The following is a 121,207-nucleotide window of genomic DNA, read 5'->3' as shown; positions in this document are numbered from 1 at the left end:
GTTTCATTTGATTGATTTAAATAATTTTATAAACTTGCTTATTAATTTGTACATAATTATACAATAGGTATATAAAATACTGAGCACATAACTGATTAATTAGTAAAGTTCATAAAAAGTAAAAATTCTTATTTTGCACCTATTAATTAAAATATATTTTTTAATTATATTCTTAGGTTCTTAGGTATATTGAAATAGACACATTATTTTGTGACCATCATCATGAGCTATCTGACCTTTGTACCTACACATATAGATTAAAATAAAACTTTACATCTAGTCGAAAAAAAGTTATTTATTATGTTTAGACATTGACTCTTAGCATGAATGATTAAAGAAATGATAATCGGGTCAAATGTTATGAAGACAAATACTTAAATAATGTTTCATATGGAAGTGTTTTAATCAGTAGAACATGTAATTGATATTGCAAGTATACAGTTATAGTTTGTTTTAATACACTACCCAGTTTTACAAAAAATTTCAATTCATTTTTTTGTCATTATTTTATAATATTTTATTGATATTCATTAAGAAAAGTAAAATTGTATTTAAATAGGTGAATTTCAAAGAGGTTGAAAAACTATATTTATATACAATAACTATATTTTTGCGAAAATTGAATTATTTTAGTGATACATATTATAATCACATAATCACTTAATCACATTTTTTAGAATAAACTAATTGGTATTAGTAGTTTCAACTTGTAAATACAATTGTTTACAATATAATACACCAATATAAAATGTTTACATTTTTTAAAATACTAATATTTTCATTGAAGATTAATGAATGTCATATAAGTGATAGTTTAATTAATTATTTACAAACATAATTATATATAAAAAATAATAATGATTTAAATTATCTTCTATATCGATACCGTTTGAAATGAAACCATAACTGAAAAATATTATTATGAAATTGACACCTAAATCCTCTTTTGTATGAATATTCCCATTCTCTGTTGACAATTTTGAATGCAATATCTTCATATGGAGGACCTGCATGAAACCTCAAGACTGCAAATTCTGGGTTATCTCCACAAGCAGTCTAAAAAATTATAAATATTTAAAAAAAAAAAATATGGTATAAAATAGCTTAATTTAACTACAATCACTGTTGTTTTGAATTTACCAAGAAATATTGAGGAGTTGAACCTTTATTTATTAAGTCTGGATAAAATATATTAAATTTATATCCTTGTACAATTTTTGGTGGAGGATTATCCATGTCATAATGAGTTTGATTGTACTTGTTCCACTCAAATCCAGTATGTACCCTATTCATATTAAGTTTATTTTAGCATAACATTTTAAATAATTTATTAAACAATTAAAATAAACATAATGTATCCTATTGTTTACCTATTAAAATATCTAGGCTTCCGTGGTCTGTACTTATCTGACCATAAGTAAACTTGATGGTCCAATTCAGATTCTACTGAGAATTCTGCTTCTTCATTTGTCATTCCCTTTCTAGCTTCTTTTTGCAAAGCCATTTCTTCTACAGCCATGACATTCTATAAAAAATATGTTATTCATAGATATAGATAAATTTATTTGAATGAATATTATTGTCAAAAAGTTTTACTAGATAGATTATTTTAACACATATTATTTATTGTATGTTATATACTTATAGTGTGTCTAAGGATTGACTCTTTCCATAAATTATTTATGAATACAAATTATTTTTTTTACTTGTTTTATTTATTTTTGATAAATATCTAAACAAATAACCTTATTACTATTTAATTGGCATCACATTACAATAGGTAGCTGTCAATAATAAACATATAATCATATAACTGTCTAATGTGTTAGTCAATGTATAGTTATTTATGACAGTTAATGTCATACATTTTTCAGTGTTGAATTTATATTATCATAGTTCATACAAACAACATATGAAATTGACACTTTTGAATATTTATTGCATGTGATAAGCTTACTTCAATACGTGTCCCCGTGCCTTGTACTTGCAGTCTAGCAAACGTCAAACGTTTTTCATCATCAATTTCTGATACAACTAAAGTACCAAGTTCTAAGCTATTGGGAGAAATATACACCGGGCTATACCCACAAGCTTCATAATCTGCAGCACATTCTTCTATAATATTTCTGGCTTCTTGTTCAGCATCACTAATTAAAAATAAACTATAAAATTTGCCAAAATATGTGTTCATTTAAATTTTAAATTTACCTTATATCTTCTTCAGAACTTTGGATTTTTTCTTTTCTTGAGGGAGATTTTTTGGTAGAGGTTGATGGTTGATCTTGACTTGATGGCTCACTAACTTTAGCCAATTGATGATGGCTATTGCGACTACTATTTCCTTCTTCTGGATCAATTTGAGATTCATCCATCTTTTGTTGTGCTTTTAACACTTCAAGTTTTTTTTTTAAATTTTCTTGGTGGCGATCTCTAAGTCGAGCTCTTGCAACATGCGCTATATATATTAAAATCATTAAAATAATTAGTTAACTTAAATACAAACTCTTCATAAAAAAAAAGTTATTGTATATTTAGTAATCATTATTAATCATGCATACCCTTAAGTTGTGACAATAAAGTTTCCCAGTACCCAATATCAACACCTTCAGCTTTACTATTAATTTTTTTTTCAATTTGTATTTTTAATTGGTCCAACTGTTCAGCAGTTTTACCTCGAAAAATATGAGCCACTTCATGTGCTACTGATTGATGAATTCCTTCTCTTCGACCAACAGCTATGACATTTAGTTTAGAAATATAAATATTATTCTTTACATAATACATAATATTTTTGGTGGTAGAAAAGTATTAAGACTAGAATTTATAACATATAACATAATATTATGATTAGTTATTATAGGTATTGGAGCCAAAAAAATAAATTCCAAATCAAATAAAAAGAAATTTGTTAATGTCCAATAATAATGATATGCGATTTAATATTTTTTTAATAAAAAATGCTTCAAAACTATAAAAGAGGAAGAAAAAATATGTCCTTTTCTACAAGCTATATAACTCATTTTATGTATCACTAACTTTTAATTATAGTAACATTACAGTCATCATTGGCAGGAAAATATAATCATTGTCCAAATTATTCAAATACCTAGACAAGAAAATGTTGAGAAAAAAATAATAATTTTTTATTTTTGATCAGTCAATTTACAAGATTAATAGTCAAAGATGATATACCCAGGTATGCAGTATAATATAACAGTAAGTAGAGTACGGGGTTTTATACAATTGCATATTTTTTCTCTCTCATATTTTTGGGATTTTTGTCATTAATCTTTAAGGATTGTAATAGGATGCAGCTGATGGCAACATTTTATTTTCATATTACTGAATATTCAATAGTTATTGGATATTTGGCTATACTTTAACAAAATTCAAAATACATCACACATTGAAGCGAACCTTTTTAAAAATGTATAAAATAATATTTTGTATTTTTGTCAAGAAGTAAATTTAATAATACATTTTGCAGGCAGTCAATTATTATTCATTTTAATACTAAATTATAAATGATACCATTTTAAATTCTTTTGTTTATTATGTAGATACCTATAGGCTATAATTATAATTATAAGTTGTTTAATTTGATTTAAATTATGTTTGAGTCATACATATTTTATAATCTATAATATTGTGAATTTTTTTTACCATATTAAACAATTCAAAGTTTTTTATTCACACATATTCTCGCAATTTTAACTGCATATTAGGCAAACAAATATTAATAATAACTATTTAATAACTTATTAATTATCTGTACAGTTTTTACCATTAAAACATAAAGAGAAATGTATAGAAATTAGTTATTGAGTATTTGTAACATAAAAAATAAAAATATCAAATTTATTGAGCATGGGGTTTTATATGATATGAAAGTATTTTTTCAACAAGATGGAATAGCATTTACCTGTGAAAGCTGATTGTTTTTGTATTCTTCTCATTTTATGTAATTCATCTTCTACAATGACAGTTATATCATTCCAGTACTCAAAGTTTTTTCCTTTTTCAAGTTCCATGTAAACTTTTATATCTTCGACAAGATCTTCTAAATCTTTGAGTTTTAAACCATTTAAGTAAATATAAGGTTCATGCATTTCAACAGCATCAACTTCTTCTTCAGTACTTATGTACTTAGCAAGAAGATCAATTGGTTTAGCTGAAAAATAAACAACAATGTCAAAATGTCATTTAAAAATACTTTTTTTTTTAAGTTTAGTATATTTATTGGATTAATATTACCTCTGCCATCTTCAATGCGAATAGTAGATCGCAGACGAGCTTGCTGTAAATGAAACTGATCTTCACTTTTTTCCCATTCTTTGAATTGTGCTGCTTCTTTACTTCTCTGTAGTAATGCCATCTCATCTTCTCTTTGTTGCCTTTCCATTTCTCTTTCCATTCGTCGTTTTTTTACTTTTTCGAGTTCTCGTTTGTTTTCTTCCATTTTTTGTCTATTCCTTAACTCTAATTCTTCGTGGCTAACACCTACCAAACCATCTTTGGCCATTTTTTTATCCCATACAAATGTAGAAAGCAAGTTTGCATCCCCAAATGGATTGTCAGCATTTGTATAATGGAGGTAATCATTATCCCAACCCATTAGCTCTTTTCGCTTTCTCTCTTTAGCTGTTTTCTTCATTAAACGCCTAAACCTTTTTTCCTCTGGTGTCTCCATGCATTTAATTAATTCCTTTTGTTGTCTTCTTTCTTCGGCAACTTTAAGTCTTTCTTGTTGCAGACGTAGCAACAATTTCGCTTCATCATTGCTCGACGAGGAGTCACTTGATGATGACCTGCACATCATCAAAATATAAAATATACTCAGGGTTAGGTTAGGTTACACTAGGTATATAGGTATCTCAGGTTTTTAAGGCAATATTGATTTACCTACACAAATGTGTAAGTAGCAAAGTTCATTAATTAAAGAAATAATTTAAGGCTATTAGGTGTATTGTATTATCACACACAGAAGTGTAGGTTAGAACTAAAAGGTGTATAGAACTTGATACTTGGTTTTGGGCTATACTAGATACTCAATATTTGATACATTTGAATTTTGAATACAATTGATACAATTAGTCACAGGTTTTTTAAAACTGACTATTTTACATTAATAATAAAACAAATTCCCATTCTGTGTGTAAAAGATATATATATATATCACATTCACATATATAACAAAAATAAATTCTAACAACCTACGGAAAATTAACTGTGATTAGAGAAATTGTATTACATATTAATTATTAATGTTATTATTATCATTTATTATCAATTTGTATCAAATTTATGTACCCAAGATACTGCACAGCACAGAATATACTATTAGCATGATATTTATGCTGTTTATAGTATGTTATAATTGTTTAATCAGGATTTGATTCACAAATCTAAGAAATATGGACCATTGAAATGTGCCAACCCATATTATCAATTTACCATAAAACCTTTTTATGACTTTTGGCAATATATTATGCCACGTCACACACTTAAAAAAAGCTGTAATTAGTTACAATCATAAAATCATGTTGTGTACATCATGATTGTTAGATTTTACCAATCATATGATGATAAGCGCAAATTATAGTGCATCTGTTAAGAGGACGCTACACCCGCCTATGTTGTCTCAGTCTTACAAGTGCGTAACATTGCAAATTTTAAACTAAAGGAGCTAAACGTGATCTGCTGAGTATAAAATTTGCTACGTTACGCGTTTGTAAGACGAAGACAACATATACGGGTGTAGCGTTCTCTTAAAGTATATGTATTTATACACTGGCATCACTGAGAGAGATTGCTGGTTTTGTGATGTAAATAAAATATATTATGTATGATAATAATATGCTTATTACTTAAAATATAATACCATAATATTTTATTCATATCATTTAATGAACATTACACCTACTTTTAATTGGTAAGAGTTAAGTTATTTCAAAATTATCCATTACTATGAAATTAATCATTATCTTACTTCATACATTATTTAATAATAATAATCAGCAAATTTTACCTTCTTCTTTTCTTATGTTTTGATTTAGATTTTTTTTTATGTCTTTTTTTTTCATCACTATTCTTTTTATTATCAAATAAATCATTTGATCTAGCAAAGTGTCTAGATGATGACGACCTAAAAAATATAAAAATAAAATTTTTTTAACAATTTAGGTAATTGTAAGAATTATACCTATTTAGATATATTATGTTTATATTATGTAATTAAACCCTAATCAAATAAAATTGTACTCAAGTTAGTCTTATGAACTCATATACCTAGTTAATTAGTTATAACAATACATAAATTAAATGAATACAATGAGTCACATTAAAATATACCTACTAAACTAGGACTGGGGAATACTAGTATATTATATCATATCAACAAGACATAATCTTATACAGCACTAACAATAACAATTTTAATTAAACATAATATATTATAATAATTAAATTATTTGCATGTCAGGAACCTTTGGTATTGGTTCCTAATTGACCTAATGGGAAATATATAAATATTTGATAATAACGTATGACAAGCTATGGTAAATGGTAATGAGACATCATGCTGGGACAATTTAAATAAGACAACTAAGAAGAGAATACTATATAAAAGATAGCTCTTAAAGACTCTATTTTTAGATACCTAGAAAATATAATTGTAACAGAGTCCTTAACAACTTCATGACAAAATTTATAATTATGACATTAAATGTTTATATAATTGTATATTAATTTGGAACTAGTGTTTAGTTTAAACAAATTTGATCTAATAAATATTATAGTACTACTTATACTCTACAACTTTACTATTAATTAAACATCTCACATCCTTTCATTATTATACGGAAAATTGTTCATCGTAAATCAACCATGCAATACTAAATTCATTACTTAGATAATTTAATGTAGCATGACCATAACTTACATGTTTTTGATGAAACTTTAATGCACAAATAAACCCCTTTTCAGTTTTCTATGTCAGATTTTCAGATTCAAAATCGACAAATTGCTGCCTGCTCAATCCAAAAAACAAAAACAATAAAAACATTGTACCTAGTACCTACTACCTATAATAGTTCATTGTATTAATTGTAATATTCACTGTGACACTGTTTTGATTGGGTTATCAGTTTAAAGAGAAACAAAAAAAATAATATCAACTTAAACGAATCGCATGGAATAAAAAAAAATAAATACAGTGTTTGATTAGGTTTAGTTCACAAACGCAGAACGGCACGAACCAACGTACGACCTCAGAACAATATGGTACTACCTAAGGTGTATTTAATAAATGCATCGTGCAATGGTCGACAGTCTACACCATAGAGTAATATTACTCGACACACGGCAACGATCACACTATCACAGCAGGCTAGCCAGGCTCACAGCAGAGATTAATATTTAATACGATATTATGAATTGATTGAAAATGGAAAATATTTTTGAGAATTTTTTAAAGTAGCTTATATTTATAATATGTGTTATCGCAATCTTTTCGGAAGACGGACTTAAAATATTTTAACCCCTCCCCCGAAAATTGATCCTGGATACGTGCTTGATAGTTTTAATTTTAAAGCCTTAAATCTCAATACGTTATGAAAATGTACATTTAAATAATCGATTAGGTTGATATCTTACAGGCCAAAAATAAAGCTCTTGAGAAGAATGTATTATTTCCATTACTATTATTTTACATAGAAATTAGGTACGAACTTTATATATTATAATAGACTATAGTCTCTATGATATAAATATTTGGTGAACAATAAAGGTTATAAATATCTATACTATTTCTAATATAACAATAAAATATAATATTTTATTATAAATTAATATTTTTCTATGACTTCTAACGTTGAATTTGGACCAGTTATACAAATTAAAATTGTGTCTTATAGGTTTTGGAGTTATCAGTTTTGTAAGGGTATTCATATAGGTAAGTTAAACCAAAATGGCAAAATGTCTATTTAAAATCCATAGGTGCTAGGTTATAAAACTATAATTATTCTACGCAAGGCAACCTAAAAAACGACGCGATGCATTTATAATATATGAAAACAAACTTAGGTACCTCAAACGGTCAAACATCGACTTTTTCATATTTTGGTAGAATCCGGGACGTGTGTAGGTACCTACACTCCGACGTCAAAGTAAGAAACTAAGAATGTAGTGTGGTGTTAAGCTTTTTGGCGCCCAGGGGGACTAATATAAGTTTCCGAATAAAATTCCCATGAGCAATTTCTCAGGCTCGAGAAGCGGAAAAGCCCCTTGATTTTATCAAGCTGTGATGGCGCCCAAGGGCAAGTGCCCCCTATGCGCTATGCCCCCCTTAACACGGCCCTGTAAGTCTGAAAAGATAACGATTTATGAGAATAAAATCATATAGAATGCAGTATAATATGTTTAGTTCATATCGAGCTTTGCTAATTTTAGAATCTTTAATCAACTACGTCTTCTGCAATGGCTTTGACAATAATCGCCATAGATTATATATTTATATTATATTATTTCGATAAGATAAATCCAAATATATATAATATATAAAATATTATATTATAATAAAACTTTTCATATCAAAGAGGTTCATGTTTATAAATATATTGTTTATTTCAATAATTAAATTTGATAGGTATAATATAATAACTAAAAAGTTTATAATTTACATAAATTATAACAATATACAGTATTATTATAATTAGTTTTCTTGATTTATTAACTTGGTTATTGTTGAAGCATAACCATATTTTTTTATGAATAGTTAAATAAAACTTTTACATTAAATTGATGTGATTTCTACTTAGTGTTAGTATAAAAGTATAGTATTTCCCTGTACCTCCACACGAGTTCCTTGGCCTCCTCATGAGTTTTTCTCATTGAGGCCTAAACGTAATCTTTTGATATTAATTTGAATAAAAAATAAATTTAATAAATTAATATATATTAAAATTAATAATATAATAGTACAGTGAATACATCAAATTTACCGTATCGGCACTGCCAACTATAGTTTATAAAATTCTAATTAAAATGTTTTCTGTAAAAAACCGTGTAAAAGTAAGTTTCCTCATAATTTATTTGGTTATTATAACTTTCAATACATAATCCATTTTTCAGACTATTTAAATTAAGTTTTAACTTTTATAGTAGGTATAGTGCTTTTGGTGCACAGACATACATATACCTACATTATTTTATTGCCAGGAGATAAATCATAAATATATGACACGTCAGTCGTCATTTCGTCAATACAGAGTTACAAGTGAATAATATTAATATATTAATATAATAAAATAATCGTATTATGGTACATTGGTACCTATACAATATTTAATATTATATAATATACTATTTTATATAATATTCAATATTATATAAAATAGTATATTTGTATATACCATCTATTTGACAAAATTTGACTTAACATACTGTATGTTACTATGTTAGCCGTTAGGTAATATTAAATAATATTTTAATGACAACATAGGTACAGCCATAGCCTTTAGGTATCAGATGGTCCAGATGCCATAATCTTCATATACTTTATTATTCACTTGTTATTCAATTTCTACAAACCACACCACTTCTTAGAACTTTTTGCTTTTTGTGGTGATGATAGCAGATAACGGTTGAAATAATAATTTAATAATATAAATAATATAATTTTCTTCTTCGCCTTCTCATCCTTCCTCCCAAATATTGGAGGGGGGCCAGAGGGGCTTGGGGCCCCATTGACCCATATAAGATGTGTAAGAATATAACTGTGACGTAAAACTATTATAATCACGATTCACGAAGAAGGCATGTTTCTGATTTTGTTTTGATCCTTAATATTTAATTATAATATACTTTATATTTGTAAGTTGACCGTGAAAGCTGCTATAATGTAACATCTTATCTTGTAGTGATGTAAAAAAATATTGCCTCCCTCCCCCCCCCCAAAAAAAAAAAAAAATAAAATAAAATAAAAACAAGATCCTAGGTCCGCCACTGACCAAGATACTTGACAGAAGCCTGCCAAGGTATGGAATCGTTGTCAAATCTTAGAAGTATAGGTAGTGGAATAGCGAGGTAAGCTGAATATGACTATGTTGTGCTTTTTGAGGCGTTTATGTGTATTTTCTAACTTTTGCACCATTTTGCTAGTAGATATAACTGATCGGGCGTATACAGTTGCGTGCGCAGGGAGGGGGGGATGATGGGGGATATATCCCCCCCATGGGCTTTTTTTTTAGTCTTCTAACGAGTGGATTTTGGATCTCTAGTTCATCAACATAAACATAATACATTTTTATTTATGACATCCCCCCCCCCCCATACCAAATTCCTGCGCACGCCACTGGGCGTATATCGATTCCGCCGGCTACTGTTTAAAATATCTACATATATCGATTCCGCCGGCTACTGTTAATATTATTTACATATTAATCCCGCCGGCTACTGTTTATCCCGCCCTTGTAATTAGTAAATGTATTTTTAAAATTACAGTCCTACATAATATACTTTATAATATATAAATTATATACAAATTAATAATAATTGTATACTAATTAAAACTAAAATGTATAGTCTAATTTGTATAAAATAATAAAAATAAAACGAGTCAATATAGGAATTTTAATTTATTCCGTACGTATTGCTGTAAACCGTATATTTCCTATATATTACCGACTCTGTATTCTACTATATAAAATACATATACAAGGGTGGGGGATAAACAGTGTCCGGCGGAATCAATATGTAAATAATATTAACAGTAGCCGGCGGAATCGATATGTAGATATTTTAAACAGTAGCCCGCGGAATTAATAGCCGGCGGAATCGATACAAACCTTTTTTCTAAACAGGTAGTTTCGGCGGAATCAATAATTCCCCAACTGATCTTATAGGTTGTTGGTTATTGCTTCAACGTTACGTGATTCACTGTAAATAGTTGTCATCTGCGAATAATAGGTCAATAATTGTTGTACGTGGTGACTGTGCGCGGTATAATATGATATACCGTATATCAGATATGATAATACATTGCCAACAAGATAGGTCCCAGTTAATTTTAACTGAGAATTGTCTATTTTTTAGGAAGGAATTTATAATATTATTAAATAAATTGTATTGTACGTGTACGTATTTTATTATATTGTGATTAAAGTAATTTATTTTGCTATTAGTTATTACATATTGTAACTATATTGCATTAGGTTAAATAAATTTTTGAAAAAAAAATGTACCTACCTGGTTGAAAATGTTATTATTCGTTTACTGTATACAATATAATAATGTATCTACTTTAAAAGTCTCATAGACCCATAAGTAATATTTTTAAATTAAAAGAAAATAACTTTAAAATCGTTATTAGTGGTTTTATACCATTTCATCAAAATTTTAACTTAAATCACTGTAAAATATAACTGATTGTTATTATATTATTTGTTTAGGTACAGTATGAAATTTTTACGACGATCTTTGTTTAAAATTATTAATTCGTGCATTTAAAAATTGAACATTTTATAATTTTTATCTACAATGCTGTCAAAATTTGAACTTTAAATAATCAAAAAAAAATCTGGCATATTATAGATCTTTGATATTATCAACTGCTAAGATAAAAATTTATACGGAATTTTGTTTTAGATTTTAAAGCTTATGACTACAAATAAAATTTGATTGACATTTATATAACACAAAAAATTTAAATCTTAACTTCCGAGTACTCAATATAAAGAAACTTGATCTTTAAATATTTTATCATGTATAATAGAAAATTATGAAACAAATATTTAAATAAAACTTTAATTACTTACGGTTAATAGTATTTCTTAAATAATTTCTAAATAAGAAAATCATTTTATGAGAATTTCGTATGCCTATAAATATTGCAATGTTTTTAAAATATTATGATGCATAGAAAGCTGCAGAGGCGATGTTGATGCTAACAGCCTAATTTTAACATGGCATTAAGGTTATGCTCAGATTACCATTTACAATGACAACAACTTTAGAGTCTTTATATAAAGATCATTTTCTAAATTAAAGTTCATAGAAATTTCCTAACGACCACATTGAATCAAAAAAAAAAATGACAAATTTATCAATAATATAATTTGTGTGTATGATAATATTGCGATTGAAAACGCGACGAATCGTCAAAAATAATTGTTATTGCAATTTTTCGATCTAGATCGATTTTATTATTAAATATTCTAGATTAAGCACAATGCACAAGACATATAATAAAATATGTCTTAATTCGTGGATTAAAAAAAAATGTATTAGCACAGAACAAATTGTCAATTTGTTATAGAATAGTAACATTACTAACAGTACAAAATATACTATAAGTCTATAAAGTATAAAATTACATCGTTTATACGGTGTAAATAAATTATGCGCACGATTTATATTTTTGAAATCGTGATTATAATCAGTGGATTACTGGCTGGACCATGGCTAAATAACATGGTATGTTGTTAAAATCACGATTTAAGATATATCTTAAATCGTGGTTAAAATCTACTATTTGACTGCTGTGATACGCATATCGTTGATATTGTATACCACAATATCATCACAGAACGATATCATGTAAAATAACATACAAAGTTGATTTTATTCCATGAATTATGACTAAACTCTGTCTCCAATCAGAATGAAAACTTGATAATTAGGTGACAGCGTGACGTAGTCGAGTTGCGCAGACCAATTGGTTGACAACATACCATGCTATTAATTAGCCATGCCGGGCTTAACGTATTTGATTATCAAATACGTCAATTTTGATAGGAATAATAAAAATATTGTGTTTTCCACGTTATTTTGCGGGACTTGAAGTTGGCAACAGTGTGCTCCACACGTACACACGTCAAGACACAACAATGTTCGGACGCGGCTGGAAGGGATCGTATGACTGCGTGAGTAAGAGAGAGAGGGAGGTGTCATAGTCATTATTCCCGTGGACGGCAGCTCTGTGCAACTGTGGTGCAACGTGTCATGGCGACCGCTGGTGTTTTGTGGTGGGGAGTTTAGCGTTGTGTACTGCAGCCCGACTGTCCGTAGAGCCGTTCCGCACACCTTCCTTTCTGTTGCAACGTCGGCGCCCGACACTCGTGCAACATAATTTAATTTTTCCAAGCTGATTTCATCCGAAAACATCTCAAAATGGTGAGTATTGATTGTATTTGTTAATACGCTACCGTTTAATGCAGCTTGACACCCGTCCGATTCTCCATCGTCCGCCCTGTTCCGTTATTTTAATTTGGTCAGTGGGCCGAGTATTCGGCGTCGTTCACCTGAACGCTCACCGAGGATGACGTGGTGGCGGCGACTCGTCACGGAACACCCCATGTCCGGTTGGATTTTTCGGCGTAGCGTAATATTTCGGGGCTTAAGAAAATGCCGTCGATCCCTATCATGGCCACGATTTTCCGCGGTCGTGATGTTTTTTCGTTTGTCAAAAATCGCGTCGGACGTGGCGCTTATAATTTTATTTTTATAGCATTGAGTAAGTCGCCGTTGCCTAGTGTGTCCTCTGCCATGCCTTAATTTTTTTAATCATAATCTAAGATTTAATGCGATATGTGCGCTTAAACTATAATTCGTTCAATTGCTATCATCTTTTCGATTTATGGCCCTAAACCTACTTCGGGTTTAGCCGATCGTATCGTACCCATATTATATGATTGTGTCTACGTTGTTATAATTGATTTGGAGATCAATGTCCAAATGTTTTGTCATTGTATTAGCTCTTAGATCCGGTCATGTGATGCTGTTAATTGCGACCAACTCTACACCTTGTTGACCTATGGGTATGATGTATTGACATTTCTGCATATCATTGTAAAGAATTATTGCCAATATTTTTGCTTACCAGAATGAGATACAGAAACTCATTAACTAGACTAAATTATTCTTTTAAATAATACCTTCCAAGAAGAGGTGAATAGTTTTTAATCATTTTTCCATTTGAAACAAATTTTTTTAAATTTACAAATGGTGGATATTAATTAAAATATTGCCATTTTTTATTATGCTACAATAAGTTGTAAATAATGGACCAAACACTTAAATAATGTAATATACACAGATTTAATTGATATGCATGCTTTCAATGATTTATGAATGATGACATCTTTTTTCTTGCCTGAATTTTGTGGAGGGAAAATCTGATTTAATGAGCCTGACTAAATCATTTGAACTAGACATATTTAGAATATTAGAAATAACTTATTTGGTAGTTAAAGAATGATGACAAATTTACTATCCTGACATTTTATGGAGGGAAATACTGATTTAATGAGTCTGACTGAAAATGAAATATTTTTCTTTCATCATTGATAACTTAGCTGTATACATTGGTTAAATTTTTTTATGCATTTCAGGTGAACTTCACAGTAGACGAGATCCGTAAGATGATGGACAAGAAGAAGAATATTCGGAACATGTCTGTCATCGCCCATGTGGATCATGGAAAATCAACTTTAACTGATTCTTTGGTATCCAAAGCTGGTATTATAGCTAATGCCAAGGCTGGAGACATGCGTTTCACTGACACTCGTAAAGATGAACAAGATCGTTGTATTACTATCAAATCCACTGCTATTTCTATGTACTTTGAACTCGCTGATAAAGATTTAGTTTTCATTAAGAATGTAGACCAACGTGATCCTGAAGAAAATGGTTTCTTGATCAACTTGATTGATTCTCCTGGTCACGTTGATTTCTCCAGTGAAGTTACTGCAGCTCTTCGTGTTACTGATGGAGCCCTTGTTGTTGTTGACTGTGTATCTGGTATAAACTAATTTGTTTTTAATAAATTATTCTTTTAGTACTATGTTTGACTTATCTTTTTTAATTCAATTTAAGGTGTCTGCGTACAGACTGAAACTGTATTGCGTCAAGCCATAGCTGAAAGAATCAAGCCAATTTTGTTCATGAACAAAATGGACCGCGCTTTATTAGAATTGCAATTGGAATCTGAAGATTTGTACCAAACTTTCCAACGTATTGTTGAAAATGTTAACATCATAATTGCTACATACTCTGATGACAGTGGTCCCATGGGAGAAGTTCAGGTATTATATAATACTTATGTTAGATTACATTATGTCTATATTGTAATAATCTTTGTGATGACTAAAGCTATTGATAAGTTTTACTTACATGAAACACGTTATAACCTTCTCCACGTCTGAAAGATTTAAATTGTTTAATTGTAAAAGTTATAATGAAAATCATATTGATGTTCGTGAATTTTTATGAAGTTCTTCACTTTCATTAAAATGATGTTTTCCTCATCATCAATTTTTTATTTTGTTATAAGTGTAAATTTGCTTATTATCTAATTAAAAATTTTATCTGTTCTGTGTGGTTTTTCTTAGGTAATTTAATTATGATGAAATATATACTAGTTGTGCAACGAGCTTTTGATAAGAACATCAAATGTGGTTCCCGAAGTGCCATTGACAAACTGTTGAGAAGAATATACAACTAGCGCTCATTAGTTAATCACTTAATTTTAAGATATCAGGTTTTGTGTAATCAGTTTATTTTGCAAATTACAATTGAGTGCGTTGTAATATAATTCTTATTAGTCAATAGTCGAGGACATTTCGAGAATCTTGTTTTATGCCCAACAAGTATATCTTAAATTTTGTTAATTACTAAGAAATGTATAGAATTTTTGATTTAGAATATCGCATACTCTTGTGTGTTTCTTTAAGTTAAAAGTGAAAGAAAATCCAACAATTAGCTTAGGTAATGTTTGATAATAGGTCAATTGACTTATTGTTTTAAGCTAATTACACAAAAATGGTCCTACTAAACTTTAAATGTGTAAGTTTATAATTTGAAGAATGTATCAACACTGCCTGGATAGCATGAAACATTTAGATAATCCTTTTACATATTTCATATTAATATTTAAATTTCCTTTTTGTTTATCTCAATCTTTGTGATGATCACAATTTAAAGTTGTTGAAACTTTCTATGATACTTATTATTACTCTTCTCCACGTCTGAAAGATTGAATTATTATATTTTCCATTTGTTGTTTATTTTTAGACATTTAAGTATAAGGTATTAAATCCATTTTTCAGGTTGATCCTAGCAAGGGAAGTGTTGGTTTTGGATCAGGTCTTCATGGTTGGGCTTTCACTCTGAAACAGTTCGCTGAAATGTATGCTGAAAAATTCAAGATTGATGTTGTCAAGCTTATGAACAGGTGATGATTAAATTTAAAATTAAAATAATAATATATTAACTTATAAATTTATTTTTCCGATAGATTATGGGGAGAAAATTTCTTCAATCCTAAAACAAAGAAATGGGCCAAGCTTAAGGATGACAATAACCAACGGTCTTTCTGCATGTACATTTTGGATCCTATTTACAAGGTATGTTATGATTTTGTAGAATAATTGATAGAAGTTTTAAATGTATAGATTATTACTTGGATAACTGCTTATTTATTTTAACTACTAGTTTATTTGAGAATTATTGTTTAGTATTTATTTTATTTAACTTATGATGATGTTCTTTGCACACCAATGCTCCTGATATTATCACATGAGGATATTTTAAGAACGGCCGACTGAAGTTATTATAAAATCAATGTAAATTATTAACATTAATCAATATTTATCAGTTAATTATTCTTAAATAAATTAATTCCATGATGATGTTCTTTGCACAACAATGCTCCTGATATTGCACTGTGACGATATCTTAAGAACGGCCGTCTGAGAAATCTTTATTAGTTTTTCTAGTTTCATTTTTAATTTATTTTTCTATGATACTTGACATTATTAATTCTGCTAGGAACCTATGTACTATTACAAATAAGTTTTCTATGTATTATTCTTATCTGTGATGATGTTCTCTGCACACTAATGCACCCGATATTGAATTATGACGATATCTTAAGAACGGCCGTCTGAGGCATTATAAATTTTTTCAAATTTACTTTTTATTTTATCATTACTACTGATAGGCATCACTAATAATTTTAACTGTCTGTATGCACTAATTAATTATTTTAAAGGTTTATTCAAATATTTTTACCCATGATGATGTTCTTTGCACACCACTGCACCTGATAATTATGACGATATTTTAAGAACGGCCGTCTGAATTGTAAACAATTGATTTGAATAAACTATTATTTTAGTATAATTTGTAACTTAAACTAAAGTTTGTTATTTAAAAATCGCATGAACAAACTTATGATGATTAATTATCACAGACCTGTTCTGATCTATTATTGAAGACATAAATTTAAAACTAACTGATGGTTTGTTTATTACTATTACTTCTTAATTATTTGTATTTAATAATTAATGAAAGAATTGTAGTTAACCACCGATTAAAAATAAATTACTTTTGTGTGTATATTAGTATTAAAAATCTGTACTTAAGTAGTTACAATATATTAGTCTAACAATATTATGTTAACTTAATTGTTGAAATGTTATCACAAACCAATGATGATTAATTTTCACAGACCTGTTCTGAGTAATTTTTGGAGAAAAATAATTTTAAACTAACTGATGGTTCATGCAAATGTTATAATATTCAAAATTATTATTATACGTTTTGTAAGCATAAATTAATTAAGTTATTTATGCTTAAAGGTGTTCAACTCCATCATGAATTATAAGAAGGATGAAGCAACTGATCTTTTGAAAAAGCTTGGAATTGAATTAAAGCATGAAGATCAAGATAAGGATGGAAAAGCCTTGTTGAAGGTAAATATTAAACCTCTTACTTATCAAATAATAAATTAATATATTATTTTGCAATAATTAAAAATTATTCAGATAGAATTAGTGTTGATATTCATATTAACCCTTATCTATCTGATCTATATTTTATATTTTTAATCTTGCCTATTTTAGCATTATTTCTATTTATCTTATATTGAGCTATTCTATAACAATGATGATAACAATTTATTCTGATAAGAATACATATGTTGATATTCATTTTAACCCTTCTCCATCTGAGTTATTAGCAAGAAATATAATATTGTTCATGTACTACTATTTAGTAAAAAAAAAATTATTCTAATAATTTTTCATTTCCCAATGATAGCAGAAATGAATTATAATTATATAGATTTTACAAAAGTTTGAATTAGGAATGAAACTAATATAATTCTTTAACCTTAAGGTTGTGATGCGTACCTGGTTGCCTGCTGGAGAAGCTTTACTTCAAATGATAGCCATCCATTTGCCATCTCCTGTTGTTGCTCAGAAATATCGTATGGAAATGTTGTATGAAGGACCTCACGATGATGAAGCTGCTCTTGGTGTTAAGGTTTGAATAATTAATATCTTATGTCATGTGTTACATAGTATATTTAATATTAAATTGTTTTAGAACTGTGACCCAGATGCACCACTTATGATGTACATTTCTAAAATGGTGCCGACATCTGACAAAGGACGTTTTTATGCTTTTGGGCGAGTATTCTCTGGAAGGGTAAGTACCAAAATACTTGAGAAATTCAAATTGTGTATAACTTCTAATTTCTTATATTTTAGGTTGCTACTGGCATGAAAGCTCGTATTATGGGACCTAACTATACCCCTGGCAAGAAAGAGGATTTGTATGAAAAGGCTATCCAAAGAACAATTTTGATGATGGGACGTTACACTGAAGCTATTGAAGATGTTCCCTGTGGTATGTATTTGGTATTAAGTTTTAATTAAGCTGAAAGAAAATTAGATATGCGATCATATTTTGCTGTATATTACTTAAATTTGAATTAGACTCAATTATGGCGGGTAAAGGTAATTAGTAACTACTCTCTTCCTGACACCATACACCACTAGTGAGTCAAGTCCAAAGAAATTATATCATTGGATTCACCTGCTTATTTATGGTTTTTGGATTTTTTTGTTTAAATTCTAAAATAACAATGACTAATTTTTTAGGTAACATTTGTGGATTGGTTGGTGTTGATCAATTTTTGGTGAAAACTGGAACAATTACTACCTTCAAAGATGCTCATAACATGAAAGTTATGAAGTTCAGTGTGTCCCCTGTTGTGCGTGTTGCTGTAGAACCCAAGAACCCAGCAGATTTACCTAAATTGGTAGAAGGTCTTAAACGTTTAGCCAAATCTGATCCTATGGTCCAATGTATCATTGAAGAATCAGGTGAACACATTGTTGCTGGTGCTGGTGAATTGCATTTGGAAATTTGTTTGAAAGACTTAGAAGAAGATCATGCTTGTATTCCAATCAAGAAGTCTGATCCAGTAGTATCATACAGAGAAACTGTCAATGAGGAATCTGAAATCATGTGTTTGTCAAAATCTCCCAACAAACATAACAGGCTATTCATGAAATGTCAACCATTCCCTGATGGTTTAGCTGAAGACATTGAAGGGGTAGGCTCATTTAAAATAATATTAAAAAATATCTTGTATTAAGTTTTATATTTACATTTAGGGTCAAGTCAACCCAAGAGATGAATTCAAAGCTCGTGCCCGTTACTTGGGTGAAAAATATGAATATGATGTTACTGAAGCTCGTAAAATCTGGGCATTCGGACCTGATGGAACTGGCCCTAACTTATTAATAGATTGTACTAAGGGAGTGCAATATCTTAATGAAATTAAAGATTCCGTTGTTGCTGGATTCCAATGGGCAACTAAAGAGGTAATATATTTTATCATTATCAATCTTTGATGTGGTTATTTGCTATGATGATCCTAGTATTATTCCTTTCGCGGTTTCCACCAGAGGTTAATTCTTATGATGGTAGAAAGTGTCTGAGCAAATAACTTCATTTTTTAATTTTGTTATTTATGTTAAAATAGATTTTGTCTGCATCTTAGATACTTTTATAATTAATAGGAATATGGTATATTATAATTTTTTTTAAATATTTTTATAAAAATAAAATCTAATTTTGGGACGTTACAAGACATGTCTTGTCTATAGTACAAAAGAATATCTTACAATTTCTATTTGTTGAAAATTTTGCTTACAACTGTTGTTTAAAAGATAATTATTGGTAATTTTAAATGAACAACAAACTGGTGATATTGTTAAATAATACAATGTTAAAAACATTTTCCATGATAATACTTTTGTGGTATCCATTATATGCATCTTTTCTGTACATATTTAAATTTTTATGTTGAGCTTAATGTTACTCAGGCCTTAATGTAAGTAATTTCATTATTTTTCAGCTTCTACCAGTGAATATTTTTTTTCATAGCATAATGTTAGAAATTAGAATTATGATAACCTGAATCAGTGTTAAGTATTTCTATACAATTTTATCAATGATAAGCATCTTATAATATATGCCATAATATTCGATATGATAGGTATTTAGTACTGCTATTGTCATTAGGGGTAGAAACAAGATAATATTTCAAGCATTTCTATGATGACATCTGTGTTAAATCTTTCGCGGTTTCCACCAGAGATTTTTATCTTGTAATGATGGTTGAAAGTTGTCTGACTAAAAAAAAAATATATTTTATTGTTAATTACTATTCAAAATTGATAGATTAAATATTACGATGATGATACCTATGTTATATCTTTCGCGGTTTCCACCAGAGAGATTTTTATCTTGTAAATGATGGTTGAAAGTGTCTGACTAATGAAAATAAATATTTTATTGTTAATTACCATACAATTGATTGCTTAAATACTACGATGATGATACCTATGTTATATCTTTCGCGGTTTCCACCAGAGAGATTTTTATCTTGTAATGATGGTTGAAAGTGTCTGACTAATGAAAATAAATATTTTATTGTTAATTACCATACAATTGATTGGGTAAATACTACGATGATGATACCTATGTTATATCTTTCGCGGTTTCCACCAGAGAGATTTTTATCTTGTAAATGATGGTTGAAAGTGTCTGACTAATGAAAATAAATATTTTATTGTTAATTACCATACAATTGATTGGTTAAATACTACGATGATGATACCTATGTTATATCTTTCGCGGTTTCCACCAGAGAGATTTTTATCTTGTAATGATGGTTGAAAGTGTCTGACTAAAAAAAAAATATATTTTATTGTTACTTACTTTTCAATTAATCGATTAAATTTTACGATGATGATACTTATGTTAAATCTTTGGCGTTTACCACCAGATACATCATACATATTGATGGTTGAGTCTGCAATGTATAAATTTTTACTGTAACAGTGTTAATATATTTTAAAATTTATTTTATTCTATAAGTATTTAGCATTAACTTACATGTGTGATCATGGTTATAGGGAGTGTTGGCAGAAGAAAACATGCGTGCAGTTAGATTCAATATTTATGATGTTACATTACATGCTGATGCTATCCACAGAGGAGGTGGTCAAATCATTCCAACTGCGCGTCGTTGTATGTACGCCTCGATTTTAGCTGCTCACCCCAGAATCATGGAACCTGTGTATTTGTGTGAAATTCAGGTATGCACCAATTATTTTAAAGTGTATTCCAAGCATAGAGTATTATATAATAACTTTTCTTTAAAAATTAACTATTCAATTGATTTAGTGCCCAGAAGTTGCAGTAGGAGGCATCTACAGTGTTTTGAACAGACGTAGAGGACATGTTTTTGAAGAGAGTCAAGTTGTCGGTACACCCATGTTTGTTGTTAAAGCATACTTGCCTGTCAATGAATCCTTTGGTAAGAAATCCATATTTTAATATAATCTTAAGGGTTTTATTATGTAGCGATTTGTTATGATTTAGTTCAAGACTTAGATAAGGAAATAAGTATATTATGATTTTCTTCTAGTTTTTATTTAGTTAAAAATTTATTACTACATGATGGGTATTATGAGTCTTAAGAATACCACAATTTGCCTCTTTTACTTTGAATGGATAAAGTAATAGACTTTCCTTTAGTGGTAAATTAAAATTAGGTAAATGTCGCTATGTTCTTCAGGTTTTTATCTGATGTAATACAATCATTATACTACATTACCTATTTTTAAGGAATTAACTAAATAGATTACCACAATTTGCCTCTTTTACTTTGAATGGATAAAGTAATAGACTTTCCTTTAGTGGTAAATTAAAATTAGGTATATGTCGCTATATTCATCAGATTCTTATCTAATGCAATACACTCATATCACTACAGCTATAATTTGACGTTTATCATAGTAAATATCTTCCAGCATAAATGAATCACTCTGTAGTTAACGGGCGGGTTTTTATTCGTTCGTGAATGAGGACAGTGTTGAAAGTGCTTATGGAAGAAAATAATTTTGAACCAATTCATCAAAACGCTGTCGTAGAACCTCTATCCTTATGTTTGATGACGATTTAAGCTATGATGAACTGTAACAATTTTTATAATAAAATTAATTCATTTTCATATTTAACAATTGCTATTAAAAATTTTTATAGGATTTACAGCTGATTTGCGTAGTAACACAGGAGGACAAGCGTTCCCACAGTGTGTATTTGATCATTGGCAAATATTCCCAGGTGACCCCTGTGAAACTGGATCCAAACCATTCACCGTTGTTATGGTAAATTATATAATTTTAAATGTTAATATATTTTATTTACTATTTTGTATTATTTTTAGGATACACGTAAACGTAAAGGTCTTAAGGATGGACTACCAGACATCAATTCATACCTTGATAAATTGTAAACATAATATTAACTTTAAAATCGCCGCATTTTTTTTAATTATTATTTTATTGTTAAACGCAATAGTATGGAAGACTTAAGTGTTATTTCTTGATAAATAATATTTTTGTCTTGATTTTGAACAATAATTGTTTTACGTTATTAAAACAAAATTTAATTTTCTATAAGACTTAACTATTCTAAAAGAACTGATGAATTATGGTCAAGTTTTTCTCTTTCCAAATGTATGACAGTGTCTGAGTTTATATGATTGTTTTCCATTTTCAAAACATTTACTGAATATTATGTTTCATCAAAAAAGCGTTTGGTGTAACGCTGTGCATGTCACTAAAATACCTAATAAAAAATCATTAAATATGAAAATGAATTTTTTGTTCAATTTCACTTCCCATATCTTCTTAAACCTATAATTAAATAAATTATATTATTTCAATTGATAATATTATGGATTTTAGTAACTTATATAGTACATTATAATATTTATATATGTATATATATAATGTATAGTACATTATAATATTTATATATATATATATATATAATGTATTTTGCGATTGTATCGTAAACTGTAACTATGACATTAACATATTATATTTATCCCAAATATGACAATATTCATTGATCTAATAAATTTTGGTTTATTTAATATTTTTTTTTTATGTATTATTAAGTAATTTTTTTAATAAGTATAATAATTATACTTTAAAATTACTTAAGAAAGGTAGTTAGTTTTAACGGCCAAAAATCCATACACTGAATGAAGACTATTTTACTTTATTGGCTCAATAAATGTCTGACAATTTATTTGATCATCAGACAATAATGATACAAATAAATTGAAATTACCCCTTCCATTAGAACATGAAATATTATTTTTTTTACTTAGAGTCCAACTTAAAGTTTCAATAGTTAAATTGAAACACCAATAAACATGAAAAGTGTTTATTAAGTCCTACATACTACAACTCATTAAAAATCATTAAATTGTCAAGTCATACAAGTTGTAACTGATATCAGCAAATTAACAGATTGTATCACGGTCTTAAGATAGATTTTGGGTTTTCTTAGGCCGTGGATGGAGTAAGTAAATCTTTTTTATTCAAAATATTTTGCCACAGTATCAGTTATTGAATCTATACTAATATTGTGTAGCTAGAGTTGAAAAAGTTTAATCGCGCTAATCTTAGGAACTAAGTACTAATTCGAATTTAAAATTTGTTCTTTGTTGGATTATCTTTTTTATCGAAAAAGGCTATATAACATTTCTAAAAAGTCCACAGGTTAAGTTGGAGCAAAAGAATTTTAGACAGCTATTTGAAAAGCCGTAAAATTATTACCGCGTATCGAAAATTCTGACTAGGTCGTGGTACTTCAGGGTGCGCAAGGTGACGGAGCTCCCTTACTGTTTTTATTTTTTTTTTACTTATAAGGTGAGGCCACTGGGGGACAGTACAAACTAATGTCAGAAATAATTTTTATTAAAATTTGGATTTTTAATTAATGTCTATTATATAAAAAATTTACTATTTTTGATATAATAGTTTAATAATTTATTATATCTTTTCTACACGGTTTAATATCTACAGCCGTTCTTTTCTGCGGTCCACAGAATAGATATGGTGCACAGATACAAGTGTGTAAATGGTAGGTACTATCTAAAAAAATCGGGTTCTGAACATAGGGTAAGATCTTACTCTATGGTTCCGGACGAAATGTTATAAGTTTCAGTTATTACTGTTATGGTTATCATTTATGGACGTTTTGAATTTTTCGATTTTGCATTGCAATCGAATTTGACGTATTTTCACTTTTCGAGTAATGTTGTGTTTAATTAATTGTTAAAATTATAATAATTGAAGACATTAAAAATATTATAATATGTTTTCATTACAAATAACACATTCATACAGACCGGAACAAGATTATAACAATCAGCATTTTTCATATAATTAAATCATATTGTGTAGTTGAAAGTGGTAGGTATTCAAAATGTACGTAAGGGTGGTGTGGGGGGCAAAGCTTCCCACGGGTCTGCTTTAATTAATTGTGCACTTGGAACGCAGTTTTTAAATCGTTGGATTGAGTTCCTCTACTTAATTTTTCCCGATTCAAGTAATACTGTGTAGGTACATCTGAAATTCTTTAAACCAATTTCAGTTAGATCATCCACGGGAAGTTTTGAACATAACTAGCTGTGTATTAAATGACTAATTAAACAGAAATTTTGAATCGTATAGAGTTGGTGTTTTTAGTGGGGATCAGGCGGATCATCTAGTTATTCATCAAATATTTTAATATGCAAGTGTTTTATTTGAAATTTGTTAAGGGCGTCAATAATCAAAACTTTCTAAGATGTCTTATTGATAATAGTATGGAAAAAGGTGTTAGATGTTACAGTTAAGGACATTCGTACGGTGATTTTCTGTCTATCTAACACGTGTAACAGGATTTTAGTCATATTATTTTCCAAGTGTCCTGGTTGATGTGGTAAAGGGATAAGTGTTCTGAAAGCATTTGAATTTGACGTCAAGGCTACGTTCGAGTAGACTCCTTCATTTTTGAATTTAACTTCTCCAAAAAATATTATAACTTCTTTGAATTTTGGAGATAATATCAAAAATATTTGTAAGTCGATCTTAAGCCCTACCTTTACTTATTTAAGTAGGTAGTCTTGACGACAAATTCTAGAACAGTAAATTATGGGATCTAATCCTCTTAAATAAAAAATGAATTAATTTAAAACTATATTCAATTTTATCATTACAATAAATCATATACATAGTATACTACTGTTCAATTTATTATAATAAATATACAAAAAATTTCAAAATAATTAAATAACTTATTATAGTTAAATATTCATGTATAACTGTATAAGTAAGCTATTCTCGTTATCTGCAACTTTAAAAAATCACAAATCATCTCAAGTTCAGTTTATGATATTGGATCTAGACATCTAGTTCGTACTTTTGGGTGGTAAAAATCGAAAATTGTCTTTATTTTTAAAATGATCGAGGAAATCAAAAATAATAAAAAAAAATGTTTTAAAATTATTTAGTAACCTTGGTTAGACTGTCTTCACTTGGATTATATTTAATAAATTGTTGTTTTTTTTTTTCTATAAATGTCAATATACAATTATACAATCGGTCAGAAAACTTCCTCTTACACATTTGTATTATATTATATACTTACTTAAAAATATCAACGATACCTTCGTTGTTTTTTATAATATGCTTTTAAAGTTCAAATTTATTTAAAATCACCATTAATTTCAAATTTGTATTTAAGCTTGGGAATTGAATATAATGTCTTTTATACAAGTAGTTCATACTTTTATAGTTTTGTTAAAAAAATTACTGATCGTTTCACGAAAGTTGGTATGCAGATACAATATTTTTACAAAAATGAATTCAACCAACCTGTTAGTGTTACCTAGGTACCTATATTCATAAGCGTGCGTAGGTATTCTTGGCAGGGGAGGCAATACCTTAGCTAAGGAGGTCCAGACTCCAATCCCCCCACCCGATTTCCCCAATTGGTAGGTATAATATTATATTTTAGTGTAGAGGAAAATCTCGCAGGGGAGGCAGCCGCCTCTCCTGCCTCCCCCGTGCGCACGCTTATGCCTATATTGTATATATTACTGCATATAGATACCGTGATTAATGTTAAGTACCTACTTACTACCTATAAACAAATACACATATTTAACAATTTTAAGTTAAGAGGACATTATACCATCATAATACAACGTTGTCTTTATCTTACTCTGACGTCTCACGGGTTCGGAGTTAGACGTCCTCTATTTAATGTAGTGAATTGTACGGTCTGAAATTCTGAATAAATTATTTTACTCAGATAGTCAGATATGTTTCATATAAAAGTTAATTGATATATTTATACAATTTAGAAGAGTATTATATCTAGTGAAGTTCTTAGGTTTAAAAAAAAAAATATTTTATTTATAACTTTTATAGTTATGCCAGTTTTAAAACATAGTTTGCTTTAAAATTAAAATTAAAAAAAAAAAATCATACGAGGTTCACATCTCACTTATAGATACCTAATACCTACCTACTCTTAATGTTACTAACAAATTTTATAATAGATTAATTTGCTCTAATATTAATCATAACAAATGGATTATTCAGAATAACATATATGCGAGTGTAGCGCAGTGACGTATTTAGGGGCGTCAGGGAGGGGGTAGGCTTGGGCCCCGGGTGGTAAATTTTGGAGAGCATTTTGATATAATACGGTACATAGGTCATTTGGGTGGTAAAAAAGTAATTACACTCAGATACTAATGAACTATCATGTTTTTTCTTACTAATACACTTATTGGCTATTGCTAAAGAAATTTGGAAGGTGGCGTTTTTTTTTCCTTACCTGGGAGTTGGGACGCAACATTACTAAATACGTCTCTGGTGTAGGGTCGTCTTAAATTTACACTACATCAAATATTTAAATAATCAAATAACTAACATAATTAAGTACTATAGGTATTAGGTACTTTAACTATACAAAACCTTTTTTCAAAGATAATTAAACTGTGAATAATATTATTTATACATATAATTATTATTATAGACGCTATTAGTTTTAATAATAATATGGTTTTCATTTATTTGTCACTCCTTTACAACTTCTCTGATGCACTTCTAACCTGTCCGGGTCGAATGTCCGTTTGCACCGATCGCACGGAACGAGCTGTGATAAGTACGATTTCCAGTGTTCTTCTCTGGTAGCCTGTTGGTTCACCTTGCCCGTCACTAAAACGTACCGCAACAACGTAGTATTATTATTATGTGACATTTTTAAATAATGTTTGAATCGATAAAATAATAAGTGATAATGAGATTTAAAGGGGCCCATTACAAAAAAGTTTAAGAAGCACTGTATTATGCCATAATATGACATGACTGATGAAAAAAAACATAGGTACCAATTTTTCAGGTATTTTGTAAAGCCTAAAGTTTCATACCTTGGTACAATTTTTAAATTTGTAAGCTACACCTACTTTTGAATGTGTGGAATGTGCAAACACTAATTTTGGAAATAAACATTTCTTAGTGACTACAATAAATTTTCAGTTTTGTAATTTTATAGAAAATTATTCAAGTAGTTATTAGGTACTAATACTAATACTAATTAAGACTTCTTTCAATACGAATAATACGTAGGTACAATAGTATATACACAGTATTAATATATTATGTTGTATAGTAATGTAACAGAAAATAAAATAAAATAATACCAATTATAAAATCTTAGTATGTAAAACTTTAAATTACCCATTGATTTACATTTTTTTTTAGATATATTTGACCACAAAATATTCTTATTTAGGTACATTGAAGTTTGAGTTTTAATAACATATCGATTGCTTAAATCTTATTTTCTTAAATCAATACTGAGACTTATAATTTATGTGGTATAGAGTAGCTAAATAAAAAGTGGATTATGTCAAAATTCACGTTTTTGATATTCATTTTTTTTGTATTTACTTTGACCTTTCTCCCCTCCAAAAAAATCCAACTAGAGACAATATTTTCTTTGAAAAACTAAATTTATAGATAGTGCGTATCACCCTACATCTGCTACTACACTGGCTTATTATAACATTATTATACATCGCATATTATTGTGTTACTGTTGGTACACAACTTTCGTCACACGACAGACGACGCACACAACGGTGGTATGACGACATTATATACCTTCGTCGATGATCACTTCCGGTTTAGTGGGCACAGGTCGTCGGAGATGTGGAGCTAAGCTATCGTTTTCTCGGGTCCACTTGATCAGACACTGAGGTTCGTGAATCCCTATGGATGCTGTCCCAAACAGTCGACCACACACGTAACACGGCGCTGGTTTCTTTTTTGGTCTGTCCATGATCACGGCCGATTTAGCAGCTGGTAACTTTGGTGCCTGTCGAAAACGTTATGCATTATTGTTTGCCATTATTATATTACGCGTAAAAATTTATGACTTGACCAAGTTGACCAGACGAAGCGGTACCGGCTGCACAATATAATAATATACATATATATGAAAATATTATTATTATTTATTATTATATACGATCATCGTCCTTTCCGTGCACCTCGCTGCGTTGACGGTTTCGGAGGACTTATAACAGACTTAGGTTATAGGTCTATTATTATTATGCCTTAATGGCATAAATAATCGATGAATGAATTCGTTATGTTAATGTATTATATTCATATATAACGTGTTGTGTTTATAAATATCTATATGTATGCACTTAATAGCTATAACTACGACGTCACGATTCTTTAAATGTACCTATAGGTACCTACCTACCTACAATAAAATACGCGTATAGCGTTGATTAATGATGACTGGAATACGTTAGCTGTTCGGAATTCGGATAATAAGTTATATTAATTATAGGTATTATATTTTTAATATAATTTGACACTTTTACTGTGAAAATATACATTTTATTTTGGCATGTGAAATAATTTTGCTAGTGTTCTCGAGGGTGGTACTATTGACAGTGGTGGTCGTACGGGGTGGGGAGGCGATGGGTGGATCGCCCCCCCCCTGGTTAAGTATAAAATATAAAATTATTACATGAAATAAATTTTTTTATGACTTCCATTTTTGAATACTTATTGTATTTAATGTGAAAAATATTTCCCCCCCCCTGGAATTGGTCAAGGACCACCACTGACTATTGAGTTAACGATCGGTCATTTTCTATAATTTAATTCCTAGTATGAACATGGTTTATTATGTGAAATTTTTATATTTTTGTGTATTCTGATTGTGTAATGTATAAATCTATTTAAAAATGTGTCAAAAATGTAAATTTAAATATTTAGTTTATTACTAAACCTTACATTTAAGTATATATATATATATATATATATATATATATATATATGTATATTGCCAATTACGTGATTTGATATACCTACCGAATTATAAATTTAGTGCAACTTTTTATATTAGATTTTGAGCAGAGGAAAATATTAAAAACCTATTGTACTTACATTGTTTTCTGTATGTAATATATTATAAATTATAATACCAGTATTTTGGTCAGGTTATATTTTATGGTCACTATCATCACTCGAAATATTTCACGTTTGGCACAATGATATATTAAGGTTAGATATGTATTATGTATGTATTTACGGTTATATAGTTGGTTGACGTATTACATTGTCAAAATCCGCAAAAAAACCTAATATGTATAACACATTTTATTTTTTACTTGCAATAAGTGTAAAATTTATTTTTATATAGATAATATACGTAGGTTCCTATATAATATGCACAGTATACGTGTACATTAAATCTGCATACATTTGATGAAATTACGTAATTGACCTAGACGAAAATTAAAAAAATTATTTACAACATTTGGTAGGTATCCTCAAATATTTTATGGTAATTGTATTATTGGTGTCAGGCGAAAAAAAACAAATTTTTATTACACAATAATAAATGAATGAGCAATTTCTAATTTTAGCAGAAATAAATTTATATTTGTTAATGCCGAAACATCCACTTATTTATTTATATTAAAAATACAGTAAAACTCAAGATGCAATGTATGGTTTAATATAATTGTTTACTTATTGTAAAATTTAAATTAAAAATATTCATCAGTCATCAGTCACTATTCGTTTGATTAGGTACTTATATTATACCTATATATATAATATTATAATAGTTGTCATTTTGTCAAATCTAAAGGTATACTCAGTATTCAGTAACATTTATAATGAATATAGTCAAATTAGCATCCACTTACTGGTACTGTTTTTTTCTTGGATTCAATACAAACTCTTGTGTGGGCTTCAAGTCTGTTTGCTAGGAACTTCCGTTGACAAAAATTGCATGGCACCAAATTTGACTGCAATTATTACATGCATTATTCGGTTATTGTAGGAGTATTGCATTCTTATAAATTAACTCTAGTACATATGTATATATATATATATATTATATAATACAACATAAAATTTCGTAAATTCATCTATGTAGAAATAAGAAAAGCTTTATCATTTTCCTACCATTTGAATTAAAAATTGCCATTGTTTGACTATATATTCACAAGGGAATACCAGTGCACACCTTCATATGTACACCAATGTTTGGGCGTACAAATAAAGTGTATAAGTATAACCAGTTATAATAGTTGGTTATACCATAAATGAATTGACTGCATCATGAGTCATGACTTCTGCCCACATGGCTTTCATTGCACAGTCGGTTTTCAGTTCATCGAACTTCAACTTCAAGTATTGAGTTTTTAAGCTAATATGATTTCGCTAGAAATTATAAATGCATGTAATATTATATTAGACATACCTGCGTGGCTTCCCATGCCAACTGATTCCAGTCATCAACAGAAATAATTTGATTTTCCGGTTTCTTTGGTATAGTTCTTTGTAAATCTTCGGGTAGTCGGGAATTTTCTTGGGTCCATTTCTATTTAAAAAAAAATGCACATATAGTCATCACAATTGCATTTAAATTTTTTTATCTTTTCCATTTACTAATTGTTTGTCCATTAATATAACGATATTATTGTTATATATAGTTCCTATAAAATAAAGATACCTTTATCAGCTATATGTATGTACTATACTAGCGGCACCTTTAGCCCAGGGATGGCGAATCCATAGCACGCAAAGATTTGGGGGCGCGCGAAAAATTAAAATATTTTTACTATGATATGGAAAGAAAAATTCGTTATACTGAGAAATGAATTAGAAGAAATTTAGCGTGGTAGGACGATAGGCGAATTGATCGTAAGCATAGCAGGGAAAAAGATTTTGAAAGTGTGGAATGAAATTCCAAAAGACTATTTATTCCACTTTATAAATAGTAGTATAGTAACTGTTTTATCTGTTGTTTCTTCATCTTATTCATGCGAGTTACTATTTTCAGAAATGAATCTTATAAAATCTGATTTAAGAAATCGACTAACTGATAAATGCAGTGCTGCATGTACTTTATTAAAAATAACTAATTATAAATTATAAATCAAATATCAACGAATTGGCATCAAGTATTCTGTTAGTATTCAACTACAAAAATCACAACAAAATAAATAATCAACAAAGTAATATTATTATGATTGTATAAAGGCACCTATTGTACCTAAACTAAACTTTTTTTACACTAATACCTACACTAATAATTATACAATCAAATTACGATAATTTTTTTTTTACAATACCTACCTATTGAATATAACAAAATATTTTTCATGGCACACTCGAAAAAAAAAAGATAATTTTTGGCATGTAGTGTTCAATATTGGTTTGCCACCCCTGTTATAGCGCATCATCGACCAGAAAAAAAAATTATATAATACAGTGCTATACGGCGTATCTCATAATATTATCTCAATTTTACTATAGGTTCCTCGAATAGTCAAATCATAAGTGAATTGATTTACTTCGCTTTGTGAAATATTTCGACTTATAGATGAGCAAGTCGTGGACTAGAGATAGCAGTTGGTATATTTTTAACGTGCAGATTTAAACTACACTTTATAAACGTTTTAGTTAGGTATATATTATTAATTTTAATCAGAATACTCTATAAGATTTCCATTCAAAATTATTCTAGAAGTTTTTTAGTATTTATTTTAAGCTACAAACATAAATTTGATTTAAGGATTTAGGGATTCATTAATCGAGGTCATAAATGCATTTTAGTGTATTACCTACCTACTCCAACATTTATGATACATTGATACGAAGGTACCATAAAAATACCTTCTAGTCTTCAGCTATCATTTTATCAGTTTAAGCTTTACATTGATCAGTCAGTCAGCCAAGACACATTTGATTATATATATGAAATAGATTTTAGATAGTATGATATATATTATGTTTATTTATGTTTTATAGTTTCAATATCAATTAAAAATTAATAGTATTATACATATTTTATACATCTCAAATAGTAATTTATAGCTAGGGTAGTTACATAAAATACCCTATGAACTATGATAATAATATACACAGCGTATAAAAATAATACAACGAAATATTGTATTGGTTTTATTATGTTTTTTTATTATTCTTATCTTTTGCTGAATAGATTTTAGAACGTAAAATTAAAAAAAATCGCCATTCAAGATTTGTTTTCGTGAAATCGTAATTTCGAGTCTGTGAATAATTATTTAAAGAGATATTTTTTTCGATTTTGTTCAATGGTTTCACTAAAATACTTAACTCTAAATCAAGAAATACTATCAAAAACCGTAAAAATTTTGGTAAACGTGTTTTCAATGGAATTACTCAGAAGAGTATGAGACATTGTCAACGTAACATGTTTGACATTCAAATTTATATACATACGTTTTGACTTTTCTTCAACTTTATAAGCTTAAATAATGAAAAAGTTTTTTACACAGTATTAACGGTTAATATGTCAGTATAGGTATAGTGTAGGGGATATAAGGGTCATGGGTGAACAGGTCAGTGGGAGTTTATGCTACTCCAAATATTTAAATTTTAGGATAATTAATTTAAAGCAGGTTAGATATATTATCATGATTATATCGTAAATAGGTTTTGTTGCGGTCAGTATGGAATGTTATATTGTTATGACGTTTCCAATATTCAAGGTCTGTACGACCATACTCTATCTAATAGTAGGTAACTGTTTTTGTTTGAAAATCACTCAAGTGATTCTTTTATTACTGCTATATACTCTCCACAATATGTCAATATATATAATGTATAATATATTAATATCATGTTATATTACATATACATGATATATTATATAAAAATGCACAGTACATAATATATTCATGTATTCCCTTGTAAATCCTTCACTTGTATTTATTTTATTTTATAATTTTATATCGATATAATTGATAACTTATTAATTTACAATAAAAACATGAAAAAAAATTAGGTGTATAATAAGATTTATTATTTTTATTTAGATTTTAAGTATATAATATTGTAAATAAGTACTATTTTTCAAATTGCTTAAAAAGTGATATACAAATTCCCGTTGGCTGTAAAGTGTAAGTACCTACCATGAAACTCTCATATAGCGAACTTGCTTTTGAAAAAAATTTTCTGTACAATAATTTATTTTTGAGATCCATGACCACTTTCATTGCAATTCACGAGTAAATCATATTTAACGAATTCCTCTATATTACAATATTTTTCTTGTTCCCCGCCGTGTGACTTAGTTATAGGGAAGTTTCGCACTATATATCATGGATTTTACAACTTAAGCCTTCTGTACAAAAATGTTGTGAGAATAAATATAGTCAACAGCCCTTATTATTGTAATTAAATTGTCACCTAAAACATGTAAATTTTAAGTAATAGTATAATGTAAAATGTAAATTATGTATAAAGCTAATGGCCCATGTCGCCGAAGCTATAAAGATCAATAAAAAAAAAAAAAAAAATGTTGTGATGGTACAATTAAACAAGCAGTGTTATTACTGTCCATCGAAACGAACTCTATAGCCTATAGGTATTCTATATTTTAATAGCGTTCTCTATCAATAGAATGATTGTAATTTGAAAAAATAATTAATGCCATTCTAATTTAAAACTTATACAATATTTATTTCATTAATAACCAATTAAATTTTAACCAATCGCATTTTTTTCTTGTTAATTATAGCATTTTTGTATTAATTTAATAATTTGGAAATGTATCTACCTGAATAATTCTTAAATATATTAATATGTTATTAAGTACAACATATAAATTGTTAAATAATGATTAGAAAGAGTGATTATTTGATTCATCATTGAGTATAAAGACGATTTCGTCAACTTGAATTACATAATAAGTATAGGTAAGACAAGTAATAGTGTTATTAAGTCCGATTAATTGAGTTCGGTATTATAATTTTATTGATACCGGTGGCTTATTGCAAAAACTACTTGTTATGTTTAACATCCTCTTTTAAACAATGGGAGTAGCGTTCCAAAAACCATATTATAGATGTATTACGGACTTCCTGGGCAAGCAACTATAATATTATATAGGTGAACACCGCACCCATTATTATTTCGCTCTCACATTGGTTACATTGTATTTTGACGATGTAAACTGTGTATAATATAAACTATACTAAACATAGAAGTACAGTTGAGATTGTAAAAGAAAAAACTTGCGAACTAAGATTCAACTTTCCTGTATAGATACTTTGAAAACGAAAGAAAACTGTACAAATTAATGGTTTTTTATTAAACATCGTGGGTACACGCTTCCCACGTTTAACCTATATTCAACTGAGAATACATTCCGACATTCGAGGTATATCCGGTAGTTTTATAATGTTATATTTTGTTTGATGCTTAATCAAAACCATGAGTTAATATTTAAACTTATACCTAGTTAAAAACTCTTGTTACAATTTTAAAATGGCCAAATATAATTATCAATTTTTTTTTTATATAAAAATCATAAATAACACTTGTACACCTATACATTCAATATTTTAAAAATTAGTTTAATATTGTTTATTAATATAAAAGTAATAAATAGTGTAATAATAGTATAGGTACCTATACGGCTATACATCACTATACATATTATAATAAATTCTATAAAGTATAATATTATATAATATGTCATTATATTGTATACAACAACGGTTTATACCTATACGTCCTATACCTATTATTATTTATCATATACATGATGTATATATGACTATCGTCACGAAGGATAATTCATCAATGTTTGTTTAAAAATGCAAAACATAGATAAAAAATAATAATCAAACAAACGTAATAATAAAGGATGCGATATTTCAAGTTCAAGGGCAATAAATAATTATATAGTGTTGGTATATCCAACAAAAATATAAATGTTTGATAAATCGAATAAATTATTTTGTTCTTTTTGTAGGTAATCTAATATAATTTTTTACCAACTTTTTTGTTTTTAATTTTTCATGTACCTAACCTAACTTAATGCAATTTTGTAGATTGTTTTTCCTTTTACCTATATACGGCTATACCTATGATTATAATATTTTAATTGGATACCATGTGATAAATTGAAGTAAATTTATTCGTGTTTTCTAAGAATTAAATAGTCAAACTTTTAAACACGACATCTATAGTATTACCTAAAATAAAACTATTTCCAATAAAAGGTTAATATTTTCGTATTCTTTGTACCCATAGATAACTTGGGGGCGTTGCATTGTGGAATAATTATTATAGCGTACCTTAAGACATTGAGGTTCGTGAAATGGCAACGAAGCAGTACCAAATTCTTTACCACATAAATAGCACAAAACAAGCCTTTTCTTCCTTGCAGATCCAACGGCTGTTGGAACCCATTTTTCTGGTCGATATTCTTCGGTTTTTTTTTCTATATTCTCGCTAATAATATTTTGTTTAACGTTTTCCTGGTCGTTTGACGGAGATGCCATCTTTTGTGTACGTTGCCGTATTGGTGGAGTTGGGGCAATTGGTTTTACTTTAATCGGTAAATGACTTTTCCGATTCTTCGGTGTCTGTTTGGATACTTCTGGCAAGCTTAGCACACTTTTTCGGTCCTTGGTTTTGATCCGGTATGTTCTAGTGTTAAATTGTTGACAAACAGGACGTTTTGTAGTTGATGGCCGTACTTCCGTTCCGCTCTCTGTTCGCTTGTCCAACAACAGTGGTTTATCCAACGTGGTGGCTGTGTTTGGGCGCCTTGACATACCCATAACTTCCTGTTCAGATTTTATTGCCTCTTTCGACTTTTTTTTTGCTGATGTCTTCTTTTGGACGGATGATTTTACAGCTGAAGTTGCATCCTTTGAAATGGTCTTCAGTCCTAAATAAATGGGCACCATAATACTTACATTTTATTTTCATAATAAATATTCAATATTCAATTAAATATACATTGTACTATTTTTGTACGTGCATTACTATATTTATATATAATTGTATATTTCAACATTTAACGTACACATAGAATTTAATATACTTTCACTAAGACGAAATTATTAGAAAAATCAACATTATAAACAGTCATTTTTTTTAGTACGTAAATTTTATAACCTTCATCATTATGCCACTATTCGTAGTTCAATAACTTGAATTTATTTTTAATGTTAAGTTTTATTATAATACCTATTATTGTTATTTTACAGTATATATTTAATAATGGTTCACTTTTTGTAGGTATTTATTGCTTTTTTTTACTATATAGTATATATAACTGTGTACCTATTATTTCAATTTAGTCATACATTTAGGACAATGAATTTAATGTTATTATGGAAAAGTGGATACTTTTTTTATAGTTGTGTAGAATTATTAGGTTTCTACCTACGTGTGTATTTGAATTTTAAAAATTAAATTTGTATCCAATTTCTACTGCACAAAGAATACGTTACCATGGATAATATTTTAGTTTGTTGATATTGTATAAAAAATCAATGTATTAACCAACTATCTAAACTTTTGTCCATAATTAGTAAAAAATACAAACAAATAATAGATATATTATTAAATAAATAAATACTAATATGTTATGTTAATAATGCTGACATTTATTTTACAATTGCATATTTTTCAAGTATTATATATTGAAAGTTACGTACCTATACTTACCTTTCTTATTATGAATGAAAATACAGTTTTTAAATTTTATTACAGTAATATATCTGTTGGTATAGGTACTTAATAAAAACGATGTTGAAATAAATTATTATTAATTAAAAAATATATAACTGACATTTATTAATTTAATAAAACTAATAAATCCAATTTTTAATTTTTATCACCGTTTGTTAAAACTAACTCAAGTTTTATTTTCTTAGTCTTAAAAATTGTTCAAGTTATAGTTCAAATATTCTGTTTATGCATTTGCTCAACTTGTTCTGTGTAGGGGACATAATTATGTAATATGTAAAAAATACATGAATATCCTATATTATGTACACAACAACCACATAACAATATTTTCAAGTAATGAAACTAATCGCAATTTTAATATATAATTTACATAATTATATTAAAATTATTAAATATATGTATATATAATACTTTTAGAAACTAATCAACTAACTTGAAAGCATCATTTTCTTGAACATGGTGGGAAATTTTTTTGATTTTAGAGATGTTGTTGTAGTAGTGGCATTATCCATAGGATTGTACGTATTTTTTTAAAACATTTAACACAACAGTAATAAATACAGTTTAATAAATTTAAGATTTTATTTTTAAGTTTGTTTATATTTCATTATAAATCACTTGTAAAAGCGTTAGATTAAAAAAATTATCATTACTCATCATCAAACGTCAGTCTGTGACCACACGCAAAACGTAACTGAAAACACACACGACCGATACTAGTACCGATAAAGTATAAACTACGCCTTTCGCATTCTGTACGTAGGTATCTGTATTTTCCAGATATACCTAGTTAGTATAATGCAGTTCATATAGATTCTGATTTAATATAAATATATTTTATTTTTGTGAAGATTTATGTTTTATGTGAAATTTTTCTTTATCTAATCAAATGTATAAACTGCAATATTGATTTAAAACGAAAAATGTTTTATCATGCGAATAACACAAATAATCTGAGATTTTAGAATTAAATATCAAGTAAAAAGAATTTTATGGTTCAAATTTGTAATTTTATTGTATTGAATATTCATCATAAGATAATTATGATTAAAATTATATATTTAAGTAAAGTTCACGAGAAATGGATAATTACACTAAGTTAAAATTATAAATTAAATAAACTTATTGTCTTTTGTCGCGTGACACACTTTGATCTTAAAGTGAATATAATGTGGATTTTGAATATTATTAGAAAGAAAAAAAACAATAAAAGTTAGTTTGATTAAAAATTGTATGAAAACTAGTTAATAATTATTTGGAACATTTTTTTTACTTCACTATTCAATATTCATTATTCGTACATTTTCACCAATAAGTGTTCAATTTTCTTAGTTGTTATCAATATTAGTTCATATCGATTGATGGTTTACTTAGAGTGTTGAAGTAATATTTTTAGTTTAAAACAAAAGTAAAAGTGATGAGAATTTACTTTAGTGATTGTTTCCGTTATTAGTGAAGGTTAATTATATTCTGAACATAAATAATGCTTGTACTTTTTGTAGGAAACTACAAATAGTTCAAGGATGTATATGTACTTTGAAGTAGGCTATAACAGTATGGGCCAAAGAACGTGTTTCATTGGTCTATTTTACAAAGGCTTATTGGGTGAATTGTTGGGATCTTTAGAGTCAATCCAACTGCTGAACTGCGTCTCCAAACAAAACGTTTAAATATAAATATATTTATTTATAATACATTTTTTTTTTTAGTTTCTTACCCGCAACAACTGTTCTGCCAGTCTCAAGCAGTGGTACAATTCTCCCTTATGTGATTTTTTTTAAATATAAATCCTACGTAATATGTAATTTCACAATTTCAATTAATTTGTAACTAACCTAACCTGTAACTTCAGGTATCAGTATTTTTTTTATAAATCCCTTTCCCAATATAAATAGTTATTTATGCAACAGACAACTAGTAACTACCTTGCAAGTTCTAAGTAATATGCTTGATGGTGACCGAGGTAATTACTTATATTGTAAAAAACCAAAAGCCACTAGAGAAACAAGTATTAATTATTTGTAAACGCGGTAATCAAAATATTTACCTAACTAGAAGATCTAAAATTAAGCCACTGAACTAGTTAAATTAAATAACATAATTATGAAAAAACATTGATCTAATTAAGGGACGTAGTGTTGTACTTTCCTCAAAATGCGTATTAATCTTAAAGGTGTCATGGATATGACAAAATCACAATTAGAAATTAACTTTGAGTCCTTTTTTAAAGGTCAAAGGAGTAATATTTGATAATTGTTTTATACAAACGTATAAAAAAATGTGGTTGTACGTATTTTAAAATTCATAAAGTCACAATACGTAAAATGCCTACCTATACCTTATAACTGATTCTAAATCAATCACGCAAGCTTATAGTTTTTAATAAATAGTTGTATGTTAAATATTTATTATTTTAGATTTTTATAATAACCACTGTCCACCTTATCCATGTACCATAACTGTAATAAATAATAATACAACAATATAGTGATATATAATATTAGCATTATTAACATATAATACAGTCACTACCATTTATAATGACGTCGATCTTAACGACATACGGGGTATAACAACGTTAATCTCAATATCCTGGCAAAATTCTGTTTATTTATTCGTATACATTTACATAACGACGTATTTTTTACATACCCTTGATCGTGTAATAGTTATAGATGTTACTGACTATATTTATGTTTGGTATACACATTCTTGAAATTTAAATCTACAAGGCAACAAAATATACATTTTCATACAACTTCAATATAATTTTAATCATTATCGATGTAAATCACTCACGTTATAACTGACACAGTGATACATTATGTACAACTTATGTTAATATACCTACGTTTTTTTATAAACATTGATGTCAAAACCAAAACAATCTAAAACCACAACAATTAATAATATATGGTAAATAATTTAACAAGGTGAATACATTAAAACAATAGTCCTTTGTGTAATTTGTGATATATATACCTATGTATCTATATCCATGTATCACGTACATTATATTATTAATGCATAACTACTCGTTAATGGAGTTTAAGATTTTGTGGTTAAATTATTAGGTAAACCTAATGTATCTATACATAATACATTTGTGATTCATCCTATTCTTTACTATTTTCCATTATTAGTAAATATATTAGATATAATTGGTTTTTTTTTCCTTTTGCAATGTATTTTTGATTACGAATAAAAGACATTTTTTGTGTATAATATAACATACAAAGATATAGTAATTTATTAAGAACCCGGCTTTTAAATTTTAATTAAAAGTGAAATTATAAATCATTTCTTTAAACCTTTAATCGTGACATATTTTGATGTTTGATACTCATCAGTCATTACTCATTAGTTGTTAATAATTAATACTTTTAGTAGCTATAGAGCTTATAACTTAATAATTATAACGGACATTTGGTTGAATTTTTGGTGTTAACTACATGCATTCCAGATTTTATTTAATAAGTAAATTGCGTCTGGATCTAAAATCTCAAAAATTAGGTCACATAGCCACTTAACTCCACTAAACCTTTTCAATTCCAAACAGAATAATGATTTAATAATGATGTGTTTTTTGTGTCTATCATAATTTATTCATATTTCATACTGTCATAATATCATCACACTTTTGGGCAGAAGAAATAATTATTATTCCTAATTTATACAGCAACTTTTCTAGCAAGTGAATCTTTGTTGAATTGTTGGTACTTTGAGGGTAAAAAGTAAAAAATTCCCTAAAATAAATTTTTTAAGCATTGGAAAAATCAAAAAAAAAAATTAAAAATAAACGAAAAATATGGATTTTGATGTAAAAACAGTATTTGAAAAAATTAATTTTATTTTTTGGTATAACTAAAAAATTACCCGTAGTTATACATTTAATTTTCACAGAATGTTTATATTTACATTTTCCACACACCATTAAGTTTTTAAAATATTTTGGTTCTTTTTGAAGATATTTATACGAATAATAAAACATTTCGATTTTTATTAGTCTATTATTGTCTATTAAATATTTTTCACTCGGTCAAAAAAATTGAATATTTATTACAAGGTCCCTCATAAGATGTTATTACTTATTAGTGTAATTGAAAAAATAAATAAAATAAGGAGTAAATTAGCAATAATTTTTATGAGAATCTGATGTTAGAATTAGTCAAAATAACCAGAATTCGCTAATAATTTTGAGTTCAAAATTTGCTTTTTATATATCAAATTTTAAATTTTAATACAAGATTATCCACAAGCTTGATAAGCTTAAGTAACAAAAAAAAATCATTGGAAAATCAAATTAATAATAAATTAATATTATATTGTATTCACACAAAGACATTTTAAAATGTAATGTTTTTACCTAAAAGTAAATATACTAATAGGTAAACCTACATTAAGTGTTATAAATGATATAGTAAAATGAATTATTTTTAAAGCAATAGGTATTATAAATAATATAACATAAAATATACTTATTATGTCAGATTTTTGTGAGAAATGTATTTAATTTAACGGCTCAATAAAATATAATGGATCAATCATTGGACACGAAACCATATGTTTAAAGGCCCATTGGCTCACTAATAATTCGTTAAATATTTAGTGATTGTTCATGAAACCTGGCATTGGTAATATACGATGACAAAATCGTCTTCCCTTAGAATCATTTTTCGTATCCAATGAATATTAATTTATCATTCAATAATTCAAATTTAGTACACACATTACACTGATACTTTTTGCACAATGACGAGGTACACCAACTGTACAGCATAGCGATTACCTATTTTTCCAATTTGTATGTATCTATATTCTGTATATTTAAATATTTTGTTAACATTTACAACTTAAATATTTTATTATAAAACTTAAATTATATAATAGTAAACAGTTAATGACTACGTGAAAACTAATATAGGTATATCATTTAGTACCTATTTATAATGTAATTATTATATATATAATATTAAGTACAACCAACCTGCTAATAACCATTGATTTGTTGGCTTTTATTTATTATTTTATTTTCTAAAACCCATATTATTAATCAAATATACCAAACACCAATTCAAAATTATTTTTATAGGCGATAGCGGCAGGTATTTAAGCGAATTTAAATCTATTTAATATTTATAAATATGAATTAAAGATAAGAAAGTTATATGATCTCATTATTTATGTTTTACATCTAACTGTTCAAAGGTCAAAAAATAGTATAACACTCATGACTCTAATATTATAAAAAGATTTAAGTCATAATTGTATATAGGTACTTATAGGTAAATATTATTGAATGCTGCATCTTGCCATTAGTACATATTATTTCATTGAACTGCAAAGTTGGTAAAATGTTAAATTTTTTTCTTAAGTTTTCTTTTATGGATAAATAAGTCAATATACATAATGACAATGTGACAACAAAAATATACATGCCTTCTATATAATGTGTCTATATGTGTGAGTACAAGAATCAAGTAATAAAATCAGAAAAATAAATTATGGTAAGTCATAACTCATTAATAATAGTTAAAGGTACCTTATACAAAAAAAGAAAAACAATTTTTATTTGTTATTCAAAAATATACTTTTAAAGTGTTAATTTTATTTGATGGTTTTATTATATATTTAAACCAATTATTTTAATATTTCAAATGTACATTTATTTGAATTTTTTTATACAAGAAATTGATTGTTAAACTTAACTGTTCATTTTAAGAGTACGCCATACGCGCTATGTTATCTCTATTTCAAAAACTTATAAGGTACAACATAAATAAATTGCTTTCGGCAGAACAAATTTTGTGTTGTCAGCTTCAATACTATAGTGAATTAACCTATTATAAATTAAATTACTTAAATTTAAGAATATTATCTGAGGTTGTAAAAACACGTTTGGCTTTTTGCGTTATTTTAATAAGTTATAAAGTCAATAATTATGTGTAAACAAAATATTGCAACTAAAATATAAGTCATAACTTGATTAGAATATAAAACTATCGTAAAATACAACGTATAGTTATAACTTTATAAGCACAGATAACCACAGATTTTTAAGGTTGACAATGATTTAAATCACTTTAATATTAATCCTAACAATACAAAATTGGTTCTGCTAAACCTGAACACAAATTTTCTATGTATGCGTTCGTAAGATGGAGTAACACATTTATAAATGCTGTTATGGAGTATGTTTTTTTATTTTTTTATGAGCTCTTTATTGAGAAATCATCTTATTTTAATCATTTCAGGAAACATTTGTATTAGCTAAAATAAATTAAAATATACCATATTGAAAATTAACAGTCTAAAAAATATCGTATAATAAATTGATATGCTCGTATTTCATATTAAATAAAACTTTTAAGTTTTATAGTTAAAAGTAATTAGTAGCGTATCTTTTGGATGATATTGGCTGAGTATAAAAATTAAGTTTTATATCCAGTGGTGATAAATAATTCATGTAATATGGTTATTAGTTATTATCTATTGGTTGATATTTTATTAAATATTGTGATGCATGAAAAGGGTGGGAGAGTATCACGTCATATATTTTTATATACAGATTTAACTGTATATAAGTTTATTGTGTTTCAGGTAAATGGCTATATTATATAGTATTAAAAATGTTGATTCACAATACATATTAATAGTATCCAAATCCATGTACAATTTATAAATATATTTTTTTGTACACAAATTGTGTTAAAATTAGTCAAAATTACAAACTGCAAGAACCAGTTGAATAGGTATACGGATTTTTGAGATAGGTGGGAAAAAAAGTAAAAAAAAAACAATATTAACGTAGTTAATGGTATAACTGTTTTCTTCCATTTTTATAAATTTAAAACTCAGCACAGTAGATTCATAGATGTTATGAACTGTACATGGAATAAATAGCTAAAAAACTCATTATATTAATATATATTATACCTGTTTAACAAAAAACATAATCAGCGGAATCGATAAATCTTCGGAAAAAAATATTTACCTGTAACGGCTGTAACTCACCAGTGATGCATGGATTATCAAAATCTAACCATGTTGGTTTTTGTATCGCTGATCATAATAACATAATTTATTTAAAATTTTTCGTGAGCACTTAGTTAATTTGTATTTTTATTTTAAATGTCGATAATATTTCGTGGAACCACTGTAGAAGACTATTGTTTTTACGCTGCGTATTGACGTATAATATACAATAAGTGATGATTAGGTTAGGTTAAAATTTATTTTTGATGTTCTCAATTAATTTATGTGAATATACATTTGTATAAAATCAGCATAATAATTCAAAAGTATGTATGTTTATGATCAATGATTACCCATCCCCTCTAAATACGTAACTGCTCAGAGTTCATATTTTGTATTACCTAATCTTACAAAAACTTACAACACAAACTATGTAAATATTTATAATATATTAATCATGTGGTATCGACAAACTACATAATACTGATACAGTATTAGTACGATTTGTGTTGTTACTACTGTTACTGCGTGTCTACTTTTTAAAAATGTATAGAATTATTATGATAGATTAGATTGTTAGATAGGTTTACTTACTGTATATTATTTTAGATTCTGAACAGAGCGAGGAATGTATTGGTTTTACCATGATGTGTGTGTGTGTGTTTTTTATTTTTGTGTCTGTCATCACGTTTTGGGGCAGTAAAAGTGCTTCGATTTTCGACTTCAGTACCTCGTTCAATCAGAAAGTGAATCTAGTTGGTACTTTGGGAGATAGATCAAAATTAAAATCTTCTCAATATTTTTTTAAATAATCGGGATAAACAAACTAAAAGATAAGGGGAAAACGGGAAATTTTACGCACAATCAGTTTTCGACAAAATCGATTTTGGTTTTTGACGTAACTTTAAAACAAATGACCATAGATACATGAAATTTTCACCGAATGTTTATAATTTATATAAGTATATTCTATTCACTATGCAATTTTCAAAAAGCATTTTTGACTTAAGTTGAACTATTTATAGTTATATGCAATTTTCGATCATCATTAGTTTTTTTTTAAATTAATATCGATAAAAATTTATTTGTTGGGTAGAAAAACTTGAAATTTTAATGCAAGGCTCCTAAGATGTTTTTACAATAGCGGTTGAAAAATAAAAGAAATATATAGTCACAATTTTTTTTTTTATAAGCATTCGTAGTTTGAATTTTGACAACATACGTAAAAATCATGATAATTTGTAAATTATTTTGAGCTAAAAATGCATAAAAAATTTTCTTTTTAAATCCAAGATTTGAAAATTTTTAATAATCTATAATATATCCTAGGCAGATAAACCATCTCCGCTCAGAATCGTTTTTCGTATACAATGATATAGTATCATTGGATTCAAATTTAATTCCATCCATTAAAGTAACCCACTGGTAACCTACTGTACACTGTATAGCATAGCGACATCCACGACTTACCCGCTTTTTTATAAATGTACTTATATAAATTGTTTTATTCTATAACTATTATTTTAGGTCGACGGTATAAAAGACAAATGTTTACGCTCTGAGGATGAAGATATTATAACACATACAAAAAAGGTAATATGTCAACTATTCAATATTATTTAGGATTTAAGTAATTCAAGGAAAAAATAATTAATCTATCTATAAAGTATGTATATTTCATTTTAATTTATTTAAGTGAATTTTCAAGGGTGACACATATTGCATTTTTTATACATATTATGTGATTTATATTATAATACTAAATTACATATACAGCTAGGAAGTAAGCAGATAAATTATAAAACGTATTTGTTATATTACCTATATACTTTTTTTTTTAGAAAAAACAGAAATTAAAATTGTTGAAAAGCGGAAATAGCATAAAAATGAACGATAGAGTAATACATTACTTAATTACGAAAAATAATCAACATCTGAGCAGCACCGGTATAACAGGGAAAATTCCGGTATTAATAATTTTTCCATTGATGGTTTTGATTTTTTTACTTCTAATGATATATTTATAAATTTTTCTATTATATAATGTAATTGCTATTTTACTCATCATAACTATTCATGTAAATCTTATTGTTTCATACAAATATATGATTTATTAAATTTAGTATCATGTTATAATGTATTGTATTGGTGTCAATTTTTTTTAAACATGATTTATAAATAAATTTTAAGCGAAATTTAATATTTCAAGTTGTCTAATAAGTTGCCTATTTGAAAAATGTTCAGGTGTCATTAAATGCATCTAAATAATGGATTATTTAAACATTCTAGACCAGTAATTCTTAACCTTTTTAGAACCACGGAACACTTATAATTTTATAAAATTTTTGCGAAGCACTAGGTCGTAAAGACGTAACACAAAACAATACTTTTCATTTTTTTTTTTTTTTTTTTATAAAATTACATACATACTCGTATTGTGTTGTACTAAGTACAATTATTAAAAACAATGAAACCGAAAATTAAACTATACCAATTTTATGATTTTTTCACAAACTTTGAAATTTTGGCAGAACACTTTCTAATAGTTAGACTAATATCGAACTAATGTAACGAATTCTCTATTTTAATAGTGAATTTTACTTCTATTTCTATACAAATATACAATATTTAAGAATCGAGAAAGTCCATATTTAATTTTGTTATTTAATAAAATCATGCAAATTTATTCTCAATATTTTCATATTGTGGAGGAACAATTTATAAAGAACTTAATATTTTAATTTATATATTACATTTTATAAAATTTTCATTGCAATTAAAAGCATTGTTTTTATTATACACAATTTGAAAAAAAAACTAAAAAAAGGTCAAAATTTTAGATTTCGAGCGGAGCGATGAATATATTCATTTTACAATAAAATTATGTGTTTTTTTTGTGTCTGTGTACGCGATAAGTTGTTGAAATAGTACTTCGATTTTCAACTTCAGGAGCATTTCCAGTTGGAAAGTGAATCTAGTCGGTGGATTGAGGAGGTCAAATTTTTAATTCCCAGTAGTTTTCAAAAACACAGGAAAAACAAAAAAAAAAATTAAGGGAAAACGGGAATTTTTACGCAATATCAATTTTTGAGAAAATCGATTTTAAACATTGGTGTAACCTAACCGTAGAGAAGTGAAATTTTCACTGAATGTTTATACTGGTATTTTCTAGCCTTGATAAAATTTTCAAAACTTTTCATATATTTGTAAGTTATTTATAGACGTTTGAAGTTTTAAATCTTTAAAGTTTTGTTTTTATAAATTACAATAAAATTTTATTCGTTGGCGTAAAGCTTCAACATTTAATACAAGGCTCCTAATATATTGTTACAATGGTAATTAAAAAATATTAAAAATACATAGTCACAATTTTTTTTAATAAGATTTTTTTGAAAGATCGACAAAATATTTAAAAATCATGAAAATTTGCAATTTATTTTGAGTTTAAAATTCATAAAAATGTATTATTTTTAAATATAAGATTTGAAAATTCAATACAAGATTCTACATAAGTTTGTCTACTTTTATCAATTAAAAAATGTCTACCGGACACCGGACAGTCATATTAAATTTTTATGAGTATTTGAATTACAATATTGGATATTCACTCGATTTCTCTTGTACCAACATTTTTATTTTGCTGTTATTCAAAAACACCACATGTTTATTTTATCAATTCCTATACTTAATACAATTTTCTATGTATTTCAACAATTTTTAAGTTATTCATAAACACAAGAAATTTTCCATTTTTTTTTTTAGTTTTTATTCTATGAATGTTGATTAAATTGTATTCATTGGGTTATAAAACTTGAAAATTTAATACAAGGTTCCTCATAAGTTTATATATTAGCAGTTGGAAAATATATTAAAATTCCATAGGCAATTTTTTTTTTATAACCATTTAAATTTCAAATTTTGACAAAATGTATTTAATTGAAAATTTACAAATTCTTTAGTTGTTACTTGTTAAAAGCTTATAAAACGTTTTAATTGTATAGCTAAGGATTGAAAATTTAAAACAAGGTTCCACGTAAGTAATTAATTCTGTTTCAAAAAAAAAAATCTAAAAACTATACAAACACAGTTTTTTTAAATAGTTATTTTAAGCTTAACTTTTGGTGAAATTACAAAATATTAAATAATCAAGAATAACAATTTTAGTTATATTGTTGTAACTTAAAAATATTAAGTGGCCCGTGGGTACTTCAATTTCTATAAAGTATAAATTATATTCTAATATTAACGGGTAGTTAATGTCTTTAATGACTTATATTAATACTTTATAATATATTTTATTTGTATAAACTTACTAGGAATGACTGAGTGAGTTGGGTACATAATGAATTTGATTTGATAAATTTGGAATTTGTTTTAGACGTATCTAATTTTTTTATTTTTTTGAAATAATATCAATATAATTAATATAGTATAACATATTCTAGACTGACAAACCGTCTCAACTCAGAATCGTTTTTCGTATACAATGATATTATATCATTGAAATATTTTTTTAAATATGCAAGTACTTTTTAGTGCTATACTAATAAAAGTAAAACAATAACTCAACCTTTATACGTCGTAGAAGAAAAATAGATTCATTATTGGAAAAATATTGTAGAGAAGCACATGAACTGGGCGCATATAATGAAGTTATAAGGTAGGTAGGATAGTAAAAAAATTGAAGAAAATTGAATTACACCACTAAAATAAAATATTTAAAAAAAATTATAAGACAAAGTCAGGTAATAGCCAATAGGAAGTATAAAATCAGTGACCTAAAACCAATTCATATAATAAATAAAAATAATAGTTGATTATTGTTTGTTGTTTAAATTTTCATCCTAATGCGACTTCCATATGTTTGTAGCTTACACCTACACAAAAAATAAAATACCATGAAATACCTGTATCGTACAAATAAAATGAGAAGAAGCATAAGCCGATACCTAACTATGAGTGCAATAACAAATGCAGTATTGCCAGTATTTTTAGAATGGCGTGTTAGTTGTACTATTAAAATTGTCAAATTTCTAACAATATACAATACTAGTACCAATTTATAAATAGCACAACATACTAAAACATTTTGAAAATGTTATGTCCAGTAAATGCCAAAATTAAATAAATAAAATTACTTTTTATAAAAAAATATTAAAAATAAATCACTTAATTTTATCCTATGTAGTTTAATCTTAGACAAAATATAATGATAGTACAAAAGTGGGTGTGTTCAATATAGGTACAATAGAAATACCTAAAATCAGAACATTATATTATATATTATATTATTATCACAGTCGAATATTATATATAATATTATATATAGAGATTAATAATTTATACTCCGTCACACGCGTATAACTTCAGTGCCAAAGACCTATAATATGTAACAAATACGATCAACCGGAAATCGGAACCCAACCGGTACTCGATGTCGGATGTTTACATTACGCTCTCGTTACGTTGTAAAAACGATGGTGTCCACCGTCGTTGTTCGTTATTCGTTACACAGACGAGTTGTGCAGTATATGCGCATAAAATATGCCACAATAATAGTACGCGTGCCGTGCCATCAGGCAGAGTTAACTGTTGGAACGACGAAGAGAACAGCGCCGAAGGGGGGAAAGCTCGTCCTTGGACAAATGAATCTAAGAAAAAAAAAATAATGATAATATAGCTCGACATCACTCGTTTCCAAATATAATAATAATAATATAATAGTGACCATCTGCTCGCTCATAATATTATATGCTGTATGACATTTCGCGCGTAGGCGCCTCTTCTGCGTGCAAGAGTGTTACATTATACCATTAGGTATCGAATCGTATCGTTATTATTATTTTTTTTTATCATGTTGTATCGTATTAAATGCTCTCGCACTCGCGTATGTGTGTGCTGCAGACGGACGCCATCGACCGGTTTGTGAGTAGGAGGTCGCAAACGAGCCGCTCGCTGTACAGTTTCACACGCGCTGCACACCGGCTGTATATCGGCGGCGATCGCGGTGACAACGACGCACGCGGGTCAGCAGGCTTCAGGACCAAAGATCACATCACGACCACCGCGAAATGAGAGCAACGGCGATTTTCGTCGCTCTTGCCGGCGCGTTACTGGTGTTCAACGCCCAAACCGAAGCGGCTTCCGTCGACAATGGTACGTATATAATAATAATAGGATATACCAGCTGCAACTACACATAAGTTTAATTCAATTTAATTCGTAAAAATCCTATAACTCGGAATCCTCCACCCCCACCCTTATTTTACTGACATTGAATTTTATCAATTTCGGGATTCAGTGAAATTAATCGGTATCGAAACCCAAAGTTTAAGCGTTTTTATTATTTAAATATATATATATATATATACATATTTCCAGTATATTTGTAAAGCATACTTAGGTTTTAGAAACAATCAAAGGGTATACGATCTTGAATTTTCGGTATTGAATCAAAATTCATTTCCCAAAAAACTATATAATTATTGTTTTTACTTCCTGATAAACTGTATTTTTTATACTCAACAATCAATCAAAGTCCATCAAATTTATCAAAAATATTAATATATATATAATATATATTCTTGACACAACTTTGTACTCGCTGACGTGTTGTACTTACTTTACGCATTTAACAATAAGTGATAATGTAATAAGAGACATTACATTAGTTTTATATTATTGAAAGTTTTTATTTTTAGGATTTTTAGTTAGTTGTAGTTATTATAATTTATGATTATATTCAATTATCAAATATTAAAAATCAACTATTTCATCAAGCATAATACAGTTCATAAGCAGCTAGGGCCGCGGAAACAGAAATCCGTGTCTGGGGATTATCAAATTCTTTTTTTAAGTGTATTTAAAAAATTTAAGTAGTCCCAAATTTATTGGCTCCCTTAAAAATGTCAAGCCCGTGGGAATTCTCCCTTCGCTCTTCTCATTAGGCTCGCTCATAAGTTATAAGTCGTAGCCCATAGATATATTTATTAGCTATGATTTCGTTAAAAAACTTTTTAAGCACCCACCTATAAGACTATATTACTTAAAATATAATTAATAGGGTAAGTCCGTATTAATAATTCGTGTTGTGAATTGTTAATTTATATTCATACAATATAATTTAATTTAATATTTATACATTGAAAAGTGTTCACGACTAAATTTTTCACAAGAATCTTCTTAATATATTTATATTATTCTATAGAGTCTTGATATGATACACAAACTAATAAATCATTAGCCATACTTAATTAGTTTCAATAGAATCATTGAATGAATTTTTCTTGTATCTTTTCAATGCAATTTATGAGAATTTATATTATATAGCCAAGAGATTTTTATTATTCATATAATGGTAAAATAAATTAAAAATCTGTTTTATATTACCAAACTTTGAGTGATTATCGAATATCAATCGTATAGGTATTAGGTATTGTTCAATTTGAGTAATAAAAAAAAACTAACGAATCTTACAACGAAGGTATTCGTTTTATTATACACATACATTATGATGTATATTTCGGATTATATGATGATTATACATGAAAATATTATAAATTAACTATAAACCATAATAATATATACGAGTACTAATAGAATAGTATATTATACCTATATTTAACAGCTACTTCCAAGACTTAAATAATTAAACTATTAGATTGTTATTGGTTATTGGTTATTAGGGATGATCACATTACTTTGCGAATTAATAACACCTTATGATATTTTATAATTTATGACCATCGAAATATAATTGGTTGGTGTTCTGTAATTTAAATTGTATGAATGTATAATAGATATCCATTATAGTTACAACAAACATAAGTTTCCTTATATAATTTGTTTCAATTAGATTGTATAGTATTAACTATTATTCATACTATAATATGCAAAGCATAAACAGGCTGCAAATTCAATAATATATGATATATTTTGTATCCTGGGGTAACATATAATTAATATGACAAGAATGACAAGCAGATCTGAACTTCTAATTATAGATAAAAATACTCGAAAAATAAATTATTATACAAACACGAATGTAATAAAAAAAAAAACAACTTTCGGCTTCTATAGAATAGAAGATTATAGTATGTAATGATTAATATTTGATTTATATGGTTCTATTATATTTATGGATGGAAGTATATGTTAAGAAATAATAACTATGTATTCAAAAAATGTTCCCACTTTTTTCCAACAACTATATAAACTATTACGATTTGTAGATTTACCATGGTACTTAATTATTTATATTTCATAATATTACTTGAATTTAACGTCAGTAAATTCTAGAATAATATGCTCTAACAAAATCGAAAAATGATTAATAATATAATAATAAATAGTTATTCTTGCTATAATACTGTACCTAACTATAAAGCATTAATTTACTAGGTATTTCACAATAAATAACTTGTATACATTTTATTATATTTATTTTTTTAATTTGGTGATTCTATAAAAAGTAAAAATGTTTTGATTCTATTCGGATTAGAGATGAATTTATCTCAATATTATTACCTACTTATTTATTTTTTATAAAATATAATAAAAATAATAATATTAAAACTAGCCTTCAACATAAAAAATAATAATAAAATCTTGTTTATTGTATAATATATTACAATCTGTGGGTGCCTACTTTTTAAATTCGAATGTGGTCTTAACATCCAGTACTGAATATGGAAGATAATAAAATTGTTTTCTATTCGTAGAGATATTAATAGCATAATCTTAAGTGACATTAAAGGTGTAGAAACGAGTTTTTTGTTTGATTTCTATCCAAATTATAAAATACCAATTGGTACAGAAGGTACATTTATTAAAAACCTTATTGAGGTTTATATGTTTCTTTAATTTTTATTGAGAAATTATGTAAGTATCATAATGCAACTTGCATGTATAATTTATGTAAAGAGTTAACAACGTGAGCACAGGGCGAAATAGTTGTGAATAAATAGTTTTTTTTTTTTTTATAATAACGTTTATTGAACATTTAAATAGTTCTCAACAGATGACATTTTCTACTGTAATAAATATTTATAAAATTATTAATAAAGTAGGTATATTAATTATTTATTTGTATCTAAAGTTATCAATTATCACATTTCGCATAGGTATACGTACAAAAAATTCATTTTAATAACTAGGTAGGTACTAATAAATCAAAGGTCGATTAAAATGTTAAGATTTTAATTTAATTTTGACTCAAATCGTTATGGTAATATAATACGATAAGTTATATAGCGTAAATAACCAGGCCCGTTGCTAGGGCACAAGTAAGTCATATACTGATTTAGGGTGGCATAAAATTTAAAAAAAAATTGAACGTGGCAAATTGAAATAAATATCAGTAAAGAAGAGCGATAATAAAAATAAAAATTTTCGCTTTAGGATGAAAAATATCGAACATATACTCATATACCTGTCTAACAAATACTATAAATAAATGGTATGTCATTAAAAAGTTACAATTTGTTGTAATTTATAGTACTTATATACATATAGGTACATCTTGTGAGACGGGAACAAATTTTAGATGCAAAACAAAAAAATACTTACTCTTATTTTAATTGTGTCTAAGCCACTTTCACTTTTAAGACATTTAAATGTTATCAGTAGCCATTTAAACATAATATTGCACTAATCTAGAATAAAATAAATATTATACGTGGGTCACCTATAAGTATATACCTACTTATATTTTTAGTACACATGAGTACATGACTGAAATATGAACGTCGTGACGGAGAAACAGGTCTTTAATTAGCACTCTTGGTCTTGGCAAATCATTTGTGTTCACAATAACCACACAGACTAGCTGTTGTAAATGATAATAATTTACACTATAGTGATCAACTGACGATTTGATGACTGATTGAATACACATCAGTACGCGCCTGCATGTGTGAAGTGCGAGCGCGCGTGTGGGGCAAGCGAATGCATAAAGAATTATATACCTTTATTAAAAATAAATAATGCCCTATGTTTCAATGAACATTTTGTCCACAATGTAATTTACTTTTCATTATTCCATGACAGTGAGTTTTCCCTAACAGTAATATTCAAAACCGAAGGTCTGGTCAAACATACCAATGCATACTTATATATGTATGTAATAAATTTACGATTAGAGAAACAAAAACGCTAGTGTTACATCTTACAAGATTAATGAATGATATGTTTTTCATACAGAAGTAACGAAGGCCGTCGAAGAAGCTGTGTCCGGTGATAGATTTACAATTGTGATCAAAGACGATGGACCGCCGAACGGACGGAAGCACCGCAAACCCGAAACCGTGGCCACCATCGAATTTCCCGGTTACTATCAGTTCACGTTAAAAATCGATAGGTCCGAAGGACAAGGTATGTGTATATTATGATATTCGATATTGTTAATATGTATGGCAACTGAAAAAAAACAACGGACGTAATAAATCTTTACCCTAATAAAACCACTGCCGCCGTTGATAGTATACTTGCTGGTGCGTAGGTTTGTGGGCATACGTCGTGTGTAGGCTTGTCGTATTGGATCCGATGCTCGATGATCCAAAAAATATTTTATATCCATACTATCTCACGTGTAAACCAATAGCATCGTATATGCAGCATACTTTGTTTACATAGGATATTGGGATTACCGCAATTTTTTTCAACAATTTTTAAATTATTATTATGGTGTAAGTATATGGTATATTATATTCTTATATGTACAGTATCGTGTGTAGACTTGATATGTGCTTTTTGTGCTCACTTGTATTGAGTTACTCGAGTTTTATAGACGTATTATTTTAATTATATAATTCATCGGTTGTATACAGATGAAGAGATAATCGTCTATAATGTAAATTGTAATCAGAAATGCATTCACACAATCATACTCTTTTTATATAAATGTATTAAGTACTTATTCATCAATATAGATATTAGCATATGAATTTAAAATATTTTATAAAACTTTTATTTTCTATATGATTTGCGTTTTCATAGTGAAATACAGGTACCTAACTTGTTCAACGATTCTGATTACGCATGTTGTTAACATTTTGGTTATATTTTATTTAGGTATTTTATTTTAAATATTTTGCTTCTTTCAATTTCTTATCTTAATTACTTACATTTAAATCAAAGTAATTAATTTTGAATGACTGATTTGATTTGTTGTTTGTATCATAGAAAAAATGTATGAAAAAAAAATTGAAATGCTATGAGTTAAATTCTCTTAAAAAAAATATAAATCAATTGTTAAAATTTATTTTATGGACTAATAAACCGTTAGTTCCAAAAACATCATCATCTGATGGCCTATTTATATTTTATTGTATATCATTTTTTTTACGAGGACCACATTTCTTTAGTGACTCACTTTGTAATAAATGATTCTTACCATAATAGGAGCTGTTATATTTTTTTTATGCACATATGTTTGTACACATTTAGTCTGTAATGACCAATGATGGGTACAGCATTTTTTTTTTTTTTGGAGTTAAGTTACCGTGGAGTAACTTATAATAGTAACTATATACCTATAATATAATATCCTTTGTTATGCTCACAATATATTATCATATAATTCTAAGTCATAAATAATCTAGATAATGTATATTACATATATCTATAAATATATAGGTGAAAAATAATTTCAAGAACAAAGTTTTTCTTATCGTGGATTTCATGGCAATTTTAAGATAAATAAATGTTTTATTTTCACTAAGTATACGCCATTATTAAGCTCTTAGATTGAGTTAAGTATTGCAAGCTTACAATTATTCAATAGATTAAATAATATTATTTAACAAATTGATAAATTACTATTTTAAAATAATTATTCCAATTTATCTGAAAAATAAAATTTTTGAATTTCTATTACAATTTACAGAATATGTGTGTAGATTATTGGTACAAATACGAATGACTCATTCATTCATTAGAAAATCATTTCTTACTCTTTAAATATAATCCATCAATAAAAAAAAAAAAAAAATGAGTAGCAAAACTAAGGAAAAAGGATAAAAAAGAAACAGTGATCGGCAAATTCCTCCGAAGATCCAGTTAGACATACGTCCTTAAAAGGATATACCACCGATATAATCCCACGACATCTCGTGCATTATATACTAGCCTATTAAAGTTCTTGACGAACGAGAGACAGCAAAATATCTCTAGGTACGTGAGTGAAGTGAGGAAAAATACCAATACATATGGTTTCCGGAGAAGCCTATTGTCTAGACTGTAAATAAACTTGGACACAGGTGAAATTTGAATAACATATATAAACTATTACATCGTACTGACAGTATATAATTATGTGATACATAAAATTTAAATGTTAGTATAATATTTAATGCATTCAAAAACATAACAGTGGGACGATAAATGTTTTATTTATTTATTTTTGAATTTCGAAATTGTTTGAGTTTAACTAAATTTATTAGTGGGTGAAATATTTTAACTATAATATGGTATATTTACTGATTTATATTATTATAATGATAACAATAAAATATTTTAGAAACGAAAAACTAAAACTACGCGTTTTATTGCTGCAGTGTATTAAAAATTCATCATTTTTGTTTTATCTGTTAGTAAATAGTTAAGTCTAATAAAATTGTTGAAGCGTGAGTTGTTGAACAATTTATAAGACATTTTTAATACATAGATAACTCATAAGTGAATTTTTACTCATTCAAATACATAATTATACTATGTACGTTTTTTCAGTAATCGTATCAACCAAGAGCAATGGTAATACACAAACCGAACACTATAATGTAAGATCTTTGAGTGATAATAATATGTTATCCTCAAAGACTCTTGTGTTGGCCGTGGATCAGAGGAAACCAGGGGCGACCATGACATTGTATGTCAACTGCGAGCACTTTGGTACACTGCAGACGATTAGAACACTTCGAGAAGTGTATTTTGACATGAAGGATCCTCATTTACAGATGGTGAGTAAAATTATCAAGATTATATTAAAAATTAAATCAAAAAAACTATATAGAGTTAGTACCTAAGTGTTTAGTGTATACATTAAAATCCATTAACAAGCTAAATTTGTGTTCGTATACATTAAAAAAAAATAATTTTAATCCTAAAACATTAACATTGTCATATTTAAAATATTGACAATTAAATAGTCTAAAAATCAAAAGATCGTAGGTATATCGAATATACTTTCAAGCATTTATTTAAGCACGTGTTAAACATTTAATATATATGTATGGAAGTAAAGAATTAATATTCAATTATTTCAAACTTTATTTCAAACTTTATTTTACATGACAGATTTGGATTTATGTATAGTATTTTAAGCCGAATAAATTACAACATAAAATAAATCACATTTTTCGTTACGATGCTTTTTATTTATATTAACTGTCATAAAGTATTAATTATAACTCTTAAACTCTTAAGTCGTTATAAGTAGTCAGGTAGGTGTTATTAGATCCACTTGAACCACTCGGGAGTATCAATGTATATCATTAAAATTTTTGCGTTATTACGTATCAAATATAACATAATAATTACAATATCATGTTATAATGCATATAAGGATTTAGTTTAAAAGATGCATGCATACTTCCAATTTCAATCTAGAATTTACCTTGTATTCATTCAAATTACACACGCCCGACACGATACCTATAGACTTAAAACCAGGACATTATAGTCGTTACCATAAAAAGATAGGTTATACAAACATATGGTAATAATATGTTGAATGTCGATGTCACGTATTTTGTGACTATTTATCTTTAAAATATAATGATCATTTTATTTACTTCTGTTCTACAATAATTTATATACTTTTGTGACACAAGTACGTATTACATATAGGTGTTAGGTTCATATGAAAATGGACATGAAACGAATTACAATTAATAGGTGTGCATTTGATAACTAGTAATTACTAATCATCTTGTGCATCTTATGCAAGTTACGTTCAATTATATTTACATAATATATACAAATACAATATTGAATATATACACTTTGATTAATGTTCTAAAAGGTAAATAAAAAAAGTTATTGTACGATTATGAGCGGTTTTAAAATTGTGTGTCTTGGTCTAAAGTAAAATTTAAACAACAACTTGATAGATGATATAAGTGAAAGTAGTGTACAATCATAGGTATATTATTATTTAATTCATTTGAACATGATAATTACAAATTGTAGATATTGTAAAAACGATTCAGATCGGTGCTTATAGTTAAAAAGAACAATTTTTTTTATAGTTTTATAGATTATTTTATAAATCGTATAAGTCACATTAAACAGGCATAAACACACGTGGTATTATTATAAACAAACAGTATGTACACAGTAATAGACCACCACACGTAATTGAAATAAAACATTTCGTGTATTTTATCCGGAGTACCTATACAAAAATTTTGACAAAATTAATTAAAATCAAATTTAGATTATTCGGAGAGATCTGGCATCATTTTCCAGTAAAAAACGTCAATAATGGTCGATAGTTGTAATTTTTAGTCTAAGATTGTATTTTAATCATAAAAATTATTAGTTATACTTTAAGTTTGTTTTAATAAATGTTGATTTAATAATTTTATAGACACACGAAAAAAGATTTCAAATAAAAGTATTCCCAGAAACAGATTGGAAGACTACTTTGACTGCTCAAAAATGTTCAGTTAGTGACGATAGTTCAGACGTAGAAATGATGCCTGCAATACAATCACTTCCAGTTACCGAAATTGGGATTCGAATGCCAAGTATTGGAAGGGGTAACTTTCAAAATATATACCAATATAAAATATTTATTATAATATTTTTTAATATACCTTTATGGATTTCAGGCGATATTCCAATCAACCACGACTGTGATGGTAAGTAGATAAATTTTGTTTTATTTTCCAGTAGCACTATACATAGGTAGTAAACAGTATACGCCATACATTGTGTATTATTGTATTTTTAGATCTGTTTTTCGTAAAAACTATTCAAGAGTTGATGCAGATGGTTAAAAAACTTAGAGAAGACGTTGAAGCCCAAGTAACTATAATTCAATAAATTCTTGATGGCTAAAACTAAAATAACTTAGTAATTAATTGAACTAAATATTTTTTATAGCGACTCGAGATTTATAGACTCCGACAATTGCTTGAGCAGTGTGACGACTTCTGCAGGCCAGGTATGAGGAAAACGTAGGCTCACAGTGATCCAGGGCTGGACTTCAACTCTAGTTATTTGATTTATATAATTTAATAATTAGTAGCCTACATACTTGAGAAATGACCTTTATTTTTTTATACTACTTATACTAACTTCTCATTAATAATATACGTAAAAATCAGATCTAGTAGTTTAACCGTTTGTAACCTATTGCACCGTTGTGTTTTTTACGCAAATAAAATTTTTTAAATTTATTTTTTTACAAAGCATTCTTTTTTTTGATCAAATACCACCCAAGTCCAGCCTTGGTCAGCGTACTGTACCTATACAACTGTGAAGTAGTATGTATTATTTAATTTGTATTTCTTTTGTCCAAGGCTGGCCTTTGGGAATACCTATAAAATATAAATACTTTATATTATGTTATAAGTGCTAGATGTCTAAGTATATAATATAGGATTATAAATTTGTACATTGAGTTTTTAATATTAAGAACAAATTTATATTTTTTTCTTAAATTAGTTAAAAATTATGCATCAAAAAATGTTAACACAAAATAATTTTTTATGTTTATCTTTTATCATATAATTAAAATCAAAAATATTTGTTTTGTAACTTTAATATAAATGATAAATGGCCAAGTTAATAATTATTATTAAGAGCAATACCCATTCGCTCAATAATTGAAAATTTGTCTTATAGAGAACAATTGTAAAATAATTATAAAAAATCATAATTTATAGTAGATATAAATATATTATTATAAAATTAGCCTTAAAAGTAGGTACTCATAACTTGTTTCTTAATGAAAATATATTTCTAATACAATTTAGATATGCATGAATCGATAAAAATTACGATTCACGAGTCATAGAGTTCAACATTTTTACTAAAAACAGTGTTTAAGCTAAAGAATACAACAAAATATTTTCATTATAATTGACTTATTAAAAAGTGACTTATTTTTAATAAAAACAAATTAAGGTTTGTACGGTAAACACTAAACATGTTTAGTGTTTACTGACTATTTTAGGACATCTGCACAGATTATACTTTTTTTAATTCAAATAATTAATATCATTGTTGTAAACATTGTTACCTCTAATGTTGAATACGTAATATTCTAAGACGAACCATTATTCACACATTTCGGAAAAGTTAATAAAATCTAAAATATATATATTAATTTCAAAAATAATAATAAATGCCTTATAAGAACTTATAAAACGGTAAGACACTCGATGTTACACATTTCTTCTTCGAATCTTCGTAAACAAACTATAGGTCGTCGGGTGATATCCACGCGATGCCTTCATAATATCATTTATCGTCATCGAAGTGTCTACACCGTTTCCAGTTTCGGTGTAGGTATTTCGATATATTTATCTAAATTAGTAAAAATCACTCAATACCTACTATACTTTATACAACTATATTTAAACAAACGGTATTGGACAGGTGGTGGCAACATGCCGACCCTGCCGCCGCCGCCGCCGAAACCTAGTTGCAACAGCAGCCCGCCGGTGTGTTATCCGGGAGCGGAGTGCCGTGACACACCCGATGGACCGCGGTGTGGCCGGTGTCCACAAGGATTGGTGGGCGACGGCAAGATGTGCAAACCGGGCCGGACATGCGCAGTGAAGCCATGTGCTCCAGGTATTTATATGCTCATTGTACAAGTATAATATAATGATATGATTAAAAATACACTTTTAACCAATAGGCGATAGGTAAGACTTATTGGTTGACTAGGAGCTGCAATGACGAGAACTCTCTGACAAAGCCTCACAGAATGTATACTAGTCTCTTTTAAGTTTTTTTACAGTAAAAATAAAAAAAAAAACTTATTTTTGTCCACACAATTTTTTTAAAGTGTTTTACGACATTACAGTAATAATGATTTACGTGGATCTACAATAGGTTTTTATCATAGGCAGTGATTATAAGGTGCTGGGAGGGGGGAGGAAACCAAAAATATTCATAGGCTTTTCATAAAAAGGTTAGGTTATCCACTATCTATATAGTGCAAAATACTTACTTCATATTAACTAAAATATCCTAATTAAATATTGTTAGTAATTTTAATAATTTATTTCAAGTTTTAAATAACATTCACAATACTATGCGATTTTCATTCAACGAGTGAATATTTTTCAAGATAAATATAAACACTAATAAACACTAAGAATGGCAAAATTGACATCTTTACGCGCGCCGCACGGTGATTTCATTATACAGTGAAACCTCCTTTAACGGACACCTCTCAATAGCGGACACATCCAAATAACAGACGGAATTTTGGGAACGATGAAATATGTACTCACTATATTTCCCCTCTTAATAGCGGGCACCTCCAAATAGCGGACGACGTTTAAGCGACCGAGAGTGTTCGGTATTAAGAGGTTTCATTGTAACATGATACCAATAAATTAAAATATTCATTATTCATACAAAATCGAATAAATGATTCATACTTTTTAATTTATTGTGTATCCAACTAAAATCAATATTCAGCCAGAGATCACCGTGTAAACAGTGTAAACAAACAGTATAGGTAGGTAGGTAATATACTATCTAGAATTTTAGAAGACTAGAACTACTGTAAATTAAATAAATAGTTAAGTTTAAAAAAAAAAAACAATTATAAAAAATATTATGTTCTCTAACTTACTAAAACTTTTACAAGAAATCTTTGTCGATTAGCTCAGTAACTTGTGAACACAGCTCTTCAGTTATGCATGAAACAAAGACCTGGTTATAATTATTATGTTATGAGACAGGTTTATTAAATTTTATGTTTATATATTTTTTTTATATTTTACAAAGAAAAAGATTCGTAAATTTAAATCAAAAGAATTATTGAATATTTTTATCTTAAAATATATCACCTATTTTATTAATTCGAGGGTTCAAGGGTAAATTCTCTGTAAATAACTTTATCCAGTAAAATTAACCCCTCTGTAAAATAATTCTATCAAATCTCTTATTGTGGTTTTATCCATCAATAATATTGTACTTAACTTAATGAATTCAATTAGTGTTATGTTGTATTTTCAATGGGACTTATTTTTCAGTATTCGGTAAATTCTTAAGATTCCTACTATTATAATAGATTAAAATAGGTATTACAAATAACTAAATAATAATAAATATAATATTCAAACAATTTAATTTTGGATGTCAGTTTTAATTATTTCTATATTAAATGACTCGCGGAAATTGCAGGAGGTATTCAAGATAAAAAATTTGGAATTGCCTTCTGGGTCCAAATGTAAGACTCATAATAAATATTCTAATTAGTCCCCATACGTGATACGTAATAATATGTTTTATTTCAACTAAACTGTTTCTCGTTCCTAGCTCAAAGAAAGCAATTGGTTTATATTCTCGTTCCTAAATAAAGAACTTTTTTAGTTCCTCAATAACTTTAAAATTGTATTAATATAATTTGTAGTACCTATAATTGTTTAATTAGTTAGTTTTTTGTTCTTAAAATGTATCTTGTTAATTTCATACAAGTTAAGACCGTTAAGACTGCTCGGCCGCCCTCGATATTTTTGTAAAGATTGTTAAAGATTGTTTATAATATTAACACAATTTTTTAAAAAAATTAAAAAATTTTGCCTTCAAAATTTTTAAATTTCATATATTAATATAATATCAAAGAAGAAGTTGATGTACCTCCTAAAAATGAACGACATTTTTTATGTTCTTTCACACGAAAAGGAACTACATCCCCATTAAGTCCCTAAAAATTAAACGAAATTATTGAAACAAAATGTTTTTTTGAACCAGTTCCTTTTGGATATGATTTTCTACCAATTATGAGGGTTGAATTTCTAATTTATGTAATTCAGAATAAATTAACATTGTTGAGAATAATTTGATAAAAAACTAGATTCAGTATGTAATTGCATCTAATATTCTAATAAATATATTTTTTGTTAAAAGAAAAAATCCAACGTGATAAATAAAAAATATCTAAAACAAAGAAGTACATTTAAAATCAAGAAAAACAACTGAAAAGCAAAAATAAAAATTATGAAAACTGTATGTTTAAAATATATAGGTACCTACCAACTACATTCATTTTGCTACATTATTATTTATTTTAATTAAATTCCACCTATTTGATATTGATTATTGAGCGGGACTATTATTTAAATAACCTATTTTATTATACATACTCGTATAATTAGTATTGAAAAATACATAGACGTATTCTCATAGAAAGGACGGACGTAGGTATTGGATATATAATTTATTGCTTATATTTGTGTACAGATTGACTAAAGCAACAATATACAACCTTGTTAACCTTTGAAACTGTTGTCGATTTAATATACAATAATTTTTTGACTTTTATTGTAAAATTTTATTTTTACATAATTTTACTATTACATTTAAAAGTTTATAAGAAAAAAAATTCGTATGCCTAACTTGTAGATCACTCGGGGACCGATTCAATAGGTAGATAGTGGGAACCAATTCGTAGGCTTTCTTTGAAGTAACGGGAAAGTATAAGTACTGAAATTTAGTATTCACGTATTAGTAATCGACGGTTGAGCACGAAAAATGCTTCCCCTGATTTTTTCAGACTTATATCTAGAATAAACTAATTATCCATGTACCTATATTATACGCTATTGATGCAATTGTATAATGTAAACTACACATTTTACCAAATGAATTTTTATAGGCGTCAGGTGTCAAGACACGGTAGAAGGTTTCCGGTGCGGTCCCTGTCCGGAAGGATTCGTTGGTGATGGTCAGAGGTGCCGTCCACGTGGTTGTGACTTGGCCCCTTGTTCTCCAGGTAAATACATTATACTTCAGCAATATGACGTGTGTATAATATGTTGAATTTATGTATATTACTCAGTTACCGAAAAATAATAATTAAATATCTATAAAACATTATTCTTTTAGAATTAGACAAGCTACAAAATTCGACAGTTGGTATTTTTGTCTGCTGGTAATATTATATAACTCATCCAGATAAACATACACCCGCCTATATTATATACGCATTTCTTATATTTTCCATATTTTAGAGTTTAGACAGATACCTTCAAATAGTTACTTTTAATTTTTTTATAAAACAATTTTTTTTTAACTTTATAAATCAACTAAACCAATTTTCAGGTTTTGTGTCAATTGTGTAGAGTATATTTTTATTATATTTATACATTTTGTGTAACTAACAAAATATTAACATCTGATTTTTTTTTTTTTATTGAAGTATTATACATTTTGATTGAGTATAATAGGAAAAATTAATAATAGCATAAGATTAAAATATTAAAATAATTAATTCGATCTTTGTAGGTGTGCAGTGCCTGCCGTGTGAAGAACCGCCTTTCTTCAAGTGCGGCAGTTGTCCGACAGGGTTTACCGGAAATGGGACGAACTGCGTTGATCTGGATGAAGTGAGATATCTCAATGATAAAACGATAAATCGGTGTTTTTATACACAAGTAACTGAGATGGTTGGCGGACTTGAATACTTTTTTTGGGGAGGCTCATAGAGTAAATTTTTACCTATGCAGTAAGCATTTTATACCTACTATACATTGCTACTGACATTGGATAAACTGTTATTGCCTATTAATCAAAAACAAATTAAAAACTAAAATGAATCTGAAAATTGCGAGATTAAATTCCCATTGATATGCATACAATATTATATAATATAAGGAATTTGAAAATCCGTCTATCCATATTTAAGTCCGTCAATACCTACGTAATTTTAAAATGCTTATTGTAATGTAGTTGACAGTTGTATACCTACTTAAATTGAATTGAGTGTACAATTAGCTTCGCGCGCCACTATCGTATTGCGCTTGGCCGCTGGATAATACGTATCGTTTTGATTATTGCAGTGTGATCTGGACGAACCTTGTGATCCCCGAGTACAGTGCACAAACCTTCGACCTGGTTACAAATGCGGTCAATGTCCACCGGGTTATACGACGGTGGGTCCATCCCAGGGTATCGGTGCTGAAGGCACAAGGAGGACGGACGAGGGTCGTCACCGATGCGTGGACATTGACGAATGCGCTGACGGCCGAAACGGAGGCTGTGCACCTAACTCGCTGTGCTTGAACACCGAGGTGAGATCATAGATTATTTTGCACAATTTATACCATCAATGAAAACTAGTTTATTATTGTTATTTGTACCAAAATTCAATTTGTGTTAAATTTACTGTTATGTTAAAGAGGTGAAGATGATTTTATTTGTTCGATATTGATTCGGGTTTTTCATTAGGGAGATTAAGTACCTGTAGGTAAATACAATAAAATTGATTAACCTATAAAAAATACTGTAAAAATATCTATGTGAAATCTATAATACTTTTTTTTCAATTCAATATTGTTCTCATAATATTTGACACGTAAATATACGTTCAATTGGGAATGACGCAGTTATCAGCTTTGTAAGAGGGCAAAAGATCCAATAATGGTTAGGACACGCGATGGCGCGATGCAGAGAAAAGCGAGGATGATATAAGTAGGACAATCCTAAATCGGAAACCAATGGGAAAGAGAACGCGAGAAAGACCCAGAAAAAGGTGACTGGATGTTGTGGAAGAAGACCTAAGACCTTGAAAGATTGGGAGTACAGGAATGGACGGAAGTAGTTCAGGACCGTGAAAAATGGAGAGATATTGTGATGGTAGCTAAAACTCTTAGAGAGTACTAAGTACCAAAGAAAAAGAAGAAATACGTATAAATAGGTAGTAATTTCTAATTATTTGTTATATTATATTGAGACATTGAGAGTTGAGACGATTAGAACTACCTCTCTTTAAAAATTATTCCTACTCGGGCTGTAAGTCACATAAATCATAATGAACAATTTCTGGCTCACTTAAGATACTAAATTCTACTCAGTTAAGTAAGCTATTTACAAATTACAATAATATTGTATATTACTTTTCAATTATTACTAGATACCTAACATTGATCTTATATCTTATAATGATATACTATATTGTAAAAACTGCAATGTTATTATTGATATTATTTTCGTGCTATGAAAGCTTGCATAACATTAAAATTTCGTAATTCATCGCAAAGCTGATAAAAAAGTGTTGGTCTCTCCAGATATATCTCGTTTGATCATACTATTGCTTCGTACGTTATGTTTACGTTTAGTTAATGCATTATTATTTATCAATATTTATTATGTGTATTCATATTTCACATGTATGTGTATGTGCTTAATACTTTGACAGCAACTCAACGAATCTCGTTCTTATTTACTCGTTGATTAGGGTTCTTATCGTTGCGGTGGCTGTCGGTCGGGCTACATCGGCAATCAATCGTTGGGATGTTTATCGGTTGAGAATCTAAAGAAAACACCGTGGATGTGTCCAGATGGTACGATGTGCCATCAAAACGGAGAGTGTGTTAGATCAACTACTGGAAAATTTTCTTGCGAAGTAAGTAGAATGTGTGATTTATATATATATATATATATATATCATATATAAGTACCTATATAAAATGTATATAAATAAATTATGATTAATTTGATAGGTACCTAATAATATCGAATAGTTAACCCTATTCAAGATCAAAAAAGTCAATACCTTAACATTAGATCTTTCCTAAAAACATATAAATTATGCATGTACTAACACCACAAATTGAAGATAACTAATAACTGATGATTATGATAATTACACTATTACCTATATTTACCCTTTCATCAAGTCGCTGATTTACACAAATTGCATTTGCCAACAACTAGTTTCAAGCAATGTATTTTTTACTATGATGAATTATATTACATAAGTCGTAATAATAGAATACAAATAATATACTGTACAATATTAATTACCTAATAATAATAAATCATAGGTACTAGCAGGTTGATAATTTTAATTAATTGTATTACCTTACTCAACAACTTATGTTGTTATACGTAATATGTTTCTATGATTTTCATAAATTGGCTACCAAATTTATACTATAAATCAATTAAAAACCAGAAATCAGTTTTAAGTGTGCAAAATCAATTTAATATCAATAAAGGAATATTCGCTGTAAAACGAAGTGCACCGCTAAAGTCTAGTTGTTAGGAAATTAATGTTTTGCTCTATTTTGGTATTTTGGGCATTTCAAGATGTCACTAAAGTTTGTTTTGTTATGAAATAATATGCTTCAATTAAACCTTAATTACAGATAATTTCCAAATCATTTTTATACACATTTTAAAAATTGTTCATAGTTCATATATATTTGTAAATAACTACGTATATACGTAATAATAATTCAATCAAAAATTTAAAAGTATTTAATATAATGTATAACTATTAACTAGGTATATTATCAAGAGGAGGGGGGCTTGGCATTCCATCACCAATATATATTTTATTGTAGCTGCGTAGGTATTAGTAATAGGGGTAGTATAGTAAATAAATAAAGTACTATAGTGTATATTAGTAGATAGTAAAGTATTAAAATATTTAACAGTATTCATTGTCATTTAACATTATAGTGTGTCGTGGGCTGGGCTGGAAACGGTAAAATATGTGGACCAGACTTGGATTTGGATAGATGGCCAGATATCGATTTGGCGTGCAACGACACTCGGTGTAAAAAGGTTAGAGCAGTATAATTGCCAATAAATATGACCAATGAATAATCTATACATCGCGTTCGGTTTGTTTCGATGCACAGGACAATTGCATGAAGGTACCCAATTCAGGACAAGAAGACGCTGACCATGACGGTATTGGCGACGTGTGCGATGACGACGCCGACAACGATGGAGTGCCAAACACACCGGTAAGACAATGCGAGTAAGCATGTATCATTTATGGGCGTATGGCCAGCGCCAGATAGTCAAGGTATCGGCCCACCGAGTTTTAGGATTTTAACCGGCTCTAAAAGATCCATTTTCAAATGAACATTTCAAAAATTGACCTAGATTTTACGCGGCACATGAGTTCAACTGGGTAACTGGTATTGCAGAGGGTAAAATGGGGTTGATACTAAGCTTAGTAGGTATGTTAAAGACAGAAGAAGTATCCACACTATGCAGCTGTCGATAATATTATAATTTATAATACACCTACGTTTATCAGTTAACGTGGACTTTTATTTAATATTTTTATAATGATGCGTATGCAAAATCGTAAATAATGAATCAAGGGTCTGGTGCCCTTAGATCCTAACCTTTCCTGCTGCTCTTTTTTCTTTCTTTTTGATGAATAATTTAAAATTTTTGGTTTCATCATTTTGGAAAAAACAAAGATTTTCAATCGTCTTTTTTATTTTAACACAACAATTATAATAAATAATACAATAGGTACACAGTAGCAGTGTGAATTGAACAATATGTAACCTAAAATATCTAACTAATATTATTATTATATAAGTTCGTATTGTTCGTAGATTATATAATTTTATTTGCACGAGTCTTATAATAATTGATGATACTAAATTAATGTACCATAAACACCGCAAGTCGTTATGATTAATAACTTACATGCGCCGAGATAAGATATACAATATTAGAAATTTAGAGCGCGAGTGATTTCACGTATAGCATCAGTAGGTAGGTATTCAACCAATACTCACAGTATTTATCTATATTACCGAGTATTAATTTATAAATAACATTATTAAACATTGACGATATCTTTGATATCAATGAAAATAACATTAATATGTGTTTTTTCAACCATAATAGAGTTTTTGTAGGCATTTAGTTAAGTTTTTATTGATAACAAAAATGGTTTTTAAAAATACCAAAAAAACTATTCTTTAAAATCACAGAAAAATGTGTATCAGTCTAAAATTGTATGGGCCCCTTTCACTTTGGCACTAGAGGGTTCCGAGGTTTCTGCCCCGGCTAGACCCCCCCCCCCTCATAATCCAGCCGTCTTGGCTATACACTACCGCATGATTTCTGTCTTGCAATAAGAAACGCTGCCGGTTTATTTATAATAATGTATAACCGATGTCGTTATTTATTGTCTATACTGATTGTTTCACAGGACAACTGTCCGTTGGTGTCCAACCCGGACCAAATGGATTCCGATCAAGATGGCGCGGACAAAAAAGGCGATGCTTGCGACAATTGCCCGACCATACCGAATCTAGATCAGCACGACACGGACAACGACGGAATAGGAGACGCTTGCGATGCGGACATTGACAACGACGGTAAGTACTTAATGTAATTGATACGAGTAAGTTTAATAAATTCAAAAAAAAAAAAATGCAATTAATCAATGACAACCTCGATATAGGTATCTTAAGTTAATACAATAATTATAATAAACTTTAACACAACATTGCAAACATTCCAGGCGTACTGAACCACGAAGACAACTGTCCGAAAAAAGCGAATCCCGATCAAAGGGACACGGACGGCGATGGTCTTGGCGATGTTTGTGACAACTGTCCAAGTATGCACAACCCAACGCAAACAGATTCCGACAAAGACCTGATAGGCGATGCTTGCGACAGCGATATCGACAGGGACAGGTACACGCCATAAAATATAACATACTATAATAGGTATTAAATAATAATATAATAGGTGATCCGATGAACATGTTACGCCATATGGTCCATACACATAAAATTTGGTATAGATTTTCTCAGTCAATTTTTATGATTATGAAATAAAATTTATAATAATATGAACCTAACCGACTATAATACGAATACTTCGTTGACGTTTGTGCGACGACTAAAACGCCTATTCATAAGTAATTCTCTCGTATATCTGGTATCAGAGTTACAAATAACATACGGTTAATCCGATAAACTTCTGATAAATATTATAAAAATCAACTGCTGTATTAATCATTCTGTCAAAAAGATATAAAGTTCTTAATCGATCGATAACCGATTATCGTGCTCAATTAATTCGATTAAATTTGGCAACGTTGAAAAAAAACAAAAATATCGAGCGTTCTCAATCGTGTTACCAAAAATAACGTTCTCAATCGTATTTTACCGTTAATATTACATTTTCGCACTCCACGGTAATGACTAATGGGCCGCAGCACCAATGCTGTAGTGAGAGCAGGGGCGAACGCAGGAAAAAAATTCGGGGGGAGGGGGGGGGTTGAAAAATTTAAAGTAGGTATTCATAAATATCATATTATTCATACTGTATTACGCTTTTCTATAATTTATTTTAGTCGCTTATACTATATAGATACATAAATACATAATACATATATAATATACATATTACATAATAATATAATATAGATAATAATTAATAACTGATTATTACAATTTGTAGGTTAGTGTAGGTTAGTTGTAGGACGTAGTGGTAGACGGCAACTACACTCGTCGTCTGTCTACATTACGTACATCATCGGATTGGCGGCCTTCGATGTCGATCAGTTATTAATAAGTTATAAGTTATAACATACTGTCATACTCACTTCGAAACTGCATTATCATACATTTTATTGGTGATTTTACTGTATCCATTAATTTACAAACCACGGGAGAAGGGAAACTTTTTAATAACTAACATAGGCGGCTCCAGGAATGAATCTCAGGTGCAGCCATATGTTTAAATTTAAAGGGAGGAAGTCTTGAAACTTCTACAAATTAAAATTGTTTTACAGAAAAAGAAATACTAATAATTAGTTCTATTGGTTGCTAAGGCCTTCGGCCAAGACTCTGCAGGTCACTTTACTATGAGTAATGCTACTTGCTAGCCACCCTCGTCCCTCACCAACTATTCAACCAATTATGTCCACCTACTGGAATTATTTGTATTTACACACACACACATAATAAATGTATTCCATGTAAATTTCCTTTTGGGATTTTTTATTTTATTAGTTATAAATTATAAAAAATTGTTCATACAAGACAAAATAAAATACAAAAAAATATTAATATTATGAGTCAAAAAACTTAAATTTTAAAACTTAACGTCTAAGCGTCTTATTAAAAAAAAACAACCAAAATTTACTTTTAACGATAAAATTATAAAAATTATAAAATATATTTTTCGACATTTTGGCTCTTGATATCATTGTATATATTCATGTCACTCATGGACGTATTCTGGTATTCATATTCACCACCTCTGGTATATTTATATATAAGTAATTAGTAAAAAATATTTAATTAAAAATTAAAGAAATACCTAGTACAACAATGTAAGTAAATAAATGTTTTACTTTTATTTTTATTTGGTCATAATAAGTATTTTATTTATGTATACCAAAACACCTAATGGTGATTGGTTACCTATAGGGTATAACTTATAAAGTATACTCTCCGCTTTGTTTACGACTACAGCACTACGCAGCACCCCAATATTCAGTTCCCATGCGACCATGGCTCTCTGGAATTTTATCTCAGACCAGAGAAAAAAATGTTAGATTTATGAAACAGAGCGATGAATGTATTGATCTTACTATGATTATTTTTAAATAGGTAGGTACCTAAATTTATTTTTGTGTCTGTCATTACCTTATTGAGCAGTAAAAATGCTTCAATCTTCGACTTCAATAGTTTTTCTAGTTTAGATGAGTGTATCTAGTTTGTGCTTTATGGGATAAAACGTAAAGAAATTCCCAATACTTGAATTACTGGGCAAAAAAAATTCGGGTAAAATTGAAATGTGTACGCAAAATTAGTTTTCGACAAAATCAATTTGTTATTTTAAACTAAATGTTTAGGTACCTATAGGTATATTAGCATTTGACAGGTTCTATATAGACATACCTAATAATATACGCTGTGCGATGTGATTCTATTATAATATTTCTAATGTTATGGTAATGGTTTGAACTAAATCGATAAACAGTCCGAAAACATAATTATAGTGTACAACAATAATAATCAATACGATTCGCACTACAGGGACGGAATTCAAGACAGCGTAGACAACTGTCCCAAAGTAGCGAATTCCAACCAGCTGGATACCGACGGCGACGGCAAAGGCGACGAGTGCGATCCAGACATTGACGGCGATGGCATTGGAAACGCGCAGGATAATTGCATGCTTGTGTACAACCCAGACCAGGCCGACTTCGACGGTCAGTAAACGGTAACCATTATTGTCCTGTAAACGTTCCATCATTAAAATCAAATAACCTATTTGGTTCGCGTTAATCGCATCCCCGTGTACAGGCAACGGCGTCGGGGACATATGTCAAGACGACAACGATTACGACAAGGTGCCAAACCATTTGGACAACTGTCCCAATAACTCCAAGATATTCACCACAGACTTTAGGACATATCAGACGGTGGTGCTGGACCCGGAAGGCGATTCGCAAATCGATCCCAACTGGGTGGTGTACAACAGAGGGGCGGAATTCGTACAGACTATGAACAGCGACCCCGGTTTGGCAGTAGGTTAGTATTAATACGCTTCTCTGCTGTAGTCACATTTATTTAATACTTACAAAATAATTGTACATAGTTTATGATTCGACCAAGGTAATATTGTTCGACAGTGTCGAAAGATTACAATGAATAATGTATACCATGTCGTTGTTAGGTTACGACTCGTTCGGTGGCGTCGACTTTGAAGGTACATTCTTCGTGGACACCGACATCGATGACGATTACGTAGGCTTTGTGTTCAGTTACCAGGACAATCATAAGTTTTATACAGTGATGTGGAAAAAAGGCACGCAAACATACTGGCAAGCGACACCGTTCAGAGCTGTAGCTGAACCTGGGATTCAGATCAAAGCAGTACATTCGGAAACCGGACCCGGACAAATGTTGAGAAACGCCCTGTGGAATACGGAGAGCACAGACAAACAGGCGAGAATATAAAAATACTATTTATAGAGAATAAATAAAAATTACTCGCATTGTTGTTCTACAATAAAAATAGGTGAAACTATTGTGGAAAGATCCACGAAACATTGGTTGGAAAGGTAAAACGGCCTACAGATGGATACTATTGCATCGTCCAAAAATTGGTCTTATTAGATTGAGAATATTTGAAGGTCAAAATATGGTAACAGATTCTGGAAACGTGTTTGATTACACATTTAAAGGTGGTAGGTTAGGGGTGTTTTGCTTCTCTCAAGAAATGATCATATGGTCAGATCTGGTTTATCGCTGTAATGGTAAGCAACACACGAAACCTTTTCAATAAACCAGCTATCATATTAATTTTAACAATATTTTAGATAATATACCAGAGGCTATTTATCGTGAATTGCCACCAAAGTTACAACAAGAAGTACAATTGGACACAAGACGGGTTTCCAACTAACAAATATGTACTAATATTGTTTAAGATATGATACTTCCTTTAATTCTAATATAGATAGAATAAGTATGCATTTTTAATCAATTAATTTTTAGATTTATTTTTAAAATACATACATTTTTCAATAAATCTAAGTTTTTAAAAATTACTTAAAGTACAAGTGGTTATATTTTATATTGTACAATGAAAATAATCAAAACATTAGGTATTATTCTTGTTTTTTTTTTTTTTTTGTTTTTACAATACCCTAGAATAGTAGTTGATTAAAAAAAATGTATTAATAATAAACATATTTCATAATCAAGACTTACAGAGTAAATATTTACGATTACATTTAAAAAATAAATTCAATTATTGAAACATAACAGAGTGAATAAACATTACATTTACTCAGAAAAAAGTCGAAATTAATCAACATTTTTCATTGGTTTAAATATACAACAGAACATTATAATACTTAGAAACTAAATTTGCCATTCCCTACATTCTTTGCTTTGTTCAATAAGACATTCAACATTTTTAGGTATGTTGAAAGTTCAGTTGGTTCGTGGTCTTTTGAATAAGAGGATGTGAGGTTCTGTAAAAATAAAAAATACAATAATTATTCAGTATCAACAATAAGAATCCAGTAAAAAAAGAAAGGTAATCAGTAATCACTTATCAAATACCGATATATTTTGTTTCTACATTTTTAAGGAATTATGAGAAATATATTTTCATATTAAAATTATTTTACATAAGTTGGTACTTTAAAAAAATATTACATTTTACGTATACTAATAAAAGATTGTTTAATATTTTATTTTATTAACTTAAGAATTTAAATTTAAATTTAACCATCTAGATAGAACATATTAGATATCAGATAGATAAATAAGGTTAAACAAAAATTAATGAAACTTCATACCTATACTTTATACTGACAAATGCAGTTATACTTTATTTTATGCAACATTTTTAAGTGCCAAAATAATAGACAAAAATTACATTTAAAATTTTAAACTTTGGCAACCACCAGTGTCTATTAATCATAACTACTACACCACATGACTGTCAGCGACTATAAGTGGATATGGTTTTATATTTTTAACTTTTCCATGATGCTACAACAATATATTAAAAGATTTTTTTTCAAATACAGTAGTATATTATACTATATAAAAATTTGGAATGACGTGTAAAAATATTCTTAATGGGTCGATTATACATATAGTGTGATTGCTGACGGTCACATGGCAGTTAATGTGGTAAGATGAATATTACTAAATAAATTATAACAGACCGCCACGAAAAAAAGTATATGTTTAAAGGATTCAACATACTTAAAAAGTTAAAACCTTAGGCTAGTAGTACCCAAATGGCAATCTGTAGAAAAATTTTATCCAGTCCACTGACATAAAAAAAAAAGTAAAAACCAATAACATTACGCATGGTACATGAAAAATGTCCAGATTTCTAACCTAACCCTTCAAAAATATTAATTGGTTAGGTTAGGTTATGTAAAAATGAGTTTTAATTAGAGCCCAAACACAAAAAAAATTCAAGTTAATGTTACTAGAAGTATTTGACCGCATATTGAATGCTTTGATCAGACTGCCTTTGAAGTGAATGCTTCTAAATGCGAACGAATGAATTTGTTCGTATTGGGCAAGACCATTTGCATTGGTTAGTTTGATTGCATTTGTTAATGTTCAGGCTCTCATGTAAACTCACTTATGAGGACGCTACACCTACATGTGTTGTCTCCATCTTACAAGTGCGTAACATAGCAAATTTTACACTCAGCAGATCACATTTAACTCCGTTAGTTTAAAATTTAGAGTGAGTTGATCTTTTATAAAAATTAAAAGTAACATTATAATGGATGGCTTCTCAAAGGTTTTTATTATATTTTAATTTTAAAGCGAATTACTCGGCGAATTATAAGTATTTTTAAATTGTAAATTGTTTGTATATCTTAAAATACTCATAACTCGCTTTAAAATTAAAATATAGTAAAAAGCTTATAAGAAGCCATCCATTATAATGTTACCTTTAATTTTTATAAGAGATCAACTCACTCTAAATTTTAAACTAACAAAGCTAAACGTGATCTGCTAAGCGTAAAATTTGCTATGTTACACACTTGTAAGACGGAGACAACACATGCAAGTGTAGTGCCTCTTAAGAGAGCATTATTAGAGCCAAAAAAAGTATTTATTCTTGTTTAAAATAATATAAAATTTGCAGTAGTACTGTAATAGTAGTATGGACTTTGGAAATAATGTTATGGGCATTCAGCTGCCTAAAATTAATAATATGTAAAAACTCACCAGGTTCATGGATCATATAATGTACCCATCCCTTGCTCTGTTGTACTCCAATTGATCTCCATTCATCTTCAGAAAGTAAATGTGTTTTTGGTATACTTTTTGCCATCTCTTTAGGCAACACCACATGTCTAAAAATATGTTACGTTATTAAAATAATACTATAATACTATCAACATTTTAAATTTTAATCAGGTTAAAATAAATAAATATAACTTTTAAATATACCTACTAATTTTAGGAATAAACTTTTGTTTGTGATTAAATATTTTAAAAGATGTACCTATTTAGTTAAGGTGTACCTATCATACATTAAAATTTGGTTTATTTATCTATAATGATTTTTATGAAGATACTAGTTAGTGACTTTTTCTAAAATTGGAATATCTCTTTTAAATTATCTACACTAAAATGTAATGCTCTAATTAGTTAAAAAATGCTAAAGCTTGAGACATACATTTTACTTCTTTTAATATGGCACCTACTCTTAAAGCAAATAAATGTGTAATTGGTAAATAATAATTAAAAAATTTTAAATGGTAAATTTAAGTGAAGTAGTAGGTAAATATTGGTAGTAGTGTTATACCCATAAGTATTTCATAGAATATTTCAATATGTCTTATGATGAAATATATACAGATATATTACAGCGGTTCTTAAACTTTTTTTATTCATCTCCAATGTAAAAAAATATTTGATACAACTCTCATAAAAGATATAAATACTAAAAAATATTTATTTTTTGTTGATTATTTTTAAAATTAATAGTCAGTAACTTATATTATTTTGTTTATTAGAGAAGGATACAATATTATGAATAGCATGACTGTTTTCCACATATTAAAATTTGAAAATTATAGTCAAACGCATAAACGTTTTAAAAATGTATACCTACTTTTTTACTTTTTGTATCAATATTCTAGAACCGCTATTAAATAATATTTTTAATATAGGATGGCCATATTTAAAAACATAAAATACAAGACATTAATATAGAATAATATGATAAGTATTTATTATTATTATTTTTGATTTTTAATCGGGTATAATTATTATATAGTAATTAATACATTATTATACATATGGTTTACGTCGCCGACAATAATGTGAAAAAACAAATATGTAAAAATACAATATATAACTGAAAAGTATAGAATCTTATATTATTCTATTCAATTAAGTCGTACAAAAATATAGTTAAAAAAATATAATTTTTTATAAAATAAATTTCAAAAACTATAAATTTACAGTAAATAAAGACTGGGTAAATATGGGACAGAAATTTGTGGACAAAAAGCGTCAAGAGAAAAGTTTGTCAGGACACAATGCGGAAATTAAGGACAATCCTGTACAAAACAGGACATATGGTCACCCTAACCTAATAGCTCATTTCTAGTAAATTAAATTAAATAAAATATTTTCAAAACACCTATTTAATACCTACTTAACAGCAGATAAAATATAAGTATTAGGAAAATGCATTTTAATTGGGCAACTGGATAAATGATTTTGTATCCAAGTATTTTAAAACGATTCAATAGAAACTGAATTATAGTTTACAGGTTAGTATTTTGTTTATAAGAATCTTCCAAATCAGGCGCCTTAAATCCACCATGTCTTTAAATGAAACCCATGAAGTATATGAACAGATTTTAAGCATAGCATGTTTTTATAATAATAAGTTAAACTTTTTTCTTTATTATTATTATATAACTTTACTGTACCTACGGATGGCGAGATATTTCAAAAATAGATGGCTTACTTCCTAAGAGGTTTAAGATCCCTGCTCTATGTAGTTATAAAAAAATAAAATAATATAACTATACAGTAAAAGTACATGCACAAATAACTATAGTCAACCAATGCATACCTACCTATATCCTATTCTTTTTTTGACACAGAATCAGAATGAAAATAAATTATTATTAACTCATAGGTAGGAGGTACCTAGACCATTTTGTAGAAAATATGGCAATACCTACTTATAGCCTATTGTACTTAAAATGCATTAATTGTTATAGCTCCAGGAACAAATACAAGAAAATAAAAACAGAGTTTTTAAAAATAAAATAAATTGTATCGTTCATAGACAATAGAGAAATTAAAATGTTTGTTCATTTTTTTATACTACATGCGGATTTAGTGACTTACCATTATAGTACAAAACAATACCAGCGTCTAAATTGTACAAACCTGTATTCATATTTGTCGTCGTAATATTTATCCGAATAATAGATCTGTTTGTCAGACATTGTAGCGGATTCTGTGTACGGCTATTACCGGCTCGATGTACTCAGTGTTGTGCTTACAATATAGAAACCCAGACGGACTGCCGAGAAACAACGCGTGCAACGCTATACAGTGCGCCAGCAACAGATGTACCTATTGTTCAGCACGTCTTAGACGCTGTCGAGTAGGTGCACTATATCGTACTGGGATAAATTATTGTATCACAAATCACAAACGCCTTCACCGCCGGTCACCGGACGAACAATATTCACTTCACATCCACCGCCGGATCACAACTACAACACTAAATCGTATAAACGGATGCAACACGTCGTACTCAATGCATACGGCGAAAAATATAATATTGTATTATTATTATCGTAAAGCGTACCACCGTCCACCGGTCGAGGTAGTTTATTACTCTATCACGGAAACGAATAGCTCTGCAGGTTTCAGATGCACAATAGGCAGCAATGCAGCATACGAAATTACAAACGAACAACAACAGACGTCGGTTTTGGCGGTTGGTTTTCGGATGGCGGAAACGGGTCGAGGGGTCACACTGTTTGATGTTGGCTACGAGTTACGACAACGAAGGTTTGAGATAAATGTTGCCAACTTCATACACTTTTCTGTTTTGGTTTGAAATCTCCAGAGCGCGCGGTATGTTTAATTAATTTACCGCGATGACGCGGGTGCCTGCATTATAGAATAAAGATAATAATTAATAAGGTCTGTGCATTCAGCGATTCAGCCATTCAGCGCCATTAGGAGCGGTAGAGCAGTTGAGGTACCTGTAAATTCCTGGTAATTTTCCCAAATGTGCATTTCTAAAAATTAAATCCTAACAAGAATACAAGTACCAATAGCAATGGTGTGCCGCGAAATTTCACGACTATTAATAAACGTTTATGTAAAATTTCGGTAATTGGTTAAGATAGTTTTAACGATTCTCTTATCGGGGATATTGTTCACTATTTCTTATTAAATAATTAAAAATATTAGTCAGTTAGTCGTTTGTTGTCTGATTAGTGTGATTGTAATGTATCTTGTTTTTACATTTCAATGAATTAAATATTTAGGATAATTATAATAATATTTCTTCCTATCTTACCATTTTAAACTGATTGTTAGTAATATTATACTGATATACAACTACTTCGGTATCAATATTTAATATGATGAAAGTCTGGTATAAAAAAAAATATGTATACATATTATATAAGTCAGTGACAAGTGTGCCGCGGCTAAATAATGGGTTGGGATTAGGGTGCCGCGAGGGAAAAAGGTTGGGAAACGCTTCAGTGAATAGCTTGTACTCTAGTAAATATTTTACTAAATTATTTATAACCTAGTTCTGCCAATATGTCTAAATAATCATTGTTTTATCAATATTCATTTCTCCAATTAAAATGGTGTTTTCATTATTTGTGTCGTGATTATTAAAAATATTTCGTAATCTAATAAAGAAATCACTAAAGTTTGCTAGCAAGTAGCCAGTGATCTACAGAGTATATATGTGTAGTAAAATTGTTAATCACCTCCATTGATTTTAAAATATTGCTTCCTTAAAAGCTATATTCGGCATAGTTGCAGTTTTGCTGCAAAGCGATTTTTATTTCAAAATGTGTGTGCTTGCATGCTTAATTAGATGACACTTTCAAAACAAGTCGATCAACCTTAGTTTAGAAGTTATGAACAAAAAAAGTCAACATTTTTAATTTTTCCAAAAATCGTGTTTTTGTGTTTAAAATACTAAAATTTCAAGTTTGTGGAAATTTTGTTTTTTGGAGAATGTTCGTATTCACCTATTGTACTTACTTGGTTACTTTTTACATTATTGTTTTGTTAATAAACCCGTAAAACTGAATTATAAAGTTATTTTAAACATTTACGTATTAATGTAAGTACGATAGGTGGATTCTCATTTCAAATAAAATATAGAGGAACAATTGCAGTTTACCTCCCCCTCGCCATTTTGAATTTTTTTTATCAGAATTGGTCGCTCTCACTTAGTTTCGAAGTTATGGCCTTCCAAAGTTTTCAATTTTACGCAATTACATAAATAAGTGTATATAGTAGCTCCCTTCGCCTACCGGCTCCGGTCGCTAAACACGAGGTCCTCAAACCCCCCGGGGCTGAAATAGCAAACCTGTGGGGGGGAGAGCATACCTGCCCTGCGGGCAGACGGATGACCTAACAAGTAAACTTAACCTTGTTAGTTATAGTAACACAAGTATAATATAGTTTCCATCGTCTATCGGCTACGGTCACCAAACTCAAGGGACCTCCTTCAGCCTACCGACACCGGTCAGTATCGTGTAGTGATGCCATGCTAGCGGCACTCGTCGCTACGCTCCTCGGCGCCGTCGCTCCGCTCCGCAAATCGAAAATATCCCCCGACTTGCTGTGTAACACCACCTCAAGTTGGTCACAGGGTAATTGCCAGCTAGCCATGCGCGGCATTCTAGTAGTTCTAGTAGTACAAAAAAATAACAAAAATGGTGGTCCTCCACGCGGCATTATAGACTAGTGTTGCACGCATATACGTATATAAACGTAAAATCGAAAACTTTGGAAGGCCATAACTTCGAAACTAAGTGAGAGCGACCAATTCTGATTGCACCATCGTTCTTAACTCGATGAGTTACATAAGTTTCGATAAAAAAATTCAAAATGGCGAGGGGGAGCTAAACTGCAATTATGCCAATATACGAGTATGTAGATCATAAAAATATTAACAAACCAGAAAATAAATTTCTAAAAACTTGAAATTTTGGTATTTTAAACTTAAATATACGATTTTTGGAAAAATAAAAAATTTTGAAGTATTTTGTTCATACCTTATAAATTAAGTTCGACCGACTTTTTTTGAAAGTACCATCAAATTAAATATGCAAAAACACACATTGTGAAAAAAAATCGATTGGAAGCTAAACTGCATTCGATCCTCATATTCATGTAAGTGACTAGATAAATATTTTTTAACAAAAAGTATTAATCAATCATTTTGATTCCGTTTAACCCATCATGAATAAAAAATATTGTGTAGCTTGCCAGCTTGGTGAGGCGCGGTCGCGGAAGGCACTGAGCGTATGCACCGTTCACAGTTGCTAGTTTCTGGATGGGTGACCATCTGGGATTTTTAGCAGCATAATATGTATAAAGATCTTTAAACAAATATATAAAAATAACCCCCACCGTACCACCCCACACCCAATAATGGGCTAATGTATCCGCGGGCGGAGTTTGTCGTTTGCAAATCATTAGTACTTCAGGTAAGACATTTAGTTGGTCGTTTGTGCATCGCGCATTTTAACTATATAAAGGTATCTACCATCATCTATACCTATCTACTAACCTACTAGTGACAAGACCGGACGATACACCGACAACATTATATAATAGGTTACGATAATATTAATAACTGATAACTTATAACAGCACAGCGAACGCAGGAAAAAAATTGGGGGGGGGTTTGAAAAATTTGAAATAGGTATTTATAAATAGCATATTATTCATACTGTATTATACTCTTATTATATTTCATATTAGCCACATATGACTTATACTATAATACTATATACATTATACATATACATATTATTACGTATTATATATAAATTAACTAATTATTTCAATTTGTCAATTCAATTTACATTATAAAACAATAAGAGCTATATCTATGTCTATATAACTGTAATAATAATAACTATGATAACTGTTACTTGTACCTTGTAAGTATAAACAGTTTTCCGAAATATGACCTTAGTAGAATAGTTTTCTAAAAATATGTATTTAATATATATATATATATACGAAAATAGTATGAAATAAAGAGTTCTAGAGCCAATCCTTACAATCTTTACGATCCTTACAACCTTATCACATCCACCGCTGCCCGATCACACAAGTACACGCGATGTATATTTTCCCTCTCACTGACCTCCCCGACCTGCCGCCCGATCACACACGTACGCGATGTATTTTTACCCCACCACCGCCAGATCATCATGTGACCGATTCATATATTACGATCCTTACAATCTTACCACCGCCGCCCGATTATCACGTGACCGATACATATATTATTATATTATTTACCTCCACCAGACCCACCACCGTTTAACATATTATATTTTATTCACTTACATTTTTTATCCTATAGCCTCTTAGATATTAATATATTATTATACTTACAAACAACAATTTAAAATACCTATTAGTGAAAAACACATTAGCGACTAATTTATACTATGCAATCTGAACTTTCCCACGAAATGCTATCATACCTAAAAAATACTACCGTTTAATAAACAATTAATAATATTCTATATATATTATTATAAGCCGATGATATTCTAATAAAATTAAATATTATTAGTACTAAAATATCTTAATCACGTATACATTGTAAACTATAAACCCTTAGATACTATACTTAACAACAACAATTAAAAATACCTATTAGTTAAAAACTATTTGTTATTTTATTATTATATTATGTTATTTTATTATAGGCCGATGATATTCTAATAAAATTAAATGTCGTTAGTACTGAAAAATATCATAATCGCTTGTATGTTAGACTCATAGCTATACGCGACAACAACAATTAAAAAAATATATATCTATTAGTGAAAATGTCATAATCGCGTACACATTATGAACTCTTGTCCCTTTTAGATACTATACTGAACAACAACAATTAAAAACCCCCTTAGTGAATAACACATTAGCGACCAATCGATATAAAATATAGATATAAAATGTCTTAATCGCTTGGACGTTAGACTCTTAGATAACTCAGTATTGTATCTCCCAACCATTAATGGACTCATCGACAGAAACTTGGCTCTGCAAGAGCCGACATTCATTCAGTCTGTTCTCAGTCTTACACACTTGTAATTCTCCTCTACGTTTCGATCAGTCTTATAATTTGTTCTTAGCTTATAATTTTTTCAAGTCTTATTATATTGTTTAGTGTTTATTATTTTTATTATCATTATTTTATTAATTTTAAAAACTTTTCTAAAAACATGGCTGGTTCAATCGCCGACAACGCTAGCATATACAAAAATACTTTCACATATGTACCACTATCACCTTCGGCTGAACTCCACTAGCTACACACTCGACTTTGTGAGCCGCAAATTTGTACACATCGGTATTGATCCGGTTGAAAAATGTCAAGTGGTTATTCATTTTGTTAAATTCTTCTCGTCACGTTAAAATAGCACCGGATTTTCTCAGACGTATATTTTCACTTATGGGAAATATTTTATCTTTTATACTGGATATACCACTATCGTATAAACGTACGATATTTCTTGATACCGATTCTCATAAAATAACAAGTATGGTATATGGGTGGTGTAAACGTTCTAGTTCTTGAATCAAAAACTGTAGACGGGTGCATATTTTATTAAATCGTACAGATTTAATAAAACTCCAATAATTGGAATGGTCTATTACTGCGAGTATTAATGAAAAAGAAGCAAACATAAAACCTAAAATTATCAAGCAAATGAACGAATATTGTGAGTAATTGAGTGAAAAGTGTTTTCAAACGGATCCATCACCTGAAAAATTGAGGGAAATGGAAATTTTCATTCGTAACGTAGTAGAAGTCAGACAGAGTATAGCTACACCTATATCCTCAGTTAAATTAAAATGTTTGCGACTACACAATTAGCTGAACTTTGTTTGGATCACCAGAACGTACGAAAATCTAAACCGGTAATTTAATAATATATTATTACGTATACAAAATATTAAATAACATTTATTTTTATTTTAGCCATATGTTAAGCGCAAAAGTCTGTCATCTTTGTCACCTAGCTATTTACTAGTAATGGGTGAAATGAGTAGATGGGAAGAAGAATGCAATGCATGCGATGAAACCAATCCGTTGGAGGATGACGATAATTTAGTTAAGGTAATTCATAAATGTAATATTATATACACTCATATATATTTAAACATACTTTTTTTTCATAGTACCGGTATTCAACTATATCACCAAACTGTTCCCCAGACAACAATTTATATACCAAATTAACAAGTACACAGAAAGTTGACGGTATATCTATTCTAGCTAAGGTAATTTATAAAATATTTGCCTTCAAATAAAAACAATAGGTATTGAATACAGTGACGTAAATTGACCTCAATTTCTGGTGGTGCAAAGAAATATTTTACTTTTGGTACTTATTACTTAACCACCAATAGGTACTCTAAATTCCTTTGGAAATTCATGCCATGAAATTATTTACCTATCTATGTAGTAATCTAGTGTCCTAATTGTACCTAGTAATTAGTATAACAAATATAAGGAGATATTGTTATTTTTCAAGTAACGTTTTTGAAAAGAAAAAATTTAGAAATTGTATTCATTCGTGTAATGTTTAATTAATTAATATAGATACATCTTCTTTGCTATAACTGTATGAAAATCTTCAATATTTATATTATTTAACACTAAACAAGATAATAAGGTACCTATAAACAAGGAAAATATTATGATCTTTTAGTTGTAGGCAAAGTGATAGTGTAGGTATTTAAATAATAGTGTTTGTGAGTGCTGATTTAATTTTGAATACCAAGTTAACTTCTTGTTATTATAATAAATTATTCTAGATGCCTAGATACTATCTTAAGTAGATAGTGCCATGAATTAAGATACATCTTAATTCGTGAATAGTAATATAAAAACAAATGAAACACGAAGATTATAATTTAACTATAACGGATTTATTATACCGGGTGTTTTTTTTTATCATTGAACTCTCATTATTTCAAAAATTATTAATGTTTTTGAAAATATTTTTTTACATACTTTCAAGTTGTTAAAAAAACCAACGTTTTTATTAGAAAGATATTTCTTTAAATATTTTTATCCTTATCATTTTTTAAGTTTTTTACTTTTTTGAATGACAACATAGAGTTTTAATTTCCTATTCCAAAGCAGAATATTTTTCTAAGTGTTTTGATTCATAAAAATCGAATTTAGGTTTAGTTAATCAGTTATAACTTATAAGCATTTAAAGTTTAGACAAGCGAAACAACTTGAAACAGTGTAAAAAAATATTTTCAAAAACATTAATAATTTTTGAAACAATGAGTGTTCAATGATAAAAAAAATCACTCGGTATTAGTTTCAGGCTTGTATTTATCAATCAAATCTACGGTTATTTTTTTTTTTTAATTTGATCTTGAATTGCTTATATAAAAAAATTGTGACTGCGTATTTTTAATATTTTTCATCTGCCTTTGTAACAATATATTAAGAGCTTTCTACTACATTTTTAAGCTTTTTACCCTACAAATAAAATTTTATAGACATTCATACAAAAAAAACTAAACAATTTGGAAACTGGAAATGTCTGTCAACAGTTCAAAACCTATCAAAATGTTTTGAAAATTGTACCGTGTATAGAAAATGCTATTACGGTCATTTGTTTTAAAGTAAGCTACACAGACAAAAAATTAAATTAAAACAAAAAAACACATCACTGTAAAATGATAACATTCATCGCTCCGCTCAGAACCTAAAAATGTTTATGAAGTTCTAACTCAAAATAGTTTGGACATTTTTATGATTTTATTTTAATACTTTAGACGCCAATAAAAATATGTTTGCATATACTTGTTTCATTAACTAATATATATGCTTTTGAAAATATAAACTATAGGTACCTATACAAATTTTTATGATTTTCTGGTGGTGCAAAAATATAAACTTGCAAATGTGGTGGTGCAAGTACCATATTTGCACCACCCAATTTACGCCACTGATTGTATCTATTAACATACGTAATACGCCGCCTTCATTTCATATGATAAATAATTATATAAATAATTATTTTGTCTAGCCTATCGATGAGAACAATGGATCTATAGTAGCAGTCTACCGCCACCTATATTCGATGGATACGATTTAGAGAATTTTGCGCAGTACCCTCCGTTGCTTATTACACCTAGATATATACAACCTTCGTCAACGAGTTTTGCAGTTGACGAGAACGATGGTCCAACTGTTTCCGTTCAATCACCTCCACCTTCACCTTCACGGCTTCACCATCATTCTATTAAAATATATAATTGTGGATGTTCTGTTTGTATGACAGGTATTTCGCATGCAAAAGTTTTTTTTAATTTTCTTTAATGCGAAAACTATGTTTTCGGATTCTACCATGTATGTATGTATTTCATGGCTTGATGGGTTTAGTTTTTCAGCGATGATTATGGATGCTGGTCCATCGTAGAGCACATCGAAGTCGGTTCTGTCACACTTTTGTATCTTGTATGTGTCTAGTCCTTAAGGTTCTAATAGTTTTAATCTGGGTCCTGTGGGCATTATTAAAATGTTGTCTTTCGTTTGCGTGCTAGCGATTCCTTCCCCTAGGTATATTTTGTAGTTGCTTTGTACAACTACATTTCTCCAAGTTCCTCTGTATGAATAATAAGATGCTCCTTGACAGTTGCCTTCTCTATCTAGTGTTCCAATGACGGTATGACTTGCAGAATTGTTTGGTTGATTTTTAGACCTGCTACTATTCCTCTAGTTGGGAATAGGTACACTTGTTTTTGATAGAGTTCAGCACATCTGGTAGCTCCTACAATTAATATTTCGGAGAAAAAACCACCTTCGACTACTTGTGAGTCGTCAAAGGCTGAACATCTTGTTATTAGGTAATCAACTGATATGAGGTAGGATCTATAGAATATTGTCCTTAATTCGGCACTTTGTAATGTAATGAATCAAAAATAAGCTTGCGCGTCGCTATTGATGAGACCTTACCTTATAATAATTTATTAACTAAGTTGGTATTGTTAGCTATTTAAAATGGATAATAATTAAAGGGATTTGGAATAGCGACTTCTTTTATCCTATCTTTTATTATCAAATTAAAGCATATAATTATTATGATAGATTGGGATCGTGAGTATATAGATTTATAAAGATTATTTAAATTAATTGGGATGCCTGAGTCTGCATGTCATGAATATATTTATTTATAACAACCTGATATTTTATTATTTATCAGATGTATAATATAAACTCTCACCTTAACTGTATAGAAGTTGGTTGGTTGATGGTAGGTTACAAATGTCTTTTGAAATCAAGAGGTATTGAATAAAATTAATTTATAACACTTAATGTTTTTAATTTGTAAGAAAACAGTAACAATTTCCGTCAGCCAAGCAGCAATGGTCCGTGAATGGAGAGTATGTCGATTGACTTAATAAATCAGTGTAGAAGGTATATGACAGGCTAGAATGATGTTAGCAGACTGATTGTATCATGTAAAGGGGGCTCTATTTATAGTATTGACCCTTGGTACTTGTTGACAGATTTGTTATGTTATTGTCGTTTATTATCAAGGTACATGGTAAAAGATGCGTGTTTTTATTAACGCATTTTTGTAATATGACTTATGGTATACATATGTATAGGTATAAAATAGATAGTAATTTTATATAATATTGAAGTTCATGAGTACAGATATTTTGTTATAAAAGTCGTAATATTAGTGTATTAGATATAGTAATGACATTTGATTAAAAGTAAGTATAAATGTTACTACTGTTAATAAGTATAATTTTGATTATTATAATGGGGTACAAAGATGTGTTATGGTAAGTTATATATTTTGATATTATGAATATTTTTTGATACCTATTGTATTAAGTACAGCGTTTAGATATTAATAATAGGTGTTTTATGATTAACATAGTTGAAATGATGATATTCGTAATATTATGAATATCATTACATCCACCCTAGTTTTTTTTTATATTATGTCCTCATAATATAGTATATATATATATAAAAATTATAAGAATTTGTTATTGTTATAAAGATATTTATATAAATTGAGAGTGGATAAATAGTTTGATTAAAATACTTATATAATTGTAATAAATTAGTTAAATAGTTTGATTAAAATAGTTATATAATAAAATTGGTTAGATAGTTTTGTTTTAGAATAGTTATATAATATAAATAAAATTGGTTAAATAGTTTTGTTTAAAATAGTTATATAATATAAATAAAATTGGTTAAATAGTTTTGTTTAAAATAGTTATATAATATAAATAAAATTGGTTAAATAGTTTTGTTTAAAATAGTTATATAGATATTTTCCTAATATTGGAAGCTGGAGACCATAGAATTTTACATTCAGTTGTTTCCTTGGGTATGTTATCCTTGGTTTTTATCCAGACATCTTGGTTCTGTTGGTGTTGTGGTTGCAAGTCATTTTTTTGTTCTATGGTATTTTTTTTGTTTTCTTTGAAATTGTTCTCATGTTGTTTGTGCATGAAGAACTGAGTGAGGTTGGAGAAGAGGCCAGCCATCATTTTTAGGCTCCAGCCAAAAGTTTGGTAGAGAAGTGAGATGTTAAGTCCTGTATTTAGTATGCTGAGTATTATTTTGATAATAAAAAATATTCCCAGCAATCCGGAGATAATATTACCAAGTGAGGTAAACCATCCCCACATTTTGTATAATTTATTTTCTACCATTAGTCCTATGGAGTTTTCATCGATGAGGCTTTGTAATCTTAGGCCTTGATCAGTATAGTCATATCCCAATGATTGTCTAGCGATATTTTTTTGTGCCGCTTCAATCTCTTGGGGAAATAATAAATGTTTTTGTAGGGCATTCATTATTTCATGACTGTATATTCCAGCAACCATTAGATTTTCAGGGCTTTTATATGTCCATGTCCATGTAGTGGCTGGTTTTAGGATAATAGGAGTTTTTATTTCTCTGATTGTAGGAGCAATCCCAAACCATTCTCCTTCAAGAAGGAAAGCTGGTGGTAGTATGGTATTGCAATCTACTTCGGTACCGTATTTTTGTAGAGTATGAGTTTTTGGTGCCATATAATATGTTTGATTGTTATATTTTATTGGCAGTTCATCGAAACAAGTTGTTAATGTGTTAATTTCTACATTGACGGGTTTGCATTTTAGGAGATATATTATTTCACCTGTTTTAATCGCGGTGTATCCTGGACCTTCTCCCATCGCATAGGCAAATTCTGATAGGCTATATGTTGCCAAAGATAACTTTTGTATTAGCATTTTTCTTTCGAGTTCACATTGTTTTATGAGCAGATCAGCGTATAGTGCTGTCATTGTTGTTTTTAAAAAATTTTCAATGTAAACAAACTTTGTATTAACATAAGCCATAAGGTCCGTGTTGTGAGGTAATATTTGTTTGGCTTGGAAATGGTTCATAAATTGTGGATCAATTAGAATGAACAATTGAGGGTGTTCGGTTTGAATGACAGGTATGTCGCAAGCAAATGTTTTTTTTATTTTCTTTAGAGCAAAAACTATATTTTCGGTTTCCACCTTATATGTTTGTATTTCATTGAATAAATAATTTGTTTTTTTGTCAGTTGTAATTAAAGAGGCTGGTCCTTCATATAGTACATCAAAGTCGGTTTTGTCACAAATTTGTAGTATTTGGTCGTTTGACCATATGACTTCGCCTTTATATGTATCTAATCCATATAGTTCTGATAGCTTTAGTCTAGTGCCTGTTGGCATTATTAGTATATTATCTTTGGTTTGGGTGTTGGCTATTCCTTCGCCAAGGTATATCTTGTAGTTGCTTTGCACTACCACGTTTGTCCAACTGCCTCTGTCTGATGAATATGAAGCTCCCTCGCAATTTCCTTGTTTATCTAACATTCCGATTAATGTGTGAGTGGCAGTTATTGTTTGGTTTATTTTTAAGCCTGCTACTATTCCTCCAGTTGGGAATAAGTATATTTGCTTTTGGTGTAGCTCTGCGCATCTTGCACTTCCTAAAATTAGTATTTCCGAGAAGAACCCGCCTTCTACGACTTGTGAGTCGTCGAATGTTGAGCATCTAGTAATAAGATAGTCTACTGATATGAGACAAGATCTGTAAAATATTGTTCTTATCTCAGCCCTTTGTAATAATTTTATTCTTGGTATTTGTTTGGAATGTGGTAGAGGTGGTTGTTCGCAGTAGTCTATTTGTAGACTGTTAAAAGATGTGATATTTAGTTTTGGGCCTGAGCAATCATATGCTATGAATGCTTTTGTATATGATAATGTTGTGATGGTGATCCAGATAATTGATTTGAATATGTTCATGTTGTTGTACTATATTAAAATCTTAGTTTAATACAAGGAGAAGAGAAATTAAAGAATATAATTATTATGATAGATTGGGATCGTGAGTATATAGATTTATAAAGATTATTTAAATTAATTGGGATGCCTGAGTCTGCATGTCATGAATATATTTATTTATATCAACCTGATATTTTATTATTTATCAGATGTATTAATATAATTTCTTACCTTAACTGTATAGAAGTTGGTTGATTGATGGTAGGTTACAAATATCTTTTGAAATCAAGAGGTATTGAATAAAATTAATTTATAACACTTAATGTTTTTTTAATTTGTAAGAAAATTATAACAGTAACAATTTCCGTCAACCAAGCAGCAATGATCCGTGAATGGAGAGTATATCGATTGACTCAATAAGTCAGTGTAAAAGGTATATGACAGGCTAGAATGATGTTAGCAGACTGGTTGTATCATGTAAAGGGGGCTCTATTTATAGTATTGACCCTTGGTACTTGTTGACAGTTTTGTTATGTTATTGTCGTTTATCATCAAGGTACATAGGTAAAAGATGCGTGTTTTTTATTAACGCATTTTTTGTAATATGGCTTATGGTATATAATATATGTATAGGTATAAAATAGATAGTAATTTTATATAATATTGAAGTTCATGGGTACAGATATGTTGTTATAAAAGTCGTATTATTAGTGTATTAGATATAGTAATGATATTTGATTAAAAGTAAGTATAAATGTTACTACTGTTAATAAGTATAATTTTGATTATTATAATGGGGTACAAAGATGTGTTATGGTAAGTTATATATTTTGATATTATGAATATTTTTTTGATACCTATCGTATTAAGTACAGCGTTTAGATATTAATAATAGGTGTTTTATGATTAACATAATTGAAATGATGATATTCGTAATATTATGAATATCATTACAGTAATAATTTGATCTGGGTATTTGTCTGGAATTTGTCGTGAGTGTATAGATTTATAAATAAAATTTTTTGGATAAACTATTGTTAATAAATACAGTTGTTTGTTAAACATTAGTATTTTAATAGTTGACAATATTATGATGATATTAGATTATTTAAGCTGAGTGGCGTAATAATGTGAATATCATTACATTTCTTTTGAATTTAGATATATCGGATAGAGGTGTCGGGAATGTGAGAACCTTGAAATTATAATTATTTTCATGCTGCTTGTAATTATCCCCCTGGATACGGCATATCGCTGGCCCTGTAACATGTCTCGCTAGAATCACATACTTGAAACACTCTTGGTCTACATTCTGAGACTTTATGGTGCCCTGCTTCCACTCAATACATTTCGGTAACTTTATGATGAACTACTCATAGGTGTATATATTTATATACCTCCAACAATATACCGTCTATAGATTCCAAAGTAAATTCACTTCCTCTCCCACTGTACTCATCTTTCTCGTTCAACAACTTTTCACATGCTGTCTTTAAAATCTCTGTTATATTACTATCACGAAAAATTTCAATCGCTGACGTTTTGAACGCCCGGTTCTCTGAAGTGTTTACGACGTTATGTCGGTTATAGGTTGCCTCGAGCTTAAGATTAAATTTAATAGCATGTTTTAGAACACTGGTTTTTAATAATTGTACTATTTCTGGTTTAAGTGAGTTGAGAAACTTAGAATAAATTTGAGCGTTGTTGATATTTTTGGCGTAGTGACATACGATTTATCGGTTCGCGGCCGATGAAATCTCGGCGAACCCAGAGGACTGTACCATATCCATACGAGCGTTTTTCGCCCTAACAGCTGAGTTGGTATCAGCAATTGAAACACGTTTCCCGTTAACACCCGTGGTTGTATAAGAATCTTAAAAAACCCCATATAAAATAAATCTAAAGAAAAACTAATTTCCATATGTTTTTATACTTATGTTTATATAAAAATCTTGTTGAAAAAAAATAATAATAAACTTATCAAACGATCTGCTGAGCGATTAAATTACGTTTCGCAGTGAAGACTAACATCACACATTGATTGCAATTGTACATATTTAAATTGTTTATGGTAAAAATGAATGATATAAATGTATAAGATGTTTAAAAATTAAACACTGTGAAAAACACGTAGTGATAAATGTAAAATAATGTAAAGTGAAATATGAATGGTGAAATAATTGAGTGTAGACTGAAAAACACAGAGTGGACGTAGACAACGTATGATGCGTACAGGTATGGATATCTAGAACTGACTGATTCTACGGCGTACTGTGTATGCAATAGAAGTGCATTATTGTGTTAAAGAACTAAGTTACGGTTGATACGGTACGTCTGAATGGACGACCCGTATCATAAATAAATGATAACACGTAGTTTCTTAGTATCGCATATTTCTATTTCTATGATTTGTTAATGTATATTTACAAAGATTTAGGACAGTGAAGCGTCGTATAGTTACCGGACTTATAAGTTGACTTGTGAGTAGTCGGGTGGGTACCGGACTCTATTTACAATATTATGGTTTTAAAGTTGGCCTAAATTAGTTTGTTCAAATTGTTCAATTATGGGGAAGAAACCGGCCGTCGTCGGTATACAAACTCAATTAAGGGGTATTCCGACGGCGAACAAACCTATTCCGGATAAGACAACTTATATGAGTGCCGTGCCGAAGTTAGGTGGTGCCCTGAAAAGGGCCGTTTTCAATTGTTGTTGCCGGGCGTTTTGATCGGTCCAGGTCTGCGTCGGTCTCTTTTCGCTGGTTGTCGGCTCGACTGTCTTGATTTTCAGGCGTCGATGGCTATGCGATTTTAATCGTTGGTACAGTTGTAGTATTGCAGGACTCGGGCTGGTGATAGGTGTTTTTATGATCGTCGCAGGTAGTCGATTTCTTGTTTGACATGCCTTCTGGTCGCCGTGGAGGTTGGTCCGGAGTTTCTTGCTGTCTGAGCTTGATTTAGTATAAGCTATGGAGAGTTAAAGAAGAAATGAAATGGACTAACTTGTTAGTGAAAATGCACTGGTATATATACCCTCTGAGCTATCTATATACCGGTGCTGGTTATAAGACGTTTTATTATTGGTTTGACGAATAAAAACCAGACCGTTGCCTGGTTGTTTCTTTTTAGTTGGTGTTTTTTCCATCCATCATAACTCTGGAGCATAATTGTTTAAAATACACTTTTGTAAATGTGTTGTACTTGCTTGTCATACTATTCGATTTGGTGGTCTTGAGAAAGATTTGTTTGATGTCGTATTGATTTGTTCCGTAACACGGTATAACAGTTTATTAAAAATAATACTATAATATTATTGCAGTTTAATGTCTTCTTCAATAGGTAACGAAAAATATTTATTGTAAATTTACGATTATTAAAAAAAAATATTGTGATACGGTAATTGCATATTTGTAAGTTAAATCTAATTTTAAGTATAACTTTATGTATATGTGTATTTCTGATAAAAAAAAAATTATAAATTTGCTTCAATTATTTTATATTCTTCTTTATTTATATTCCTGAACTGTTGACTCTCTATCTTCACTACAAGCATAAGTTATAACTTATAGACACAGAAAATTTTCATGCGCTTTGACATTTTAGTAATGTAAAAATGAGGTACTTACATAGTTACATAATATATCTATATTTCTTCTTACTCATATATAATTTATTATTTATACATACTACGTACACGCTTCAATTTATAATACCTTTTTATAAAAATATGAGAAATAAATAATGAATATAAATATCCTTGTTTATATATACAACTGCAGACTTGTCATATATATTCGATGAACGAAGGAAGAAGAAATAGGTTCATATAGATAAACTTATAAGTTATAATTGCATATTATTTAAGAACACAATATTAGTATATTAGAAATATTTGCAGAAATAATACATTTATTATTAAAAGACACAAAATATAGGTACTAGATACATATTACATTGTTGTACGCATAGTCGCATAACCACTTCCGTAGGCCTTCACCAGAGGAGTGCAGAGGTTGTCCAGATCGAGCTGAAGTTCGGTAGTTTTCGTCTGAACCGATGGGACATTTTAGATATAAACATGATAATATCACAGATTATATAAATATATTATATATTATATAATCTGTGTTAATATTAGGCCATAGGTCAGGTGTCTATGTTATAATATATAAACATCTGTGTGAAATTTTATAAATTATGATGTATAATATTTTATATAATAAGATGATGATGAATAATATAATGATGATGAGATTCTCGTTAACCAATATTTATATGCGGATTGTAGCCTATAATGTCTTGGGTGAACAACATTTATTATAATGTAACAAGAATAAATGTACGAGGGGGGAGGGTGCTGTCAACATTTTGGAGGCTGTAACCGCCATATAATATCATCCCCCATTAAACGCCTATAAATGTATAACTTGTATATTTTATTTTCTTAAATAATGAACTCCTGCAGCTATACACATAAAATAAATGTAAGGATATACAGTTAATAAATATTAACAAATAATTATACAAGTAATTTTTAATAGTAATTATTATTATGATTAAAGATAAGTACCTATACAAGTATTTGTTATAACAATTATATAGCCATAATAGAAAATACAAACACGTAGACATTCTTCTCTAATTTGGTAATAAAAAACATCAATACATTATTGTTATCACTTCCCGTCTACCAAATTGCATAACTTCTTCGCGAGCTGTTATCGTTATTCGTCCACACGTCACGTTTGTATTATGACTTTATGAGTTATGACATACTATACTACCATGGGCTTATTTATTTTTTACATAAGGATGTATTTTATAAATTTAATTATAATATAGGGAAATTGTGAATGATTATTGTCTATTGAATATTAATTATTGACTTGACAAATAAACAAAACAAGCCGGCTTAGATGAGTGGAGGAGGAAACATCAAGTACCTATTGAATGGAATAGGCGTGACAAGCTACTAATAAAAGTTTGTAAAAATATTATTCTATATAGTTTATAATTCATACGATTTCTAAGACTGCTAATATGTACCATTTAAATGCATGTAAGTAAGTAAACGAAATACAAAAATTAATTGTATTTCCACAGTCTTGTATGCCGCTTATAAGCCAACGTCATATAAGTGGAACTGTGTAAGTTACTAAGTTAACACTGAAAAATAATTTACGTCCAACGTAGGTATTACATGGCTGCAGTTCTATATTATTACAGAGATCCCCAGTCATAATATCCCTCGCCAACTGCTTACAACCTTTTCGCGACGGTTCATGTGCCTACACACTACCTATATTATATAGTATATATCATTACGGTAACCAGATTAAAGAATCTAAAAAAAGTACATTAAGTTAAACTTTTAACTCTTCTATCCTAAAAAAATTATTTATATTATGTATAAATGTATAATGTGCAATATTGTAGTAGTACTAGTAGTAGTAATAGTGGTTTATTCACATTATTATGGAAGTCGATGGAAATTACACTTTATATGTGGTATTAGAGTATTAAACACTACTGTATTAGATTGAACCATATACTAAATGAATACATGTATAATTAAATTATGGAAAATTTTAACATGAGCCGATTTATGTTTTAAAAAAAAGATTATAGTTCCAAGTACTAAACACATATTATTAGGCACTTAAACATCGAAACAAAAGAAGTATTGTCCTACAGAAACAAAAATGTACGTCTAGTCTGACGTCACTAATCGGAAATCGCTGTACCTATATATAATGTAATACACTATATCATATTATAGTAGGTACGTTGTACGTCGTCAGTGACGTATTTAAATCCATAATAAACAACGCAGAAATAATAGCTGGCACTACTATACTTCAGTGACCTCGACATTTTGTGTAAAAGCACGTCATCGCCCAACCACGCCAACTATTATAATCATCAGTAGACCCGCTAAGTCATACCTAACTGTTAAGTAAAAACACGTAGTAAAAAATATTTAACTATTTTTTTCTCAAACTAAACATAATATTTTGAACATGTCAAGTTAATATTATATTAGCCGCTATTATAACATAATATTACACCTATTACGCATTCAGAACAGAAAGTTCCACTCAAAACTCCATTCAAAACAAACCCATTTATTTATCGTATGTTCTCTGTAACCATCCTTGACAACCCTCCAAGGAGATTAAAAAGAAAATGGTCACGAAACACCCTTGCCTAACAAAAAAAAAAAAAGGTCTCTCCATAGTGGGTTTCCACTAAAATACAAAATTAAATATAAGGTAATTTGATGGGCAGTCCAGGTATAATATACTATTATTTAAATGATTAAAATAATATGTCTTTATTTCTACAACAATCGCAACGATTTTTTCCCCCGTCGTATTCTGTATAATATTCAACGTGCACGACTGAGATGATTATAAATTATAATGATGATCAAAGTCGATACAGATGAAAACAATTTGCACAAAAAAACCCAATACACGGATCTTACTCAACATCCAACTTCTATTTACTGAATGATTATGAATTTTTATTATAAATAAATTATTATTACCTTGTTACAAAAATGTTTACGAAGTTGAGACTTGTGCTGTAGTTCGCAGAATTAAATAAATTTATATAGTAATTATTATTAGTTAATAATTTAAATCATACGATTATAAATACAATATAATATCAAAAATCCTAATACTTACAACCTACGTCCGGCCCTACAAGATTTTTTTTTGTTATAAAAATGAAGACTTTCCAAATAACAATTTTTCAAATAAATTTTATAGTATGCATTATATTGAATATGTTTTGACGTTTTGTTACATATAGTGCGTGTACATGCATAGGTATATATAGTACACTAGTATTATACGCAACACGTGTCACGTATAGTGACAGTAATTATAGTTTAATATAAACTTGAGATTTTGGTTCCATACATTTACTCGTCAGTACTTATAGTCGTCATGATTCATTCTATCTTCTATAGTGTGTTATACATATATAACAATGATATTCAAAGGCAGTAGGTATGAAATGTGTATTTACTGCTATATCTATTATAGTATTATATAATTATGGATAAGCTTATGAATTTTAATCAAACACATCCCATACTTGATTTCTTTTTCTGTAAGCTGACATATTTTTTATAACATACAAATAAAAAGATCCGTAGCATTCTGTATATTTTATGTCCATTATTTATTGCTGGGATCAAAATTATCTAATATAATTATTAATTATACATGTAAAGAAGTAAATTAATATAATTTCAATTGATTATAATGGTATAATATTGTATGTAGTTACTAGTTACTAGGTACAACGATTGTTGGTCAAGGAAAATAAAGTGTTGGTCGGAGTTTAGTTTTAATAGCGTATTAGCGTATGAGGTATAGCTCAGTTGTTAGTTGGGTTTTATTGTGGTTCTCGGGAACATAATGTAATCCGGTAATTCTGAATCTGTAAGTAATTCTCAGTAATATCTACCTATAGATGTAGGCTTTGGTTAGTAACTTCTTTTGATTAATTTAGCCTTACTAATGAGTGACTGCAATGATTTGTTTCATCGCATCGCCATGACGTAAATATTTATTTGGACAATAATTAATCATTTAAATACGTATTTTACACAGTTTGTATAGTAACTACTGTAATACCTATATTTTATGATGTATAATTACAATTGCTGCATCGCGATTTCCGCTTTTTTCGATCCACGTCACGTCATAATATAATGAATCATGTAAATTAAAACAGTTGTGAGAGTTATGGAAATTTTTTTACCTCACTTCATCTATTTAAGAACTTTATAGACTTAATTTTTGAGAGACAATAGCCCCTTTCTGTCATGTATACAGTATACACTCTTCAAATGTTATAGATTTACGTTTACAAATTAATTCACCTAACTAAATATAAATCATGTAAAGTACAAGTTTATTTACATATACCAATATATAAACTGAAACACTAAAATAACTTATATTCTAATGTATTATTATGTCTATTTCTTAATTTTATTAATTAACAAGAAATTTATAATTCGATTAATTAGATGATTGTAATTTCTATCGTTATTCGTAAACTACTCTAGTTTTCAACTACTGACTGAAGGTTTACAATGTTTACATCAACGTAATTTGTTATCACAGCGTAGATATGCCTTAATATGGTATAAATAATATAACTATTCAAGTTAATAATTATTAGACAAATTGTATTTATTTAAGTAGTGTTTTGATACACTAAATTATATTTTTACAAACTTCTAAATAAATAAATATCTTCATTGCTTATTTACAAATTGATATAAGAGATAAGACAATCAAATTATCGCCATATATTTTGTTTGTTACATAATCACTGTACTCTGATAAGTTTTATTGTTAGAATTCGTAAAGAAGGGTACTGCGGTAGAGTGATCTGCGGATTCAGGACGAGTGATCTACGTACATTTTTTTTTTACTAGTGTATACTATAATATTTTTTATCAGAAATACGTCAGGTCACACAAATATTCATCAAATATAAAAAAACAATTTAATTACAGTTATTTTTATACATTTTCAAACCAATAAACTACAATTTAATTTCTACACTTGGACATCAATACTCCAAAAACGATTATAATACTACATTAATATTACACAAAAATTCCGTCCTGTGAATCAGCCACCAGTTTTCATGAAACGAACAGACGAATATATTTTGGCAGGTATTTCAGAAAGATCGATAAATTAATAGTTTTTTTCGCCCACATCTCAAAATGCGCCCACCATGACTATCGTAAAACCCACATTTACCCACATCATGCGAGCACAGTGTAGAATACTGAATACCAGAATACCGTAAAATGTATAATTTGTGTTAATGTAATCTACGGACGTTGGTTTTTTTTTCAGATATCTAATTAACGAAAAATAAAGCCCTAATGCAGCTATGAGTGTCCGAAGTGTTGCTATTTTGCTAACCTTCACAGTGGCGGATATATCCTAGTTTTAAGGGGTGGGGGGAGTGAATTTCAAATCCATAGAGATAATGACGTTCAACCCCTCCCATTTTTTATTTGAAAATATATAACTGTAATCGGTATAAAAATATAAATAACATATACGATATATCAATTAAAAATGTTAATAAAAATAATATTACAGTATCTATATATAAAATTTAAAAAACACTATTAGGTACTGTCTGTCTGTCTGTAATGCACAATACACAAATACAAGATGCAAGAACTAAGATAATAACAACAATAATCTTAACTGTCGTCTATCAGACACGACTTTAAATAGTACGCCCTTTAATCGTGCTAGCAGATCTTAGACTGATACTCTATATATGCTTCATCAGGCACTTGTCCCGAAATTTCACAGAGAAAAAAATATAATTGTATAAGTGAAAAATCAATTAGCAGATAACACCATTATAAATATTTATAATCAAAAAATATTATAGCCCATATCGTAATAATGTATAGCGGTGACGAAAAGTCTAAGTGGGTGTGGACGATCCACCAATTACCCTGCACGGATACTCGCCTCTGAACCTCCATATAAACACTGTATTCGTGGCAACCACGACCTAATTGAGTACTTATCAATATTATACAGATAAATAGATTTTATGTATTACTATATATAATAGCACTTGGTACCTATTAGATATTTATGCGTGATATTAGTTATGCATTCGTAATTATTATAATCATATCATACAAAAATTATACTCATACAGTGTATACAGCTATACCTACCGATACGGTTTCGTAGTTGGTTGGCGTAACGTGGAACATGAATTTCACCTTTCTTTCGCTTTCTCCGAGATCTATAGGAAATACCCAACAACACATTATGCGCATAATATAAATCTACTCTCTCTCTCTCTCTCTTCGTAACATTGCTTATATGACAGTTGCATTGCATTAAAGGCGTACCTACGACGCGTTTGTTTATATTCATTGTTTGTATTCGTAGGAAGGTTATGTATCTATAATAATGTCTTATGTATGCGTCAATATATAATTTTATGTCGGTCTTAAAGGGTTTTTACATTGACTGTACTTGACAGAAGAGAACAATGACGTTATTATGCGTTGAGGTAACGTGAAATATGTGATAAAAAAATATAGAGATTTAACAATATTACTATAATCGCACCCAACGAGGTTAACAATAATGTTTCTCATCTGCAGTAAGTTCGGAATAATAAATATTACAAATATGATCTAAGTTGTAACATTACGAGATAAAATATACATGTCCGTTTTACGATTTCACGTTCGTATGTTTGTAACAACTAATAATCAATAGTTAAACATTTCATTGTAATCTGTGTAAGTTGTTACGCCGTGTTTCAGGATCCTTGACGAACGACACGTTTTACATAATTATAAATAATTATTTCTGTTTACCAAGTACTCGAAATTCGTCAACATGCGATTTTAATACTTAATATTATTAATACCTTCAGGATATTTACTTAATCGTATTACTTGGTTTTGAATCATAGGTAATTAATAAACTAATAACTAATAAGTAATTATTGTATTGGCAATACATTTTAATGTGATCAATTATACGTCTATATTATATAATAGGACATAGGTAAACAACCCATAATATATTGTGACCAATATAAGTATAACTACAAAACATCAAAGCATAATCACAATGAGTTTCTAGAAATATCATCATTTAACTGATAACATTTTAATTGTTTTCACAATAATTAGTAGGATACCTACGACTAATTACATGTAAATTAAAAAACATTTATTATTGAGTTACCTAAAAATTAGTTCCCTATAAAAATTAGCAGTAATAATATTAATATTAATAATTAGTTTATACAAGTCAATTCTTTTTTTGTTTATAATAATTTAACATTTTAAATATTTAGGGTGCCGTGACCCACTACAATTATAAATTTAAAATTTACTTTGTTCATTGCATATATATATTCATTTAATCTCAACATGAGAAAATAAAAAAAACAAAACATAAATATAAATAAATCATGCTAAGTGTTGCCAGTGGGTGGCTTCTTACTCAATTTTTCATGCCATGTATTCTCTTATTAACACATAAGCTTATTGTACATTTCTTGTATAGATTGTTTATTTTTCTAATAAATATTTAAAAAAAAATATTTAGACTCACATGAATTACCCGAATGTCATTTTAAGGGGTCTGCACGTGACATGTTTTTTTCGTAAAAATATGATTTACAGGAAAAACTCTCACGTAGAGTGATTTCAATAAAAAAAAACTTCCAACAAAACACAGATAATGTTTTTACCACCAAATTTCATAATATATTAATATGTGTGCTCATGCAGCGTGGTCATAGATAGTCTGGTACATACATGAAAATTACACTCACATTAATCATAATTTACGACTAACACAAATGCAATGGGTGGCAGTAACAAAATTGCAAATCGTCTAAATGATGATCCTTAAAAAGAGTAAAGACACACGAGCAGGCCCCTTAACAAATTTCGAGTCTAGACGTCAAGTGTAACAAATAACAATCCAAATCCATTGATCTCTAACCTCCACTCACTTTCTTATCCAATTACACCACACACAAGTTACACTACCTATAATATCTAAATGGTCAAGAGACTTACTATATAAATATTCAAAAACAAAAAAATATCATACCTAAACGATAAGTTCTGAACTTTGAATTAGTGCAGTAAGCAGTTAAGTTATAACTTATAGATTATAATATTTCAAAATATCAAATACGAATTTATTAGTTACGTAACAAATTATAAGTTACGGAATTCGTTTATAATTTTTATACAAGTTCAGATAATTTTCAAATGGTTAGCTGTCTTCGTAAAATAAATTTTACTGAACAACAATAATTAATTACTAATTAGTAATGAGTAATGATTTGTACATGGTTCATAATTAAATTAATACATACTAGATTACTAATATACCATAAAAACGATGAAATAATACACCATTTTCTTAGGTATGTCAATATATTTCATTATTTTGGATAACTATAAGTCAAAACTATGTTAGTTATTTTACTACTTGATGTTCTATATAAATCATAGATAACTCAACATAATATATTGCCTCATAATTATGGTGGTACATTCTGCACCTCTAATTGGGCTACCTGTTCACCTGGCCCTGGTAATTAAGTGTTAAAATCATTGGAGATCCATTAATTAATCTTTCGTATAGTAATAGTTATGATTTTTTTTTTTTGTTTTCCAGTGTCTTACAATTAAGCTGCCATGGCAGCTAGAAAAAAGAGCAATAATTATTGAAGTATAAAATGCATTTTAGATAAAAGACCTGAAGTGTCAACAAACATGGTGAGTGTAATAAAGCCATAAAGGTACCTAGTAAAAATAAATTCTAATTGTATATTAAATACTAAATAATAAGTAATTGTTATAACTTATAATTAATATGAGTTTTAAAATGTACCTATTTTATTAAGCATATAATATAAACATTAGTAAGTTGTTGACTGTTGTTCATTTATTTACGCTCTATTCATTATCCGATCATAAAAAACAACCGTTTCGTCATACGAATAATTTATAAGCGCCTACACGGAAACATCAGGTATAGTCGTATAGACATCGTATAATATGTATGACTGTATGAGTTGTTAATATAATATTACATGCCTAACCTATGTTATCTCTTTATATTATATATATATATATAATTTTTTTTTAATTCAATGAAATCTATCTATGATTAATGGTATTTCTTTTAACGTTATCATTTGTTTTGTGAAAAATACATTTCATTATGTACATATCAACATTTTTTTTTTTAAATTTATTAATATATAATTGTTTCAATACACTGAGTATTTGTACAATGCTTTTACAATATTATAAAGTTAATTAATTAAAGTTTACGGATACATTTTAACTTGATTATGAGTCTGGATAGTCCACTTATTCAGCTTCAACTGCTTCAAGTTTAAGACATATGGTTAGGTATGGTATTCCAGTTTCATTATGTGTTTCGCGTGTAGGTACCATGGAGTTTTAAGAGCTATTCTGAGAAATTGTTTTTGTATCGTTTGTAATTTTGTAATTTTTGTTCGGGATGCGGCTGCCCATATTGGACATGCCGCATGCATATGTAATTTATGGTCTTATTATTGATGTGTATATTAGAAGTGAGCATATTTTAATTTTAACCAGAAGTGTTGAGCTGTATAATTTATTAGGGAGTACAGTAGGGTCTCGATAATCCGAACGAGGTAGGGGAAAGGGGTCGTTCGGATTAGCGATTTGTCCGGATTGTAATTTAAGATATGAAATTTTATTTTTATTTGTATTAATCTTGTAAAAGCTCGTAATTTTAAAAGACAATGAATATATAACAATATTAATATAATTATGAGTACCTATAATAATGAACTTTAATATTTAAAATATCGATTTATTTTTTTTATTTTTTTGTTCATTGATTCCCATTATGAATTGGTATGCCTTGTCTCACATAATTGAAAAATTTTAGTACCGGAAAATATTATTTATAAATACATACATATGTGCATATTATGGTGATAAGATAATTCTCAAGCCCGTTCGGATTACCACGTCTTTCGGATTAGCCTGTGTTCGGATTATCGAGACCCTATACTGTATAAGATTTTCAAACGTGTATATAGGCTTGCAGGTTTAATTTTTTATTTATATGCATTTTCCATGTTGATTTTTCATCAAAGTAAACTCCGAAATATATAATTGATTGATCTTTATTATTCCATAATATAGGCTGATTTCTGATTATAATTGAGTTGGATTTGTATATCTGTTTAGGGTAAATATTTTCGCTTCACTTGGGTTAAGAGCGAGTTTCCATTTTGTAAACCAGTCTGAAATTTGTAGATCTGTTATCGAGCTTTTAAGATTTGTATGTTGTGTTAAGATAACAGTATCGTATGCGTACATTGCTGATTGACATTTTTGTGGAACTGGGATATCATAACAAAAAATATTAAATAAGATGGGGCCAAGGACCGACCCCTGTGGGATTCCTGCTTTTATCGGGTGTTCTTCAGAGGTATCAGTATTTATTCGTACCTACTTGTCCTACTTTACACATGTGATTTATGATAAATGAAGATATTATATTACATAGATAGGTTGGCAGTTTTAGTTTTGTTAGACATGAGACGACTATCAACATTACTTTTAAAGAACACTTGAAAGGATTCGAAATATAATGGACTGGTTTTTATATTAAAAAGACCTATTTTCATTCCGCAACGTAGGTACTGCATGAAATACTGATCAATCAAATATCGTGATTTTGATTTTGAAAACAATTTTGGATTCCAAATAATATTGTCTAGTCTTATTTAGATACAAAATACAACAATATTTAAACAATGTTGGATATTAACTTATAAAAGTTTGACTTGAAAAGATGTAAAAATATTATAAACTACAATTAATTTTTTTAATAAAGAAATATATTATAAGATGTTCAAATCTGTTTTCAGTATCAAAATACTTAAAATGTTAAATTTTTATACTTTAGACTTGGAAAGTAATATAAAGTTCTTCATTAGTTGATCTTAGAATCAGTTTAATGTAAAGCCACACGCCCACACTTAATATTCAATAATTTATTGTAATAAAAACATTTTACTACTATTACGCACTTACCTGTTTTAATACTAAAAAGCGGGTAAGTGGGAATCGCTCTGTTGTACTTTGGGGGTGGGGTGGACCTCTGCAGACTAGGGTAGGTTAAATTTGAATGCAATGATAGGTATCATTATTGTATACGAAAAACGATTCTGAACGGAGACGGTTTATCTGTCTAGGATATATTATAGATTATTAAAAATTTTCAAATCTTAGATTTAAAAAGAAAATTTTTTATGAATTTCTAGCTTAAAATAATTTGCGAATTTTCGTGATTTTTACGTATGTTGTCAAAATTAAAATTTAAATGCTTGTAAAAAAATGTGACTATGCATTTCTTTTATTTTTCAACTGCTATTGTAAAAATATATTATGAACCTTATATTAAATTCTCAAATCTTAGAATTAAAAAGAAAAACTTTTATGAATTTCTATCTAAGATAATTTGAACATTGCCGTAATTTATACGTACGAGTATTTAGTCAAAGCTTGAATTTTAAATGCTTATAAAAAAATTCGTGCCTATGTATTTTTAATATTTTTCAACTGCTATTGTTATAATGTGTTAGGAGCCTTGTATTTAATTTTCAAATCTTTGATCTAAAAAGAAAAATTTTATGAATTTCTAAGGTAATTAGAAAATTGCCGTAATTTTTACGTCGTTATTTGAACTTCAAATGCTAATAAAAAAAATGTTGCCCATGTATTTTTATAATTTTTTAATCAGTATAAGAATAACTTATGAGGAACTTCGTATTAAATTTTCAAGTATTTTGATTGGGCCAATAAATTTTATCGACACTTCAAAAGAAAATTTTCAGAAAAATTGAAAATTTCAGTTGTCTATAAATATCTCAAAAAAGTCAAAATATTTTGAAAATTAAATCATGTAAATAAAATGCCAATCTTAATAACTTGTAAAATTTTCAAGTATCTACGACTTATGCTTTTTAAATAATTACAAATATTTAAAATCGTTTGAGGATAAATCGTTATTGTTACGCTATATTTCGAAAAAATTTAAAATTCAAACCACTTAAAATTTTTCCTATAATGATGCTTCGAGTTTTCTCTATAGCTACTTGAAGGAAAACTAATGGAAAACTTAATGTTACATTTTTAATTCTTAGTTATAAACACAAACAATTTTATGATTTTTCAACTTCAAAATTACTTGCACATTTTCGCGTTTTCGACAGATTTCGTAAAAAATTTGAACTATAAACGTTTATAAAAAAAAATTGTGACTAACGATTTTTAATTTTTTTTAGCTACAATAAAAACAACTCATAAGGAACCTTGTATTAAATTTTCAAAATTTTTTGGTCATCCAAAAAATACAGTTCTCAAAAAAATAGAAAATTATAGTGGTCTATAAATAACTCAAAATAGTAAAAATTTTGATAATTAATCTGTATATTGATAACATTAACATAAACATTTTGTGAAAATTTCAAGTATTTACAGTGATTAGTTTTTGAATTACAACCATATAAAAAAATCGGTTTGGTCGAAAACTAGTTTTGCGTAAAAATTCCCATTTTTCTGTCACTTTTTTTTTTTTTGTTCTTCTGGTTTTTTTTTGAAAACTGTTGGAAAATATTAACTTTTGACCTCTATAATGCACCAAGGATATTCACTTTTACATCGGAAACCAACCACAAAGTTTGAAATTGAAGCATTATTTTGACTAGTTATGCTGTACACAGACACAAAAAAAAAAAACACACACATCATTGTAAAATCAATACATTCATCACTTCGTTCAGAATCTAAAATTGTGTACTCGTACTAATATACTATTACAATTTATAATATATTATACAATAATTAAACATATTACCCTATAATATCCATACATAAATACTCGTATACGAGTACAGTACATACATAAAACATAAAATACATTGTTCAATATACAATTATAAACAAAATCTACTATGAATTTACTTTATGTCTGTATATGTAAAAGTATAGTCCATGTAATTTTTTATGCATTATTCATTAATAATAATTAACACATTCGTGTAAACGTTTTAGAGTTATGTTCAAGGAAAAATAATATATGAATACACACACGCATTAATATATGACAAATTAATATTATAGCGAGGTAGAAATAAGACCACCTATATCATCATGCAATTATACACGAAGACTATATAGTCTATATAAATGTAAAAAACTGCGGTGGCAAGATATTTAAACAAAACCAATCAGCGTTTGGATAGAACAATTTTTTGAACATTGTAACTTTCGTGCTTATACGAATTCCATGTAAAATTAAAAATATGTAAGCAGCGGTATCCTTTGGGTCACGATGATTTACTATTTCAAGTGCTGACATTGACATAATGATGTGTTATCAAAAAAACCTTTCTTAGATCAGTATACTTGATCATAATCGAAGAGGCTTCTACAATCGTCTAAACTGCAGTTTATTAAATTAATGTTAACACAAGATGGAAGACGTATTATAGTATTATTGAACATTTGAATACATATAGAACGGATACATAATCCAACAATTTATTTTTCCGGACAAACCGGCTCGAACACTACCTCCGGGGATTTTGGGTGATACACTAGTACACTACGATTAAGGTATACCTACGCACGTTTAGTTGGTATTTTTGATATTCCCTCCCGGAATCAAAATATGATAGACGGTAAGATATCGCGTGAATGGTGAACAATCAAATAATTTAATTTCCCATGCAGATAAACTGCGGCATAATATTTATGTAGGTTGGTATACATAATACATAACACAAACGCACGTGTTCGACGAAAGTGTGTAATGTTTTACGCATGCCACAATAACTCGAGATATAACTACAATGTGATGTATTATGCTTTATGAATAGTAAGAGATATGAGTATATGACTGCAGTCTACATGCAGTATTGGTAGCCTGGTACTTGGTAGTTACTCACTCATAGACCATAGTACAACTTACTAGTAACTACTAAGGGCCCGTATTACAATAGTTGAACTCCGTTTAAACCATCACGGTATTCGGCCGGTAAAATCAGTGGTCCAAGCATAACCGAGGTTATACAACTATGATTGTAAAACGGGTCCTTAATGCAGCATTGCAATTCCTATTCGAGCATTATTAATGATTTTACGGGAAACTATAAAATTATTATAATATTTCAGGGGAAAAGATGGGCGAGAAAATAAAAAAACCAAACGACCGTGATGATGTGCGTCGTGTTCGTAGGTATTCGCACTGAACACGCTACGATCCGCGGGCCGCCGTAAGTATAGTGTTAGCCGTTAGCCGCGTGTGTCCCTACAATTGTAAACACATAATTATTACGTATATTGTGTATAGCAGCGGGTGTGTGACCTCAGCGCCGGGAAATACCCGACGCAAAACGACCGCCGCCGCGGCTGGTTTTTTAATACGACCTACCGTCATCATCGGCGGCGTCGATGCAAATAATAATGATAATAATATACAATATGTATTATGTAATAGCGATTGCTGTATTTTGCTAGACGACGACTTCGCCGCCACTGCCGCCACTGCCACCACTGCCCCGGCTATCTGGCACACGCTACGGTTTTCCCCGTTCATTAAATTCTTCGGTTGCGACGCGTTCCGATCGTGAAGTAGATTTGATGTTATGTTAGGTACGAGTTGCCAGTGAAATTGTGTTGCGCCGACAATGTTCAAACGCGGCTTAAATCGGCTACAGTGGCTGCCCGAGCGCTACACCGAGATAGACGTTGTATACGCATCGCCCGGGACGAACATCAATCGTGTATAACATATTGACTTATTGTATGATGTAACTATTGTGTAAAACCATCATAATATTATAACAACGGTCCACGATACGACGACAAAAACCATATTATATTTTTACGTTTTTTTATGTAGCATTATAAACAAATTTTTTTAGCTCGCCGTGCCAAAAGCTTTACCATCTTGACTTTTCGCGCGCGTCATTCGTTCATTCAATAATATTATTATACAATACCTATTGGATATTGGCTATTGTACCTACGCCCGCGACGACGGCATATAATATAACTGTCTCGTATTATCAAAAAAATTAAATCCAAGAAGCGACCGTCGAAAACGGCTGCGTGATAGTTAACGGACAACGTCCTCTACAATGCCACCCTTTGCATATTGACATTTTACTCACACGTAAATTATTATTACAGTAAAGCAGTTTCCGGCTTCCGCTAAATAAGGCAAAACATTAAAAATAATATTATATAAAAAAAAAATAAATAGTTTATTTAATATTGTTATCTTTACAATGCACACGACGAGTAAATATACTGTGGTCTGTGATTACCTACCTAACCGATCGTTTACGACCGATGTACCAGTGTGTATAATATTATATTCTTTTGACGTGAATACATGATCGGGTATATTTTTATTTGTTACACTCATCATGATGTGCGCCTGAGTACTTGACGACCATTCTGGCGATCTTCAGCAGCAGCAGCTATACACGGGATCCAGATATTAAATACATTTTAACTTTGTTATTATTTTACACTGAAGGATATCGGTTGGTCCCATTGAGCGTCCGTGGCATAAAGGATGCATTTACACGACCACGTCATATTCGCACCGATAGCTGCAGATGTACGCGTTGTTGTCGACGAGGTACCGACAAAAAAGATGATGTCAATGATGGTTGTCCGCAAAATGTTTTTAGGTATTTATATTTTATATTACTATAGTAATTGGTTTAATCAGGTCTGCGATATCAATGTACTAAAAGTTTGGAAAAATATGCTTTAAAAATAAAAATATTAATACAGGTAGGTATCTAAGGGTATGATAAATTATAACTTATAAGTAAATTGTTTTATAGGAATGTAACTTTCATTTAAGTAAAATAATAATGAAAAAAGTGGACAAGTGGGTACCATAATATGTGGGTTACTATATTATATACTGGATATGTTAAATTTAAATTCAATGATATAATACTTATTAGTTATTAGTAAATAATACGATATTGCTATAATGTTAGTATAAAGTAACTTATAATAATAACAATTTATGAGAAATCTTAAATTAAATTTTTAAGTTTTTTGATCAAACGAAAAATTATTTATAGAAAATAAATGAAAAAAACTTTGAAAAATCGAAATTTTGTCATAGTAATAATAACAGCTGAAAAAGTCAAAATATTTTGAAAATTTTATTATGTATGATAATTTGTCATGGGTATTAAAAATTAATGTTTTTGTGAAAATTTAAAGTACCTATCTACGGTTATTCATTTCACAAAAAAATTAAATCAGTTTTCTCAAAAACTTGTTTTACGTTAAAATCACCGATTTTTTCTCCAAGTTGTTTAATACTCTTGATTTCCCAAAGTACCTAATCGTATACTCAATTTCAGATTTCCTACCAGAAAATATGATTAAGTAGAAAATCAAATCAAATGCCCTATCACCCTTTACTCTTTAGGTGACAACACTTTAACAAGTTTAACAGGCCCAAAAATTAAAAATTTAATTAAGACACATCATTGTAAAATCAATACATTTATCATACCGCACAAAACCTAAAACAACTTTATGCTATCAAAAATCCTTACTAAAAATATTTTGCAGATTGTATTTTTCCCTGAGAAAAAATGTATTCATGGCCCATGCTTATAGGTAGGTTGCAATTCGTGTCGTGAAGTTATCTATTTTGTATGAACCAAAAACAAGGTGTTTGTCGGAAATATATTTTGGAAAGTTCGTAATTGTTTGTTTTTGTTTAGAACAAATTGCTTATACGGACATTGGGCAGGGCAATGGGTACCATATGTATATACAATTTAAAGACATGTTGACGGTAGTTTTCTCCGTTCCACGATCCGGATATCCCTGGTTTAGACGTTCATGTATGTATATGATACATTGACACAGTGCCATTTAACATTTACGTAGTTAATGTTTTAAATACAAAACAAAAATACATATTTTAGTGTTAGAACGTGGGTAACGGCTACTATTTACTTATATAATAATGTGTAATCATTGGGTTTCACATTATTTTAAAAGGTATAACAATTGTATAAGTACATCTAATACTTTTTAATCAGGTACTTACTACCTAATTTAGTATGTACCTAACATAATCTACATAATTAAACTTAATGGTAGTAGGTAAATATACTAGTATTTAATCTATGTTACCTTGTACCTAATGTACCTAAAATATATTTAGTAGGTATAGATTCCTTTATAGTTGATTTACAATTGCTGCTAATACATACTAAAAGTTATTTACAAATATTTTTTTTCTTAATGTAAAATAATTATCCTTCCGATTTTTTTAAATGCCTTCCCGGAGAAAATAGTTAGAAAGAAACACTGCGTATGACTGGTATGAGTATGAAAAAGAAACTCTGAAGTGCGCGCCAACTCTCTTCACTTTCGTATTTCTGTTGCCCACTGGCCTTAAATCGCTAGTGCACTCCTCTGGCGGAAATGAGAGGCTAAGTGGCCAAGTGGCGAGTGCCGACATAATTCATAAATATTAGATTCTGAGCGGAGCGATGAATGTATTACCATGATGTGTGTTTTTTTTTTTTTTGTGTATGTCTGTCATCACGTTTTGGGGCAGTAAAAGTGCTTTGATTTTTGACTTCAGCACCTCGTTCGATCAGAAAGTGAATCTAGTTGGTACTTTGGGGGGTCAAAAGTGAAAAATTCTTATACTTTTCTAAATAATCGAGAAAAACCAACTAAAAATTAAGGGAAAAACGGAAAATTTTACGCACACTCATTTTTCGACAAAATCGATTTTGGTTTTTAATGTAATTTTAAAACAAATGGTCATAGATACATGCAATTTTCACCGAATATTTATATAAGTATATTATATCCACCATGCAATTTTCAAAAATTTTCGACTTAAGTTGAACTGTTCATAGGCATTTGAAATTTTCGATCATTATTAGTTTTTTTAAAAATTAATATTGATAAAAATGTATTTGTTAAGTAGAAAAGCTTGAAAATTTAATACAAGGCTCTCAACATATTGTTACAATAGCAGTTGAAAAATAAAAGAAATTCATAGTCACAATTTTTTTTTATAAGCATTTAAAGTTTGAATTTTGACAAAATACGTAAAAATCACGAAAATTCACAAATTATTTTAAGCTAGAAATTCATAAAAAATTTTCCTTTTAAATCTAAGATTTGAAAATTTAATACAAAATTCCTTACAAGTTTTCCAATCTTTATCACAAATAAAAAGTCCACCTGAAATTCAAATTAAATTTTTATGACCATTTGAAATTTAAATTTTTAGAACATTGGATTTTCACTGGTTTTCACATTTAGTGATTTTCTTATTTTGGTGTAACTCTAAAAGTCTAAAACAAATGACCGCAGATACTTGAAAGTTTCACTGAATGTTTATATAGGAATTTTCTATATTTGATAACATTTTCAAAATATTTAGATTTGTTTTGAGCTGTTTACTGACATTTTAATTTTTTAACTTTTTTAGTTTTTTTTTCTATAAATATCGATAAAAATTTATTTGTTTGGTAGAAAAGCTTGAAAATTTAATACAAGGCTTCTAACACATTTTAACAATAGCAGTTGAAAAATAAAATAAATTCATAGTCACAATTTTTTTTTTACAAGGATTCAAAGTTTGAATTTTGACAACATACGTAAAAATCACGAAAATTCATAAATTATTTTATGCTAGAAATTCATAAAAAATTTTCCTTTTATACCTAAGATTTGAAAATTTAATACATGGCTCCTATCATATTTTTACAATAGCAATTGAAAAATAAAAGAAATGCGTAGTCACATTTTTTTTTTACGAGCATTCAAAGTTTGAATTTTGACAACATGTGTTAAAATCACGAAAATTCGCAAATTATTTCAAACTAGAAATTCATAAAAATTTTTCTTTTTAAATCTAAGATTTGAAAATTTTTAATAATCTATAATATATCCTAGACAGATAAACCGTCTTCGCTCAGAATCGTTTTTCGTATACAATGATATAATATCATTGGATTCAAATTTAATTCCATCCATTACAGTAACCCACTTGTAACCTACTGTACAGCAGAGCCAGAGCGACATCCACGACTTACCTGCCTTTTTAAATACGCATTGCGTGTATTAAATTAATTGTTCTATGATTTTTCCTAATATGTCTACGATCGCGCGCCTAACAGCATTGGAGGTTGATAGTTTGATACTGTCTTGTTACAGTGTTGGTACTTCAGATTTCCATTATAATAATACATAAAAAGTATTCTGTGGTTGGTATCAACACGATCACGATCGCATTAAAATATTTTCGTGGTCGATTCCCGTATTTTCGAGCTGTGATAATATTATCGTACCCACATAAACACATAAACATAATATTATTATTTACTATTACCATAAAATAAAAATAATAGGTATCGTGTCGTCGTTTTCTGTTGGCCGTGTTCGGTGTTCCGCAGGCCGCGGCTAGTCTGTACTACAGAATCTGTAGTCAGTCTCGACTTCACCCGACCACGACGACGCCAAGCGACGAGCTCGGCAGCTGGCATGATTGGCACGGTTTTTAGCTTAGTAGGTACTTACCATAATATAGTTACTGTTGTACTTGTAGTGTATAGTCGTGCTATAGACTATTATAACGAGTAACGACTGCAGTTGTGCGCCGCTCGTGTCCGTCGTCGGTCGCAGTGTGACTGTGTGAGTGAGTGAGTGACGGTGAACTGGCATATTGGCATATATTTTTTTTTGTATGGCATTGTAGCATTGTAACAATCGAGTCTACGACTTCAAGCCGTCCCAAATTGTATCCATATTTTGTTCACTTAAATTAATTCTGTACTATCGTATGATAGTCTTCCGATCGTTTACAAACAAAAATTATCATCGCCGTTCTAGTCCATTTGTGTTTATTTGTGTTCTATATTATTGTTGAAAAATTTTTTTTGCATTTATTTTTCTTTTTCGATCCGCAGTTACCGTGTGTTTTTTTTTACCGACCGCAACAGAGCTTTGTTTAACCAGTACTCACTAATCGCGATACCATATTATAATTGATAGTTTAAGTTGCATGTTCAATCCATTGTGCATTATACACCTATTTTCTACAGTATAATATTACTTTAAGAATATTCGTCATTGCCGTGAATAGATTTTTTCTTTTATAAACGCACTTTTTATTGACATAAACTATGTGGTCCAAGAGCAACGCAGACAAACTAAAAATGGAACTTTCAGGCAAAAGGGACAAACAACAGCAGTCCATTAAAAGTGAGAAGATTACCGAAGACAATGCCAACATAAAAATGGATTCTGGATTCTTGTCTGGTGCCAATTTGTCTTGTGATAATATGTTATCCAAAGAAAATATTGAATACGACATCAAGAACAAAGAGCCCCTCAACTTAAAACAACAGAAGGATGCAACAGAAATTGCCTTGGATAGTGGCTTGGATATCTGCGAATCAGGCTGTTTGAGTGAATTGGATATTGACCAGAAAAAAATTTGCAAACCCTGTTCCAAAAATGATTGGCAATTTTATTTTCAACAGAATGAAGATGGTGACACGTATGTACCTCAATATTTTATATTTATATAATAATTATACCAGTCTAATTTTATCTAAAACCATTTAGATATTATCAAATCTGAACTTGAGTTTATTCACAATCTCTAAACCAATAGTAATAGGTATCTTCGGTTATACAATTGATTATATATTACTATCAAGTATAGACAATAATCAGTAGGTAATTCAAATCCCTGAGTCTTGTAATAGGTACTTAATTAATGTTAATATTTCCAACTTAAAAAAAAAGCTAATTGATGAATTTAGTTTATTTGATATTTAGATGTAGGTATGTGGTAAAATTACCGACATAGTTATAAGCATCTCAAAACTTATGAAATTAATTTTAAACATTATTTATTATTTGATTATTAGGTATTTAAGCATTTTAAAGATTTTTAAGATTAATAGTATGTAGCATTTATATAGCATTGGCACTGAATTTTAGATTGTGTTTAAAATGTAAGGTAATGCTTTTATGATATATATTATACAATATGTTATATAAGTGTGCACTTGATTTGATAACATCCAATCTAAAAAAGACTTAAATAAGATAGGTATTAAAGCCTTATGTGAATATTGGAACCTTTTTTTTAGTTATGCTTTGTCCTACCACATTTTTAGGATATCTGTACCAATACTAATTTTGTCACCTAAACAATCTATAGAAATCTAAGTACTAGTATGATACAAGCCTTAAGTGTAACTTTTTTTTTCTTTTCATTTTATGGTATCGCTTAGGATTGGGTGACACCTGTTATGAAAATTTGTCTGATTCTAGGTATTGATGAACATCATAACAATTTATAATCTTTCTTAAAAATATAAATGTGGCCTCTAACCTTTCTAATAATTTGTGACCTTTGGTCTACACCAAACAGTCTTTGGACTTATTAAACAAAATATAGACTATTGTAGACTATGGTCTATTTATGTTAATATCACACATACAACTGTACATATTTTGTTTAATTATTTTTAGGCAACTTCATCTTGCTATTCTCCATGGATATATCCAAGTATCAAAACGCTTAATCGATATTTGTCCAGATTCCAAACTTTTAGACATACGAAATGATGATGGCCAAGTAAGTGTTTAATACTATTATATGTTAATGTCAAATTTAAGGAAATTTATAAATAGTTAAACTATATTATTTACCTATATATTTTTTGCTCACATGTTCTTTAAATTTAAAAATCATAAAACCTATCTGGGTGCCTATTATTGAAAATTTCAATATAATATAAAATTATATTTTAAACCAGCTTTAAGATAATTATCCACTAACATCTCTACTTATCTGCTCGAAAAGTTATATTTTATTTCATTGAAAATAGGCACTTCATTGCATTTGGTTATTTTATTTGACTAATATTAGAAATATTTATGTATTGCACCTTTCAACTAGTCACAACTATTTTACTGGACAAATTTTTTATGATCTGTATACTATAATCAATAAATAGATAAATTGAAAATACATTTAAGTTTTAACTCAATACACATTCTTTATGTTAGATTTCCTATACTAATTAATTTGCTTATGACAAAAAAAATATAATATATATTGGTTTAATTTGTGTAATTATCATTTGTGACTAAATGAGTAAATATTTTTATTTTATTTTTGTGTTGACATTGTATGATACCTTTTATAACATAAATATTTTTTTGTTAGACCCATATTGATCTTTATCTAAATTTTTATCTTTAGAGTGCTCTTCATTTGGCTGTTATGACAAATCAATGTGAAATTGTGAAATACCTAATGATGGCTAATGCCAATGCAGAAATTTTAGATTGTAATGGCAACACAGTTGTTCATTTGGCATGTTATGGCGGAAAACTAGATTGCCTGAGAATATTAGCTAGTTACGTGTTACTGCCAAAAATATTTGATACTATTAATTATGATGGTATGTATCTAATTTATATCAAATCTATAAATATTATTTTGAATTTGATAATTGTATCTGAATGATAATTTATACTTAAAGAAAAAAATTATGAATTAAAATTATAGTTAAATATTTGTTATTTTTATTTGGACTTATAGTGTTAGTAATTTTTAAATTTTGAATCATACAAATCTGATCAATTACTAATGATGATCAGTGAATACTAATTTTAAAGAGGTCCTCGGTGATCTTAAGAAATATTTGTTAATCTTTGGAAATTGTGGTAATCTCTGAAAATCTAAAATTTGGTGTATGAAATAGCGACTAGTAACATCACCTAGATATTATAAATAGTATCAACAATATTGTGTGGTGACAATTATTTTTTTAATAATATTAAATTACTTTTTGAAAAGAAAATCACACATTTATATTGGTATTTTATAAATTAAATAAATACTTTTTATTCAGTGTATAATTTTATTTTAAAGTTATTATGGTCTGATAGATGTTTGTTTTATGTTTAAAATAGTAATCTACTGGCTTGTGTCCAATGTATATACATTTATACTTTTGATGGAATTTGATACCAGTATAATATTAATGTTTGAATAATGTTTTTATTTTTCACTTTAAATGCTGAATAGATATGAATAATATATTTGGATAATATCTATGTATAAATGTATAATTTTGGATATTTCGTTGTAATATATTTAACAAAGAAATAGATTTTTTTTATAATTGCTTGACTTTTTATATTTTTATTAAATTTATAAAAAGATTAATTACATTAATTTTTTATAAGTTTTATTAAATTTAGTTAAGTAGTTGAAAAAATATTTTATGAGTTTTACAAGAAAGGAGGAAATACTTTACAAGATTTTATATAATACATTGTCCTTGATAGCTCCAACCTGTTGAGTGTTAATAGATTTGACCGTGATTCACAGTGATTTGTATAATGATTTCATATGAATGTATAGAATTAATTTTAGTATGATAAATACCTAGATTAAAAAGAATAAAATGTGTGAATTGTTTTATTAAAATTAGTTATTGTATAAAGATATAATATATACAACGATTTATCGTTTATAACTAGTAATATTCAAATTACTATGAAATATATTTTTGAACCCGAAAACACTTTTTCTTGTAGAAAAAATGCTGTGGTTATCAACTTTGAGGGAATTTTCTGGTAGCAAATTGGATCTAGTTGGTTCTTTTGGTAGGTCAACATTTAAAACACTAGGTATATTTTTACATAATTGAAGAAAAAATAGTTATTTTGAAAGTGGATCACATAATATGTTTGTAACATTACTGGTTGGCGATCACTAACTGTAAGACAACTTTATATAACACCTAATTTAAGAATATTAATTTCAATATTTAGAAATTGATTCATTGATTTTATAATTTAATTCTATGTTTGGTTGTGTATGTATTTGTATTTTATTTTTATTATTACGTATTTATTGCCTGCATAGTTAAATTATTATTGTTGACTTGACGATTTTGTTACCTTGGATTCAACAATATCAGATTTATCACTAGTTCCTGGTCTTAACAATTATTATTGGAAAAAAAGTAAAACCTACCTATACTTTGAGGAGTTGTATCTCGCAAACTAATCAACAAAAAATAAAAATGTTGACATGTACATTCATGATAAAAATGGTTTTATTAATTCATGATATTTTTATTATATGCTGCCATTTGAAAATCAAAAGTTGTAGTGGTGGTTTTACCAATAAATATAAGGGTGAAAACAATTTAAATATTATACGGTTTTAGAAAAACATAAACCTAAAGTTAAAAAAAATATATACTTTTCAAGATAATTAATGTTCCCACTTAAATGGATCACTTTTTATAATAATAAAGTTTGTGTATTTTTGTGAATTTTTTTAAATTTTATGAAAATTTAATTTGTATTTTTTGTTCCAGGCTTGGCATGTATTCATATTGCAACAATTGCCAATCATCTAAATTTACTTAGATTTATTGTTAATACTTCAAAAAATGTGAATATTACAGTAAGTTTAGAAAACAAATTTAATGATTATTGTTATGGTAGAATTTGCACATTCCAAATTATTTGAGTTTTAAATGCATTAGTAATTTTTAGTTAATAATATTTTCACCATTAACATTTTAACTATACAGTAGAACCCGTTTAAGAAGCTCTCGCTTAAGACAATTTCCGGGCTAATACGCTCATTTTTACGAGTCCCTTGATTTTGACAAAATTTAACATGTAATCAACCCTGAATAATATGCTCTATGTTCCCAGCTAAGACGCTCGTCTTGTTAATGATGTTATTATAAAAATACATTGCATCTTTTGACAATGCTGACAAAACGTTACAGTATCTTAATAAAATTGAAAACTTCTTGTTTTCAAAAAACATAAAAAATGTGATACAAAGAAAGATAGATGATTTTTTTAAATAGGTAATATAAAATAATATTTAATATAAATGTAATAATTCACTCTGCTAAGTAAAAAATATAATTTATTGTTCCCGCATAATACGATTTCCCGCCTAAGACGCTATTTATAACTTGTATTATTTATGAAAATATACATTTTCATTTAAATCTGTAGTAAAAAAAATAATGATAGTTTCTAATTGTTTTTAAACAATAATGTTATGTTTAAATTATAAAAATTAATTTTGAAGATTTTTTATTTTGGATTCTGTTTTGAAAAAGTGTCCACAATTTTATTATTTTCTAAGCAGTGAGTAGTGAATACAGGGTATAATAACTGAAATGTTGACCGTTATTATTATCATTAGTTAATAATTCCATTTAATGGCCACCAATACAATAATTTTTAACTGTACCTGACTGTACAATAATTGCAATAGTAAATTTTTGGTCTTCTTCATTAGATTCTTTTATACATTATTAACAGTAGAACCTTGATTATCTGTCCTCCGATTAACCGTCTTTCTCGGTTGACTGTCAGGTGCTACACTTGCATGGACTACTTGTGTGTATGAGTAGATTTATCCAGAATATTCCAGCAATATCTACTAGATAAGCAGTATATATTTAAGTATATATTTTATGGGTGAGATAAAAACTGTCAATTGCAATAGTGATCACATTTTGTTTTTGAAAATGTATATAATTGTAAATAATAAAAAAATCTTTTTAAATTAATAAAAATAATAATGTACCAATAAGTGTTGTACCTAATTATATCAATATGCATTTCATAATTATTAAAAAATGATTTTTGCTAGCTTAACCATATTTTTGATTATCGATTAAAGCTCTGGTTCCGAGGTCACGACTGACGGTTAATCGAGGTTCTAACTGTATTATAAAACTACAAATTATTTTACATCGAATGTGACAATTTTATTTATCACAATGTATTTAATGGCAATTAATAATCATATATAGTTTAATAGTATTGAAAAATAAATAACAATTTAATTACTAATTTTTAGGATTATAAAAGTGGATACACGGCATTACACTTTGCTGTAGCTCTAAATAGAGCTAATTTAATTGAATGTTTATTAGACAAAGTTGATCCAAACATTGAAAGTTATGCTGGAAAACTAGCATTTGAAGTTGGAGATGATTATGATGAAGATGAAGATGATGAAATTGTATGTTATATTAATACATTTTGTTATTTCCATGTGTGAAGCTAATTTTAAAATTTTAATTTCAGTCTGACGATCTTATGAAATCAATGACTGCACTTCAGTTACCTAATAACAGTTCAATCAAGTGTTAAAGAATTTTTATACCAATGTTGTTTTATTTTTTCCTATAGTATAACAGCCTAAAACCACCTGATTATAATTTCATCATTATTTTTAAAATTAAGATTTATTTAAATTAGTACATTAATAGTTAAATATGTTTATACTGTAATTATTAAATTATTATTGATTTCCCACTACCCGTTTTTATGTAATGATATTATTGGAATGTATTTGATATGCACGTTAACTTTTTTTTTATTGTTTAAATTGTTCAATGAATGTTATATGAATGGAATATTTTTGTAAGTGACTGGTGATTTTTTAATAAATGTATTTATATGTTAAATATATATAATAATAATAAATATTCAGCTAATATTGCTCCCATATACCTAGATATATCATAATTCATAGTCTACTATATTTAGAGTTTATTTTTTACAGTCTACTAAAATTTTTTTAAAACATACCATGTGTGTCTTAAAATGTCTTAATTTTAGATTTTGAGCAAATCAATCTAAATTTATCTTCCAACCAATTGTTTTTTGTGTTTTGTATAGTTGAAATAATAATTCAATTTTCAACATCAATATGTTTTCTGGTGTCAAAATAGAAACTTCCATGTGGTTTTTAAAAGTGATGGGTGAAATAAATAAAAATATCAAGAATTTTTAACAAATTGTTTTCGTATTTTTGGTTTATCTAAAAAAAATAACCATAGATCGGGTAGATAATTATATATATGGGATTAAATATGAAATTAAACCAGAATGTATCAATCTTTTGTCGATAATACCAATGAACATATTAACACGGTCATACATACTATATAATGATCACTTACTGTGCACACATTTACATGACCTGCAGTAAAATTGCCTATTTTAAGCTCCTTAAAATATTTATCAATAATCCCCAATCCCCATAATATAATTATTTAAACCTATTGGAATTTTTTGTCCACTGTTATTTGCTATGCCCTATACTTTCATATTTTATGTTTTATGAATATTTAATAGATATCTAAATTTACTTTGCATAGTATA

General features: G+C 28.7%; 7 protein-coding genes, 1 long non-coding RNA gene, 2 other non-coding genes and 1 pseudogene across 14 annotated transcripts; 7 read left to right on the top strand and 4 right to left on the bottom strand.

The window, feature by feature from the left end:
- Positions 1-584: 584 nt before the first annotated feature.
- On the bottom strand, positions 585-7,235 carry cactin (cactin, spliceosome C complex subunit). Its single transcript, XM_015524321.2, has 10 exons — positions 6,941-7,235; positions 6,029-6,145; positions 4,255-4,808; positions 3,923-4,171; positions 2,559-2,735; positions 2,209-2,455; positions 1,958-2,147; positions 1,371-1,525; positions 1,141-1,285; positions 585-1,056 (listed from the first exon to the last, which is right to left on the bottom strand). Coding segments are annotated over exons 1-10 (2,025 nt in total). The 5' UTR covers positions 6,943-7,235; the 3' UTR covers positions 585-867.
- Positions 7,236-13,013: 5,778 nt separating this feature from the next.
- eEF2 (eukaryotic translation elongation factor 2) lies at positions 13,014-23,016 on the top strand. Its single transcript, XM_015524331.2, has 15 exons — positions 13,014-13,170; positions 14,388-14,796; positions 14,872-15,080; positions 16,104-16,228; positions 16,292-16,400; positions 17,637-17,750; positions 18,175-18,321; positions 18,385-18,486; positions 18,549-18,687; positions 18,942-19,399; positions 19,461-19,670; positions 21,270-21,452; positions 21,541-21,673; positions 22,402-22,526; positions 22,586-23,016. Exons 1-15 carry the CDS (start codon positions 13,168-13,170, stop codon positions 22,652-22,654), a joined length of 2,535 nt encoding a protein of 844 aa, XP_015379817.1. The 5' UTR covers positions 13,014-13,167; the 3' UTR covers positions 22,655-23,016.
- LOC149058706 (small nucleolar RNA SNORD57) lies at positions 14,123-14,192 on the top strand. The gene has a single exon (XR_016190661.1). It is a non-coding gene; the product is annotated as a small nucleolar RNA SNORD57 (small nucleolar RNA).
- LOC149058705 (small nucleolar RNA SNORD57) lies at positions 14,246-14,314 on the top strand. The gene has a single exon (XR_016190662.1). It is a non-coding gene; the product is annotated as a small nucleolar RNA SNORD57 (small nucleolar RNA).
- Positions 23,017-26,525: 3,509 nt separating the features above from the next.
- Positions 26,526-44,460, bottom strand: LOC107173695 (zinc finger protein 474-like). Of its 3 annotated transcripts, none has more exons than XM_089221491.1 (6): positions 44,301-44,460; positions 35,879-36,477; positions 31,009-31,128; positions 30,449-30,550; positions 28,377-28,590; positions 26,526-27,428 (listed from the first exon to the last, which is right to left on the bottom strand). In XM_089221491.1, exons 2-6 carry the CDS (start codon positions 36,365-36,367, stop codon positions 27,277-27,279), a joined length of 1,077 nt encoding a protein of 358 aa, XP_089077617.1. In that variant the 5' UTR covers positions 36,368-36,477; positions 44,301-44,460; the 3' UTR covers positions 26,526-27,276. The 3 variants fall into 3 exon arrangements, with proteins under 3 accessions (XP_089077617.1, XP_089077618.1, XP_089077616.1); XM_089221492.1 differs by having other exon boundaries at positions 44,281-44,459; XM_089221490.1 differs by lacking the exon at positions 44,301-44,460 and adding an exon at positions 37,720-37,987.
- LOC107173696 (uncharacterized) lies at positions 42,580-46,383 on the top strand. Its single transcript, XR_016190588.1, has 3 exons — positions 42,580-42,793; positions 45,789-45,854; positions 46,103-46,383. It is a non-coding gene; the product is annotated as an uncharacterized LOC107173696 (long non-coding RNA).
- A 3,767-nt stretch (positions 46,384-50,150) lies between these two features.
- On the top strand, positions 50,151-73,949 carry Tsp (Thrombospondin). The gene is made up of 21 exons (XM_089218799.1): positions 50,151-50,417; positions 54,462-54,632; positions 56,988-57,217; positions 58,849-59,020; positions 59,093-59,122; positions 59,215-59,288; positions 59,367-59,427; positions 60,867-61,064; positions 64,108-64,224; positions 64,737-64,837; positions 65,291-65,521; positions 66,688-66,855; positions 67,917-68,021; positions 68,099-68,206; positions 69,421-69,589; positions 69,736-69,913; positions 72,272-72,447; positions 72,542-72,769; positions 72,915-73,186; positions 73,260-73,497; positions 73,561-73,949. Exons 1-21 carry the CDS (start codon positions 50,333-50,335, stop codon positions 73,644-73,646), a joined length of 3,198 nt encoding a protein of 1,065 aa, XP_089074925.1. The 5' UTR covers positions 50,151-50,332; the 3' UTR covers positions 73,647-73,949.
- Positions 73,717-78,671, bottom strand: Cks30A (Cyclin-dependent kinase subunit 30A). The gene is made up of 3 exons (XM_015515728.2): positions 78,146-78,671; positions 75,956-76,083; positions 73,717-74,220 (listed from the first exon to the last, which is right to left on the bottom strand). The coding sequence occupies exons 1-3, from the start codon at positions 78,202-78,204 to the stop codon at positions 74,180-74,182; spliced, it is 228 nt and encodes a 75-aa protein (XP_015371214.1). The 5' UTR covers positions 78,205-78,671; the 3' UTR covers positions 73,717-74,179.
- Positions 78,672-83,091: 4,420 nt separating this feature from the next.
- Positions 83,092-86,971, top strand: LOC149058704 (uncharacterized; annotated as a pseudogene).
- A 1,085-nt stretch (positions 86,972-88,056) lies between these two features.
- On the bottom strand, positions 88,057-90,791 carry LOC149058703 (uncharacterized). The gene is made up of 2 exons (XM_089221294.1): positions 90,533-90,791; positions 88,057-90,331 (listed from the first exon to the last, which is right to left on the bottom strand). The coding sequence occupies exon 2, from the start codon at positions 90,320-90,322 to the stop codon at positions 88,316-88,318; it is 2,007 nt and encodes a 668-aa protein (XP_089077420.1). The 5' UTR covers positions 90,323-90,331; positions 90,533-90,791; the 3' UTR covers positions 88,057-88,315.
- Positions 90,792-109,246: 18,455 nt separating this feature from the next.
- On the top strand, positions 109,247-120,507 carry LOC107166889 (NF-kappa-B inhibitor cactus-like). Of its 3 annotated transcripts, none has more exons than XM_089219884.1 (7): positions 109,247-109,641; positions 114,188-114,518; positions 115,505-115,610; positions 116,241-116,442; positions 118,378-118,466; positions 119,895-120,059; positions 120,125-120,507. In XM_089219884.1, exons 1-7 carry the CDS (start codon positions 109,524-109,526, stop codon positions 120,188-120,190), a joined length of 1,077 nt encoding a protein of 358 aa, XP_089076010.1. In that variant the 5' UTR covers positions 109,247-109,523; the 3' UTR covers positions 120,191-120,507. The 3 variants fall into 3 exon arrangements, with proteins under 3 accessions (XP_089076010.1, XP_089076011.1, XP_089076012.1); XM_089219885.1 differs by lacking the exon at positions 109,247-109,641 and adding an exon at positions 113,321-113,528; XM_089219886.1 differs by lacking the exon at positions 109,247-109,641 and adding an exon at positions 113,324-113,524.
- Positions 120,508-121,207: the final 700 nt, after the last annotated feature.

This window comes from Diuraphis noxia, unplaced genomic scaffold (genome assembly GCF_037042655.1).
Source record: "Diuraphis noxia isolate RWA-SAM2 unplaced genomic scaffold, SU_Dnox_SAM2 contig0002, whole genome shotgun sequence".
NCBI classification, from domain to species: Eukaryota; Metazoa; Arthropoda; class Insecta; order Hemiptera; family Aphididae; genus Diuraphis; species Diuraphis noxia.
This window is presented reverse-complemented; position numbering and strand designations above follow the sequence as displayed.

Bases quoted from the DNA above. Each gene is read 5' to 3' on its own strand.
- LOC107166889 (XM_089219884.1), top strand. From the start codon at position 109,524: ATGCATTTACACGACCACGTCATATTCGCACCGATAGCTGCAGATGTA. The intron at 115,611-116,240 runs GTAAGTGTTTAA...TTTTATCTTTAG, and splicing joins TACGAAATGATGATGGCCAA to AGTGCTCTTCATTTGGCTGT. The intron at 118,467-119,894 runs GTAAGTTTAGAA...ACTAATTTTTAG, and splicing joins CAAAAAATGTGAATATTACA to GATTATAAAAGTGGATACAC.
- eEF2 (XM_015524331.2), top strand. The intron at 16,229-16,291 runs GTGATGATTAAA...TTTTTCCGATAG, and splicing joins GTTGTCAAGCTTATGAACAG to ATTATGGGGAGAAAATTTCT. The intron at 16,401-17,636 runs GTATGTTATGAT...TTATGCTTAAAG, and splicing joins TTTTGGATCCTATTTACAAG to GTGTTCAACTCCATCATGAA.
- LOC107173695 (XM_089221490.1), bottom strand. From the start codon at position 37,798: ATGGATAATGCCACTACTACAACAACATCTCTAAAATCAAAAAAATTT. The intron at 28,591-30,448 runs GTAAGTGGATGC...CGTTTTCGACAG, and splicing joins CCAAGAAAAAAACAGTACCA to GCACCAAAGTTACCAGCTGC. The intron at 27,429-28,376 runs GTATATAATGTC...GGTACGTTTTAG, and splicing joins GGAAGTGATCATCGACGAAG to TGACGGGCAAGGTGAACCAA.
- Tsp (XM_089218799.1), top strand. From the start codon at position 50,333: ATGAGAGCAACGGCGATTTTCGTCGCTCTTGCCGGCGCGTTACTGGTG. The intron at 59,021-59,092 runs GTAACTTTCAAA...TATGGATTTCAG, and splicing joins AATGCCAAGTATTGGAAGGG to GCGATATTCCAATCAACCAC. The intron at 66,856-67,916 runs GTAAGTAGAATG...TTAACATTATAG, and splicing joins CTGGAAAATTTTCTTGCGAA to TGTGTCGTGGGCTGGGCTGG.
- cactin (XM_015524321.2), bottom strand. The intron at 4,172-4,254 runs GTAATATTAATC...TTTATTTTTCAG, and splicing joins TCGCATTGAAGATGGCAGAG to CTAAACCAATTGATCTTCTT. The intron at 2,456-2,558 runs GTATGCATGATT...TAATATATATAG, and splicing joins TTTATTGTCACAACTTAAGG to CGCATGTTGCAAGAGCTCGA.
- LOC149058703 (XM_089221294.1), bottom strand. From the start codon at position 90,322: ATGAACATATTCAAATCAATTATCTGGATCACCATCACAACATTATCA.
- Cks30A (XM_015515728.2), bottom strand. From the start codon at position 78,204: ATGTCTGACAAACAGATCTATTATTCGGATAAATATTACGACGACAAA. The intron at 76,084-78,145 runs GTTTGTACAATT...ACATATTTTTAG, and splicing joins GACGACAAATATGAATACAG to ACATGTGGTGTTGCCTAAAG. The intron at 74,221-75,955 runs GTGAGTTTTTAC...TTATTTTTACAG, and splicing joins TTATATGATCCATGAACCTG to AACCTCACATCCTCTTATTC.